The sequence below is a fragment of the Cibotium barometz genome, chromosome 22 (genome assembly GCF_041138505.1).
Source record: "Cibotium barometz isolate CiBa-2024 chromosome 22, ASM4113850v1, whole genome shotgun sequence".
Taxonomy (NCBI): domain Eukaryota; kingdom Viridiplantae; phylum Streptophyta; class Polypodiopsida; order Cyatheales; family Cibotiaceae; genus Cibotium; species Cibotium barometz.
The window spans coordinates 1763917-1908095 of record NC_141067.1 but is presented as its reverse complement, the minus strand read 5'-3'; the positions used below and the strand labels follow the sequence as shown (position 1 = coordinate 1908095).

The 144179-nt window shown below is 43.6% G+C and overlaps 3 protein-coding genes across 10 annotated transcripts in view; 1 reads left to right on the top strand and 2 right to left on the bottom strand.

Annotated features, from left to right (window-relative positions):
* LOC147626158 (uncharacterized) overlaps positions 1–6590 on the bottom strand; it is a 9216-nt gene extending 2626 nt beyond the window's left edge. For 2 of the 3 annotated variants that reach the window (XM_086816273.1, XM_086816272.1), the window contains exons 1-5: positions 6417–6590; positions 5976–6273; positions 5664–5715; positions 5450–5517; positions 1–821 (exon numbers count right to left, since the gene is read on the bottom strand). The exon at positions 1–821 is cut by the window's left edge and continues 116 nt beyond it. In XM_086816273.1, the coding sequence (XP_086672399.1) occupies positions 1–821; positions 5450–5517; positions 5664–5715; positions 5976–6263 (1229 nt within the window). In that variant the 5' untranslated portion in view covers positions 6264–6273; positions 6417–6590. The remainder of the gene's footprint in view (positions 822–5449; positions 5518–5663; positions 5716–5975; positions 6274–6416) is intronic. The other variant, XM_086816274.1, reaches the window with a different exon arrangement.
* A 27557-nt stretch (positions 6591–34147) lies between these two features.
* LOC147626157 (NADH dehydrogenase ubiquinone complex I, assembly factor-like protein (DUF185)) lies at positions 34148–64599 on the top strand. Of its 5 annotated transcripts, none has more exons than XM_086816268.1 (15): positions 34148–34275; positions 34363–34469; positions 34564–34675; positions 34970–35052; positions 44713–44778; positions 45509–45574; positions 46927–47024; positions 51228–51346; positions 51538–51578; positions 63217–63296; positions 63375–63555; positions 63643–63759; positions 63865–63909; positions 63987–64112; positions 64251–64599. In XM_086816268.1, the coding sequence occupies exons 1-15, from the start codon at positions 34242–34244 to the stop codon at positions 64371–64373; spliced, it is 1398 nt and encodes a 465-aa protein (XP_086672394.1). In that variant the 5' UTR covers positions 34148–34241; the 3' UTR covers positions 64374–64599. The 5 variants fall into 5 exon arrangements, with proteins under 5 accessions (XP_086672394.1, XP_086672396.1, XP_086672397.1 ...); XM_086816267.1 differs by having other exon boundaries at positions 34198–34275; positions 34354–34469; XM_086816270.1 differs by lacking the exon at positions 44713–44778.
* Positions 64600–81494: 16895 nt separating this feature from the next.
* On the bottom strand, positions 81495–119795 carry LOC147626156 (uncharacterized). Of its 2 annotated transcripts, none has more exons than XM_086816265.1 (10): positions 115321–119795; positions 85539–85728; positions 85294–85444; positions 85045–85174; positions 84599–84676; positions 84390–84489; positions 83638–83908; positions 83474–83516; positions 83288–83391; positions 81495–82292 (listed from the first exon to the last, which is right to left on the bottom strand). In XM_086816265.1, exons 1-10 carry the CDS (start codon positions 119720–119722, stop codon positions 81861–81863), a joined length of 5901 nt encoding a protein of 1966 aa, XP_086672391.1. In that variant the 5' UTR covers positions 119723–119795; the 3' UTR covers positions 81495–81860. The 2 variants fall into 2 exon arrangements, with proteins under 2 accessions (XP_086672391.1, XP_086672392.1); XM_086816266.1 differs by having other exon boundaries at positions 84599–84673.
* Positions 119796–144179: the final 24384 nt, after the last annotated feature.

The following is a 144179-nucleotide window of genomic DNA, read 5'->3' as shown; positions in this document are numbered from 1 at the left end:
GTGGAACTACATCCTTCACGATATGTTTGGCCCTGGCGCATGACATTGTTGATCTCGTTGCCTTCAGCCATTCTACCTTCGTCACCTAAACCAAACGGCTTCCCATCTCTTGGTTTTGCATCCTCACCCCTCGTGCTGCCATTGCTTCCACCAATCTCTTCTCTTAGAATTCCCAACAATCCATCAAGACTTTGCAACACTTGAGGAGTCTCTTTCTCCCTCGATTTCCTGCTTCTGAGTTCTTCCAGCAAGTTTTTCCCCACAGGTGACAACCCTTCCTCCTCTAAGATTTGAGAGAGCTTTGGATTATCTGAATTCCAGGAGGAGCGGTTTGCATCTTTTGCAAGCTCATTTCTGACTCTACCCAATTGGTGAAGCTGCTCAAGTGATTGGGACATGTAACCCCCTCTGTCCATGCATTGCCGAATCCGATCAAGGATATCGGATTTATAAGTCCCCTTCTCCATACTGCGTACACTTGTCTTTTGATATGTTCTTTTTGTTCCCATCTCTTCGTTCCACCTTGACCTTCTCTCTTTCAGAATCTGAGCCAATGAGTCCACCTTGGCTTGAGCCCTTTCACGAAACATCCTAAGTTTCTCATGCTCCATTTTCCATTCAGCAGTATGAAAATCAGAGGGAAAGTAACATCTTTGGAAGTTGGTTTGGTTCTTCCCTTTCAAGAACTCTCTGTAGCATCTCATTGAATCCCAGCTATCAGTCTGTGGCTGGGACATAGAAGAGCACTTTTTGCACTGTCTTTTACGCATCTCAAGATTATAAATTGCTCTTTTATTCCTGTCAGAAAGGTGAGCATATGCCTGCAGGAAGACCAGGCATTCACCAACAATTCAGCTACTAGAGTCAATTCACGGTTAAAGAAGTTGCAAAAGATGGTCTTCATAGGAAGTCCATGAAAATTATATTTTAATAACCCTTGAGTAAATGGAAGTTATGGGAACATCTTTGTTCAAGGAAAACAATGTTTTGGCTAAGGATTCAGGACGCTGGTAAAGGAGGAAAAGAAGCATTGAAACCACTTAAGAAAGATCATTCTAAATGTACTACTGCATGTGAACAAGGATAAGGACACAGTCAAAAAGTCATTTAGCATGCATGCTTAGGAGAGGCAGCAGGAAGGATCCTGTAGAAATGTTGAGGGTAACCTTTTTTTTTTGGCCCTTTTGAGTAGATCCACATGTAGTCACAATATTGGATGCCCACCTAGAGGCCATTTAACTTGTGGCCGTGGTCAGTCCATCCACCATTGAAGATCATGCTTTTCGTGAGTGTTTTAATGGATCCTTCTGTAACTCGGCACATGAGCCCAGGTGCCTCAGGGGAGGGAGTGCCAGTGGGGGATCAAACTCAAGGACCCCCCATTCCAGAGTTGGGCACCTTCACCGCTGGGCTACAACACCGTCGTCGCTTTTTGTGAATGTTACCATGTGTACATCACAAGTTTAATCTTCTCACATGATATCAGAGCTCCCGTTTGATACTGCACTGTCTTTCTAGTTGCTATCTATTAGACGATTAAGAGAAACAGCTTTTAATAAGCTAGATGGCACGAACTACCACCCTATGTAAAAATTCAACTGAAGGCAATCATGTTCTTTTATGAGCTTTGGGACACCCCCTCAACCAATGAGAGGGATGAGGGCAACATGAAGTACAGGTTGGAAATCAATGCTCCACCCTTGGTTTTTGGTCCCGACACTTGTTGGTCATGCTGTTGGGGCTTGGTTCACCACACATGCAAACTAGCACACTGAGAACTGTGGGATTGCCCTATTGCTCAGGAGATTTGCAGGATCCTACGCAGTCGATCAGCAGCATAGCAGTACAGCAGATTTGGCAGGCCTACAAGAGTCCATCCGCTCTATGTAGACCCACTCTTCTCAGCTGCATAGCCTGGGAATGCAGTCAGGGCAACTCCTGGCTACGCAGGAGAGGGGGATCGCTTTTCTACACACATGGAGCCCTAATCCCATTCCTGATTAGAGGAGAGGGTGGTATCATTTGGCCTTCTAGGCCCCACTGTGGTTAGAACCTCCTCTAGTCTCCGTCCAAGAGCAGCCTGCCATGGAGGAAGTGCCCCTTCCCCTCCTTCACCCTCTTCTCCCCCTCCTTTAAGTGCAGAGCATCTCTCTTTCCGAGGGCTGATGTTCAGACGTACTAATGAAGGATCTTTGTTTTCACAATGAGGGGGGAGGGCAGAGGAACTAGGCCTTAAAACATAAACTGCACATATCATGACCATATTCCTATCATCGAAACCATATCGTATCTATGATTATGTTATTGTCAGTATTCATTGACCATCTTATTCTTATTCACTGACTCCGACTCGTCAAGAGGCCACAGATTGCCACAATACAATCTTGCCGAGCCAGAGTGCCTATGTCTCTTGTGACTCAGCTGTGAGTGGGTTTAAGGTCACCACCTCATGCTAGCCTTTATCATGGTTCTGTCCACGGCCTCTGAGAAAGTGCTACTTACACAATTTTTGTCATAGTCAAACCTTGTCAAAAACATGCCAAGAGGAAAACGATCGATTCTCTTCTGGATCTTTTCCCAAGGTTTTCACTATGCTTTTGTGGAAAAAGATTGGAGCTAAAAATTGATGCCCTTGAAGTTTGAAGATTGTATGGTTGATATGATTGCCAAAGTACTTGTTTTGAACAAACTGCACACTACTTGAGGGCTGGTCTTGATATTACGAAAAAGGAAGTTTGCGAAGCTAGTGAAGCTACCACTTTGTGTTGACAGTACGCTGGTTCATTGAATACACTCATACTGGTATTTAGGAGTAGAAACTCTGTCTGTGAAGGAGATAGCACAGGCGGAAGCATAAACAGTAAACAAATGAGAGAGTGCAAAGGAGATTGAGAGAGTTAGACAAGATCACCTTTTATAACAGCAGTAAAGCTTTACAATGGCAATGGCCAGCAACAATTGAGTGTTGAACTATGTGCAAGGAAAATGGATGAAAGAGTGAATAATGGGGAACTCCTTATATTGTGCAGGAGGAAACTAGTCGACTGCCTCTAGGGCTGAACGACTGGCCCTAGACAAATAAATAGGAGAAAAATCCAATAAAATACCAGATAAATGGTAAAGCCCCAAAACATTGAGATGCACAATTCGAACACCCCCTCTGGAGCTCATAGTGTGCAAGAGTCAGAAGAAGATAAGTCAATGAAGATGCAACCATGAACCCTCCAGCACCACGAATACTGGAATCACCTCAGAGAGAGCATCCACCAACCCGTTTCCTCGAAACAAGATGCCACCACGAACAACAACTTTGCTTGGCCACGAATTCCTACACAAGTGTGTAGTTAACTTCAAAAATAGACGATGAGCTGCTGGACACACCGCACCCATGATCCCCAATAGTGGACGGAACACATCACATCACGTCCCAAAAGTCTCGAACAATGAACTTGAAACAGATCCAGTTCATAATCTCTGTTGTACCAAAGATAACCAAGTCTTGCCAGATGTCTAATGCTTGGAACTCCAAATCACAGTCCCCATGCACCAGTACGTGGAGCTGTAATCAGCCCCCTCTCCCGCCCACAATCCTCTTCTGGCTGGAAGTACATGGAGGGAAACTGCATGTTTACTAGAGAAGCACCCCATCTGGGATCTCTTGAGCCGGAAGCACCCTGGGAGCCCTAGAAGTGGTACTAGAATCTGTATCACTATCCTGTGTCGTGTCTTTGCCTTTTCTCTTAGATGAAGCCTTGCCCTTGGTCTTGTCCTTCTTCTTGGACAAACAATCCTTGGACACATGTCCTCTTTTCCCGCAAGAGAAATGACTCCGACCTTTCTTCTGAACTAAGGAAAGTGCCTGGTCAGAACTGTTGACTGACACCTTCAACTTACCCTGTGAGATGAGAACGCACTCCTCCTTCAAAAGTAGGGAGCTAAGATCATTAAAATCCAACTGAGTGGATGTGACCTGGCACCGCAAAGATCGAGAACTCATAGTCCGGAGGAAGCTTGGTGAGGATAAGAGCAGCCAGTTGAGAAGAGGACAAAGCAGCACCCAAAGCCAGTAACTAGTCATGGATAACCTTGGCCTTCATAAGAAAAGATTGCATTGAATTGCCTTCAGGAAATAACAAGCCGTAGAGCTACCCTTGCAAGGTAACTGCCCTCATTGATGAATCTCGTGCAAAGAGATCCTCCAATTTTGACCATACCTGATGAGCACTAGTGAGAGTTTACACTGCCGGTGAGACCTCCTCAGCGATGGTCCACACAAGCACATAATGCGCCTTCGAGTCCCGATTCTCCCAGTCTTCTAATTCCACAGCAAATTCATCCTCCTGATCCCGAGTCCACCTCCTAGAGTTTTGAGGATGCTCGGGCTTCCTTTCAGTGCCCTGAACAATGTCCCACAAACCCTTGTGGATGAACCAGATCCGCATCTGAAGCTTCCAATGAGCATAGTTGGGTCCTTTCAACTTGTCATCCTTGTTCGTACAGGGAGGGAGCCATATCCACAGCAACAAAGAACAAATCTCAGCTCTCAAACACTTCTCTCAAGTGCTTTCCAACAAAGCGAGGCACCAGGAACAATCAACCCCCTCTCGAGAGGAGGAGGCAGGACAGCAGCAAAACAGTCCAAGATCCACCAGGAACCTCCTACCGGAAGGGCAGGGACTCGTGGAGGAAGAAGACATTGTAGAGCCACTTGTCTAGTAGCACCACAAGCAAGAAACGCACCACCAACAGATGTTGTAGAAGAAAACACAGCCAGAACACTTCAAAAACTGGCTTAACACAGCCTGTAGGGCTGGTCAATAGCAACCAGAAGAGGGCTGGACCAGAAACGCAGCAAGGTACTGAAACGCAGCTCCTGTATGGGACTGATCTGCAGCCAGAGAAGTGATGGAAGCAAAACGCACAACAAAGTGGGCAGATTTGCAAAGTTTGGAGCAACTTGGACCTAAGCGTATGACACCATGAAGGAGATAGCACAGGCTGCGCAGAAGAAGCATAAACAGTAAACATATGAGAGAGTGCAAAGGAGATTGAGAGAGTTGGACAAGATCACCTTTTATAACAGCAGTAAATTACAATGGCAATGGCCAGCAACTCAGTGTTGAACTATGTGCAAGGGAAATGGATGAAAGAGGGAAATGGATGAAAGAGTGAATAATGGGGAACTCCTTATATAGTGCAAGAGGAAACTGGCCGACTAGCCCTGGACAAATAAATAGGAGAAAAATCCAGTAAAATACCAAATAAATGGTAAAGCCCCAAAAAATTGAGATGCACAATTCTAACAGTTTGCTGAGATGATATTTAGCTTTTGCGAATTACCTACTCAGACGCTGTATCTAGCCTTTGGTCGTAATGAAGCTGGCACCAAGTAACATTTTCCTTATGCAAAAAATTGAAAATTACAGAGGATGAGGAACAGCAAGCATGCCTCAGAAACAAGTTTGAATGCCTCCTCAGCTCGGACATGTTTGTTCTTGTCTGGATGAAGTAGCAACGCTGTGCAAAACCCAACAAAAATTTTCAGAAATGCAAGATACCAATCTGTTCTGCACGTGTCATTATTTCCCAGTCCTTCCAATATATTCAAGACATTCAAGAGGCCTCATGAAGGAGCATGAAGAAGCAACACCAGTATTACATACCAAGTTGACGGTATCTCTTTTTGACAGCATTAAGATCAGCTTTCTCACTAACCTGTCAGCAAATTAACGGGAGTTAGAAGTGCAAGATTTTAGATGACAAGCATGTGACAAGATCTTACTAGACACTATCTATACTGATAATTGGACTTGAATGTAAGTACTTATGTCTGAAGTGAACATTCCGGATTCTAGTGTCAGAGTGCATCTGGTAGCATGGGGGTATATAGAGCTTGGATGGGGATATTGTAGAGATTGCTCACTCTGCTGGACCACACACATACAACATGCAAGGGAAGGTACGACAGCACTTACCTTCAAAATGCGGTACCATTGTGGAGAGTTGTGTTGCTGCTGTGATGGAGAGCAAGCACAGGGGCTCCAAGTTGCGGCATAGCAGACTTCTGTGACGGCTAGGATTTCGGGAAGGCCGCGAGCACTGGGGTGGAGACGCTCGGCTCTCTCCAGCAAAGACATGGCCCCCTCAAAATCCCCTTCCTCCACGCACTCGCATGCCCTCTGCACCGCCCACGTCGCCTCTTCTTCATCGGCCTCCTTCACCTCCGCACCCAAATCTCGCCCAAAGCTTTGCAGCTTCACCATTGCCTCTGCGCTACACGGGTACACACACACTTTTTTTTTTTGTGGAATGGGGTACACACACACACACACACACACAAAAAAACAGCTTGAAGCTAGAAAAACACTGAATCTAGCGCAGAGAATCACGGGATTTCTAAAACATCGAATGCGTACTGTGTCACTCGGAATTCGATTCATCCACTTGCTGGTCGTCGCCACAAATGGCCTTCGAATTCATGCGATGCCAACACTAGGCTGGCTACTGCATCCGAAGGGCATTCTCCAGTTTTCAGAGTATTGCTGCAGCGACAGTTAAGGAACGGCATTGCCCGTTAGCAACCCCTAATTGTTTAAATTGCAACATTTCAAATTTCTTTTAATCCAAATTTTTACACTTGGTTTCCCAAAACCAAGCCCTTTTAACCTTACCCTTTCAACAAAATTGTTTCACCTTCTCCAATTCAAAGCCTCACCTCACGTCTTAGCTAGCGTAGTCTAGAGTGTGGCCATTTTAAGTACACTACAATGGAGAGAAGAAGAGCATGTTCAAAATGGTTTAAAAAATGGTTTAAGGACATAAATTTGGCATATCAAAGAATGAGACACATCAACACATTTGCAAGATAAATGGCATCTCAATCATCCCTAGTATATGGAGAGCAGCCTTGCATGGGTGAACTAGGTCTGTTAGTTTATCGTAGAATGTGAGTGAGGCTGGGGAAAGTTGGGATTTCTATACAGGACCCATGAGGCTTGGGAGGTAGACCACCCCATGCCAAACATGTTGTCTATTAGTTTACCGTAGATTGTGAGGCTTGGGAAAGTTGGGATTTCTATATAGGACCCATGGGGAGGTAGATCATCCCATGCCAAACATGTTGCATCTATATAGGGATGAAGTGCGAGTGAGAGGCATAGCACGGACTCATACCTAGGCACACCTAGTAACGCACTCACGCATTGGCGGGCAAGTACATTAGGCCTCTCAGGTGATGATGGGGGTTACCTGGTGTCGTGTGCCCTTGAGGATGCCCACCTCACTTTGACAGTGAGGTGCCGATACAGAAATCTGAAGGAAAATGGTGCAAATGCCAAAGCTACAAATGGGACAACGAGCCATGCCGAGGCGATGGGCTGAAGGCCAGGCTGGCAGGATCATGGAACAGAGATGGATGAAATGAACTAAGCCTACCTTGTCTATGGAGCCAGGTCATTGGGGAGACATGAGACGACGGGTGCAATTGGATGACATGCTTGATGAGCCGATGGAGCCAACATGCATGGTGAGATGGGGGTGATGGGTCGTTGCCCCGGTGCCATGCCTTAGGCCCATGACACTTAGTATCATAGTAGAGTTCTTTGGGAAGCCCGCAGTGGACATGTGATACTAGGGTGGCTGGAGTCAAGGAAAACGATTAAAAAATGACAAAAAGCCAGTTATTCAAGCAAGACAATGTGACGGGCCACAGAGCCAATGGCACAAAAGTAGCCGACAATTTAAAAAAATGCAATTTTGAGGATCAAGATGATGGAATTCCCCCATGATTAGATATGCCTTATCACAAGCGTGTAGACACAAGATATAGGATGGCATGCTTGGTTGAGCCCACCATAGGGGACCCAAGCTAATATACAAAAGCTTGAATAACAAGGCATCTCAAGATGGTGGCCCAAACAATGGAATTTGAAAAGTGATTAGTTTTCCGAGAGTAGAATGCAACTATGCAATCTGTCTTGTGAAAATCCAAAGTTGTGGTTTGAATACAAGAGAAGATATGGTGGTGCAAGTCCAACTGAGTTGTTGGCAAGGGTCATTTTTCAAACAGAGGCCCAATTTACACTTAAGCTAAATCAAACACACATGGAGCTTGGTCCTAGTGGGGCTGTCGTCACTTCAAATAAGAAGGACAGTGGGCTTGGGACCTCACATGAAGAAGCCACCATGGAAAGTGATGCATTGAAGCAAATTGCAAAGGCAGACAATGAAGACACATGTGGCACATTATGGATTGGAATACCACAACAAGACCAAAGGAGGTGTCCTAAGGCTTTAAGATCTTTCACCCAAGTTCATTAGTTTACAGGGGACCCAAAAGGCCTGTGGAGCTAGCCAAATAGTGTGATTTGGGAGGCCGATCTTTTGAAGACACGTACAAATACAGAAATCAAAGGAATGTGGACCTTTAAAATGCACGAGCATATGGAAATTCACCAAGAATCGGCATGATGCAAAGACAGCAATGTAAAACCAGCCTGCAAATCAACCTTTTGATGAGGTAATTATTGAGGATGTAGTGAATGAGGAGAGAACAGCCATAGAAGAATCTAGGCGTATGCCAAAATAGTTTGTGCTGCAGACATTGAGAGGGATAGCAAGTTGGTAGCTTCTTTACCTAGCAGAACTCATACGGGTTCTTATCATGCAGATTATTCTCATGTGGATCATGTTCTCATTTCTACTTTATGTAATGAGAAGGAACCTGTTTCCTTTGAGGAAGCACAGGATGATGATCATTGGATGCATGCTATGCAGGATGAGTATAACTCTATAATCAAGAATGACACCTAGTATTTGACAGATCTACCTCATGGGGCAAGAAGGCCATTGGTACTAAGTGGGTTTACAAGTTAAAACGCAAAGGAGATGGTAGCATTGATTGCTACAAGGCCATACTTGTTGCAAAGGGGTACGCCCAGCAAAAGGGCATTGATTATGATGAGACCTTTGCACCCACATCTCGTATGTTGGAATTAGGGTTGCAGGAATGCACACACAACTTCAAGAAGATGAGGAAGCTTGAGCACAACACAGTAGTGTATTATGAGTGCCAAAAATGAAAGATTACAAGCCCTAGAAGATAATGGGCGTATATACAATGCACGGGGGAAAAAACCTCCTAGTGAGGGAAAAAGTGCCCCGGCGGTCCTAAGTGTGTTCACACACATCACTACTATAATATGGTAACAAATCCCCCCTGGAGTGATGCGGTGAACAAGAGCTAGCACTCATGTATAGGGAAGTGTCTAGCTATGTGGACGAATCCACAAAAGGGAGTAAGCCCAAAGCTTTGCGAAAAGCTTCGAACTTCTCACGAGGCAGAGCCTTTGTGAAAAGGTCTGCAAGGTTATCCTGTGTTGGCACATAAGCCAAACTGATCTCTCCTGCAGAGAGTCTCTCCCTGACATAATGGTAGTGCACCTCAATGTGCTTCGTACGAGCATGGAACACTGGGTTCCGCGCAACTGCCAATGCGCTCTGACTGTCAGTGAAGATGGTGGTGGCAGATGGCTGCCCAACACCCAAATCAGCCATAAGGCGTCTGAGCCACACACACTCAACCGTAGCTGTGAAAGCTGTCCTGTACTCAGCTTCACAACTAGAAGTGGCCACAGTAGGCTGCTTCTTGCTCAACCATGATATGCATGAGCTTCCAAGCATGAAGCAAAAACCACTCGTGGACACGCGTGTGTCATAACAACCAGCCCAGTCAGAATCTGAAAAAACATGTAAATCTGGCGGCAATGATCCCCCCTTGGGATAAAACAACCCAAGATGCCGAGTACCACTCAAATAGCGAAAGATACGCTTCACTGCCTGCCAATGCTTAATGCCTGGGCTATGCATAAATCTGCTCACCTGTGAGACTGCAAACTGAATGTCTGGCCTCGTAATGCATACATAAATGAGGCAACCAACAGCTGTCTGATAGAGTGTGACATCAAAGTGATCTCCAGCATCATGAAGACTCAACTTCAAACCTGTCTCCATTGGAGTAGCAATAGGCTTGCAGTCTTCAAGGCCAAATCTCCGCAACAATGTTTCAATATACTTTGTCTGACACAAAGCAATACCTCCATCACACTGCTTAAATTGTATCCCCAAATAATGATGCAAATGCCCCAAATCTGACATCTCAAAAGAGGCATTCAAATCAGCCTTAAAATCAGCAATATGACTCTCATTTGGTCCTGTGAGCAGCATGTCATCGACATAGAGAGCAATGATTAGATGTACACCATCCACACGTTTAACATACAAAGTGCTTTCTGTTGGACTATTCTGAAACCCATGTGCAGTCAAATATGCATGTATTTTTTCATACCAAGCTCGTGGAGCTTGCTTTAAACCATATAAAGCCTTTTTTAACCTGCACACTTTGTTTTCCTGCCCTCTTTGAACAAAACCACGAGGCTGCGATACATACACCTCCTCATGCAAATCTCCATTTAAGAACGCAGTCTTTATGTCCAGCTGATGTACATTCCAACCATTATGAGCTGCTAATGCACAGATGCTACGAACAGTGGTCATACGACATGTGGGAGCAAAAGTCTCATCAAAATCAATGCCCTTCTCTTGAGCATAACCTTTTGCAACAAGCCTAGCCTTATGGCGATCCACTGTGCCATCAGGCTTACGCTTCAATTTGTATACCCACTTAGTGCCAATGGCCTTCTTGCCAGGGGGCAAGTCACATAAAGACCATGTACTATTCTTCATAATAGCATCGTATTCTGCTTGCATAGCAGCCATCCAATTTTCTGAACTTTGTGCCTCATCAAATGAAACAGGCTCACTTTCATCGCACATACTAGAAACAGCCAATGCATAACAATCTGACGCATAAGAGGCACCATGAGAGCCAGAACGAGTGCGACTAGACAAAGGGGCATCCAACTTGCTGTCACGCAAAGTCTGCACCAGCCATCTAGGCATGTTCCTAGAGCCCTCAATCTCTTGTCTCTCATCCTCAAGTGCATCATGCACATCTGCATCAGATATAGGCTGATCTGTGCCATCATTTAAAACCTGCATAGGCTGAAAAACTGCCTCATGAGGTATTGCACTTGACTGTGCACCACTGAAAAGAGGCAACAATGTATCATAGACATCACGTGAGCTGATATCTGTCTCCTTAGTACATGAAACCAAGGGCTGAACTGCATCTTCCACAAATACAACATCACGGCTAACCAAAATGCGCTTTGTCTGTGGATGATACAAACGATAGCCTTTGCTCTCAGCACTATATCCAACAAAAATACATTTGACAGCTTTGTCATCCAATTTTCTGCGATGTTGCACAGGCACTAATGCATATGCCAGGCAACCAAAAACACGTAAATGGCCAACAGATGGCTTGCGGCTATGCCAAGCCTCATATGGAGTGACAACCTGTAATGCTTTGGTGGGACACCTGTTTAGTACATAAGTGGCACACATGACAGCCTCAAGCCAAAAACCATGTGGTAGACTTTGACTCTTAACCATACATCTTGCCATTTCCATGAGAGACCTGTTTTTTCTCTCAGCCACACCATTTTGCTGTGGTGTATACGGCACTGTACATTGGTGTTTTATCCCACGCTCAGCCAGAAATGCATTAAATTCTGAAGACATATACTCCCCCCCTCGATCTGAACGGAGGGTGCCCATCTTACTTTCTGACACATTTTCAGCCATAACCAAAAACTGTTTGAAGCACAAAAACACTTCGGACTTTGCCTTCAAAGGATATACCCATGCATGCCTGGTAAAATCATCAATGAAAGTCACGAAGTAAAGGTAGTTTCCAAATGATGGAGTTTGCATGGGACCACAAACATCACTGTGAACAAGCTGCAATCTGCGTTCAGCTCTCACTGATCCATCTTTGGGAAAGGAAGCACGCTGCATTTTACCCAATATGCAGCCCTCACAAACATGCTTGACAGGTGCCTCAAGCTTAGGCAAAGAAGACACCATTTCAGATTTCTGCAGGCGCAGCAAACTTGCAAAATTCAGATGACCAAAACGTGCATGCCACAGTTTTGCATTTGAAATAGCCTGCATATCCATAATAGCACATGCTGAATCCTCTACACATTTGCCATCCATATTGAGCTTATACAGCCCTCGACATAGTGAACCAGATGCTACAATGATGTCACCACAAGAGAGATCATGAACAGTACATCTGTCATCCACAAATTTTACAACCAAACCTGTTTTGGCAAATGCGGAGACTGACAGCAGATTCTTTTTGATCCCTGGCACATACAATGCATCAAAAAGTGTAAAGGTGTTGCAATTTGCAACATTCAGCACAATCTGTCCAACTCCTTTAACGGGATAAGAGGAGTTATTGGCACAAGTGACAGTATTCCCTGTGGGAGCAGACTCAAGGAAAGTGAATAAACTGCGCTGCGAGGTGATATGCTTAGTGGCACCACTGTCAAAGTACCATACATCTGAATCTACTGCAGACATACATGTGTCATGCAAAGATGGGTCATAACTGCACTGCGCATTGAATGCCCATTCTGTATCTTGAACAACATTAGCAGATTCATTGTTAGAAGGAGAGGCATCTGCAACAGCCATACCAGCCTCTTTCTTCTTAGCCTCTTTCGCAGCCAGCTTAGGACACGCTTTGATGACATGATAATTTCCCTTACAGTACTTGCAAAATGTCTTCTGTTTGTCACCCTTCTTCTCATCTTTGTCTTCCTTCTTTGGTTGCACAGCATTTGCAGATTTCTGCTTACTAGAAGAAAAGCCAGCTTTACCTTTCCCGCTTCTCTGACTAGCAACGAAAGCTTGATCTGCGACACGCATAATATTCCTGTTTTGCCTTGACTGGTCTTCTTGCAGCAAAACAGAAACTAACTCCTCAAATGATAAGGCATTGGGATTGCCTTTCATCATCAAGCGAAGAGTGGAAGCAAAACCCTGATAAGAATCTGGTAGACCATTCAAAACAGTCTGCACAAGTGAACTGTCTGACAGGATTTCATCTGCAGAAATGAGCTGCTCTTTGAAATCCTTGATCTTTGTCAAAAAGCTATCCATAGAATCACCTTCGTTCATATGCTCACTCTCCAACTGTTTTCGGAGGTAAGCAACACGAGCCTCATTTCTTGCCTGATACAATGTGGCAAGTACATCCCAAGCATACTTAGAAGTCCTGCAGGAGCGAATATGTGGGATAATGGTACGTTTGACAGACAGCGCAATCAAGGCATGAGCCTGCGCATCTCTACCATCCCAACGAATCTGCTCTGCTGAAAGTGGTGGTTCTCGAACAGCTGCTACAGCACTTGTGCCTGCACCATCATCAACAGTACCTGTTTCTGATGTGTTTGCATCATTCCCAGCCACAATAGGACGTGCATCAATACCCTGCACAATGTTCCATAACCCCTTTGCTACCAATACATGTCGCATCATATATGCCCACAATGGATAGTTGGTGCCATCCAACTTATCCTCAGCAGCCAACATGCGGAATACATCATTGTTGTCAGCCATGGCCAATGACTGTACTACTAGATGTAAATGCTGTCTGTAAGAGGTAAACCTGTATAAAATCGACCTGTGCTATGTAGCACAGCCCAAAACAGACGAATGGGCACCTGTCCTGCAGATTTTAATCTTGACAGAAAATCTGCACAGTAGGACGATTTTGCCTGCGCAGTACTTGGAATGCAAAAACGGAGGGCGAAATGACTTCAGATCAAAATTCTGAAACGAACAAGCCCTACGGGCTATCCCACGGCATATACTAACCTGCAGACGCTCGTGAAACCTCGTCGCAATCGGAGGAGATGAAGCGGCAGGTGCCGGTGATGCTGCCCGGGAGGAGGAAGCTTGTTCTGATACCAATTGTTGGAATTAGGGTTGCAGGAATGCACACACAACTTCAAGAAGATGAGGAAGCTTGAGCACAACACAGTAGTGTATTATGAGTGCCAAAAATGAAAGATTACAAGCCCTAGAAGATAATGGGCGTATATACAATGCACGGGGGAAAAAACCTCCTAGTGAGGGAAAAAGTGCCCCGGCGGTCCTAAGTGTGTTCACACACATCACTACTATAATATGGTAACATCGTATGACTACCATTAGGTCTCATTTCTTTCGCAACACATCATGGGTGGAATGTACATCAGTTGGATATTAAGACTGCATTCTTGAATGGTGATTTACATGAGGAAGTGTATGTATCGCAGCCTCCTAGTTTGGTGGTGTGACAGGAGAAGAGTCTAAAGTATGCAGGTTGAAAAAGGCTCTTTATGGCCTTAAGCAGGCTCCTAAAGCATGGTTAAAAAATTCATGCATGCTTGGTTGCAAATGATTTTTGCCCAGAGAGAGTACCCTCTATGTGAAGAGGAGTAAGGACACATTTTGTTGAAATATATGATATACAAATGGTAAAGGGTGAGAGAAAGAGGTCACACCCCAAATAAAGTGGGCAAGTGGGTGGAAAAGGGATCTAGGGTTGGCCCAACCCTAGCCCTTGGTGAACCCTATATAAAGGGCAGGAGGCCTCACTTTTTGTAACACAACACTTGAAGGTGAAGGATAAGCCAACTTTGGAGTGGCTGAAATAGAAGGTAATACAGAAGCTTTCTATACATCTTGTGTTCTTGCTCTCTCTCTCTCTCATATATGTTGCTCTATCTTGCCATCGACTATTGCTTCCGTTGTGCATACTCCCCATAATTTTGACATGGTATTAGAGCCTTGCAAAGGCTAAATTCTCCTTCAATCCTTTTCTCTCTCTCTCTCTCTCTCTCTCTCTCTCTCTCTCTCTCTCTCTCACTATCATAAGCCATTCACATCCTCATTAAGAAGGACAGTGGTAGAAGAAGGTGAGAAGCAAAAAGGCGGCAAGAAGGAAGGCAACAAAAGAGCTTCATCAAAGTGGAGATTCCGTCATCATCAACGAGTTCTTGAAGCTTCAAAGAAGAAGAAGATTCTCATCATTGACAAGAAGAAGAAGAGAAAAAAAGAGAAGAAAACGCAAGCAAATTGGTATTTTTTTGGTTTTTCAGTCAAAGAATTCCGTCAACGTTTTCCGTCAATGATCCTCTTTGAAGCTTTGGAGCCGTCCAAGGAAACTTTTTTGTGATTGGTTGAACGTGTGGAAGGATTTCTAAGGTACTCTCTCCTTAGTCCCACAACAAAGGAGGCGGGGAGATTGTAGGCGCATCAAACGCATCATCCAAAAATGCAGCACTTCTGTCGTCCATCCGTCACAAATTTTGTCGCCGTCCAGCAAAAAGTTGTGCCGACAAAAGCTCTCCTATGCATAGCGAGCAGTGAGCAATGAGCATCTACGTTATAGTGAGTAACACCATCTCACTGTGGGTAATGGCAAACAATACCACAAACACCACACTGATTCGAAGCAACGTCCCGGCAACGCAACTAACTTGCAGCCATGGCAGCGTCCATCAACGAACAACGCCATCCAGCTGCTTCCTTTTTACACAGCAAGTAGTGAGACAACTCTCTTTGGGCAACGATAATAGCAATGCCAGTAGCAGCACATCATGGCGGCGTAACAGAAGTAAAACGCTGCATTAGTTGAAGGAAACAAGATCGAATCAAACAAACATGCATATCAAAACATACTCCTATCGATGGATTTGCATTCCAATTGGGTAAATCAAGACTCTAGCAAGTGATAGGGTGTGGAGGACCCTAAGCTCAATGCAATCCCTGACAGCGGTCCCAAAGAAATTAACATGCTTCCTTACATAAGAGAGAGAGACAGGAGAAGAGAAAGAAGAACATGCAAGGGTCAGTTCAGGAACTAGCCAATTAGCCAATGCTAAATAAGGCCTAACTCCCCTATGTGAGACCGTTAGGGGCTCACTCCACCACCACTTGTGCATGAATATATAAGTGTAGATGGGTTGGCGACGATTATTCCTCCTACATAAATCTTTTCAAAAAATGCCCTAAAATGTCCAAAATTGGGCGAATGTTTTCTAAAACCCTTCAAAACGGCCAACATTTGGGCGAATGTTTTATTGCACAAAACCCCCAAAAAAATAGCCAATTGGCAAAGATTAGCCCCTATTTTTTTCTTTGCACTTGTGTCACTCAAGTGGAGCTTCCACAAGCTAGGTAATGAGCAAAGAGAAAGGGAGCTATGGAGAGCTCAACCCTCATTCCATGCCTTCATGTGTGCAAGAGTGAAGAAGTGGGAGAAGACAAGAAGAGGGAGAAGAAGAAGCAAGCCAAGAAGCCATCACCTACATGCACACATCAACAAAATCAAGTAAGCAAGCATCAACCTACACAAGCCTACCATCATAGCCACAAGAGAGTGAGAGAGAGGGAGAGGGAAAACTCAAATGTGATAATGAGATTGTCCCTTTTAATATTTCATAAGTCACTTATATACATGAGCTCTCTTTTTATAATAGCCAGCCACCCATTTAACAATTGGGACCCAAAACTGATTTCCTAGGTGTGTGTATAGCTAGGCTTATTCTTATGGCCGACATTACACAAGTCGTAAGCTCAGTCATCCCATACATCTTTTACATGAAGTGCTTAGCGTGGCTACATAAAAATAAGTTACATGAAGCGTAACCATGCTTTAAAAAAATTTAAACTAGTGTGGTTAACTTATCCCCCTCCCTAATTTAGATCTGTCCTCGGAGCTGGCAAGTGTAATCAGTGGTGGTAAAGTAGATGGAATATGTTCTGATGAAGTCGTACCACGATTTGGGATGCGGAGGGGGATCTATGGAAGACTTTGTAGCTGGTTTAAAATGCTATATCCATCATGTCCTCGAAGGTCTGCAATCGCCAAGCAAGCATCCATTGGATGTGCTCATAGTATTCGAATAGCTGCTTCAAGGTAGGGCCTTTGTTGAGGTCAAAGGCAAGGCCTTGGCTTCCCTCCTGGTAGTGGTCCCATTCTGGAAAGGCCTCTAGGAGCATGATGATGAGGTTGAAAAATCTTATTGTTTGCCACAATGCCAAGGTTAGGAACCTGATCATACCGGGATGAAAGCGTGCATCTTTGTGAGCATGTTGGTCTCAGTGCATGGGTTCTAGGATGTCGGTGGGGGAAACCAAGGGAAGTTGTATTGCAGTTTAGGATTCGTTGTCTACTCTTTCTGAAACAAGTCCTGGCCCAATGTTTGAGGATAGATATGTATGCGTGATTGATGTACAACAAGTGGCGAGGTGCCTTGTAGTATTCTGCCCAAATGTAGGGCTAGAGCAAAAAGGGTTGACACCAAATGGATCACCCATGAGCTCAAAGGTGATGGGTCGAGCGTCAGGGGGACCGCCATGTTGCCAGTGTGGATGTTGGCGCTTCCATGCGTTGTGTTTGGCATCGAGGTAAGGCTGGGGACATGTATGTCCAAACGGTTCGTAAGCTTGGTGATGGACGCTTGTTGGAGTTGTCTCAACAGAGTAGGATATTGATGGCCTACTCAAACTCCGTGCAATCTAGTGGGTCCTGCCTGTTAAGGGGGTTGAGAGTCGGGTCCACCTCTTCGTGTTCCTACTACAAAGTTCCTACTACAGCGTGGTAATGGAATCTCGCCTTCCTTCAAGGATGTGGGGGAAGGGAGGTCAACAAGGAATTGCAATGGAGGTGGAGGGGGTGCAACTAAAAGAGGTAGCAGTGGCGAGGGTGGTGTCGAGGAAAGGTGGGGGCCTTACTGATGTTGTTGAGGGTATATCGGTGAGGTGCATGGGGAGGTCGAAGTGAAGATGGAGGGTTAGAGGTGGTGCCAGAGGTGTGGGTGATGAAGGTGGAGAGGGAACTCGAGGGGGTGTTGAGGATTAGTAGGGGAAAAGGGATAGGGGTGTGGTGGAAGGGGTGGGGGTGGGGGTGGTGTCAAGTATGGTGATGGGTAATAGGGTGGGGTGGGGGGGTGGGGCGGTGAGAGCTTGGCATGGGGTGGGATTGGTGATGTGGCAGGGGCGGAGGGTGGAGGGGGTATGCTACATGGGAATCATTGAATTGTATGGCGATGATGACATGCAGCTAGAGGTAACATCGACAATAAAGGACAAGAAAGACCATAGGGGGAATAGGGTGGGAGCTCCCATCGACAAAGAGATTTATAGGCCCTAGTAGATGGTCTCCCAACTTTGATGCTCGAGGAGATGGAGGGCTACTACGGATTTGGAGGCAGGGTAAGGGTATGGGCAGAGGCGAGGAACATAAAGGTCGATGGTGGCGTCATCATCTGTGGCATGCCCATACCACAAAAGATTGGCCCAGTTGACAAGGTTTGCAATGGTTAAGTGGGTGGATGGGAAGGGTGAAGAGGGATGCAAGCTCAAAAAAGGAGATTTGGGTTTAGAAGAAAAGGGTGACGAGAATGGATAGGGAGTCGGAGGGAAGTTTATTGAGGAGATAAGAGAGCGTGGTGAGGGAGATGGGGTCGTCTCGAGGAAAATATTGTGCTACAAGTAGATTGAGGTGGAGGGTGCGGTATTGGAGGTCAAGGAGCTAGTGGGGGTTTTGTAGGAGGGTGGAGAGGTGCGGCAATTCCGTGGCCGATGAGTCCATGAGGGCGTCGACCTTTTCTCGACTGCGTTGGGTACCGACCCTGAGGGTGGGGGTGGAGGCAGGATTGTTCGGGCTTCCGCGGCTTGCAGTTGGGCATCTTTCTAAAGTAGGGTTGTTTCTGCCATCGCCTATTGGTATTGGCTAAAAGAAATTCGGAGGCAGTTGCATTTAGCCTCGGCATGTGTGGCTCTCCTCTAAAGCTCTTGGGATTCATTTGTGAGTGAGGGAAAGGGCTTGGGTGGCCCAGTGGTGGTGGGTAGCCATTCGAGTGGCCTGGAGTTGTTGGAGCTGTGTTACCATGGCAAGAGTGGTTGGCAGGGTGGCTTCTTGGTTCGAACATAGGGTTGTTCGATGTGGGGAAGATGAAGAGCATCCTGAACGAGGTCCAAGATGAGGTGAATAGTTTGTGTTTGGCCCTCGTTATCCAAGACCTGCCCTGTAGCTTGGTTGGCATCGTATGTCTCCATGAAATACAAACAGTTTTAGAGATCGGGTCCCTACTAGGGATGAAGGGTGAGAAATCTGCCAAGCCCTGTTTGCTCCAGGTGGGCCACAATAGCTGGGTCTGCTTTGCCTGATAATAACAAGATTTGGTGTAATAGAGTAGTTTATGCTCAACCTTGTGGGTATTTTTCATGAGTTTGTGGATGGTGTGGCCGTTGAATTGCTTCATGAGAGTCTCCCCCAGGTGGGATAGATGAGTAGGATGCTTTCAATACTCCACAAAGCGGTGGCCAACAAGTCTCTTATTCTTCTAGGGGGTATGAGGAAGGACCTCATAGAAGGAGTTTGACTATGCGGGGGCTGCCATGAGTCCGAGGATAAAAAAGTTGGCAAGAAAGTGTAAGAGCTCGGGAGGAAAAACTGCAAGTTTGGCTAGAGTGAAGGGAGAAAAGTGGGTGAAATGAAGGTGGTGGGGCCCTTTATATAGGTTTCCTAGGAAGGTACGAGCATGGGTTCATGGACATACGGCCGTGGCTTTGCAGAGGTATGGCCATGGCTTATCGGAGTAAACAATCCTGACTTATGTAAGAGTATGGCTATGGATTAGGAGATTTGAAAGTGAACAACCATGGTTTCGGAGAGTGAACGATTGGCTAAGGAAAGTGAGAGTGAATGGTCGTGGTTCAGAAAGTGAATGGTTGTGGTTTTGAAGGGTGAACGGTCGTGGCTTCGGAGGGTGGACGGTCATGGCTAAGGAAGTGAGAGTGAACAAATGTGGCTTCGAAGGGTGAACAGCCATGGCTAAGGAAAATGAGAGTGAACGGCCATGGTTTAGAAAGTGAATGGCCGTGGCTTCTGTCTTTGAGATTTTTTTATTTTTATTTTTGAAGGGAACCCTATAAACAAGTTTTGTACCCCAAGGCTATATAGCCAGCACTCCATTGGTGGGTTTTGTACTAACTCCTGCCCAATTTGTGAGAGGGAGAAGGCGGTTCCAATTAGGTTTTGGCAAGGTTGGCAGCTTCTTCGGAAGCTTGGATGCTTCTTTGGCATGAGCAGCTGGGTAATGCAGGATTGGAGAAGTGAGTGATAGAGTGGGGGTGCATCAAGGGAGTTGAAGGACAAGGGCCCATGGAATAGCTGATGTTGACGGTATATCACCATTGGAGAAAGTGGATGGGGGTTGTATGGTTGTGGCTTTCTCCAAAATCTTTGCTTTCCCTTTGTCATGCGCAGTAGTATTGGTGGCCACAATGGAGGCTATCTTGGGCCGCCATTGGAATTTTGGAAGTGTTGGGATCATGGGAGCAGGAACACGGCTGTCGCGGTAACCATATGTGCCAATTGCCTTCATAGAATTGTTGAGCTTTTGGAAGAGCTTTAGGGACCCACTTGTATATGGGTAGTGGCAGTGTGAAGACAAGGTTGGTGGCGATGATGATTTTGTTGCATTGAAGGTCTTTTTCTGAGGTTCTCCTGTATCCTGTGGGCTTGTGGTTGTCTTATTAGAGGGCGACACGAGGTACGAGTATTGGGTTCTCCTGTATCCTATGGTTGTCTTATTAGAGGGCGGTGCGAGGTACAAGTATTGGGTTTTGCAGGGGTTTGAGTGGGGAAATTAGATCTTCATGGAATCCACAGAGTTGTAGTACCATCATAATAACCTTGGGCTTTAAGGATCTTCTTGGACCCCCAATTGTTAGGATTATTGCGTTGGGTGTAGCAGGGTCAAGTGTGTACTTGTGGCCTGTTAGTTTAGTAAAGTTAAAGCTATTAGTCGCCTCTATTTTTCGTGCTTGAGTTGCTTGAGTTTCTTTGGGGCTTGGTGCAGATGAGGTTGGACAAGGCGATGGGAAAATTCAAGTGAGGGAGAGGCCTCTTTTTGGGTGGCATAGTTTTATGTTGGTCGGGGAGCAGGGTGATTGTCGTTGGTGGAAGAGATTGCTTAACTTGGGGTGGGGGATTGGATGACAAGGGCTCTTTGTCTGTCACTAGGACTATAACTTGCCTTGAGGCTAGTTATAGGGTTGCCGTCCTTGCATCCAAATCAATCTAACATCAGTTGTGTCCCATCCATCCACATCCTAGAAGGATCTCTTCATGCATTGTCCCTGCAGGCATAACATAAAACTTTCCTTCCAATGGGTTGTTTCCAATGTGAAACAAAATTGTAATAGTACCTACACATTGGACAAAATGTGAAGCAACAATAGTGACTGTGGCTGGGGTATTGAAGATGCTTTGCATAGACTCACAAACAAAACATGCACATGAGCTCAATGAACACCAAAGATGATAACGATAGCTAGAATGTACTCAAATGAGATAATGAGTGAGTGGAGTACAACTCTAGTAGCCCTAGCACTACGGATAATGAGTGAGTGGAGTACAACTCTAGTAGCCCTAGCACTACGGATAACGTGGCTGTTAAACAAACTAAGGGTGTGTTCTCTCACGAGGAAAAAACCAGTAGGAAGGAAACAATATTCGCTGGTTGGACACTAAGAGCATATACTAATGTTGGCCTCTTGAGGGAGTTACATGTGTCATAGGAAATTACATTATAATCAGCTCAATTATAATCAGCTCCTGTATCGACAAGCGCTAATTTTTGTGTGAAACTTATCGGGGTGGTAATTTCGAACCACAATCGCGCAAGTTTCACTTCCCATTCCTCTTCTATGAGGTCCACTACTTGGGCCATGTTTACATACGATGTGTTTGCCCCTAAGTTTTGCTTCTCGTTAATTGGTTTCGTGTTGTGCCAATTCCCTCATTTCTTCGTGTTGATTTTTTTGCTGTTTTTTGAGGTGGATGGCCCTTCATGTATATTGCATGAGGGGGGCGTAGTAGCATTTCACTTTGCTACCATTGAAATAACATGCCATCTCGACACGGTCGAGGGTTTTGATGTGCACTGCGCCTTGTGGGATTATTTCAGTCACTAGGAAAGGTCCTAGCCCTATGTATTTAAGTGTATTTTGGTGATTTTTAGTGTTGTAGAGAAGGACCATATCCCCCTTAGCCATTTCTTTGTCCTTAAGTCGGTCATCAAACCACTGTTTGTGCCTTAGTTTTTCCATGATCATGCTATACATAGTTGTGAGACGTGTTTCGTCAAGCTTTTCAAGCTTGACGAAACATGCTATACATAGTTGTGAGAGGCATGTTTCGTCAAGATTTTCAAGCTCCAACAACCAGTCACTTAGGACATTGCCTCTGAGTTTTTCTTGTACCGCCACACTTCAGTTGGGCACCATGAAATCTATAGGCATGACAGCTTCAGTACCATAGGTTAGACTAAAGGGTGTCACATTTGTGGCTACTTATATGCCATGCAATAAACCCAAAGTGTTGCCAAAGCAACTTTTGTTCCCAATCGTTTTGGCTAGCCTCTACTGTTTTGCTCAGGATAGTGCATAAGACTTTATTTGTGCTTTCGGCTTGACCATTAGCTTGGGGGTAGTAGGGATTCTTGTAGCAAGAATTGTATAACTTCATTGATGAAGTGTGTGCCATTGTCACTCACACCAACATAAAGGAATTTTGCCCGTGGACCTTGCATCAACTTTTCGAGTGGCCCTAGCTTCAACCCATTTTGTGCAATAGTCTATGGCCGCTATAATGTATCATGCCTGAGTGTGTCAGAGCAGGTAGCTAAACTAATGGGTCTCACAAAATCGATGCCCCACTTCTCAAATGGTTGTGAGGACATGACTGGATTCAGGGGCATTCGGTCCTTACTCTATGGAATGGCTACTCGTTTGGCATTTATCGCATCGTTTGATGTACTATGTAGCATCTCCAAACAAAGTGGGCCACCACAGTACTGCTAGTAGGATTTTTCGAGCAGTGATGTCTGTTGCAAAGTGTCCACCTACAATTCTAGAGTGGGCTTGCTCTAGAACAAAGAAAGATTCGTCCTCTTAGACACGTCTCATGATTTTGTCTTTGCCTTGCTTGTTGTAAAGTTGCCCTGCCGATTAACTAATAGGGGGCATCCTTTTTTGATGAGGAATCTCACTTTTTGTAGATGAGTGGTTCAGTGGGGGCAGGCCATTAGTGAGAAAGCATGCAATTTCCTCTCCCCATCATTCAAGAATCAAGCATAGCTAAAACAAGGGGGCATCTGGTAGGTCATCATTAACACCCACACCGGTGGCTCCCCATCGGGGATGTGCAACATATGGTTGACGAAGACATGTTGTGAGCCTTTTCATACCGTGGCAATAAAGTCAAATTTGAGCAGAATTAGTAGCCACCTAGTGATTCTGCCTGTGGTACAAGGTTTATTTATGAGATAAATGAGAGCTTGATGATCCACAAAGAAAATGAACTTGGTCACCAAAAGATAATGGCAAAACTTTTCATCGTGTTTGAAAAAGCTAATAGGGACCTATCATCGGGTTGAGCCAGTACACACCCAATTGCAAAGATACAGACATCAATGTGAACATAAAATATGATCTCCCAATCTGGAGATTGCAAGATGGAGGCGGTTGCCAAGACTTTCTTCAGCCTATCATATAGGCTTGTCGCACTCCTCTGTCCATTCAAAGATTACCAAGAGTCCATAAAGGGGACGAGCAATGTCGGCATACATGAAGAGGAAACATCAATAATATCCAACATGTCCCATGAATTGCTGGACTCCTTTGAAATTAGTCAAGGGTGGCAACCCAAGAATGAGTCACACCTTGCTGTCGCTTGGTGGAGATTCCGTAATTGGAGACCCAAGATTGGCATTTGAGAGATCATATAGAGTCGGCATCTCTCTAGCACTTTTCGTAGACACCACAAATGTGCTTTCCACGTATAGTTAACATAGAGGTCATCCATGAAGACTTTAAGGAATTTTTGAAGATATTATAGACCATGCACATTAGGCATTGGAAGGTGCCTGGGACCTTGGTTAGCCCAAATGGCATGACTCGATATGCACATATACATGTCCCATTTAGTAGAAAAAATAGTTTTATATTAATTCCTTGGATTGATCAACACTTGATTGTACCCTAGAAAATCTGTCAAGGAAGCTACAGGTTTCCTTTCCTACAACTCTCGAACACATGCTCTGTGATGAAAGGTAGTGATCCCGTAATGTGGTGGCTTTGACCTTTTTGAGGTCCACACACACTCACACTTTACCGTTCTTTTTGGGCACTATCACTATGGGTGAAACTGCTCTATCTTGTAGATGAACCTGGCATCTATAAGTTGTTTGATTTCCTCTTGGACCATCTTGGAGTATTTGGGGTTCATAGGGTAGCCTCTTTGTTTCGCTGATCTCGTTGCCTCTACCATAGGGATAGTATGTTTGACCACTTCGGGAAGTACACTGTTCATGTCTGTATACTTCCATGCAAAGCAATCTTAAAATTCTGTGAGGAGAACGAGTAAGTCTTTTTCTTCTTCATTCAAGAGATCTTCCCCTATGTAGATGGGTCTTGGATCCTCGCTTGGGCCTGCCAGATTATTTTCCTTGACGTTGGTTGGACCATCATGAGATGATCCTGGATTTCCATTGTGGGTTCTTTGGGCCGTGTCATATTGTACAAAGCAAACGATAACTTTGAAGGCCCTAAAGTGCTTGGGGACTTGTTTAGTCTCCTCAGCTTTAGAGCTTTCTTCTTTCGTCAGTTTTTTGGCTTCTTTACTCCTCGCGCGAGTGCCAGATTTTTGTTGCGTGCTTTACGTGCAGACTTGTTTAGTCTCCTCAGCTTTAGCGCTTTCTTCTTTCGTCAGTTTTTTGGCTTCTTTACTCCTCGCGCGAGTGCCAGCTTTTTGTTTCGTGCTTTACGTGCAGAGCGGCAAAAGCTTTTGAGGTTCAGCCGGCTAGTTCTTCCAGCTTTGCAGCTACCGTGTGAGTTGGAATGGAAATGTCATCGAGCTCTTTTTGCCAGGCATGGCAAAAATATGCGTGTGTATCAACAGCCTCAACATATCTCAGCCATTGTTCTTCTGACTTGGTCAGGAAGACGTATGCCTCTTTTCTAAGAAATCCGTTGGGTTTATGAGTTTTGTGTAAATAGTTTCCCCATAACAGTCCTTCCTCACTTCCAGGTTCATGGCTTGTGGCATCGGGCATGCACGTGGTGTTGAGCATGTAGAGGGATGTGATTTCTTGCCCGTCAACCATAGCAAATCTGGTACCCATGCATTTTGGACGTATGTCCAAGGTAGCAAGGATATGCATCCATTTATTTGAGTCTTCTGACTCTGGAAGGGGTGCAAATTCTAGGCTATCCCACTCTTCATCGATCGTCTCTATTGTACAATGGACTGCAATGGATCTAGTCGTTTGCTATTGAATCCTCTACGAAAGGTCAACCACTCTCATAGGGTGGACTTTCCAAGTGTGTAGGTTGACCTTTAGTGTTTGATCCTTCTTTCGGATGTAGATATGATTAATGGATCATTTTGGTTTCCCTTGTGGAGGGGCATCCTAGGATGCAATTGTAAGCAACAGGCTATTGGCCAAATTTCATCACCACGAAGGTGTGTCGGAAGTTGGTTCCAAGGATTTTATCTCTAAAAATCCCATAGAGAAGGCCTATGGGCCTTGCTGTGGCTTCTGTTAGCAAGTTTCACGAGTAAGGCCGTGTCATCCATGGTAGGTGCTCCCCATTTCTCCCAGCATTTTTTGGTAACAATGCTCACTCTTGCTCCTCCATTTAGGATGTGGTGACTTGAAGGCCATCAAGAGTCAGGGGTAGTGCTTCAAATTATTACCCTAATTTGTTGACTCAGACTAAGGGCACGCCGGTGATTCCTTGTGGTTCTATGAATCCATCCTTGTTGCTCTCATTGGAACTTCCTAGTTCCATGGGCTCTTCCATTCTTGCTCTGAGGCATCCTTCCATCCAATCTTTCAAATCTTTTCATAAGCTAGGGATGCCTTGAAGTAAGGTGCTAATGGGGATTTGGATTTAAGAAAAAAGGAATGAGGAAAGACCAGCAATGTCTCTTAGAATACATACGGTTCCCTGGGTGGGATCACCATTGTTTGTAATTAAGCTTTTGCAGGTATAGGGTATCAGAACATGAGCTTTTGTGTCCATTCTTCTTAGGCATTTGTCTCCTAGGTTCTTAAGATATTCCACCACAAGATCTTCTTGGTGTAGGGTTGCCATGGCTGCTGGCTGTATTTTTTGAGGACTTCTCTCAGGAGGTACTTGGTCATTGAGACCTTTGTTACACTCTTGGGTCTCCTTAGTTGTAGGGGGACATTCCACAAGGTGTGCTACTTGAGGTTTCTCCTCTAAGTGAGCTTGACAATCCTTGAACAGTTCTTGAGTAGCAGTCGTCTCGTGAGCCTTTTCCTTCTCTTCAATGGGGTTTAGGTATTTAGCTAACTTTCACGGTAGCTGATTGGAATCTATTCGCCCTTTGGCTAGAGGGACTGAGGGTAGCATCTTCTCCTCATCCAACAAGGAAGTCGATGCATTGGTGGTTGTCCCATTATCGGACCCACTCTTTATGATCACGCGGCTTTCCCCTTTGCCTATCTTTGTGGCCTTTTTCTTTTGTGAGTGCCTTGTTGCGTGTGCTTGTATAGGGACTTCCTTAGGGGATATGATCCTTGCATGTTCTGGGTTTTCCTGATTTTGCAAGGTGGATGCCTCAACGTGGCAGCATTCGTGAGCTACGGCTCTTCTTCTAATTTGCATTCTAGTCACTGCATTTAGAGGCACCGTATGGATGAAGCCATCTCATACACTCAACAAGTTAATGTTGGTGCTAGGTTTAGCCTAATGTGTCTTCCTTATTGTGCTTATTCTCAATGGATAGTCCTTGTAAATATGGTCTATTCCACACCCTATACATAAGGGAATTAAGGCAGAAGTAGTCATAGGAGTACTAGCCATCCATTTCTTGATCGGACACTCAACTACTCGATGAGGTCCTACACAATGATAGCATTGCATAGGTGGTCGTTTGGCCATGTTATTCAAGTCTCGTCCCCGAAGGGTTAGGGTTGCTATAGGTATACCGGACCGGGTACATGTGTTCTCCCTCCATCACATAGTGACTGAGGATTTGAGAGGGTGGAATGTTTGACTCAATGGGTACAAAGGTGGTAATGTCAGCAGCTTCTTCCTCCTCACCCCTCACCTTCTTCAAAGATCTCTAGTAGGGTCAATTGGTGAACAAGGGCGATTCGAGGTAATGGCATGCGGTGGTAGAACTGGGGGTGGTAAGGGTACTTTAGACACCTTAAGAATTCCTCTTGGAGCCACTTCATGGCCCGATTGAGATGCATTGTGTAGTGCTAACACTGGTAGGGCCATCAGATGCCTCATAGATCTGGCTGAACATTTCTAGATGAGGTATTGTTCTCCAGTTCCATCAAACTTGGTAATCAGTTTAGAAATGTGGGTAGGTTTCTTTCTCTCTTATCTTGGCCCCTGCACTGGCTGAGAACCTGTGTGCCAGTGACATTATTCCTATGCAGCTACCCCCCTCCCTATTTCCATGGCTCTCCTCAACATTTTTGGGGTTAATCTTGCCACGACCAGGGCTGGTGTGGGTTGGGGCATGATAGGCAAGGGAGCTAGACCGGACAGGTAGTATCCCATCTGTGGTCCTTGCCTCATTGGTGGACCTACTTGGGTTTCGTAATGAGGACCCATACGGTATCCACGAGGCGAGTATTTTTGGTACATAGGTGCTCAGTGTGGATAGAATTGTCATGGGCGGGCTCTCTCTCTTTGATAGGAAGTCTCTGGACCCTGCTGGTGAGTGGGCTCTTGACCCAGGTTTGGCATGGACCTAAGGTTTTGGTATGAGTCAGCCATCCTAGTAGTTAGTATAGCTCTCGAGACTCTGCTAGATTAGTTTGGATTGGGTTACACTCACTTTGCCCTATCTTTTTTCTAGGGTCTAGCGATGGTGTGGTAGCTGTCTCCAGCTAGCGTTCCGGTGAGGATCGTTTGATTGTGCGTGTCCTAGGATAAAGTCCCTAAGTCTCACGGCAGCAAGACTTCTTTGTGAATGTGTAGGGGATTCAGGGTCTTACTCAAGGATCGGTGGTCTGTTTATGCACTAAGCAGCCAACCCCCCTGTCTCTGGGTCAGGGGTAGTGCGCCCCGTGTTAAGATGTTCTTCACTCTCACTGGTACTATCAAGGACTAACATTGTTTGACTCCACGTTGTGTTGACCAAAGGGTCAGACCTCATAAGCGATTGCACATAGAAAGGTTCAGTGTCATCGAACAGAGGGTTGTCTCGCACCAATTTTCCTGAATGTAGGTGCATAAATGTGACAGCTAGTGCTCCTCACCCTCTGAACAGGGGACACTCTAGTTGGTTTTTTTTAAAGGGCATGGCCATACGTATAGGTTCGTATAGGCGTGGCTTAGTGAAAGGAATGGGTGTACATCAGAGTTAGTACGGGCGTGGCTTTGTCACGGAATGGACATACGGTTCGAAAGGAACGAACGCGAGTTGAAAAGGGAACAACCGTTTTGCTAAGGAAAGGAATGGGCGTACACTAGAGTTCGTATAGGCACACTTTTAAGGTCTGGCAGGTCTCTTGAATGCGCCTGGAATGACGTGTCTCTTAATAGCTACCCTCTTATATTCCCTTGACAAGACAGATATCTCTATACCCTCCGTCAATGCTTTGTATGTTCCTTTTAATGCACTTTATTCCTTTTTAATGCTCCCTACTCTCATTGATGAGGGAGATTTGGGAGGATCTGGCCAGGAGGAGTGAACGGCCGTGGCTAAAAAGTGTACGACCGTACATCTGAGAAGTGAATGGCTGTATGTCTGAGAAGTGAATGGCCATTCACTTCTCAGAGGAGACTGGCCCAAACGGAATGCGCCCAATTTCTCTCCTGAAATCTCTATGATTTTAGCCATTTTTTGATTTTTTTTAAGGTTTTCTTTTTGTGGATGGCTTACTTGAGGTTAGCTATCGAATGATTCCTAGAATGCTTGACTAAACTTAATATCCTAAGATTAATTACAAGATTAATCTACTTATGCAATTTTCAAGCTAATTTTAAAGGAAACAAGGAATTAATGAACTTCAAGAGCAAGATTAAGCACTTACTTGTAGCTCCCGCTTTTGATAAAGACTCCCAAGCACCTCATGCTCCATTTAACTCCATTAGTTGAAGGAAAACAATATCAAATCAAACAAACATGCATATCAAAAAATACACCTAGTGGTGGATTTGCATTCCAACTGGGCAATATAAAGACTCTAGCAAAAGTGATAGGGTGTGGGAGGACCCTAAGCTAAATGCAATCCCCAATAGCAGCACCAAAGATGTTTACAAGATGTTTACCAAATTGAACATGCTTCCTTGCACAAGAGAAAGAGAAAGAAGATCATGCAAGGGTCGGTTTGGGAACTACCAATTAGCCAAACCTAATGAGGGCTAACTCCCCCATGTGAGGCCGTTGGGGGCTCACTCCACCACTACTTATGTCACTCAAGTGGAGCTCCTATAAGCTAGGTAATGAGAAAAGAGAAAGGGAACTATGGAGAGCCCAACCCTTACTTCATGCCTTCATGTATGCAAGAGTGAGGAAGTGGGAGAAGAAGAAGCAAGCCAAGAATCCATCACCTACATGCACATATCAAAGTAAGCAAACATCAACCTACACATGCCTACCACCATTGCCACAAGAGAGGGAGAGGGAAAACTCAAATGTGATAATGGGATTGTCCTTTTTCATATTTCATAAATCACTTATATACATGAGCTCTCTTTTTACAATGGCCGGTCACCCATTTAACAATTAGGGGCCCAAAACTAATTTCCTAGCTGTATGTACACCTAGGCTTATTCTTATGGCCGATATTATACAAGTTGTAAGCTTGGTCATCCCATACATCTTTTACATGAAGCGCTTAGCACGGTTACATAAAAATGAGTTACATGAAGCGTAACCACGCTTTAAAACAATGTTAGCTGGTGTGGTTAACATACCCCCCCCTCTCTTTTAAAACAATGTTAGCTGGTGTGGTTAACATACCCCCCCCCTCTCCTCTATCCCTTATCTTAAACTCTCTTTGCTCGTCTTCCCTCCATTTTCTTTAACTCTCTCCCTTATCTTTAACTCTATTTCCTCCCTCCTTTCCCCACTCTCCTTACCTTCCTTCTCTTTAATTCTCCCCTTATCTTTAACTCTCCTTACCTTCCTTCTCTTTAATTCTCTACCTTATATTTAACTCTCTTGCCTCCCTCCTCTCTCCCTTCTCCTTACCTTACTTCTCTTGAACTCTCTCTCTTATCTCTTTCCTTTCTCCCTCCTCTGTAGCTTCCTCTCCCCTCTCTCCTCTTTCCCTTAGCTTTAACTCTCTCCCTTTCTTCCCCTCTCTTTATCTCTCTCTCTTCCCTCCCTCCTCTCTTCCTTGTCTCCCCCTCCTCTCTTCCTTGTCTCCCCCTCTTCTCTTCCCTCTCTCCTCTCTCTTCCCTCCCTCCTCTTTTCCTTGTCTCCCCCTCCTCTCTTCCCTCCCTCCCTTCTTCGATGTTGCACGTCCACATAAGCAACCCTCCTGCTTCCGTTGACCTGCAAACCCATTCGACCTGCATCTCCCTCTTGTTTCTTTTTTTTTTCTTATTTTCTTTCCTTCTTTTTTTTCTATACGGCATCTTTTCAACTCGCAAGCGGTACACAGGTTTTTCTAACGTCTAACAATATAATACAAAAGTAGTTGTTAGCACCATCTTGCATGTAAAGTCCAATATTGATATTATGCATGGATTTCCCTTGCCTTTGGGATATGTTAGAACAATCGAAGATGTCGAAGTGGAAGAAGTGCCTCTTCCTTTTCCTCTCAAAGATGGTGATATCTCAATATTAAATAAAACTAAAGGGTACATTATTTTATGGCCCTTACGAGATTCGTAAGTATCTTTATATGTGTTTTCTTCTAGTTAATTACATTTATTTTTTTAAATTTTATTTAAATTAATTGACCTTATATATGTTGTTGTGTTTAGTATGATCCACACACAAAGGAAACACAAAAGGTAGATAAATCTCTAAAGCATGGACAATGATTAAAGTCCACTTCTATGCGATAAGCAAGCTAAGAAGTTACAAGCAGCAACAAGAAGAGGAGGAAATCAATGCAAGAGGAAGATGATGATTGGGTACCTCCTTGAAAAACTCCAAAACGAACATCCACATCTTAAAAAAAAGATACATCTTTCAAATCTAAGAAGGAATCAAAGGTAGTAAAAAAGGCATAAAAGGGTATTAAGAAAGAAGGTGATAAAATGAAGAGCAGTTCATGGTTGCACATGTAACCAATCTTTGGTAAACTTCTATAAGATAGCCTTAATAGATTAAAGGTAAGTGTTATCCACATTAAATTTAATCTTGCAAAAGTCTTGCTTTTACTAGCAAGGCAAACTAATTTATGTACATTGTAGGTGAAAAGATTAACTCATTTACCACCTATTCCCTCGTGTAGACTTATGCCTAACCCCTCCATAAGGAGAGTGTAGTTAAGGTACAAGAAGCTTGCAAAGGAATTCTATACAAATGGCTATGTTGTCGATAGGTGAAGATTCGAATGCTCTATCTCCTTATCCCATAATCCTATTAGAGAAGTATCATGGGATGATATTAATAGATGGGACGATATGTGGTAATACCAAAACGAGGTAAGAGGGGTGCACTCAGGGGTGCACTCAATGAAATCATAAAGAAGAAGAATGGAATAGTCATAGGGCGCGAAAGAGGATCCTTTCTAGCTTTTAATGTCATAGGAACAATCCCAAGAGAGTGAGACTGACAAGAAGGAAGAGTGAAAATGAGTGGAAATGCGTGGAAAAGGGAGAGATAGTGATAGACAACTAATGAAAGAGAGGAGGGGAGAGGGTTAAGGGTGACATAGACAAGGAGGGAGGGAGGGAGGGGGAGAGAGAGGGAGAAACAAAGAGACATGGGAGAGAGAGCGAGAAAGAGGGATACTGGTTGGGGAGATGGAGAGAGAGAACTTTGATGCAAGGGAGGAGAGGGTGATAGATAGGGAGAGGGTTAAGGGTGATGGAAAAAGAGGGAGAGACAAGGAGAAAGATACAAACAAGAGAGAGAGAGAGAGAGAGAGAGAGAGAGAGAGAGAGAGAGAGAGAGAGAGAGAGAGAGAGAGAGAGAGAGAGAGAGAGAGAGAGAGAGAGAATAAGAGAGATGGTGAGAGGGCGACAAATAGAAAGAGAGATTAGAGTTGGTGGTGGAAGAGCCAAGGGGCTGGGCAACGACAACGGTAGTGGAGGAGCTACGTTGGGCCAGGCTATTGAGAGAATAATATTTTTTTAAAGAGAGTTTGACACAAGAAGGTCCCTCCACAGCGGCGGTGGTAGTGGAGGAGACAATTAGAGTTTTTAAGAGCTGAGCTATTGAGAGAATTATATTTTTTAAGAGAGAGTTTGACACAAGAAGGTCCCTCCACGGCGGCGGTGGTAGTGGAGGAGACAATTAGAGTTTTTAAGAGTTGAGCTAAGCCAGGCTAGTGAGAGAATAAGAGTTTTTAAGAGAAAGAGTTTGACAGAAGAATCTCCCTCCACATAGGCATCTTCCTTGTCCAAGCCTTTGCTCCTACACATAGAGAGGAAACACCGCACATGGTCATCCACATCTTCTGAAGCAGAGCCTTTGAAAGTGGGAAGTTTGACATTAACTTGGCCCAACACTGTAGAGAGAGGTTCTGGTTTGACAGTTTCCTTGGTTGTGCCTAGATTTCCCCCTTGGTTATTTACCTAAACCTTTGATTTAACCATGTTAAGAAAATGTATCTCAGGAATCCACAAAGTTATAATTGAGAAAATCTAGCTTGCTTTCTTATAAAAACATTCTCCACCTTTGATCTACCTAACCATATAAAGGCTTAGCCTTAGGTACATGGTTTTCCTTAAATGTTATTTGCCACATGACTATGTTGCCCCCCATTATTTCAATGTACTTCTTTACTGTGCAAGCTTCATTGGTATTAGACAACCTTAGCTTTGGTTACTTGCTAAGCAAAACCTCCTCCCCATCAAGCTCTATTTTTAGAGTGAGTGAGGAGGAGGAGAAGGAGGAGAAATATAAGACACTTATATTGTGGTTGGTTTGTTCACATGTGGTCACCCATTGAATAAGTGGTTGTCGTGACTTTCTTTGATCGGCCCTTTTCTTGTTGCTTTGCCCCTTTGTTCGGGCTTCATAGGCCTTTGTTGAGCTTCACATGTGGCCTTGCCTTGGCTATCTTTTGCCACCTCTTTGCTTGCTTCCCCCTCTTGTTTAGCACCTTTATATGCGACACCCAATATCATATTTAACCCATAGCTTTGACTTCATTGCTCTCAACCAAATCATTCAAGTTCACCTTTAGTATATATAGATATATCTAAGAATTTAAGTGACCAACTATGAGATTTTGGTAGTTTTGTGGGTCCATAGAGTATGTGTTTTTAGGAGAGGTATTTATGTGTTAGTGGTCCATAATTTCGAAAGCCATGGTAAACAGACCTTTGCTAAGAAAGGTGCAAAGTCTTGCATCCATTATAAAGAAGCTTGAATTGAAGCTCTTTCATTTTATGCCCTTGGTGTGACGGACTGATGAAGAATGAAGATGAATTGGAGCACCAATGTAAATGCGAAATGCTAATGCAAAGCAATCTTTCTAAAGTGAAAAAAGTTATTTACATTACTCCTATATTCAAGCTAATGTGTGAAAAGCATACTTTACATTAGTTAAATTTTTCCCCCCCAATATTGAGTAAGGTCTCTAGCAAGGCCCAAAATGTTTGGCTAGAAACTATTCTATGTCTTAGTGTTCGCAAGACATGCTAACAAAGTGTAAAGTAGCAATTGAGTTGCATTTACAATCTCACATGATGAGCTATTTCTTATGTCACATCTCCACATTTCATAATCCATTATAGTACTACCAAAAGTTAAATTCAACAAGTTTATGTATAGAATTCGAGTACACCTCACATATTATATACTAAAGTGTTGCATAGGGGGATGCATGTTCTTCCAACCAAGAAAAGAGGCAAGTGCACTGTTAATTTCATGACAAATAAACGGGTGTAGTAATTTAGTACCATGCTTAATATTATTTAAACTTATGTAACACACATTAATTTCATGACAAATAACAGGGTGTAGTAATTTAGTACCGTGCTTAATATTATTTAAACTTATGTAACACACATTACACTTATTTATGTAGAACTGATCTACAAATGACTGTTTTCGTCGTCGTCGTCGCAGCTTCTGAAAAATGCCGTTGCGGCAGGTGCTTCACGTCACCCTAAGTACGCTCGAATCTCCAGCACCTTAAACATTGTTTGTCATGTTTTATCAAGTCATGCAGACATTGATGTTTTGTGAAGCTCTTCCAGCCAGGAGAAGGAGAAGATATCAGTTCAATGTCATTCCAAACGTCCAAATTTCGGAACTATGCACATCAAGCTCTGCATTTTACGTTCCTGAGGACCGTCCCATTCTGGTGACTTGTATTAAATGGCCATTTTCTCACCTGAACATGCAATTTCTTTTGTTTTCTATTCTGCTTAATGATAAACCTTCCGCTCTGTTGTCAGGTCAGGGATTTCATTCACGATGCTCTGTACAACCCTCAGCATGGTTATTTCTCAGCCAGACCCGAAGCTGTTGGCATGCTGCCCGAATCAATATCATTCAATCTCATGAAAGGTGAGTCTTGGGGTCGTCATCGTCAGTGTCATTGTTGTGACCATCACCATGGTTATTGTCGTTGTTTTACAAACATCTCGCCCATGACAACCATGGTTGCACATCAAGCAGAGATCGTGATGACTATGAACATCATCTTACCATCATGATTGCACATTGAAACTGATCTCTGTTCATGCCGCGTGCTGCAGACATTGTCATTGTCATCATCATCATCATAATTGCAAACATCATCTTTCTCATCTAATTGAATCATGTCTTATGTGTGATGTTCTTCTCGGCCCTGCTGTTAAGGAAGAAGGCATTACATGCAGCAACTTCATGAGTTGTACAGACAGAATGATATCTCATGGTTTACACCGATTGAGCTTTTCAAGGTTAGTGTTCTCTTAAGTGCCCATGTTAATTTTGCACTGTTGCTTCTTTTTTTGCAGCCATTTGCGGCCGGCCTTATTCTTCCTGTTTTTTTATGGCCCTTCTTGTTGGCTTCTTTTGTCATGTGCACCCATGCACCATGGTACATGGTGACACACTGGCTCATCAACAGTGCATGAAACATGTACAGAAGTAGTACCTTGATAGGAGATTTTGTCGTATGCTGCGACCCCCAGTTTGGGACATGTTAGGCACGAGCTACGTAGGTTAGCCTTCCAGTCATAGAGGCGTGTCAAGTCAATGTTAGGTCAGCCTCTTAACCCACTTTGGAAAATTCAGCAAGTAGTCCTCATGTCGGTACATGTAGATGTTAGCCTTAGGTGTAGAATACATTAGAAGTATATTAGTTGCATCCATATAGTAGGGGCCAGCCCTAAGGCCAGCCCCAAGGCAACAAACCCATGAAGGGTAAGCCTTGCTATGGGTGAAAATCACGGAGAGATGTCAACTTCAAAGAGGGAGATTGGATATACTTAAGGATCATGAAGCAAAGACTCAAGCAAGTGGGCAAGCGCTGCCCAAAGTTATCATTCAGGAGTTTTGGTCCTTTTCCCATCACCAAGAAGTTAAGTGATGTCGCCATGCAACTTAGATTGCAGGATAGTTGGACGATGCACAACATCTTCCACGTCTCTTGGTTAAAGCCTTATATCGGATCTTCATTGCAAAATGTTCTAGAAGAGCAACAACTAGAAATGGTTGATGAAGCAGAAGTGATAGAACCCGAGTAGATCCTTCTACATCGTTGGAAGCACATTTCCAGACAATGACTTCGCCAATTTCATACCAAGTTCAAAGATCGAGGGACCCATGAAGTCGTTTGAATAGATGAAGAATTCTTTTTGGAGTATCCACAATTATTGGCGGACTACCTCGAAGCCATGAACCTGCTGCCAAGCTAATGTCATGTGCATGCGCTGTGGTACATGGTGACACACTGGCTCATCAACAGTGCAAGAAACATGTACAGTAGTAGTACCTTGATAGAAGATTTTGTCGTATGCCGTGACCCCATTGTGAGTTCCAGTTCGGGACATGTCAGGCACGAGCTACGTAGGTTAGTCTTCTGCCATAGAGGTCTATTAGGTCAGTCCTCTTAACCCACTTTGGAGATGTCACGTAGATGTTAGCAAGTAGTCCTCATGTAGGTACATGTAGATGTCAGCCTTAGGTGTAGAATGCATTAGAAGCATTTAGCATCCATATAGTAGGGGCTAGCCCTAAGGCCAGCATGAAGGGTAAGTCTTGCTATGGGTGAATCATGATTAGCGAGCTTTAAGACCCAATCGACAGCCTTTATATGGGCCTAGGCAATAGCAGTCGACAGGGCTTGTTGATAGTCGGCCAACAGTCGATAGGGCTAGTTGAAAGTCAGCCAGCAGCTAGATATCCCATGACAGCATTAAATATTTTACTACTATTTTATCTCAGTCGTGACAAACAAAACAGGCCGACATTAGTAAAGCTAGCCGACTAGCCTTTCCTGGACATATAAAAGGGTGAATTTTGCCATTGAGGCATGTGAAGCTCATCCTCTTCCTAGAGTTCTCAGAGCACCATCCCTCAGTCTTTAGGCCGGTGTATTCTCTCTGAAGATAGCTTCACGGTCGCTTGCAACTTCTGCATAGTTCTTTCTGCCCAGCATTTGGTCACGTTGTCCTTGCGTTTGGTGGTCAATCAGTGCGTTTGTCCGCTCAGTCTTGTGGACACAGTTCAGCTTGTATTCAGTTCTCTAGAAGAAATAAAGCAAATACTCTTGCTTGCGTCCCGCGCCGCGGGGGGGGGGGGGGGATTCTTTAGTAGTGGGTAATTGGGACCCCATTTGGTGTCGTGTCGACTACCCTTTCAGTTCATGTATGCTATTTAAAGGATTGCTAAAGACTCACTAAACTCAAGTATAAAGAAGGCCCCATTGTTTCACATGGTCCTAGTTTGGCGTATGCACATCTTTCCTGTGGTGAGTGCGCTTTTTGTCTTGACACTCATAAGGTATTGGTTGCCCTTTGTATCCATCAGAATAGACGAGCCAACTTCCCCAACATTGGTGGGCCCTTGAGATTAGGGATTATCAGGCAGATACTTGGCTAGGGTTCTTGGATTGATAAAACATGCTTAATGGCTGTTTATAGCAGGTTATTTATGGCCTAGTTATCACTATATAAGTGAGGGCCTAAGTTATTATGAGATAGAGTTGTGCGGATGCACCACTGAAGGTCTAGCTTGGACGAGGAGAGCAGACATGCTCATGCTGTGCACATGGCGAGTACATAGGTTGGTGTGTTTTAAGGTCTTTAGCCAGTCCTCGGTGGTATGGGATACTGGAGTTAGACATGGGCCTATGGGATTGTGGAGGAGCCCTAGCTTTGGCTCGGGGAGATCGGTGGATGCCAGTCCTGGTTGGGAGGTGAGCTACCTTATGATTTGCTTTGGTACTAACAGCTGTGATTGGGGAAGATCTTGTGGAGGACTTGAGCTGTCTTATGATTTGGTTTGGTACTAATCGTGTTTTCAGCTGTGACCAGGGAAGATCTTGTGGAGGACACAAATGGTAGACTCCGAAGCAATGCTTGGAAGCATTTGTTCCAATGTGCCTTGAAATTCGGGTCCTCCGCATAGACACAACATACTCACTGCTACAACTCTATGGAGTTAGCATCGGGTGTAGTCTTCAACTAAGAGCATGCAATCACACCTATTTCAGGCACATAGTCAATTTGAAGGTAAATTGTGAGAGAAAATGCCACTAATGAAGTTGAGAGGGAGATAAATCTTGCTGAGATGGAGTGACTAAATACCTGAACAATTAATGGATCCGGTAGTTCTGCCACTTCCGTGCACCACGGCTAGAAGCTGTTGTTCATATATGGAGTATTGCAACTCGGATCCACGGAGCTTGTGACTTTAATAGGCAACTGGGTGCCCATGTTGTTGCAACATAGCTTCAAGTTCACCATCGTAGGCATTGCAAAACATAATGTATGGCTTAAATCTGGAAGTGGGAGAATAGAAGTCGAAGACATCGAGCACCTTGAGCTTCTTAAAATAACATTGCCTCACTAGGGTTCAGCAAAATATTTGATCCTCCATTGTAGCATCTGTTAGAGGTCATCTCCTTGGCCAGCCAAAGAGCACAATCAAGCCCAAACATCTGAAAAGCTCATCTCATGTACATCTTTCCAAATTGGCCACATCACAATGGCCTTCATCTTGCCTAAATTCATTGAAGTCTTATTTGTATGAAACCAAAGCTGAGTGTCATTGATCAACCGAACGGTGAGCTCCATATGCCAATGATGCTCCTCTTTGGATTTCTTGAAGACCAAGATGTCATTTAAGAACAAGATGATGAAATGTTCCCAATATGGCTAAAAATTCAAGACATCCTACTGATGATTGCCATGGCATTGGTCAACCCAAAGAGCATCATTAGTAACTCAGACAATGAAAAGACGTTTGGAACTCCATCTTTTGATGTTATTTGGTGCAATCCACATATGATGATAGCTAGACTTTAGATTAATCTTATTGAATCTTTTGGCACACCAATAAGTCATTTTTTGGGCAAAGGAAACTCGTTCTATTGTAACCTTATTGAGCGGAGGATAATCCACGCAAAGGGGATAGTCCCATCCTTCTTCTTGACCATGAGGAACGGAGCTCCAAATGGCGAGAAGTTTGGATACCAACAACTAATCTAATTGCTGCCTGGGCTCGATGAAGTCATTTTGGCTTATTCAGTAGGGAGCTTTCGATGGAGGATGAGCTCTATACGATGATCCTTGGGTAGCGGATCTAGTAACTCAGAGCTGAAAGTCGACCATACTGAACAAAAATCTTCCTCAATTCCATCGAGCTCAACGGATGCCATAGCATGAACATACACCAAACTTGCATGCCTAACCGCACACTTATCCGCCCCTTATCTGGAAGAGTGGAAACTCAGGCAACATGTCTGTGAGGGATGGCAATGACTCTCCAAAAACCTCCAATGGAAGCATCCTGGAACAATAACCTGTATTCAGTGGTGGACCACCCCTTGGTGATCAAACAACCAACGGTGGCGACCGAAAATCACTTCCACTAGGTCCAAAGGTGCTACGTTGAAGGTTTAGAGGCCTAAAAAATCCCCAAAACCCTAAGGGGCCTCCTACAAACTCTCCAAGATGTGGTTTTGGTTTGATTTCTTTTGCTTGCTCCATACCTATGGTCACAACCACTCCACTAGTATCCATTATTGTAGTCAGCTTCACTACTCAATGAAACTATCCTTGATGTATTGGGAGGCTTCTCCATTAAAGAGAATGGACATTGGAGGATGTCCATGAATTGTTCCTTCTAGACTGAGTATGAATGCTGTAAATGCTGCGTTTTACCTTCACCAAGTGGCTGGGGCAAAACGATGAGTCTTGCCTCCAATTGGGAATAGGTTCATACTGATGAAACCACTGGATTCCTAAGATCATGTCACATCCCAAAAGAGGAGAGAATGAAATCTCGTTGGAATGATATGGGACTAATGTGCAGCTCATTTTATTAGCCGACTGGGGAGAGATGGCGTCTTCATAACTGCCCATATCGAAAAGGACTACAAACTGTCGGCCCTTGGTAGAGCCATAAGCTCGGATGAGGCTTTTCTGTGCAGCATCGCTCTCACCCTTCTGCTTAGCATCAAATACCATGGATGGCATAGGATGCATAGAAGGTAAAAGTTGAACCGCATTGGTGGTAGTAGGTGGGGCTGGAGGAGCTGGGGATGCTGTGGCAACTGTGGCAGAAGGAGCTTTGGCGGCTTGTTCTGCTTGCCATTTGTGGCAATCCTTCTTACCATGCCCTATGATGTGACAAAAAATATTTGTTTTCTGACTGATACTTCGTTTGCTCCTCTGGAGGAAGATAACCTCGAGTAATGCCTGCTTTAGCCTTTTCATCGGGGGGTTTTCTTAGGCTTAGATTCTTTATCTTTCTTACCCCCTGAACTGGAGCTATATTGCCGTCCTTCTTAGCATCTTTAGAAGATGCATTACCTTTCCCTGGGCTGTGCAGTGGATTGCTGCTGCTGCTGGGGTTCGGTACTGGATTGGGATGACTGCTTGGGCTTGCCTCCATTCATCTTCATTTCTTCATTCTGAGCGACAGTCAAAGCTCGGTCATATCAAAGTTACGAATTGTGAACCGAATGTTAGGATCCAATCCACGAATGAATTGCTCCATCTTAGTGTGCTCAGATAGCCCTAACTGTTGTGCTAAAGTAATAACCTTGCCGGAAAACTAAAGCACTGGGGATCCGTTCTGTTTGAGTCCATAGAACTTATCTGTCAAACTAGTCATGTACTGGGGCGGGAGGAATTTGGTCTTCAGGTCATGGACAAATGTATCCCAGCTAAAAGTTGTTACACCTCTGGTCTGGTCTGTATACAGATTAGACCAATGCTGCCACCAAGTGACTGCCTCACTAGTGAGATGGGGAGCTGCTACGTGGACTCTATCTTGAGGATCTGTGATCCTAGCTAATAGAAAATGAGCAGTAAATTGATGAATAAACTGATTAACTGCTAAATGATCACACTTACTATCATACTTACTGAAATTTGGTTAACTGCAAATGACGGTAGGTGATGCTGCGGACTGCTGACTGGTGGTATCTGAGGCAGGGGAAACTGAAGAGAGGTGCTGGTATCTAAGATGAATGACCTCCTTTTCCCTTTGGTGCTCCAATAACATACGTTTTCGATCAAGCTCTCGTTGGTGCTCCCGAGCGGCGAGTTCAGCATAACGCCGGTCTTCGTCGATCCTGTCCTATCTTTCTGCTTTTTCTTGTTGTTTTCTTGCTTCTGCTTCTGCTTTTTCTTCTCTCCTTCGGTTCTCTTCTTCTCTTCTTTGTTGTTCCATCTGAAAGAAGAGAGAGATGTAGTCGGGGGCTGTTGGAGGCGGAGGAGGACGTGCTGCTGCCTCCAAGAGCTGGAGACGCTCCATGAGTAGTTGGTTCTGAGCTCTAAGAAGAGCTATGGTGTTTGCTGTAGTGTCTCCTTCGGGGGTGACGTCTTCCGGCTGATGGGTACTCTCCTTTGTAGACATGATGCTGAAGTCGGTGGTCATGCCAGAACGCAATCTGACCATCCAAGGATGCCCTCATGCTAGGATACGGTGTGTGTGGACAAGCTGAATCTGATACCAATGTAACATGCAGCGGAAGTATTCGTATTGGAGGATCCTGTCACTCAAATGCTCACACCGTCTTCTGCATCCTGAGTTTCGTGAGTTTAACAATCCACTTTAAGACTTCAAACTTTAAAGAGATATGAGAGAGAGAGATGAGAACTGTACATCGTATGGGGTCCCGAATTACCCACTGAAGGGCCCCCTATCCCGTTACCGAGATAGTATTTGCTTTATTATCTTTAAAGAGACTGACGGTGTGACTGATGATAAGCCAAACGCAAGACCTCTGAAGACCAAGTGTTGGGCTGAACTGTACACTGTTGTAGAAGCACCAAAGATGTCCAATCTCGAGCCTATGCACTCTTCCCAATGGAATGAGAAGGGGATGCAAAGCTATGGCTGAGAGAGGGGCTGTTTGGGATTGTTCTAGACTGAGTATGAATGCTGTAAATGCTTATGAATGCTGCGTTTTACCTTCACCAAGTGGCTGGGGCAAAACGATGAGATGATGAACGCTGAAAACTGTATGGATGCAGAAAACGCAAGGTGGACTGTAGGCTGAATGCTGAACTGCTGCAAGATGGCTGAATGCTCATGCGTTGATGCGTCTATTGCTGTAGGAGGAAAACGCTGAGAGAAGATGGCTGAAACTGCAATCGCTTATGCTCCTAGTGCTAAGGATGACAAGTGCTTGAATTCTCCTTTGCTGAATATGATGAATGAATGGCTGAATATGCAAGTACTCTATTTATATGGACACCATGAGCCAGTCGGCTGGCTACTGAGCTGGCCAACTGCTCATGTCCACCATAAATGCTTAAATGATGTGTAAAATGTTGAAAATGATTGGAAAAATACCAAAAAAATCCTAGTAAATATATTGATAAATACTAGATGATATCTGGGGTGTTTGCCATGGTCTAGATGCAATGGATGAATGATGTGCAATGTGCAGAATGCTTTCTGATGCAAACCTTATGGTTTCTATTGACTGTATATGCATGAATGCGTCTCTTTAAGTGGGTTAAGGGACTTAGACTGACTGACTGACTTGCTTTGGCTGAGAATGACCTACGAAGGCTCGTGCCTGACTTATCCTGGACGAGGATTACAATGGGGTCACGGCGTACGACAAATATCATCCTGAATGGAACTAATACTGTACAATGTTGCACTGATGATGATGAGCCAGTTTGTCACCATGCACTACAGTGTGCAAAGTGCATGTGACAGACAATCCTTCCCAAAGTGATCGGTGGAATCTTAATAGTAGCACTACCCGGCGGCTTGCTTGGCTTGGCTTCTTGGGCTCACCAATTTGGGGTCCTCCAACATGTGCTGGCTTATTTGGTTCATCAATGGTAGCAGAAGTTCTTTGTGCCAAGGGATGGAGAGATTGCTGGAGATGCATTTGACTTGTGCATAGAGGTTGTGTTATCCAAGCACCCCCCATAAAGTTGGCAAAAATCTCTCTTCTGTCCCTCCCTTTCTCTGTCTCCCTCCCTCCTCTCAGCTTACCATCACCAGTTTTTTCTAGCCTAGAGGGGTGGATAGGGAGGCACCAGAGCCCATCATAGTGGATATAGGAGCCTATACGACAGTGCCTCCTCGCAGCAAGCCCATGGGAGTGACATCAAATCAGGCATGCACTCTCTTGAGAGCTAGAGGCCTCGTCCCGTTGGACCTCGACCACTCCCAGCTCATCAGCCCCGGATTTAGGAGATCCTGATCCACCATCGAGCAACCTCATAGAATAGAGGGTGGGACTGCAAAATCACCCTTCAAACATACTGGAGTATCTTCCATTATAAAGGACAAAAATATGACCCTTCCAATCTGCATGGATGTGTAACTCTGAATAGATATCAGTAAGTGTGAGACACATGCCTGTCCCCAGATTTGTCCATGTCTCGTCACTAGGTTCACACACGTGATCACTTGGTTGTGCCTTCACTCCCCAGTTTCTTCACAAGTTTGGCATTAACGAAGTTGTGAGTGCTAGTAGGGTCCAGGGTCAAAAAGAATGTGCAGAGTCTTGTCTAACACCGACCCATACCTACATATCAAGTCGTTAGACAGAAGATTGCCATGCTGAAAATACATTCCATGCAAGCACTCAACAATAGCATCCACAGACGAAATTTGAGGGTACTTCGGTCAAATGAGCTGCCTTGTTCTTTGCCTTTGGACAAGTATGACCCTTTTGACCGCACGTGGAACACCTGCCCTCCCTAATATTCTGAAGGGTTTGCTGGTGCTTCTGATCCTTCTTCAGATTGGGTTTACCCGAAGACTGGGTTTGGTTTTGTGGAGCCTTCTCAGACTTAAACTTTTTGTTTTGGATCCGTGCTAAGAGGTTTCTGTGGTTTGAGGTTTTTGAGAGACGTTCTTTTGAGTCTTGTCGGCCATCATCTTCTTATTAATTCTAGCATTTCGAATGGCATCCTCCAATGTCTTGATATGATTGTTCTTTACCTGGAGCTTGTGTTCCTGTGCCAAACCACGGATAAAAAATCCAACACAATGTTGTGGCATCCATGTGTGCCACTCGGGATTGCAACTCTCTAAATCTCTGTAAGTATGTGTCGTAAGATAGGTTCTTCATATCCAAGCTTGTAAACTTGGCCACGATATCAAACATCCTCTGCCTAGAGGAACTTATCTCGAAACACAGTCTCGAATTCTGCCCAACTACTTGGTCTATTCTTGAATTCTCTCCACCATGTTAGGGCTTTCTCCTATAGGAGACCCCTAACCATTCAAATCTTCTGCGCCGCAAACACAAGGACGCATTCTTGTGAGAGCTTAGGTCCTAGCCACCCTGCCCCCTCCCTTGCCAACCAACCATCACCAGCTTTTTTTGGACCCAGGAGGAGTACACCCATAGAGTGGATCCCATGGATCCACCTCGGGCTATTGCAGACCCACTTTGCTCGAGAGGAGTTACATCGGACTAGGCATGCGCACTTCAGCGTGCCCGCCCGTTGCCCACGACCCTCCGGATGACAGCCACAATCCACTCATCAACTCGAGATCCGGACATGCTCCACCGCCACCTTTCCACGTGACGTAGCTGAGGGAGATCTCTTGGCCATAGTCATTAGCCCCATGCTTGATATATTGTAGGGAGTGTTATACCACCTATTGAGGGCTGATTCTCCTCTTATGTTTCATGTTTCATGTTCCTTGTATTCCATGATGAGATTATCATGGACATTTTTGTATCATTCTAGTGAGATTTTTGTTTTGTTCTATTTTAGTTTTTGTTCCATGATGAGATATGCCATGGGCATTATTGTATCGCTTTGGTCTCATAGGCCCATTGGGTCTTTCATAGATACTTAATAAGTTAATCTCTCTCTATTGCTATTTTAGTTCCATATTTAACACACCGTCTCAAATTATAATGTTTGAATTATTATATGCTTCTTCTCTTATGGCAGCCATGGTATGGGTATGCACTTGCAAAGTATATATTAAGGAATCACAACCCGGAGTTTCCTTTGCAGGTAAGCTAGTTCCCCACCATGTTATGGATTTCTCCTATAGCAGACCCCTAACCATTCAAATCTTCTATGCTGCAAACACAGGGACGCATTCTTGAGAGAGCTTACTTAGGTCCTAGCCACCCGCCCCCTCCCTCGCCAACCAACCATCACCAGCTTCTTTCGGACCCAAGAGGAGTACACCCATAGAGTGGATCCCATGGACCCACCTCGGGCTATTGCAGACCCACTTCGCTCGAGAGGAGTTACGTCGGACTAGGCATGTGCACTTCAGCGTGCCTGCCCGCTGCCCACGGCCCTCCGAATGACAACCACGATCCACTCATCAACTTGAGATCTGGACATGCTCCACCGCCACCTTTTCACGTGACATAGCTGAGGGAGATCTCTTGGCCATAGTCATTAGCCCCATGCTTGATATATTGGGGAGTGGTATACCATCTATTGAGGGCTGATGCTCCTCTTATGTTTCATGTTTCATGTCCCTTGTATTCCATGATCAGATTATCATGGACATTTTTGTATCATTCTAGTGAGATTTTTGTTTTGTTCTATTTTAGTTTTTGTTCCATGATGAGATATGCCATGGGCATTATTGTATCACTTTGGTCTCATAGGCCCATTGGGTCTTTCATAGATGCTTAATCTCTCTCTATTGCTATTTTAGTTCCATATTTAACACACTCTCAAATTATAATGTTTGACTTATTATGTGCTTCTCATCTTATGGCAGCCATGGTATGGGTATGCACTTGCAAAGTATATATTAAGGAATCACAACCCGAAGTTTCCTTTGCAGGTAAGCTAGTTCCCCAACATAAGCATCTAACTAAGATGTAAACACTGGTGCCTCTCAAGAAGTGGTGATGTCCAGTAGAACTATATCATTGTCAGTAATAAATGTCTAGTTTGGAATTAGTTTAAATAGCACACCATACTAAATTTTTTGGTTGATCAAGGACACAATAGATTTCTTTGTTCATTTTTTAAAAGGGAAGCTACTAACTTGGACTTTTTATTAGTCTTTATTTTGCTAATTTAATGGGTGTGCAGGTTGTTTTTGCTTATTTTATTCCAGCTAGTTTATGCTAAAGTGTTTGTGCAATTATTGAGCGGAAGGAACCGACGTAGATAATCCAAAGTGCGGTTATTTTAACTTTTTCTTTGAAGTTACTGAGCTATTTGAAGATGAATCTTTGAGGAGGTGTTTACGCTTGAAAGATGGGGTCAAGAAAGGTGTACTGCCTCTAAGCAGCATGGGCTCTGGAGGAATGATTTGCAAGAAAGAGAATTTTGAAGGAGGAGCTGCATTTTCCTTCGAAATGCAGAGGGCATTCAATTGATTAAGTGATTTGGTTCAATGTGACTCAAACCATAGGGAAGTTGATCTATTTGTTGTGTGCCCATCAAGTGGTTTGATGATGTACGTAACCTTAGTGGGGATAATATGACACATTTTCTACTCACCACTAAAGACACCTCAAAAGAGGGTAAAGACATAAGGGGAAAGTAGGTGACTCAAGGGACCACACAAGGCAACAAGTTGAACTCATATAGAGGCATTGGCTAGTCTTAAGAGAGTAGCCAGCGGCAGTTGACACTTACAAACATGGTGGAAACAGGCTGGAAAAGGGGTGGTGGTAATGGGCCTTCACTTAAGTAGGTGGTAATGAGCCGAAGGGGTTTTTTTATAAGTGAAAAGGGGGAGAATGGGCTGGGTGACTTGTCCTTGACTGCTACTGGTCCTACCAATCAACGCACACCTTTAAAAAGGTGTACACCTGAGCCTTGGGCTGCAGTGAAGAGCAGATAGAAGAGTCCGTGGATCGACCGCCTAGTTTTCCAAAGTGATGCAACTGTACTTCTGTCTTGTCCTACTGTGCACAAAGTGTGACATGTAAAGCCTTTTTGAGTTAAAGAACATGAATTATAATTTTTTTTTTTTGGTGTGAAGATGCCAAAGAAACAAGATAATCTTTTTTCGAAAGAAAACTTCTTATAAGGGGTCCTGGACTTAAAAAGTTCTTTTTCCTACGGTGCATGAATGATACCTAAACTTTGGCAATTCTTTATGTTAAAGTTCATGCTCTTTTCTCTTCATGTTTGAGATCTTTATGTTAAAAGTCACATTCTTTTCTCTTCATGTTTCAGATCTTTGAAATTGGTGGAGGTACAGGCACCTGTGCCAGAAATATACTGGACTATGTAAAGCTTGAAGCACCCTCGGTTTATGACAGCATGCGCTATGTGTAGGTTTGGGACATTCCAAGTTCTAGATAAAGTACAAGGTTCTTTATGTGTATGACAGAGAGAGTATCACTTCAAGAAACGAAAGGAGGAGTTGATGAAGACATAACCTATTAATTATAGAATTGAGCTCTACGTTGCATTTTTCTAAAGCTTTGTAAGCTCATAGTTAAATTTGTAAAAGGATTGATTGAATACATGTGGTGCAGGTGAGGTGATGTGCCTGAGTTTGTGATTGTTTTCAGACTTAGTGTAAAGAAAAATTAAGACTTGGTACAAGGGAGAAGTTTTAGGAGGATTGGTTCATAGAGAAGGTGCTTTGTGGCCCATGTTCTGTTAATCAAAAAGGCACTCACAAGTGCATAAATGTAGGGCTAAAGTTCCCCCATCTTCTCATGGTTACCCTATGGCAATACATTCCAATGTGGCTCCCATCTAAACTTTTAAAGATGGCACTTCTGAACATCAATAAGAACGATACACCATGTCATCATGTCACATTATCAACCTGCTTAGGAGTTGGTTGGTTCTGAGTGTGTGGTTGTTAGCTGATCTATGTGAATACTTAACAGCTGCACGTGCATATTGTTTTCCAGATCAAAGATCCTTTGTTTAGTAGGAGGTAGATGCATCAGAAAATTTTGATACCAAGCTTCTGCAGAGGAAAGAGTCTGTGAAGAAGGGGGTGTTCCCTCCATTGCTGGTTGCTTTGGGAGGAAGATTACACAAAAACTGATAAGACTCTGTGAAAACGGGGGCTCCACAGCACGCATACATACATGCATACAGCACACACACACATACACACCCACACGCGCGCGCACAAAAATATATGCACACATGCACACATATGTTCCCCTGAGCACGTAAGGGTTGGTGTTTGAGTCCAGAATCTCTGGCGGGAGTCCACACGTCTCCCACGTCGCTTTTCTTTGACTGTTTCTGAGGAACTCTAGTATGGGTCCTTTTCGGACTCACCATTGTATAGTGCATATTTCTTTGTGGGTTTTCACCTCGCACTGAGGTTTCCCACTGTTAATATATCATTACTATAAAAAAAAAGTGTGTGTGTGTGTGTTATTCCTTGAGGGATCCGAGATTATTGATTGTCAACAATAGCTATCTCATGCATAGATCGTTGGCAGAAATGGTGAGAGATGTTTTGCGTCCACTTTCTATGCAGATGCATGAGGACTTGGATGTGGCCTGGTATAGCTTTGTAATTAGAATGCAAGCTGTTATACAGGATTATGGCAGATGGTATTTGCAGGAAGAAAGACAAAGAGTGTCCACTGCTAAACACTTTATTCAACAATACAAAGAAATCAGCCAGCATAGAATTTTGAATGCCCAGGAGCAGAACATTTTGTGGAATGCGCATCAAACCTTGAAAACCAATGACCAAAGAAAGCTTCAAAAATGGCAAGTAAAAGCTCGACAAAAACCATTGCTTGATAAAGGTTGTTTCTCAAGCTTTCTTCAAAGGATTACATGCCCCTCGTCAAAGGCAATCCATAGTGCGTGTAAAGCAATGCAATGGTGAATGGACCACAAACAAGCTGCAACTGAGGACTTGGATGTGGCCTGGTATAGCTTTGTAATTAGAATGCAAGCTGTTATACAGGATTATGGCAGATGGTATTTGCAGGAAGAAAGACAAAGAGTGTCCACTGCTAAACACTTTATTCAACAATTCAAAGAAATCAGCCAGCATAAAATTTCGATTGCCCAGGAGCAGGACATTTTGTGGAATGCGCATCAAACCTTGAAAACCAATGACCAAAGAAAGCTTCAAAATTAGCAAGTAAAAGCTCGACAAAAACCATTGCTTGATAAAGGTTGTTTCTCAAAAGCTTTCTTCAAAGGATTATATGCCTCTCGTCAAAGGCAATCCATAGTGCGTGTAAAGCAATGCAATGGTGAATGGACCACAAACAAGCTGCAACTTGAGGAGGTATGTTTACAACATTTTGTTGACATGTTTGGGTCTCCACCTGCTGCTATTGCAAAAGTTTGTGCGGCCCGTCAAAACTCTATTGGACATTGTGACAAGTATAATGACACAACAAGAGGCTGATGACTTTGAAACACCATTCACTGAAGATGAGCTTGGTGATGTACAAAACGCATTGGGCAGATGAAAATCTGCAGGATGGGATGGTCTTACTGAGAATTTTTTCATGCATTTTGTGATCTTACGAAAGACACTATCCTCTCCATGATAAATTATTGTGGGACATAGGAATGCTGCAGACTTCTTGGAAGGAAGGACTTGTCAAGCTCGTGCCTAAAAAACAATTGTGCGAAATGATTTATGATTGGCACCCTATGCTTGTGATATACAAACTTATCACAAAAATGCTAGTCACTCGAGTCAAATGCATATTACATAAAAGATTGCATACCGCACAGTATGGTTTTATACCATGAAGGCATATCAATGATAACATTGCAAATGCATATATTGGCATTGAATACGCCAAATACACAAAACAAGACGTCATTATCATGCAGGTAGATATTGCTAAAGTAAGTAAGGTACTATATTGCACAAGAAATGGGCTTTGGACCAAAGATGCGAAATGCTATTTACTGCTAGCTAGTATGCTGAAGGCTTGGCAAAATGCATACTAAGAGGAGATCTCTCTTGTCCCTGGAAACTAGGAAAATCAATATGTTAGGGTTGCCCACTTAGTTCACTTTTATATGCAATTGCTATCCATCCTAGCTCTTGTATATGGACAAGATGGTTGCAGATGGCAATCTCCATGGCCTAGCAATGTGTGGTGGTTGATAGTTTCTCACACAAGCATATGGCGATGACTCCTTTTTTTTCTTTCTTTAAATGTTTTGCCGCTTAATGCACAAAACAGGCTGATGGATTGGAAATTAGATAGACAGATGCTTGGTTATAAGCCTATCTCATTTGATCAGTTGACTGTAGCGAGAGCATATAAGGTGATTATTCCTCCCCCATGGATTGACATGCCTAAATAGAATTTGGAAAAATATACTCCCTATGAAATAGAGTCTTCCTATGGAGATGCCTAGTTGGGGTGCTTCCTGTGGGTATACCACTGGCCAAGAGAAACATTGCCTCACCATGCTATTACAGGTGCTATCATGCACAAGAAACGGTACCTCATTTACTTTGGCATTGTCCGTGTTCTCGTGCTCTTCTTGATAGGCTTTCTAGATATCTGAAGGCTCGTCTTCCTCGGCATCCTTTTTCCAAGCAATTCTGGCTTTTTGGCAGACACTCCAATGAATTATCTTCCATGGCTCAGTTTATCATTGTATCACTCATGGTCTCATAGACCCTTGGGGTCTTTTGTAGACTTTTATTACTCTCTCTCTCTCTCTCTCTCTCTCTCTCTCTTTTTTGGAGTATTTTCTATAGTGAATGGGAGTGAAAGTACCAGAATGGTTGATTTCTTTCTGCAGAAAAGTTCTCATTATGCACTCAAAGCAACTCTCATTGGTTCTCCTGTCCGCCAAGTTTCTAGAGTTCTGGAGCTGGTATGCAAGATTTTTGAGTCGAGGTTGTTCTAAGAGCGTGAATCTGTGTTGGCTGTGAAATCTGGTTTCTGGACGTGCTGGGCACTCAAATGACAACCCTGGCTTCCTTTTTATAGGCTGAATTTGCTCAATTTTTCCTGGCTGACTGGCCGGCTTGATGCTGGATTGGAGAAGAGAGTGAAAATGGTTCTGTTGATCTAGCAATCTAACTGCCCAGCCTTGGGCACCAATGGCTGCTATGTTTTGGGCTTGTTGAGCCACCTCAAACGGGCATCTACTTGCTGCTGTTCTTGGATGCAAGTTTTGCTTGCCTTTTTTTGCATCCTTGGTCCTTTGTCCTTTTGCCTCGACTCTCTCATAGGACAGTGCAACTCACATCTACCATGTGTGTTTCCACTCACACTCTCGTAACCTATTTTGTCCCTTCGTAAATTAAGGCTTCCAACATGGGTTGGACTCTACAGTAAAGCCTAAACCTAGCTTTTTCCCTAGTATGATACATTATCGGAGTTGTGTGGTAGGGACATCTGTCTATCTAGCAATAGCTTGGGTGCACTAGTAGGCTCACAGCTTGTTTTACTACTAATGGAGGTGATGACCAAAGTTTTGTTCTAAAGCTCTTTTACCTAACTTAACATGTGTTTCATTTTGTTTTAAAATAAGCAAATAGTAATTATTGCTTGCAGTTCTGTTGAGATCAGCAACGCTTTGGCCAATATTCAACTCAATTCAATCCATGTGGAGAAGACCCACAGGTCCCATTTTTTTGTGGAGTGTCGAGATGCCTGCAAGAGATCAGGATGGGGTAATTCTATCAATTCTCCATGACAAAACAACCATATCTTCTACCTATGTTTTTTTTACCAAGCACCTGATAAAGAGTACAAGAATTTGTTTGAGCTTTCTATAAGTGGTCGAACATGTTTGCCATGAGCTCTGGCTTTTCTTATTTTCTTTTCATATAGTTGAAAATTTAAATCGTTCTTATAATGACAGGAAAAGTTGATGAACGCCCTTGCTTTGTCATCATGCTGGAGGTAAGCATATGCTTATGAAAAACTTGTAACTGTTGGTTATCAAGGCACTTATTTTCTAGCAATTTGTGCACTTGTGTAAGCATTCTTAGTAGTAACATATGGACAAGTAGTCATAGCTTGTAGGATAAGCTTTCAGGTATCTTCCATATTGTTGCAGTGTACCATCATCTGTGATACGTTTTTATTTGTAAGGGGCATAAAGCCAACAATTTTGGAAACCTGAAGACGCCTTCCAGAGTCAGCACCCAATCTCAAAAGAGTGGTGCACGGGGGGGGGGGGGGGGGGGGGGGGGGGGGGGGGGGGGAGCTTGTGTTGTTGGCAGGACCCCACCCCAGTGGTCGGATCTCCCCCGCTAATATGCCAGGCCCAAGAGGACTCAGATATGTCAGCTGCGAACCCCTAGTATTTAGACCGTCTGCATGCCCAAACCATAGCGAGCACCAGCCTATTGCTTCTTCAACAACAGTTTGTTACCTTGTCCTTGACTGCCCAGGCAAGTGACCTTGCACCTCAGATTTAGTTCATTGACATATTCAGGCTTGCAAAGAGGCTTGTTCTTGTGCAAGATTTTCGCGGGAAGCCTTCTTGAGGCTCTAGCGGCCTGGCCCTTTTCTCACAGATAGAGGTGGTGAGCCCACTTGGCTCTACAGACCACTTGTGTGGTTATTCCCTCTCCCTCCCCCTCCCCTTGTATGAGATGCTGGAAATATTGCTCATCCCCAGATGGACTCCCTACATGCTTGTATCTGGCCCATTTATGAGGCCCTGAAGGTTGCATTGCATATTTTATCTGCTATTTTTGCACCATTTTTAGGTGCCTTTTTTTAATAGCATTTTTCAACATATTATGGATTTTTGTCAAGGTCGGCCTGTAGAACCTGGCCGACCAGCTCATGAGGACCTATATAAATAGGTCGTTCCCACATCATTTCATCTCTGATTTCAGCCCTGATTTGTACATACCAGCACTCATGGGCCTCCCTCATGCTGAACCTTCATTCATATTCAGGTTCTTGATCATTTGCAGTCTACTGTATACACATACATGCTGTTTTACTCTCTGTTTTCAGATTTACAGCAGTAGCACAGATTTCTCACATGGTATCAGAGCCTAGAACTGCTCTACGACCTGCGTTTTCTTTCAAGAACCTGCGCTTTTCATTAGAAAGCTACGTTTTCTTCAATCAAGCTGTGTTTCTCTTCACAGAGCTGTGTTTTCAGCATCTGTGGTGCCATTAAACCTTGGAGAATCATTTCTTTTCTACCCTTCTGGTTTTTTTCCCACTCTCCCACCCTGCATTCCTTCTTCTTCATCCTCATGAGATCAATATTCTAACTTCTGTGGACTTCTTTTCTATTCCCAGGGAATCCTATCCCCTACTTCTCAGGTTACCACTTCATCGGTACCCTCTCCCTCCACCCCTTTGGTGGTTCCCCCAACCACTTCTGCTCTTGTTTCTCCCCTCCCACAGAACCTCTCCCCTTCTTTCTCTCATGTTCCATCCTAGACTCCTCCCCACATCAATGCATCCATGAAACTTACAACTACCAATTATCATACTTGGTCTTTTTATACCCAATTGCTACTTGAAGGTGCTGGTGTTTGGACATCAGTTATAACACCTACCTTGGTGGATCCAGCTTTTTGTGGAATTTTGGATGCTTGTGTACGCCTCATCATCATTCATTGCATGACTCTTGCCATATAGGCACAGTTTATTTCTACGAGGAGTAATGCCCGATAGATGTGGCTTGAGATTTAGAGGAGGTTTGGTGCTGTCTCTTCCGTGAAGATTGCCGAGCTGTAGGCGGATCTTGAGAAGATTTCCATCAGTGGATTTGACAATATCAGTGATAAGAAAATTTTCATTCTTTAGACATCCCACATATGAGCATGTATTTGTTAACCCATTTTAGGGTTAACAAGTTTTGCCACACCCAATTATATGCCAAAGCATGAGTAATCTACATCAAATGTCAAGGATGGACACACCAAACTCATGTATAAACAAACCATAAAGCAACGGTGTCCAATTCTCAAACTTGGACAGGTGGCCATAAAGGTCTGATAGACAATTAAGGGTGTTTCATCTTGCTCCGAGAGCATGTGGTAGTGAGCTAGGATGTGCTCCCTAGGGTCTTTTTTATGCGTGTCTGCCTACATTGATAGTGGCTGGGCAGGATGTTCTGACACAAGAGTGTCAACTAGTGGATGATGTTTCCTTCTTGGCAGCTCATGTATCTCATGGTTTAGCAAGAAGTAGCCAACAATAGCCACATCCAATTGTGAAGTTGAATACAGGGCAACATTCATAGCTATTGTGGAGTGTGTCTGGCTCCGTTGTCTTTTAGCTTATCTTGGTATCGGGTAGAAGTCTGCTACCACCCTTTACACTGATAGGCAAAGTGCATTAGCGGTTGCGCGGAATCCAATATTCCATGCACGGATGAAGCACATTGGGGTGCATTATCACTATGTCATGGAACGGCTCCATACTGGAGAGATAGCCTTGACCTACGTGCTGACACAAGCCAAGGTGGTAGATGGATTTACCAAGCCCCTTACCAGGGAGATGTTTGATGTTTTCCGACAAGCTTTGAACCTATTACCTCTACCAGGGTAGTCTGTTACACCCTATATCCGTTCACGCCTTCACTTCAAGGGGGTTTGTCAGTCTTTTACATTCAAGAAGTTCAAGTGTGAACAGGTACTTTTCACATTGTACTGGGCAGGGGTTTTTTCCCATGAGAACACACCCTTAGCGTGTTAGCACCCATGTCAACCCTCTAAAGACTACTAGTACAGGGTAGCATTCACAATTACTATGAAGTGTGTCTGGCTCCACCGTCTTTTGGCTAATCTTGGTATTGAAAAACAGTCTGCTACCACTCTTTACACCTACAGTCATAGCGCATTAGCAATTGCGCGCAATCCAGTATTCCATGCACGGACGAAGCACATTGAGGTGCATTATCACCATGTCAGGGAACGGCTCCATACTAGAGAAATAGCCTTGACCTACGTGTCGACACAGGCCAATGTGGTAGATGGATTTACCAAGCCCCTTACCAAGGAGAAGTTTGAAGCTTTCCGCCGACAAGCTCTGAACTTATTATCTCTACCAAGGTAGTTTGCTACACCCTATATTCGTTCATGGCCTTCACTTCAGGGGAGTTTGTTAGCCTTCTACCTCCATGAAGTTCAGGTGTGAACAGAGCTGATCACATGCACTTTTTACCATGTGCTGGTAGGGGTTTTTTCCCGTGAGAACACACCCTTAGTGTGTTAGCAGTTACATCAGCCCTCTAAGGGGTACTAGTACATTGTACTCCACACACTCATTATCTGATTGAGTACATTCCAGCTATTGCTATTGTCTTTGTTGCTCTCTGAGCTTGTGTGTGTGTTGTCTGTGAGTGTGTAGAGCATCTACTTTCACATCCAAGAATACAGATAGAACGATCGAGCTGGTGCATGTGGTTTGAACCTCCCTGTAACTTCCCCCACCGACCGCGGAGGGTGTGAACGATATCAAGCCATATGCTCCTGATTGCCTCTGCCGGCGGAGTGTGGGTACCCTTGATGGCCTTGCTGCATCTAGTACGCCAAATGTGCCAGGCTGCTATGCTACACTGCAAATCTCCCATCTTTGTTATGAGCTTGGCCGCCAATCGCTTGTACGTGGGGCTGTGACTGGTACTGCTCCAATACGTTGGTGAGAGATCTGAAGGCCTAGTCCTCCCCCATCCTCCTCATAAGCCCTAACCCCACTCCAGCATCTGTGGCCCAAGTGATAGTGTCCCATGTGATGATCTGGGTCGATGCCCTATCCATAGCAAAGATGGGGAGAATCCTCTACCAAATCTGCTGAGGCTTCGGGCAATCCCAAAGGCAATGTCTCTGAGTCTCTTGGGGGTGGCCGCACCGCTGGTCGACCACCAAGTACCAAACGCTAAACTCCTGTGTGCCATCAACCAAAGAAAGAGGGTGATCTTTTGTAAGCCCAATGGAGCGTGCAGTGGCAGATGCAGCCACGTGTACGAGAGATAAAGATAGAGAGAGAGATAGGGTGGTCTCCCTCAACTCCCGACATGGTTTTGTCACCCCATAAAAGATTTCTTCAAGAGAAATCCTACTCTGATACCACTGTAAGCCCAACGGAGCGTGCAGTGACAGATGCAACCACGTGTATGAGAGATAAAGATAGAGAGAGAGAGAAGGGGGGGAGAGAGATGAGAATAGGGGTTTCACACCGTACACGGTACAACACGCTGAGCGGGGTACAAGCATGGTCCCCTTTAAAGAATTTATTTCAGGAACAATCCACGGGCTTTTCCAAGCCAGGGCCAATACAACAAATGAATACAATATCAAAAAAAAGTGTCGATGTCGAGGTTGGGCCAAGGTCGATGTCAAGGCACAAGATAACTGATGCCGAGCTTACCACGAGGATGACCCACAAGAGACTTACACCGGGCTACTACCAATATCGAATACATGAATCAAAATCTTGGGAATCATAGATACCCACCAATGCTTTGTATCCAATCTAGTGTGATCTCCAAAAACTAGGCACCCAGAGACAGGAATGATGATGCAACAATATCTTAGTACCCATCTTGAGGGGATGGCACTGATACAACAGGCAGTGGCTGTACTCTGAGATGGCAGCGACGATCTGGTGGCCGCGATGGGGGCTGTAGTTAATAGAAAAGTGTTGCTGTGGTTGGACGAGCACGGGCTGAGCGGCGCATTGTACTGCACAAAGAAAGCACAGAAGCGGCGCAAGTACTGGTCACAAGGGATGATGCAGAGAAGGGTGGCGGCGCACAGAGAAGCGCTGGTGGTGCTGGTTATAGGGTGGCAGTGCTGCTGTACAGAGACGGTGGCGATGTGCTGACAAAGGCGGTGCCCAAGCAACGACGGCGTTCAGGGCGCAAGTGGCGCACAAGGAATGGCGGTAGGGCGGTGATGCTGGTTACAGGGTGGCACTGTTGCTGTACAGAGGCGGCACACAAGCAACAGCGGTAGGCCGGCGTTCAGGGGTGCAAGCGGCGCACAGGGAATGGTGGCGCTCAGGGCGGAGTAATGGTGGATATGGGCGCTGCAGGGGTGGAGCACCGGTGGATGTGGGTGCTGCAAGGGCGGAGCACCGGCGGATGTAGGCATTGCAAGGGCAATTGCTGACGGAGAGGGAGGAGTTAGGCGATGCTAGAGGAAAGAAGATGTTGATGAGTCTCCACAAGTACTCCTCCAAGATCTCCAAGAATTCTTTCTATGCCCTTCGATGGAGGTACAAGCTTCTTTTATAGTTGATGGGGAACCATGCTTTTGCCAAACTTTGCTTTTGCTTTATCCTCTAGCTTTTGTTTTATTTTCTTGCTTTTGCTTTGCCTCCTTGCTTTTGTTTTAATAATAGTCAAAGTTCTTGATTCAAGCTTTTAGAATCGTCAAGGCCTTGCTTTTTGGCCCTGGAGTAGCTTTTTGAAAAAGCAACTTTTAGCTTTTTGATCCAGTTCAATGTCCTCTTTCCAACGATGCTCTCAGCTTTTTAGTTTGACTTTTGCTTTTTATTGCTTTTTAACCAAGATGGGTGCTTCCAACTTTAGGAAACTTGTTTCCAAGTGTCCATCATCCTGTCCATGTGTCCGGGCATGAGTTCTATCATGTGAAAAGAGCATGGAGGACCAAATAGTTACATTCCCTCTTGCTTACATCACAGTTGTCCTCAACTGTGGCATGCATATGATCGTGGTACTAGCCCCATCTGGTGCTCTTGGGCATCTGGTCCTTTGGAAACATCTTTATGTCTTTCTTTGACTGATGTCCTTGTTCTTGATGATACATGTTCTTCATAGCTTGTAACAAGGGTTAGATAAATGCATACTCACCTTCTGCAAAAACCAGACACAAGCTAGACAACAAACAAGTATGCATCATTCGCGTCTACTGGGTATTCTAGGTATTGGCCAGGTAGTCTGGAGCCCAATGAATTATCACATGCCATAAATCCAAACATTGTTCGCGCATCAAAAACAACACACAAATTCAAAGAAATTCAAACATACATTAGTATGCAATGCACAAGTAATGATCCTCCTGTTCATGGATTGTCCTGTCTGGTCTCATCGAAACCGTGCTGAGCCATCTGGTCTCTAGGACCACTCAGTCTTCCCTCAAGGCCATTTGGTCTCTAGAATCGCCTGAGAGTTCATGTATAATCATCTGGGCCATCTGGTCGCATTGACCGCCCGACTATGAAATCCAATATAGTCATCTGGGCCATTTGGTCGCAATGACCGCCCGACTGCGAAATCCAATAAAGTCATCTGGGCCTTTTGGTCGCAATGACCGCCTGACTGCAAAATCCAATATAGTCATCTGGGCCATCTGGTCGCAATGACCGCCCGATTGCAAAATGTTCAATATATCTAGTATCGTTGCTGTCCAATGGGTCTTCTGGCATCGTTGCCTCCCATATACAAATCTTTCTCCTTGGTCTTTCTGGCATCGTTGCCACCCAAACTAGAGCATATCCAATCAAGACCATTAAATAAGCAAGATAGTGATCAATTCCATTTCAGTATAAATATATACAATGAAGAGGGCTAGGGCTACAATCCCTCCCTCTTAAATCTGTCTTGATCACAAGACGTTTCAAGCCTGTACTTCAAATACATCTGGACCAACTGCTTCCTCATAAGCTCGAAGAATATTTGGGTAGTCCTTGAAGTACTCTTCTGGCATCCATTTCGCATCCATAGGTGAATAGTTCTTAAACTTAAAGAGGAATTTCCTGACCACTGTCCTTCCTCTTTTTCTCACGGAATGGAATACAATCTATTCTGGCTGTAAGATTTCTTCTTGTTCTTCGAATTCTGGTGGATCCTCCAATACAGACTCATTTGGGGGTAGTCTTGTATATGGCTTCAATAAACTTACATGGAAGGCATTATGTATCCTCCAATGATCTGGAAGGTCCAAACGATAACATATTGATCTTCTTGGTAACCTGAAAAGTGAAAGAGTGCATAGAGTGGAAGCAAAAGAGCACTAGAGTGTGCTGAATAGAGAGTGCAAGAGAGAGAGAGAGATATGGAGCAACTATGCTGAATATACTGAAGCAATACAGTCCCAAGCAAGAAACACAAGCAGTCTCATAAGTGAGGGAGCAAAAGATAGACTAGGCAAGATACAAGACTAAGAGGCCAGCCCACCTATTTATAGGTGGGGAGTGTTGGCCGACTGGAGCTACTGAAGCTGGCCGACTGGAGGACTGAACTGGCCGACTGGGAAAAAACCATATGGGCTGGGAAAAATCCCAAAAAATAATATAAAATACGGGTGGCCAGCCCACAATCAAGGGTCATGCAAAAGGGACCAAAAGGACACCAGAAATGGGCAAAAACTAGGGATGAATGTGCTAACACCCCCTCTCAGCACCAGATGCTAAACAAACTCCGAGAAGCCGAAGATGAGGAGCCGAGGAAGCCTAAGAAACCGGCTTGGTGAACAAATCTGCAGCATTCTCCGTTGAAGGACAATACTCCAGATACAAATCTCCAGCAAGAACCCGTTCACGAACATAGTGATACTGTATCTCAATGTGTTTCTCACGAGCATGAAACACAGGGTTCTTGGCGATGGCAATGCAACTCTGATTGTCACACCAAAGAAGAGTAGATCCGGTAGGAGGACAGCCAAGCTCCTCCAATAATCTCCGCAACCAAATCGCCTCACATGCACCATAACAAACCACATGATACTCCGCCTCTGTAGAGGGAAGCGCCACATTAGGTTGCTTTTTACTGCTCCATGAAATGGCTCCAGACCCAAGTGTAAAAACACAACCAGTGGTCGAACGCCGAGTATTTGGATCTCCAGCCCAATCTGAATCAGACCATCCAACAAGAGTGCATCCTTGGCCATAGAAGATGCCAAAGTCCAGAGTGCCACGCAAGTACCGAAGAACTCTGAGAGCACACTGCCAATGCTGCTGACGGGGTTTGGATGAGAAAGAATTCAATAAACTGACTGCGAAACATATGTCCAATTGGGAGAGTAGGACAACCAAACCAAACAATCGACGAGAACCCGATACTGTCCCTGATCAATCCCTGGAGAAGCATGAAGTAGAGAAAGCTTCTCACTAGTATCCAAAGAAGAAGATACTGGTCTGCATCCAATCATCTGAAATCTGTCAAGAATCTCCCGTGTGTACTTCTGCTGAGAGAAGAAAATGCCCTTCGAGGTCTGCCAAATCTCAAAGCTGAGAAAATAATGCAGAAGGCCAAGATCCGTCATCTCAAACTTTGTCTCCAAAGCATCCATGACTGAACGGATCCTCACGGAATAAGAACCTGTAAAGATGAAGTCATCAACATAGACCACAATGATAACAATCAACCCCCTCTCAAGGAGGATATAAAGGTTCGAATCTGCATGAGAATGGCGTAGGCCGAGCTTCTGAAAGAACTCATCAATCCGTTGGTACCAAGCCCGCGGAGCCTACTTCAGACCATATAAAGCCTTCTTCAGCCGGCACACCTGATCCTGTTTGCCTGGAACAACAAATCCCGGCGGTTGATCAACATTCAGGAAAGCCAACTTGACGTCCATCTGGAAAACGGGCCATCGAACTCGCTTGAGGAGGAGCAGAGTCATCATCATCTGGCTGAGAATCCACAGTTGGAGGTGTAACAGAAGCAGAGGGAGGAGGAGGAGGAGGCGGAGGCGGAGGTGGAGGAAGAAGAAGCTCACCACCCCCCTTTGAAGATGTAGGAGTCTCGTCGAACACTACATCAAAAAGACGATATGCCTTGGACACAGTGCTGTTCCGAGAAAAGTCATGCGCTGAGACTTAGAGTCCAACTTGGAGCGATGCTCCTTAGGCACATGAACATACGCCGAACAACCAAATATCCGGAAATGAACAACGGAGGGCTTCTCACCATGGAAAGTCTCATATGGAGTTTTATCTGAAGAGCAGTAGGAGACCGGTTCTGAATGTAGATAGTAGTGGAAGCTGCCTCAGCCCAGAAACGTCAAGGTAATGAAGAATGCTCAAGCATAGCACGGGCCATCTCCATAATGGTCCTATTCTTCCTCTCTGCAACTCCATTCTATGATGGAGTATATGCTGTAGTAAGCTGTCTCCGAATGCCATGGGTCCTGCAATATTGTTGAAACTCCTAGGATGTAAACTCACCCCCTCCGTCGGTCCCGAGAGCCTTGACCGAGCGACCAGTCTCTTTTTCCATCTCGACTCTCCAATCACAAAAGTGCTGAAAAGCCTCATCCTTGTTTTCAAAAAGAAAACCCAAGTATATCTGGAGAAGTCATCCACCATCACGAGCATGTACAACGCCTTACTCAAAGACTCGGTACTCATAGGACCACATAAGTCTGCATGAACAAGAGCAAGTGATGTCGAAGATCTGTGTGTCGCCTCCTCCAAAAAGGCGGCTCGGTGTTGCTTCCCTTGTAAGCAAGAGGAACAAGTAGTAGATGGAGCCTTGATGGTCGGTAAATCCTCAACCAACCCATCCTTCGAAGCTCGCTGTAGAAGCCGATAGCTCAAATGGCCAAACCGAGCATGCTAAAGAGCAGAAGAAGCACCAGAAGAAAGTAGAGCGGTCAACTTGTATAGACCACTATCTTGGAAAGTTGGACTCCCTGAGCCAAGATGATACCGGTCGCCTTATCACGAATGGTAATCTCATAACGAAAGAAGATCACCTCTGCACCTTGAGCTGTAAGAGCACTCACTGACAAAAGGTTAAAAGCCAAATCTGGAATGTACAGAATGTCAGAGAAGTACCTCTTGTCCTCGGAAGAGCGGAAGATGGGGATGGTGCCATGTACATGCACTGGCACGGAAGAAGAATCACCCAAAGTGATCTCGCCTGACCTGGCAGTGAAGTCCTCGAACCAATCTCAATGGGGTGTCATGTGAGCAGTAGCACCACTATCCACAATCCACAACCGCGACTGAGAAGTCACAAGAGCAAGTATACGACGAGTACTTGCTAATAGAAGAATGCCATCATCCTTCAGCCGGAGGAGAAGTGCATCCTTCCCCCTTTTTCATCTTTGATCCTCGCTCCATACTTCGAGGCGAGTTTGTACTTAGTCTTTTAAGGCTGTCTTTTGTTAACTAATAGAAGGATCTTGTTTCTGGAAAAAGAAGGGAAGAGATATGGCATGTGGCACTCCTTTGGAGAGGCTACGTAGATACGAAGGGATGGAATCCCAGCTGCCTGAGCAAGAACCGAAGCGAGGGTGGAGAGGGATTCCATCACTCTCCCAATAGCACCACCTATCACCGGGTGGAGAGGAAGGTACTCCGTCCTAAGGCCTGGGAAGCAAACTGTCACGGGAAAGCCTTAAACGCCAGCCAGAGGCTTGGATGCTAGGTTGAAGCCATGTTGCCACCTCGCAAAGCAGGCCTGGGTGGTACGCAGTGCGACGGGGCTTAGCTGCATGACTCTATCCGATACTGTTGGCGAGTCGAACTCAACCTGGTAGTAGCCATGTCCTAAAGGATGAATATTAGTGAGCTTTCTAGGCACGCTAAGGAGGTTAGCCTATAGTAACAGATCCCCAAGCTGTCCGCGCGCGGGCGGCTACCCACAATCTTGCATTCCAAGGTGGAGGCCTCTATGGATGTGACTATCGAAGTGAGGAGCTGGAGGTCTGCTTCTGAAAAAGAGAGGCAAGGGATGGCAGCGTCGGTCGGGGATGACAAAGTGGCCGCCATGGAGTCCTCCTGGGGTTCAAGACCAAAAGAAGCCGGGGTTCAAGACCAAAAGAAGCCGAAACTTGCTGTAAGGAAAAACTGCCCGAAAGCTGAAAACCTGCCTTCCTTGAGAAAACGCCAAAGGGGGGGAGATGAGGGAGCAGAGGAGCAGGGGTGGAAATCAGGAAAAGGAAAAAAACCAAAAAGGGAAGGAGGCAGAACAGGTGCGCAGGGGCTGGTAGGGGGGCAGCACGCAGACGAAAGGGAAGAAGAGGGCGACGGCCGGGGGGGGGGGGGGGGGGAGCGCACAGATGGCAGGACACAGTTCAGGGGAGCTAACAGGAGGTGGGGCAGACCGGAAGGCGAGGGAAGGAGGGAGCTCAACAGGACAGGAGAGGAGGGGCGTAGGCGGGGACTCAACAGGCGGAAGAGGATAAGGCAGAGGATGGGAACTGGCGATGAAGCCAGGCAGAGAGAGGGAGCAGGGTGAAGGCGGCAGGTGCCCCAGCAGGGCGCGCGCAGGGGGCCCGCGCGGGGGGCGGGGGGGGGGGGGGTTGTTGCGCTTCAGCGCTGGATACAGTTCGAGGATCTGCAGATTATGTAAATACTTCTTTTTTGTACATAATACAGATAGTAGTTTAGGAGTCTTATGTTTCTGTTGCATTCTTTTCTTTCTCTGAAAACTGTAGCACATAGGCACAAGTACAGTTGGTGTCAGAGCCTAATGAACCTGAAAATTTTTTCTCTTCTGACACCCGTGTGTGTTGACTGCTTGGATAGGGTAAAGCCCCTAGGTTCCAGGAGTGCACAAGTCAAAGTCACTGCTTATGATTATTGATAAACATCACAAATATTCTCATGAATTAAAATATGCATGCAGTCCTTTTCATGCTTGCAGGTACTGGATAACCAGCCACATGATCTTGTCTATAAGGAAAACTCTGGCTGTCCATGGCTGGAAACTCATGTCACAAAAGGGTATTCTTTCAATGAGCAAATGCTTAAGATTTCATCCAATATCTTTCTGATTAGTATGGCAATTTGGTTTTTCGACAGGCCCAATAGTGCAACACTGATTGAAGTCCACCAGCCATTGGAGGATCATCTTATACAGCGCTGCATCAAAATCATGGAATGTGGATCGAAGTCAATCTCCCCCTGGTTGTTGGCACTGAAGAATTTTGTTTATAAGGTCATTCCTTTCCAAAAAAAGGCTTGGATTCCCACAGCAAGCTTGGTAAGTAACAGCTTATTCTGCATATGAGAGATACTTTTAGTATATTGGTACCTTTAGAGTCTGCCATTAATGACTTTTTGGTGGCAGCAATTGTTGGAAGCATTGTATGCAGTGCGCCCAAACATGGCTTTGATTGTATCTGACTTCAGTGTGCTTCCGGATGTGAAAGTACAAGGGGAGCGCGCTCCCTTGGTGGCAAGGAAGGTACTTTGTTATGTCTGCATCCTTTGCATTGACTCAATTCCATCAGCAACAACCTTCCCAAACCTGTTTTTTGTTGCTGCTTAATTGACTAGCATGGTTGTGCAGAAGAATGGTGTTACTGTGGACCTATCATCATACCTTGATGTTAAGGTAGTACAGTTGCTTTTATGCCTTAGATAGTTGGCATTCTTTTCTGTCAAATGGAAGTAAGAAGGATTGATGTGCAGGGAGATGCAGACATCTTTTTCCCAACTGATTTTCACTTGTTAAGAAAACTTGATCTTCATTGCCACTCATTAGGAAGCTGTGCGATAGATGGCAAAGGCACGCATGTGAAGCGCAAGTCCCTCATAGTGAGTAACCTGTTTTGCTTTGTTTCTTCCTTCTTCTGCTCTCAAGTTCTATATACTGTGACTTCAAAAGATAGGCCATTATTTATTGGACTGAACTTGCATTCATGGCTCTCTATGTCTCATTTGGACCTCCTCCAGGTGACCATGTCTCAATTTATGAAGCAATATGCTGAAATTTCCAAGACAAAGACGAAGAATGGCTTCAATCCGCTGCTAGATGACTACAGCAATATGAAGTTCTACCTTACTGGATGGATGTGATTGCTCTCAAGAGTGCAAACAGTGACATTCCACTTCACCTATGAGGCAGCCATTGAAAGTTCCACCATATGCACAAAAGGGTGACCTAGCGAAAATAGGCTGCAAGGGTATTGCATGCAGGTGGACTACCTGTTTTGCTGAATGTATATGAGATGCATTGGAATTTGGAACTCCTTTGAGATCATGAAATGCTGTCATTGCTAATCTTGAATATTGTAGCTTTAAAGCCCCCAGGCTAATAGACCCTGTGATTATTAAGCACAAACAAAAAGGAAACACACATAGACACTGGCATCTAGCTCACTACCCAACCATAGAGCCATTTAGGCCCACCCTGGAGCACAAGGGGATGATCCGAAGATGACATGCTCAAATGTGTTTCCAATTTGGAGAACATTGATTGCCAAAATTGTGCAATGAATTTGGGATCCCTTTCGTTGACAATCTCCTCCAAGCAATCCATAGAGCAGCAAGCTTGTACAATTGCTCCATGAAGAGCTGAGCCAACTCGTGACACTTTACTGACGACTTGGTAGGGATAATTCTAGCCATCTTCGTCAATCGGTCAACTACGACCCAGATTGAATCATGGCCCCTACTAGTCCGAGATAATCCAATTGCAAAATCCAACAGGACACTTTGCCACTTGTTCTTAGGAATTTGTGAAGGATTCAATAACTCTCCAGCTTTAAGCCTTTCAACGTTACTAAATTGGCACTGGGTACACTTTCACACATAATCCTCAACAAAGAATTTCTACATGGCCAATAGAAATGCCGGCCAGCCAAGGCCAAGGTTCTATGTGTGCCTAAGTTCTCTACGCTAGGTGCGTCATCGCACTCATGCAATATCAAAGCTCGGATGTCCAAATCACTAGGCACACAAACCTTGCCATCATTGAACATTAATTCACCTCTAGTGGAATACATTTCCAATATCTTTCTCCTAGTATCACTCATCAAAGTGTCCGGAACACTCAGATCTCGTGGGCTACAACTGGCATGGACCAATTGCTAAATTCGACCAAAATGGAATCATGTTAGAAGTCAATTGTTATCTCAACAAAAGAGGTAGCATTGACCTTGGGGATCCTACTAAGCATAAGCAATCCCCCAGCTTGTCACTCCAAACCACTAAAGAACTTGACTTGCCCTTTTTGCTTCTTACTCCCTTCAAAAGTTGAGTCAGGGGGCAACAAAGCTAGCATAAGCCTTGGTAAACTTCCCAAAAAGGCTAGTGAAACCAAGAATTGATTTCACTTGCCTAATCGTCCTAGAATTGGCCATTCATGGACCTTGCAAACCTTGATCAATCCTCACACCATCACAACAGAGATGACATGACCCAGATACAAGAGTTCCTGCTTGAAGAAGTCACCCTTTTACTCCTTCCCATACAACTTCTCTCGTCTGAGAATCTCCAAGATGACTTTGAGATGTTGTATATATCCTTCCAATGACATATTCTCTCGTTTGAGAATCTCCAAGATGACTCAGAGACATATATGTTCTTCCAATGACCTACTATAAATGAGTATGTCATCCAAGCAGACAACAATTCACTTTCCCAGGTATGGACGAAATAAATCGTTCATCATGTGTTGAAAAGTAGCAGGAGCATTGGTCAACCCAAAAGGTAGGACCAAAAACTCATAGTGGCCATAGCACGTCCGAAATGCAATCTTAGTCACGTCCTCAAGTTTAATCCGTATTTCATGATAGCCTGATCGTAGATCAATCTTGGTGGAATACTTAGCACCGTGGAAGATGATCTACCAGGTCACATCCATCTTTAGCAAAGGATACATGTTCTTGACAGTGAGTTTATTCAAGCCTTTGTAAACCACACAAAAGTGCATGCTACCATGGCAGAAGAAAGGGAGTGCCCCTTGGAGACTTACTAGAGTGAACAAAACTTTTACTAAGATAATCTTGCAATTGTCGAGCAATCTCGTCTTCGTCCTTTTGGCTAAACCGATAAAGTTGTTGGGAGATGGGATTACTACTAGGCAATAGCTCAATCGCATGATTAACACCCCTCTTGAGTGGGAGACCATCTAGTATAACTTGCTTGGAAATACATCAAGAAACTCTTATAGAGTATCATCCAAAATTTGTTCTTCTTTTGAAATTTCGCTACTTGAGTTAGATTCACAAGCAAATGATCTTAACGAAATTTCAGAATTGAAAAGATCATTAAAACAACAAAATGACTCTAAATTTGGATCAAAAAGATTTTCATATATATCCTTGGCCAAAGCCGAAGTTGATACTCTTACAGAGTATCATCACAAAATTCACGAGGGACATCACCCTGGATTACATTCAGTTCACCGTCATGAACAAATGAGAGCCTGTGTGATCGATAATCTACCATCATTGTCTCGTTCTTATAAAAAACCAAGACATTCCCAAGATCACGTCCACCGTGTCAAGGTTCATGATGTGGAAATCCAGAGCCTCCCTACAATGATCTTATTTGTTCGGATTAATTGGTAGTAACAAGAGCACATGGGCACGGTAAATGTAATGGCTCTCTAAGGATGGCTGGTAAGGGCGCATAGGCATGGTGTGACTACAATCGTTCTCTACATATTTTCCCTAGGGAAAAAGACTTTAGGGGTATGCTATGTGGCACAAGAACGGCTAACACGAGCATTGGACTAGTGATCACAATGCTATTTTTTATATATGATGTAAATGTGGCGTCTTGGTGGCTTGATTATTTGCTTCTATTAATCCATCTCATATGACATATCTTAGGGAGAATCAATATCCTCTTAAAAGTCAAGTATATCTATAATCTATGTAATGAAGTTTCCTGCTAGTACTTGTAAGAGAAGAGAGTGCTGAGAGTTTGTAAATCCCATTCTCCACTCCGCCTTCCGAAACAACCTGGCCTATTGCTTTGTCTCGAATAGCAACTCAATGCTCATCAAACTCCACTTGCATGCCAGTCTTGCAAACCTCATGCATTGACAAAAGATGAAAGCCAAGAGATGGGACATAAAGAACCGGGGAGGAATGCTTCTTGCCTCTGCCATCAGGAACGATTTTCAACTTGCCCTTATTGTGAATTGGGGTAGTGAACTTGTCACCAATAAAGATCTGACATGTTTGCCTCTGAAGGTTCTGTAACAACTCTCAGGAAGGAGTCATATGCCTAGAAGCACCATTGTCTAGAATCCACTCTCGAGTATCCCCAACAGTGAGACCACTGGAGTCTTCGAAGTTCTGCACCTTTCTTGGTACTCCGCTAAGGACATTTCCTCCAGTAGAGTGACCCTTCTGGCCACAATGGTTATAGGTCTGCTCGGCCTTCAAGGCATCACAATCTGAATCGGGCTTCTTCTTAGAAGACCTCGATTGTGAAGACTTTACTTACTTTGCCCTTGTTGTTGTTGTTATGGCCTTTCGATCGCTGGCCAATCAAAGCCTTAGAACCTTCGCCCTATGGAGGGTTCAAAAACGAGTCGTCCTGGTCCAAAGTCATCGGCACAAGCTCCTCCCAAGTAATGATCCTAAGCCTCCCGCTAGTGATCAAATAGGAAAAGAAAGCTGAGTATTGAGAGGACAGATGAGACAACAGGGTGATGGCCATGTCCTCTGATGATATCTCCTTCCCAAGTTGAAGAACCTCCTACTGAAGAGCTTGGAGTTTGTTGATGTGCTTCCGCATCGTCGAAGACTTTGCAGGATTCATCACTTGCATGTGCACTTCCAAGGAAACTCTCTTCATGGGTGATATGCGACTGTACAAAGAGACCAAGTGCTATCAAATCCCTCGAGCCTGCTTCATGTGTTTGATATGATTGATCACTTAGGGTGTGTAGTTGAGGAAGATGAAAGAGCGCACACGGGCATTGACACGATTTTACAATTGTGCTTGGGCCTCTCGCCCTTTCGTGAGACTGATTGTGAAATTTCCTCCTCCTCCGCATCTGGCCGCGGAACTCCAACCGTGATGAAGTTAGCCAAATCATAAGATTCCAAAACAAACACCATCATCACCTTCCAAATGCCATAGTTGTTCCCATCCAACTGTCAGTCCACTGGGAATGTCGGGAGGGTGGTGGGGATCTTCACAGGTTTATCCGCCATCTCGAGCAAATTTGCCATCTCGGGGGTTCACGTGGTCTTGTGAAAGGAGGATGGGTGGGAAAAAAATTTGAAGAAGAGGTTGCACTTTCTTGCAAGGTGGTGGTCCAGCAATGACGCCCGCCTTCTACCCGCTTCACATCCCATACAGCCCAAACACTCTCCAATCAACACCAAGCACATTAGCTTCAAGCCACCTTGGGCTCTGATACCATGTCAAAATGTGTAGCGGAAATGAGACAGAAAACTGAGAGCAAAAAGCACAGAGGTGCAAGAGAGGAGAAGTGTTGTAAAACTTTGCTATATACACAGTAGATCCGGTATAACAAGTGGGGGGAGCAAGATCCCATATATATATATATGGAAGAGGGTAGATAGTCGGCATGTATAAACAGGCCGATGGCTCCCTATAAGGCCCCACGACCGTGCAAAGCTGGTCGGCCAACCGCCTCTTACAGGCCGGCCAGAGAAAGAAAAACAGTCCCCACGACACACGACTACCAAAATTGGGATAAGAAAATGGAAGAAAACGGGGACTCCTCCCGTGGGCAGGCACACACACATCACAAGCCCTCACTCCCTACGGTATAATATGGTACAAATAGGAGATGAATGCTAACATATATCTCCCTTATTGAGAATTCCTCCATGTCCCTTTAAAAGACATGATATGGGTTTCTTGGTTCTAGTTTAGAGATGTCTTTTGAGTATTTGTAGACACATTTAATTACATCCACCATACCTAATATGAGCTTCTCTTTGCGCTATTAAGAGTATCCTACATAAGTGTGATTTGTGAAGCATGGCCATTGAGAGAGAGAGGGGTCTCACCAAAAAGGGGAGGGATATATCCTAGAGAAGTATTTTCGGGAAGGCTTGTTGGTGTTACCTTTGCTTTTGCAATAGCAAGCTAATTTGTCATGTTGAAAGTTAAATTTCAAAAAGCAAAATTTGCCACTACAACTCATTCACTAAGTATACATTATTGTTTGTGCATTAGATTTGAGGCATCAATCGATACATAATCAAATTATGAAAGTTATCATATCAAGGTTGACACACTTATGAAAGAGTATTTTATTGAGCAATATATCTTGTAAACAAAATTAACTTTGCAAGGAAATCGATAAAAAAATATGTAATCAAATATTTAATTCATCACATCCATGTTCACTGAAAAATAAGAATAAGAGTATATATATATTCATGTTCGCGGGAGGAGTCCTCGTAGTATCCATGTTCACGGGAGGAGCCCCCGTTTTCTTCCATGTTAACTCTTGTTCTTATTTTTCATGTACATCTCCACTAATGTCATCAGCGCCCAATAGTGAGTGTAGAACTTGGTATCGATATATGCTTCTACACACCCTGCGTACGCACGCGCAATGAAGGCCGAAATCTTATCGATGTAGAGGCCAAAGAGTGTGGGAGACAGTGGGCATCCTTGCTTCACTCCGATGGTACTGGCGATGTCCTCTGATAATCCTCATGAGCATCTCACTTACCCTGTGACCGACCCATATAAGTAGAGAATATACGTGGCAACTTGCCTGCTCTGATGCTTTGTGCCCATGTCTTTCTACTAGTGTGTTGAGCTCAAGCTCAAGTATTGATTCATATATATATATATATATATATATATATATATATATATATATATATATATATATATATATATATATATATATATATATATATATATATAGAGAGAGAGAGAGAGAGAGAGAGAGAGAGAGAGAGAGAGAAGGGAATCTTGACTTATGTTCTTTAAATTATGTGTGGTGCAACATCATTAAACGTAAGGAATGAAAACAACAATAAAATAAGAAAAGAGAGAATTATGGAGATTGCAATAAAAATGTCATCATAGACACATTACTAAAAATACAAAATATTCTAGCTTGACAAATGTATTCTACTAACAACCCTTGCTTAATTAAAGTACCACTTTGATTACTAACAAATACAAAATGTACAAAACTCCATATATCATCCTCTAGGCCAAAAACTTGTAGGTATAGTGTATTAAAATAAAAAGTGTCAACATAAATATTCCTAAATTATACAAAGTTAATTAAATTTAGAATATGGAACGATAAAAATAGAAAGCATGAAATTAGACTTTGTCTAAAATGTTCGAGCTTGAGAAATGTATTCTACTAACAATCCTTGCTTAATTAAAGTACCACTTCGATTACTAATAAATACAAAATGCACAAAACTCCATATATCATCCTCTAGACCAAAAACTTGTAGGTATAGTGTATTAAAATAAAAAGTATCAACATAAATATGCCTAAATGATATAAAGTTAATGAAATTTAGAACGATAAAAATAGAAAGCATGAAATTAGACTTTGCACTTTCTTATAAGGTGAATTTGGGCATGTTCCTGGATTCATCTAGATATACCTTTATGCTATAAGAGTGGACATGCAAATTTCACATTGTGAAGTTTTCGTTCAAGTTGCAGATAGCTGATATTGTGTTAATTCTTTCTATCTTTAGTAGTGCATATGCCCTACCTTTTTGTTATGATCCTTAGTGCTATGCTTCATTATGACTGAGTCTGCCTTGTATCTCCGGAGCTCTAACAAAAACTCACTACACAGTCCTTTGTATAAATGCATGCTCTTATGTGTATGTGTGTGCGCATACGTGCACATGGGGTGTGTTTGTGGGAGCATATATTCATTCCAAGTTCTACACCCATGGGCTATTGGACACTGATGACGTTATTGGGGATGTCGTAGTATCTAGTCCATACTATATGCATGATGGAGTTGATGGTTTATTGTCTTGTGGATGACTACCATGAGGTTATAAGTTGCACGAATTTAGGCATGTTCCTTGATTCATCTAGGTATATCTTTATGCTATATGCTATAGCAGACATGCAAATTTCACATTGTGAAGTTTTCATATCAACTATCTTTTTATTATGATCCTTAGTGCTAGGCTTCATTATGGCTGAGTCTGCCCTATATCTCTAGAGCTCTAACAGAAACTCAGTACACATACCTTTGTATAAATGTGCTTATTGTAGATTCTCCAGAGGCATCTGGACACGTTATAGGACTTTTGTGCACAGTGGGATTTCACAGTAAACCTTGGGAAAACCAAGGTTATGGTCTTCAACACATTTCCTTTTTTCACATCTCGACTGAGTTTCACCTACATGGGTAGACTAGGGAGATTGCATACTCACATGTGTACTTGGGAGTCACTTTTATAGAATTGATCTTCTTGATGAGTCACGGTACAGAGGCTAGAGTGATGTGAGGGTAAGCTTCTCTTGCTCTCGTGGAGAGACAGTGCTTCCAGGAGCCGAGGACCAAGATGTAGCTATTTAACACCTTGGGCACTCCGGCATTCATGTTTGGAGCACCCTTCTGGGCATCTAATCTTACAGTGGCCAAATGGCCTCAGGTCATGTGACTCTCTTGTATGATACGCAAGAAACCATCGGTCTCACATGATATTATCCTCGTAGAGTTTGCTGCAATACCCATGGTAGTAGGGGCACTCTTCCAAACAGTCACATGTATTCACAGGATTAGTGCCATGCCCCTTGGAGACTCCCAAGGTTCACCCTACAATCCTCCCAGCAATTAGCAGAAGATGGGTACGAGTCATGGTATAGCCGACTATGCACCTGGTTCATAAAGCAGGGACTCAAGATGGATCACCTCCCCCCACTCTAATATGACTGAACTCCCCATTCATCTGGCTCTCTCAGGATGACAAGAATCAGGTAATTAGATATGATTTATTGGGACTATACATATAGAATACCTGGATCACAACACATGAGCCACTCTCACACAAACAACAGTACTACATGGATACTGTCATGAGGGCCGAATATCTTGACATATACATGTCACATGCTATGTGGATGGTTTCATACTGAGGGCCGAATATCTTGACATATACATGTCACATGCTATGTGGATTGCAATGGACTAGTTGAGGGTGTCATCGCACTGTCTGAGGATAGAGATAGGGAGAGCCATGCAGATACCTCGTGAGGAAAGGATATGAACTATGTGCCAGCAGGAGGTCAAGTCAGAGAAGCACTTCATATGCAGGTGCACCGTATATTATGAGATTCGAGGAAGGTTCCACTCCCTCTTCAGAGAGGGGTTCGGACCCTTATCCAGGATCACGGATTACCCAAATCAGCGATGTCTAGGGCTCTTCCTGTTAGAGCTTCATCGCCACAAAGACTCACTAATTAGGGAGTCGAGACCCCATGGGAGACATCCACCCCGGCTCCAAGCAACCATCACTCAGTTCTTCTAACCAGAGGACGCCCCACCAAACATGGATCACATACCCACATCCTCATCGAGCCACACATTCTTGAGTGCCCAACTCCCTCTCTGGGGTGACTAGACCAGGCCACGACACTATAGCGAGCCTAACACCCCAGGCTCCCTAGACCTCGCCAACAACACAAACATCAAGCCCATCTTGAGGAGATCTTGGAGAGGCACAGAGCCACCTTCCCATGCCCAACGGATCTGTCAAGCCTTCTACAGGCTAAGCCCATGCTCGATATCCTGATGGCCCTCTCCCCATACTAGGGGGTTAGCTCCATACGTTATATGATGATAATGGTCCCACTTTGTATCATATGGCTTGGATTTGACATTCCCAACTCATAGCTCTCGTCTTTGTTTTCTTTTGTACCATGATGAGATTACATGGACACTATTGTATCACTTTTGGTCTCATAGACCCATTGGGTCTTTTGAAGACGTTTAATATAACTTTCTTTTTTCCTCTCTCGCTTCCCTCTATATCCTCTCTTTTCTTCTCTCCCCTCTCTGAGAGGCACAGAGCCACCTTCCCACACCCGACGAATCTGCCGAGCCTTCTACAAGCTAACCCCATGCTCGATATCTTGGATGGCCCTCTCCCCCGGTATCGATATCTTGGATGGCTCTCTCCCCCTACCGGGGGGTTAGCTCCATAGGTTATATGATGATGATGGTCCCACTTTGTATCATATGGCTCGAATTTGACATTCCCAACTCATAGCTCTCATCTTTGTTTTCTTTTGTACCATGATAAGATTACATGGACACTATTGTATCACTTTTGGTCTCATAGACCCATTGGGTCTTTTAAATATAACTTTCTTTTTTTTTCTCTCTCGCTTCCCTTCTATATCCTCTCTTTTCTTCTCTCCCCTCTCTCTCTCTCTCTCTAACTCTCTCCAGATACGCACATGCACACACACATGCATATCTCCTCCTTGGCCTATTGTTGCTAAAGCACATGACTCTCTATTGTAGCACATGCTCTTGATTCTTTGACTTTGGGAGTTCTCTAGGTGTCATTTGAGCTCTTGGTTGTAGGATCTGTGAGGGGTGTTCTACTTTGCCTTGGGATTGAAGCGCATGTATGGGAAGCATCCACAAAGATTCTCTTTAGTATAATAGAAATCCCTTTTACTACAAGCCCATTTCTTGAGTGGTGGAGCCGAGGAATTGGAAATGAGTAGAGTTAGTAATTAAGAGAGATTCACATTAGATATTAAAACTTGCTTGAGAAAATGTAGGGATTTAAGTGTAGTAGTGAAACCCACTTGAGAAAATGTAGGGATTTAAGTTTGATAGTGTAGCTTGCTAGTTTGAGCCCTAATGGGTGGGTGATCTCACATTTTTCTTATTATACTAGTGAGTGGCATATAGCACAAGGAAGCATTTTGCTTATGAATTGAAGCTTGCACAGCCAATAGAATAGGATAAGTTTTTTTCTCAACAAAAATAGTGCTTGATAATCTTCTCACACCACAAAAAAACTCCCACACCATGCCATGTAACAAGCCTCCACTACTCATAATTTAGTATCTCAAGACAAAGTGAGAACTTGTGCACAAAGAATCGCCCATGGGAAGGTTAACCATACTTAGTCTAGGTAGATGGGAATAATTAAGAGACCATAACCATAGAAATAGGTGTAGGTAACTTTGTGGTGTCATTAGTTAGGCTAGGCTCTTCTAGGTGATTGGGAGGTATGTGTATGCCCACTTTAGGCCTTGTCGAAACCTCACCACAATAGTATAGTTCCTCATATGGCTAAGAATGGCAAACCTTGAGAATGACACTTGTGAATTCATAAAAATCAAGTAAAGTAATTTTTGTTATTAGGGACTACACCATTTTAATGTTTGATGCCACTTAGGTGCCTAGCTAAAAGCATCTTATAAATAGAGAATCAATCTAAAACAAGGACAATAATCTTCAAATTATATGGAGCTGCCACCTACCCCTTAAAAGGTAAAGAAAAAAATTATGAACATCCTAAAATGCCATTAGAGAATAGAGAAAAGTAATCACTTGGAAACTGTTAACCACTCTATGGGTTAACATGGTTTCACCCGCCCAACTTATCATAAGGTGCTTTGCCATCTTTTACCCGTTTGAACAGGCACTAATCTTTCGTAAGGAAGCATTGGAACATATAAAGCAGTCTTACATTGAGATTAATGTCAAATAGGGAAAGTCTAATGACTTCTTGTATATACTTGCTTAAGACTAGTAAAAAAGGCCGGACCATTTTTTAGTTTGGTCAGCCTATTATCAAAACTAGTCACTTGTATATAAATCGTTTTTGATAATAGACAATATACAATCATTCCCTTGTAATAGAATACTTATGAGCCCCTCTTCTTCTTCCTTGCTTGTGCTCTTTGAATCTTGCATGCTTGATGGATGGTTGCTAGATAGGATTGTTTATAGGTTTTTCTCTTGCATTGGTAGCTTCTTCTTCTTCCCCTGCCTTTTGTGAGAAAACCACCATAAAGACAGATCTCAATTTTCCTCTATCAAAGAGGAATAGAGCTTTCTCTTCACCGGATTGGCAAGGAGCGTTCCGATGTGACAACGGAATGGAACATGATGAGACGAGCTAGCACACCCACATCAGGAAGTTCTAATTGCGGTTCCAAGGTGAGGCCCAATGACACATGATTCGATAAGACTAAAATAAGCTCTTGACTTGAACATATTTGGTGTCACTCTATCGAGGATTAGCGTAGGGATTAGCTTCATTCATTTGTCTATTCCAAGCTATTGGGATTATCTAATATTTCTCGGTGTTGATTAAGAGGTCATGCTCCAAAAACATTTGATTTTTTAGTCTTAGATGTGTTTAGTTTGTTGTTTTTTATTTTGATTTTGAAGTTTATTTGCATTACGCCGTTCTATTTTCATATCTTACAAAAGAGGAAAAACTTTGGTTTCTTGGTGATTTGCATAATTTTAAAGCCCATAAGGCTGTTGGAGTGGAGATCAAAGTAGCAACATAAGCATAGATGGAAGCACAACACTCAAAGTAGATTGATGAGAATGAGTGAAGTACAAGTGACATGTTAAGGTCACTTATACACTCATAAGTGCAATATATATGCTCGAGAAGAGGGAAAAGTGCTCCTACGTCCACACATCAATGGCTACAAATCCTCCCTATAGTGATGATATTAACATTTATAGGGATCTTGTGGTGGCTGATCAATCCCCAAATGGCAATAAGCCCAAAGCTTTGTGAAAAGCTTGAAACTTCTCTCTTGAGAGATCCTTCGTGAATATATCTACCACATTGTTATGTATAGAGACATAAGCCAAGCAAAGCTATCCTATAATGAGCCTCTCCCTGAAAAATGATAATTCACCCTCAATGTGTATTGTGCGAGCAATAAAACATTGGGTTCCTCATAGCGGCAGCTAATGTACTCTGGCTATCAATGAAGATTGAAGTGGCTGCTTCTTAGTGAGCCATGATATACATGAATCACCAAGGTGAAAGCAAAAGCCACTAGTGGATGCTCGCATGTCATAGCATCCAGCCCAATCAAAATCATTGAAAGCATGCAGTTGAATATCATCCACCTTAGCATAGAATAGGCCAAGGGACTGAGTTCCTGGTAAATATCTGAATACTTGCTTTGCATCTTTCCAATGCTTACTTTCTGTGCATAAACTTGCTCAACAAGAGACCCCAAATTGAATGTCTGGCCTTGTATTACATAGATAGATGAGGCACCCAATAGCCTGTTGATAAACTAATGCATCAAATGGTCCACCTTTATCCTGGAGACGAAGCCTAGCACCTATCTCTACTGGTGTAGCAATAGACTGTTGATAAAGTGATGCATCAAATGGTCCATCTGTATCCTGGAGACTAAGCCTAGCACATGTCTCTATTGGTGTAACAATAGACTTATAATCTTTAAGATCCTTTGTATGAACTTTGATTGCAACATTATAATACCATCACACCCTACATAAACTGTATGCCTAAATGATAATGTAATGAGCCCAAATTTATCATGTCAAATAACACATGTAATTCAGCCTTGAAGGTTGAAATCTTCTCTTCATTAGGGTATGTGAGCGATATGTCAAACGTATAAAATGATGACAAAAAAAAAAACTCTACTCCTCTTTACATAGAGGGTTGGACTGTTACAAAAACAATTTGCAACCAAGTATGTGTTTATCTTCTCAACATGCTTTGGGAGCTTGCCTAAGGCCATATAATACTTTTCTTAAGCTGCCTACTTTAGACTCCTTTCCTTTCTCAACAAAACCACAAGGTTGAGATGCATAAACCTCCTCATGCAAATCACCATTCAAGAAGATAGTCTTGATATCTAACTGATGTACAATCCAACCATGGTGCGCTGCTAATGTAATAATACACTTGATCATAGTTATATGAGACATGGGTGCAAAGATCTCATTATAATTTATCCCTTTCTCCTAAGCATAACCCTTTGCAAACAACAAGTTTTGCCTTAACGATCACGCTACCATCAGCTTTACGCTTAAGCTTATAAACCCACTTCGTACCAATGGCCTTTTTACCATAAGGCAAATCTGCTAAATATTAAGTGTCATTTTTTGAATATTGCATCAATAGACTAATCTATGGGTCAAAATTTAAGCTGATCTTTTTAGCCAATATGGAATAATTTGTGGCACCTTTTTTAGCATTCATTTTCTTCGCATATGGCTACTCAGCACTGTACAAAGGTAGGAGTGTATCAAAGATATCTTGTGAGGATAAATTTTGTTGTTTTTTGCATAAAAGCATGGACTGAACTAATATCTCAACAGACATCTCTACTCACCAAAATCTACTTTGGGGCCAGATGGTACAATCAATGTCCTTTGCTTTCTGAGTTGTATCTCACAAAAATACATTTTACTGTCTTATCATCAAGCTTATTGTATTTTTGCTAAGGCACAAGAGCAAATGAGCCATAGCAAACTTTGTGCCATTCCAAGCTTCATAAGGGGTAATTATCTACAAGGCCTTGGTGGGAAATTTGCTTAGCACATAAGTGGCACACATAACTATCTCTAACTTAAAACATGAGGCAAATCCTAACCTTTAACCATGCAACGTGCCATCTCCATGAGAGATTTGTTCTTTCTCTCAGCCACACCATTTTATTGAGGTGTATAAGATATTGTGCATTGATGTGTTATGCCTCTTTCAGCCATATATACATAAAACTCCTTTGACATATACTCCCACCCTCGATCTGTACGAAGGGTACCAACTTTACATGCAAAGCCATACAAACAAAGTGTCTAAAGCATGTAAAAACCTCAATCTTTACCTTCAATGAATGCACCTAGGTGTGCCTGGAGTAGTCATCAATAAAAGTTACACAATAGAGATATCCCTCGATCGATGGTGTCCTATAGGACCACATATCACTATGTATAAGCTTTGAATTTGGGTTGGTCCTAATTGATCCATCTTTTAAGAGAATGATGGACATTGCATCTTGCCCAAAATGCACCCTTCACATACATGTGATGGTATTAATGTATTTCATAATTTTTTTCATGTATTATTTGAATCGATACCTTAGAAGTACGCAAATTTTTCTCATGTATTATTTGAATCGATACCTCAGAAGTATGCAAATCCAATAAAAAACAATCAAAAAAATCTTAAGTACTTGCTAACCACCACTAACTAGGATTAGGATCCTTAATCACCTCCCATCAAGTCTAAAAAATCTCAAAAACTCCAAAAACTAAACCAAAGCAGCTCCTCTTAAGTTGGGAGATGTGAGACCACAGTTTCGCGAAAAAAGCATGAATCTAGACACATGAGCCTAAAGATGCAAGCTTGTAGACGTGAGCTTGGACACATAAATCTGCAGATGTGAGTCTGCATACATGAGTCTAGAGGTAGGCATACCTTACACTCTACTAACCCATTATTATTGCCTAAAGACTTATAAGGACATACCTACTCATGTCCTTTAAGGATTTTCTTGTCATACAATCTGTACGAGCTACACATTCTAAATTTTTTATTTTTTGTAATTATTGAGACATTAAAGTATAATCATTTTCTAATAATCACACACCAACCTTGGTAAAGGTCTATTAGATAAAAGTTTGTACCCTAGATTGACATATTTCATAAAAATAAAATACGTGAGTCTAGTTCATACAAAAAAGGCATGAGCCTACAGGCATTAGCTTATAAACGCGAGCCTGGATACATGAACTTGCACATGTGAGCCTAGACATGTGAGTCTAGAGGCATGAATCTAGAGATATGAGCCCAGTTTTTTTTTAGGAAAAAAGAAAATAGAGTTCAAAAAACCAAAAAATTCAAAACTCAAAAAATCACTTTTTTATGTTACAATTAAAAAAAATTAATAGCTTGACCAAAATAGATGTGTCTGAAATCAGTTTTAGACTTGCTTCAGGAAGCACTAGAGACTATTTCATTAGAGTGAAACCCTTGATGAAAACCTGATCTCTGTACTAAGTGTTAGAAACGACTACAGTCGACTATAGTGCATCAAACCACACTTCCCCAATTTATTAGAAAGCATTATATCCACATGATATTGCAAGCATTTAGATTCTCATCACTAAATTGTTCTCCACTTTGTTATCCTCGCCCCTCTCCTCTTTGTTTTCTTCAATTTTAGGAGGTGTTGATTGTGAGAATCAAAATGCTGCTTGCAGCAGCATGTGGATATAATAGTTTCTAATATACTTTATGTGGACATCATGTGAACTCTATCTTATGCATATATCTCTATGCATTTACATAAGGGCTCTACCTTATGCATAGAGATGTATACATTTGCATAAGGGCTCTACCTTATGCATAGAGATCTTAAGCTTAAGAGTTCTATGAAAATGATAACTCTCATGAATAAACAAATGCTCTATATAAGTGAAAAATAAATATAATAACTTCCATAGCATCCGATGGTGCGGCATTTAAAAAAAAGCGCAAGGTCTAGAGCTTACTACCACAAGAGAATGGAGAGCTAATAGGGAACAATGAGGACCTAACTAATACATCATGAGGACCTACACGAAGCAAAGAGACAAGAAAATATTTTTGCATACTCTTTATGCATTTGAGAGCTCTTATGCTTGAGAGCCCTTCATGCATAAAGCTCTATGCAATTCATGTATAAATAAGAACTCTTAGACATGAGAGATGTCATGCATAAATGAAAGCTCTTACAAACTCTAAGAGAGATTTATAACTCTTATTTATTTATAGCTCTAAGAGAGATTTATAAATGTGAGCTCCTATTTGCACTCTTCAAAGAGAGGTTTATGCATAAGGTAGAGCCCTTCTGAAAATTCATTGAGCTCAATGCATTTGCATAAGGGCTCTACCTATGCATAGAGCTCAAAGAGAGATCTATGCATAAGGTAGATCCCTTATGCAAATGCATTTGCACAAGGGCTCTACCTTATGCATAAAGCTCTCTTTGAGCTCTACCTTATGCATAAGGTTGGCCCATATGCAAATGCACAAAGCTCAATGCATTTGCATAAGGGCTCTACCTTATGCATAGCCCTTATTCAAATGCATAGAGCTGAGCTCAATCCATTTGCGTAAAGGCTCTACCTTATGCATAAAGCTCTCTTAGCTCAATTTGCAAAAGGGATCTACCTTATGCATAGAGCTCTCTTTGAGCTCTATGCAAAAGGTATAGCCCTTACGCAAATGCATACCCCCATGCTGCCACCCAAGATAAGCTTAAACAAAAGACAACTTTGTAACATTAATAAGAAGAATTTGCACATATCCCCAAATACATAAGAATTCATACGTCACATGCATCTAGAATTTCATTAGTGCACCTTCGAGTCTCATCACTACTTGCATGGATGATGAGCCATAAGCCAGAGTTGCACAGGAGCACAGGGAGCTCCAGAGACGCTAAGTGAATACTAAGTGGCAGGCAGGAAGTGGAGACAAAATGGGCATGCTGTACTGTTTCATCGTATGGACAGAAGGGTTCGGCCCTTGCACAAGCTCATTGAATACGATAACCGAAGACGCATGGCCCTGTTACAAGATCTAAGATGCTTTTGCGCTTCAAGAGATCAAAACTAATGTTTAGAAAAATCATTATTTTAAGTCTTAACTGGGCAGAACGTATCTGACATGTCCATGATCATAATAGAATGTCATGAGTGCTCAAGATAGAACCAACCATTATGTAAATCACAGTCATACAACAAGAGTGTAAGTACAATGGTGAGGTTTGTGCAATACAGTAATTAGCACCTTCCGTATCAATGGAATGCTAAATGGCCGACTTTGCAAGCAAGTTAATCAAATGCAAGAACGGAGATCTAAGGCCCCGTGAAGCGTCTTGATTTCTTTGACCCTTTTGTTGGGCCGCTTGATTGAAGTGTGAACTTGATTGAAGTATGAGCTTGACAACCAAGTATTTTATGCTGTATTCCTTCCTTTTCCCTACTACTACAATAACTATCAATGCTCTGACTGATCTCTGCTTAGTGAACAGTAAAGAATGTCTGATTGATCACTGCTAATATAACTTGACAATTATGGATAACATGGGCCTGTCAGCAAACTACTAATACTCTTCCTCTTGTATTGTCTCAAGTCATCTCATAGGAAACTTCAATGTCCAAATCATAAAGAACTCCACAAATTCAGCTTTTACAGGAAGACACGTCAGTAAAGAAATATACACCTGAAGTATCACACCACCTGATTACACTGTATAAACATAACAGCATGTCTGTCTGGTTACAGATATTCTGGCTTTTGATACAAATCAATGATCTTAGTCAAGCCCTTGATTACTCATTCTTCTCACTAAAATATTGGAGCAAACTAGCACGTCTTAATATAGTACACCAGTCAAGTCAGAGGCACTATTGACTCTGATTCTAAAAGCCTTAGCAATTCAAAAACAAAATAGAAGTTAAATGTATATATGTAGTGATAGGCAACATCCCTCCACTAGCCAGGGGGGTTTGAACTTGGGCACCTGCCTAGGGATTCAAATCTTTACCAACTAAGCTACATGACAGAATTCAAAGTTAACAAGATTTCAAGCAGAAATTGGTCTTTGCAGTAGCAAGATAGGCTTAATCCACGTGTCTGCTTCTCTGTGAAGGCCTTCGTGTAAAAGTGGCAGCTGCTCCTTTATGGAGGCAAACTTTCTTTTGAAGTCATCAGTCTCATCAAGATCAATCACTACTTCTGGAATTCCAATGAAGTCTATGCTACCACTGTCTTTTGAGAGGGAATCAAATCCTTCATTATGCTCTGGAAGACAAGACGATTCTCCTGCATGTTCATTGAATCCAATACTACCCGTCACAAAGTACCGCCGCTTTTTTTTCGCTTTAACCTTGCCTGAGTTGGCATTAGAAACCCTTTTCCCTTTCTTTTTTGGATGATGCAGTTTGCATGTTGACTTATCTGAACACTCTCCAGTTGCAGCAAAAGTTGGACACACTGTAGTATGCTGTTTGTTGCACTGCAACCAGGTCAAAAAACAAGTTGTGCATTAAGAGAACTAGCTCCAGCTCGAACAGAATACTGCCCTTTTTAACTATCACAACACAATCCAAATGCCATACGCAAACCTTGAGACCAAGATAACATTGAGATCATCCTTTCAAAAACTCTCCTACTAACATCCATCCTAAAACATAACACCAAGGTCCGCCCCCCCCCCCCCCCCCCCCCCCCCCCCCCCCAAATTTATTTTTTATTTTTATTTTTTTTAACAACGCAATTGTTGAATTTCATGTAGACCTGCAGCTATGGAGGGTCAAAGAAATACATGGCTCTGGAGTGTAAACAGCAAACAGTGAAGGAGAGAAGGTTAGAGACAGAAAAAAGCTCTTAGAGAGAGAAGTACACAGCTCAATGATGTGACTATTGATTGACGGCGGCCTCGGTCAGGGATGACAAAGTGGCTGCCATGGAATCCTCCTAGAGAGGGGGAGAGGGGGGGGGGGGGGGGGCACAGCAGCAAAGGCAGGCGCGAAGGGCTCAGAGGGTGCAAGAAGGGAGGAGAAGACGACTGGTGGAAAGACAGGAGGTGGGGTAGCGCGGAGGAGGAAGGGGGACATTTTCAGATGCACAGATGGGGGGGAACTCCAGCTCCAGCTCCAGCTCACGTTTTTGCTGTGTTTCTGCATCATTTGTGTGAGGAGGAGCTTTATGAAGCTATCGATGCCTTAAAGCAATGGACACTATCTTTATGGAGCTACTTCTGTTGTCTTGCATATAGCTCCTCCATAAAACTCTCCAGTATGATACATGATTTTTCCAAGTTGTTAGAACATGATTTTGGCCAATTTAACTTGACAAACCCCAAAATTACCAAAATGGACACATGTAAAAGGCTAAACATCTCACATTTTAATTGGTCTTTTGAATGGTTGCCTAGGTTGGAAAATATTAGATATGGACACGCAACTCTAAAATTGGCTATCCTTCTATCTTAGATTTAAAGAAACCAACCTCATCACCATCGACACAAAAGCCCTTCAAGAACCCTTCACAGACTGGTGCTTTTGGATTGACACTCACGTGTCTGTAAGGGCATTCCTCATTGGTACACATGCCTGCCAGTCAAATGATATGGTAAATGAACACCCCTTCTTTTGATAAAACAATAAAAACTACACAAATCCTGATCATACCAACCTTCAAGGAAGAATGAACAGTCAGGCATCCGCTCTGGAATGACCTGTACAAAAAGAACAATATATACCAATTCAAATACTCTTCCATGGCAAAAAGGCAATATGCTAAGACTGACTACAACCAGCTGCAATCAAACAGTTTTAGGCTTTGAGAACGCGGATTACCTTGTGAGAAAACAAACAGTTTGCCCCTGAGCAGGTCCCTTTCAAAAATTTTGTGCATACAGCCACTTTCTCTGGATCATGAATATACGGGCAATCACCTTCGCTCTTGTTGCACTTGCCAAACCGTGTAAAGAATAGACAATACTGCTGCCTTTTGGCATGACGAGATCGGGCTGTGTGCAGACTCCACCTTACTTTTTCATTGGCTAATGCACGACTAGCTGCTTTTGGATCTCTTACAAGCTGGTGACCATTTCCAATTCGTACATACCTTACAAGACAAAAATCATTCAAAAGCATTACAAATTCACTTGAAAACATGCATGATACAGCTGGATGATCTTCAAATGAACTAGTGTACGGACATGCAATCTACCAAAAACTGTAAATATTATGTAAATATAACAAAATGTAAGAAAATTATCTGATGAAGCAAACAGTATCTAAGAAAACAAGAACAGAACAACCATATTAAGCCATGCCTATAGCCATCACCACCAGCCAAGCCAAAGTTAGCATAGAAACAAAGAACACTTAGTAGTAAACGTTTATTTGATCCTCTTCTTGATCATTCCTACATTATTCTTTCATTCCTACATTGATCTTTCACTATTGCCCAAATACCAGCTTTAGCGCAGCCTATGCTAGGCTCTAGACATATCGATTGGCAGCCCACTCAGAGGAGAGGAAATTAAAAACAAGTATCCAACCTCTACAGGATATTAAAATTTAGGTTAAATATTGACACTTACTCTGTCCCATCAAAAGATAACCTCCTTGGAGTTGATAATACGGCAGTGTCTACTCTCTGTTTTATAGATGAGACTTCAGTACTATCACCACACCATTGATCTGGAATAGCAATAACAAGCCAGCATAACTTGTGAGAACCCTGAGATAAGTGCACGCACACACACACACAGCTAATTTGAAATTAATTAAAACAAGGCCACAAAGGTACCAGGCAATCGATGTAAAGTTCGTCCTGATGCATCCATCTTGTAACGAACTAAGCCAACCGTGACAACTCTTTCTCCTGCTAATATAAGTTGCAATTTAAAATCAATCCTATACAACACAACTTGGTTTCGACCATAAAAGGAAGTGGTCTAGCAAATATTCCTTAGTATACAGCCAAGGTGTGCGTTCAAAAACCATTGCGCATTAACTGTTGCCTCAAACTTGGATTTGCAGATAAGGCATTCAAGGAGCACAAGAGTGATTCATGGAAATGAAATGGCAAAATTCAGAGCATTTCTCAGCTGACACCACCACTTGCAATCTTTTGCCAAAAAGGGAACCTTCTCCTAAAGTTAAAGGTTCACTACCATATAATCATATCCTAAAGCCGAAGGCCTACACCAAACACTAGCACCCTCCAGTGAGAGCTACAAGGATGCAACTTACTGCCATGGGAAGCTTGGCGAGCTGCTCGCCTGTGAGCCTTTGCTTTTGCAACAGCACTAGCCGCCACTGCCACAGCCTCCTTTTCTTCTCTTCGTTGTTTTTCAACAGCTGCCACCGCCTTCGTGGCTTCCTGCAAAAGAAAGAAAGGGGGATGATGAAAGCATACACCCCAGTAAACTTAAATACTGGGTCAGCATGTATAAAGGTCAGAAACATCATTCAACCATCAACTTCATACTAGCTGCTTACCTCACTGGCCTGTTTTGAACGCTTCTCAATTGACTTTGTCCATTTTAAATTAGCCCCACTAAGACTGAGTACCCCTGATCTATGAAGGGAAAAGCCACCAGCTGAGCGACTGTACACAGGCTGTACCTTGCGCAGACGCTGAAGCTTTTTGCTGCGAGTGAAAAAAGCACGTGATTATTTCAATTGTTAAGCAGAACCTGTGCACATGCAGAATGCAGAATGCAGTGCAATGTACGAGTTCTGACCTTATCAAAAACAATAAAGATCCTTTCTTAGCTTTGGGAAGAGCCTTAAATCTGCCAGCACGAACAGCTATTCCAAGACCTGGTCTCTTCCATGGAAAAAGCAAGGGTAAAACACTCTCCACTTGTGATGTCGGCCCATCTTTTAGAGTCCATACCCGAGGAGGAGGTAAATATGCCCGCTTTCTGAGCGCTGCACATGAACTTTCAGTGAGAACACCAAACAGGATTAACCTCTAGCATTAAGGACAAGGAGTTCACGAAACAAGCCAGGAAAGATGTTGCTTGCAGCAGGATTACTTGGCAGAAAACATGCACACAAATGAGATCAAAAAAAGATGTAATCTTATGAGATGAAAATGATTTGCATTGTGCTCGACGCTTAGATGTGGGCGCCTCTGTCAAGGTGAACTATGGAGATAACAAAAAAGCACTCTGACGTGACCATAAGAGAATCAAATAGACCACATGCCACCTCTAGATATTACATCAACTTTTAGAGTTTTTGCAAAACATATGCAATTATGGCATACAGAAGTGGAGAGGAGAAGAGAGACACTCTTTACCTAACCTACTCCTATTGTATATTACGCAATGAATTGAGTATTTACAATGATTGGCAAAGATCCAAATCAGATCTGAGCATCGAATGATGTGCATGAATTGATGCTACCCATAAAGTAATGGTCCTCCTCTGTGCGTTAATGAAAAACGTTGATATGTACTCTTATGCTCGAGATGTTGTGGTTGCATGCCCTTAGTCCTTTTTTTTTCTGGAAACAAGATCCTTCTATTAGTTAACAGAAACAGCATCAAAGGCTAGATACAAACTCGCATCCATGTACGGATCGAGAGAGAGAGAGAGAGAGAGAGAGAGAGAGAGAGAGAGAGAGAGAGAAAGAAAGCTATATTAACGTCTACTAGAGGCCGAACTCGACCTATGAGACAAATCAATGTACAAGTGTCAATGTCTTTTGGATGTCCAGAAAAAAAAAGGACAAAATGAACATGAAATAAACTATGAAAGTACTGAGCTAGTGGGGGGGGTGTGATGGATGGAGCACTACTGCTAGAGGCTCAATATGCAACCTATATGCGCAGGGTATACAAGAATGCAATGCAGATCTGTCTAGCTCCAACCAGTACCATAATGGGGGTGTAATATGTGATACATAGGCGATGGCGAGGCAAAAATACCTCGGAGCATGATCTCCGGGTGTGAGTGTAAGTGAGCTAGCCGCTCATGGATATGGTGCTGATGTCGAGCCCGTATCTCTGTGATCTCCCTCCGATGTAGTCTGGGAGTCTGGTAGCCTGGTGCTCTCGGTCTCCGTCTGGCTCGGAGGTCCGCAGCGTGCTGAAGTGTAACCCCCTCCTGTGTCAGGATAGGCACTGGGATAGATCTCTGGAAGAAATCAGTGAGCTGGAGCTGTCGCCCACCTCTCCTTGTGGTATAAGTCCGTAGCAGTGTCTCTCTGTGGCGCTGTGTCTCTAGCAAGAACTGGCCAAATCTGTGCTGGTCTGCAGACTCCATGATCTGGCGGAGTGAGGGATGTCCACTGAAGATGGTGGTGTCTCTCTCTCTAATGACACTATATGCTCTGCATCTGCATACATAATGTTCCTCACTCTCAACCTCCTCCTGGCATAGTCTACATATCCTCTCTGCTCTGGGGATCCGTGTTGCCCTACCTGCCTCAATCTCAAGCTGGTGTGATGACACTCTGAGCTGGCCAATCACCACTCGGGCTCTGTGAGGCATGTACACATCCATGTATCCAGGTCTCTGTATGAATCCATCCGCTGAGATACGCATAACTGATCTCTGTAGTATAGCATCTTTGGTAGTAGAGGCTGGCTGGGTGTAATCCAAGTCTCTTGAGTGTATCGCTACCATAAATCCTACCGAAGGACTCTGTTCCTCTCACTGTGAGAGAGCTGGATGTGTGGTGCATGTATATCATACTGGAAAGGTGGCAGGTGATCTATGTCAAGACCGTGCTGAGTGAGCCACTGTATCATCTGTGAATACCATGATCTCCTATCTCCACTCTCTGCGAGCTGTGAGAGTCGATCTGATGGCATATCTCTGATCCTCTGTATGAAGCAGATCGTCTGGAAGAGGACCTCTACTAGCATAGGAGGTGCAGCAAACTCCGTCCGGACAATGTCATGTGGGACGGAGGGTTTGCTGTGGATCATCCATGAGAGCATGAGAATCTGAGGCCTCTCTATCTGAGACCATGTGGAGGTGGCGAGCCCAGGTGCCCATACTGCTGCAGCATACATCAAAGCAGGGGTGACTAGTGTGTCAAACAAAGTCGACCAAGCAGCGGCACCCCACGTAAACATACCCTCTGGAGAGAGGGGGGCTAGAATACGCAGCATCCGCAGCCAAATCTGCTGTGCCTGAGGGCAGTCCCAAAGGCAATGTCTCTGTGTCTCCATAGGGTGGCCGCATCGGACGCAGGCCGCCGGAAGACCGCTATAAACAAGCCAAGTGCCAACTGCTGAGCCCCTGTGGGCGACCAGCCACTGAAAAGCCGAGATCCTGCGGGCCTGTCGACTAGCCCAGAGTCGAGCCCAGAAATCCTCCAGGAACTCCTGTGATAATCCCTGCAATCGCCAATGCCCCGCTGCCGCTGGAGAAACCGTCCTCCTCGCCGTCAAAATATGCCGTCCCAGCCGAACAGTATACTGGAAAAATGTGATCTCTGTGGCCTCAAGGGATGCATAAGGATCATGCCACTCGTACTCTCCGGGGTCCCACTGTAGCCGGGCCAAGGGGCGCGCTGCATATGCCCATATACGCCAATCCGGGAGCACGTCAGCAGGGTCGGGGTCAATATGCCACTTCCGAGAAGCGGCAGCCACTACCCGAATCCTCTGAAAGGTGCACTCTGCAACCAAAGGCGACTCCACCTCCACTCTCTGGAGTCGGCCCTCATCCTGAATCTCATAATAGAGGCATCTGCCATCCTCAGTGCTAGCTCTGACAGCAATCAGGATCTCCAACTGTGTGAAGGCACCCATCCACCGTGGGGCCACTGGCTCGAGAGGTGTGAACCACTCCTCTGAAAGTGCCTCCTGAATATCAGCCCTCATAATCAACCCCCCTCTGAAGTGACTCAGCCTCTCCACCTGGGTCTCCTCTGGTAGACTGCAGAAAGCCTGCCAGTCTCCAAAACTACGAGCTGGGCCTGCCGCTAAAGGTCCCCAGGCTAGACGAGGCCGAGAACCCAGCATATGACCCTGCTCTGTACGAACCGCTGGGCTCCATATGAGCGGCTGCCTGGCCCGCTCCTCAACACAAGACGGAGGCCGCTGAGAGAGCCCCGGTCTCAGCAGCTCCCAAGCTCTCAGGATACTCAAAGCAAATCTGTCCTCCCATCCTCTACTGAGGCCTGTCCTCCTCATCTCTATGAATATCCAGCGAATCTCTGGTGCCCAAGTACCCCCTGCAGGAGGCGCCCGGGCCTGCAATCGCTGCAAGAGGAGCTCTTTCCAAGGCTCAGCGCCTGGAAGCAACCCCCGAACAATAAGCTTCCCCAATAAGGCTCTACTCTGATCGACTGGATCTATAATGCCCAAACCGCCCTGAGCCAGCGGGAGTGTAATAACTGCCCATGCAACCTTTGCCCGAGCTGGCTGACCGTCCCGCCCAGACCACAGAAAGTTCCTGATCAGCCTCTGTACCTGGCTGATGCAAGAGCTCGAAAAAATCCAGCAAGACGTAATGTACCACATAGTCGCTAACAGCACCTGATTTGCCACCACCACCCTCCCAGCCAAGGATAGTCGAGCTGTACTCCAATACAATACTGTGGCATGGTGTTAAACACCATAACCTTAGTTTTGCCAAGGTTGACAGACAATCCACTATCATGTGCAAACTCATGTAAAGCATCCAGATGACGTTGCATACCCTCAGGGGAGTCAGAGATCAACACAATATCATCAGCATATAACAATAGTGGGATCCATGTACCTGCTAGCTGGGCTCCTCTGTCCCCCAATCTCTCAATGTAGTCAGAAGCCTCATCCACATACATACCAAACAATGAAGGAGATAACGGGCAACCTTGCTTCACTCCTATAGTGGAGTGAACCAAAGTAGAGACCCCCTCTGGGATGCGTACCTGTCCTACAAACTGATCTATATAAAGCCATAATCCCCCATAGCGGGTCAGGAAAAGGTGTCTGTCCAGGAACTGTATATAGAGATGCTGCATAACTACCCCAGACCTCTGTAGAAGTCATGGCCAAAGCAGGGGAGGACTCATGAAACAAACGCCAAGCCTCCCTCGAATCCTGGCTCAAGAACAGCTGGTATAATTCCTGCTCTAGCTAAGCAAGGAAGGCCCGCTTCTTCCTTCGCACAAGGCGTCGGAAGGCAATACGTGATTGTCGGTGAGTAGTGACTCCCAAAGCAACCTCCCGTTGCAGTCGGGCTCTTATCTCTCTGCACTCCTCATCATACCAGCTGTTCTGGGGCATACACCTAGAACGCTGTCTCTGTCCAGGCTGAGTATGTGGATATGCTTCTCTCGCTGCATCCTGTAAAGTCTCTGTCAATATATGGGTCAGCTCCTCCAAAGGTCTCTCTGGCTCCTCTGTATACAGACGTCTATAAATCCCATCTCTGTAGACAGCATCAGTCTCTGAAGTAAAAGTATATCGAGTGTGATCTGCCCCTCGTGTCCTCTGAGCTGTGGTAAAGTGAAAAGAGATGGTCAATGTCAACAATGCATAATCCACTACTACCCCAATGGGCCGAGATCCAACTGTGAAGTCCTCAATGCATGAAACAAAGCTCGGCATAGCCATAACATAATCCACTGTGCTAGCACCATGTCTATGTGGAAAGCAAGTGAAACCAGCTGCTGACGGAAACCTCTGCAAGCCATTAAGTATGGCCAACCCATGTGCAGTCCCCATATCGACCAAATATCTCCCATACTCTGTGCACTCCACATCCTGTGAGCGTCTGTCTAATCCCATATCCAGAGTGTCCAGCTCTCTCAGCATCTCCTCTGAGGTATCATAAAAGGCTGTCTGGCGGTTGCCCGTCCGCGCATTAAAGTCCCCTAACAGGATGATGTCTCCATCCCTAGAGAACTCCCATATGTCATCATCTAGCACAGAGAAAGGAGACTGCCCTCTAGGTGCTGCATATGTCGATGTACTAGGAGCAAAATAGCATATGGCAATATACAGGAATATGCCTGTGTCGGCCCTCAATCTCACCCACATATATCTGGCCTGATCATCTCTCCGAACGATGTGTAGAAGCGGTTGCAGCTCCTCCCTGAAAAGAACTGCCACCCCCCTGATCCTCTACTACTGTGTACCGATCTCGTCCCCACTCTGCAAGCTATCTCCCATCTGTATCCTGTCACCTATGGCATCATCTGACCAGGGACCTGGTGAGTCTCCGAGTAGAAGACTATATCTCTATCTCTAAAGCTATCCTCAAAGGCACCTACATCAAGTCTGAGGGATCCATTGCAGTTCCAGGCTGCCAGCTTTAATTTGGTCCCATAGGTCTCGCACCGTCATGTAGAGCGTCGCTCCACGATGACCACCCTCCCTTCTCTATAAAATGCTATCTTTCCCTTTTCTCTTGCCGCCCTAAATCTCTGGCATGACTTCCTTCATATGTGCAAGCTATGAAAGAGTAAGATCGTCACCAAGAAAAATGCCTGTATTCTTTAAAGTGGGTCGCCTCTTCTCGAACACAGTATTGGGTCTCGAATACCCTTTGTAGGACCTCCACCATGAATGGTGTATTTGCTTTATTAGAATGATGTAAATCTGTAAATAAAGATTGGTTCTTGACCTGCACTCTTCACCTTGGTTGGAGCACTCCCCTCGGCTGTACTGGCCCTTGGAACACACCTGTCCTTTGTGAATTATGAGATAGAATGATTGTTTTCTGCCTTGGGTAATTCAACTGGAGATTTTAAGGATTATGATTAGTGACACAATGGTTTCATTAAAAGATTGTTTTTTTAAAAGATAGCTGATTCTGTGAAAAAGGCAATTTCTTATTGGGTGTGTAAGTGGTGTGACTAGTTTTAAGTTTGCATGAATATCCGGCTAGGGGGCTTGGGAACTCTTTTCCCTAGTACCCGGGACAAAACCTAACCAAATTCTTAATTGGATCCCATCACTACAGTAGTTGGGCGGTTGGCTAACCCACGGGATTGGATAGACTGGACTGATGGATCCCTAAATGGAGACTCAATTCTGTTATGGTACGATAGATGAAGTAAATCCCGAACAAAAAATGTTTTATGGAAAAGAATCAACGGCTGTGTCTCTCAATGAGGAAAACAGCACTGGTCTCTATGATCCAAGTGTAATCTTTTCCCTGATTTGACTATTGGACTTACGGGTTTGGTCAGATCAGTTCAGTTAGTTAAGGCTTTTGACTACGTTAGAGAAAAGTTATCTTGGAGGAATCGCCCGTGCTTTTTGGGCAAGGGAAGTTTTTTCCGGGTCAATTTTGGAAGAACCGATGGATTAGTCTCTTGTCTGGATATCCGTGCGTGAGGCCCCGAGTGTGGGACCTTGGCCCGTGCAAGAAGTGCTACTTTCACTACTAGCACCCCTGAATTCGTTGCGCGATGGGAACAGGGATCTTACAGCTAGTATCAGAGTGATTTTGGCTAAAGTGGATCAACTGAGAAGCCAAGAATGTTATAAATTTAAGAAGCAGCAGTAAAAGGTTGAAATTGTGTGATGAAACTTATATAAATTGAGATTCAGAATGAAATTCCAAAATTGATAATTGGGTCTTTAGATGGAAGTACTGCAATTATATGGAATCCGTGACTTGCTTGAGGCCTAGACATGATGGAATTTACCTTATAGTTCCAAGGACCCTGACTACCCGTATATACCGGGGGTATAACTGTAGCTCTTTACTGGCAGTATATACGAGTAAATCTAAGATCTTGAAATTATAATCTAAAATGCTATCCAGATGATGAATTCGAATGTGGTTGATATGATTTTAAAATTTTGATTGAGAAGAACTGATGAGTTGAATTGGATTCTGATTGAAAAAATGACGATTCTTGAATTTTTGGTTGAAAAGCGATAAACTGAGTTGAATTGGATTCTTATTGAAAAAATGATGATTCTTGAATTTTTGGTTGAAAAGCGATAAATTGAGCAAAACCACAACAATGAGGATGAATGGGACGATTGTGAGAAAAGGATTTGAATTTTATAATCCAAGTGAATTGTTATGTAATGATGAGTTCTATATAAGGGATCTTTATCCCAGGATTCTGTTGGGTTCGACTATGCTAGTCAGCTAGCCCAAATAGGGGTCGGCCTGTTTTGATTTTCCCACGACTTGTTTTAAATGCAATAAATGCTTTAACCATTGTGTTCACACTGGTTATTGGCTGGCCCACCTTACGCATCATTCTGGCTGCTGGGCAGCCCTGCGCAGTCTATATGGGCAACCCCCATACTTGGCTGACTGGTTGTTGGGCAGCCCTTTGGCCTAGCCACTCGGTTGGGCTGGCCAACAGCCTGCCCAAACCCTCCATGGGCTGGTGGGCAAGGCCTAGGGCCTTGCAGGCCCCTTAGGGTAGCACAAATCCTACCCCATGCGCAGTGCCAACGCATAATACTCTCTTCTAAGGTAGCCCTATGGGTTGGACCCCATCTACATGCAATCCTACATGCTTCTATAGAGGCCTGGTGTCCGGTCACAAACCCAACACACAGATCATTTGACATCATTCGAGAGGGAGACTCATAGTACGGACTGGCCCTGCTTCATGTGAAGGACAATGCACACCTGACCTCAGACATGTAGAGTGGAACCCTAGCTAACTCATCCCGGATTGAGCTTACATGGGACCAATTTTCACTCTAGGCCCTACACCTTCTTGATCAGATATGTCTACGTGGCATCCAAGTGCGGGATGCACGTGACACGTATGAGAGGCCAGGGAGTTTTGCGTCATCCATAGTCACAGGGGACGGAGGGGATGGAGCCTTGGAACGCCGGGATCGCGAAACGGGACGGCGCAAGGACGGGGACGGACGGACGTCCCCCGACGGACGTTTCTCACAGGGGACGGCGACGGGGACGGCGCAGGGACGGGGACGCCTGTCAGGGACGGCACTGTGCGGGGACGGCAGAGAGCCGTTGCGCCTGCCGTTGCTGCGTTTTTGGCCGTTGCGCCTGCCTGCCGCCTGCCGCCTCCTTTCGAGCCGTTAATGGCTGTTGGGCCTTGGCTCTTCTAGCCGTTTATGGCTGTTGGGCCTTGGCTCTTTGAGGCTTGGCCCTCTCTCTCTCTCTTGCCCTTGAGGCTTTCCTCTCTCTCTCTTGTCTATCTATATAAGAACAAGCCTCTTGCTATTTTTCTTGAATGAATTTGTGCCTGCCCGTTTCTAGCCGTTTATGGCTGTTACTTCTTGTTGCTATTTTTCTTGAATGAATTTGTGCGCTCAACGCACAAAATAATAGGATGTTTTGCTGCCGACCATTGAAAAAATCATCACGATTTTGAGTTTGTTTCAAGCTTCGGGGGCGCAGAAATTTAGAGAGAGTAGTGTAAGAACATGCTATCTATATGGTGCTGTCTCAAACACATTGCATAGACTGTCTCTCTAGCCTCTAGTCTTCAGCACTTTTTTGTCATTGACTCATTTGAGTCCGTCCATGTATTTTGCCTCCTTAAGGCTTAGTCCTAACTCCTGAGTCCTGACTCTTGAGTCATGACTCATTTTGTATCTACTTAATTATTAATATGACTCAAAAGCTTACCATTTTAGTGTAAATTTGTGCTCATTTTGATGTACTTCCAAAGTAGATTAAGTGTAGAGTAGAAAAAAAAAAGTGTTTTTTGAGTGCCGTTCCCTCCCCCGTCCCCGTTCCCTACTTATGGCCGTCCCCCGTCCCGTCCCCGTCCCCGTCCCCCGTCACCATCCCCCGTCCCTTGTGACTATGGCGTCATCCATACTGAGGCCAAGATTCGTGTCACCTATAGGAGGCCAGGCCTCATGTCACCTGTAGTGTGACCAAGACGAGGAACCCATTGTCAGGATCCCAATTTAGGCTTCCCACTGAGCCAATTTCGTGCTCGGGAAGACTTGCTATTTACAAGTTCCGAGAATGGGAGATATATCCATTGCATAATGCATGTGTCACATGCATACCCATCATGTGTAAAAGTGACATGGCATCATCAAGCATCCATAAACATCAAGCAGGACATGTAAGCATTTTTTAGCATATGCAAACATGTGTTTGGGGCTGTTTAGCACCAACATCAGCACATTAGGCATCATCAACATTTAGAACAGTTATAGCATCAGGTCGGGGCTGTTAGCACCAGCCGACAGCAATTTAACAGTAGCCGACAGCCTTTAAATACATTTATTGCAAGTCATGAGGTTGTTGAAGGCAGCCAACTGCAGTTAGCTACCCGACCCGCAGTAGTCACCCATATATAAGCAATCGCATCACTTCAGCAGGCATCATCTGGATCTCTTCAGCATTTTCCTTCCTAGCAGACAAGGGGTACAGTACAGCATACAGGCAGCATCAGATCTCATCTCTCCTCAGCGTTTTCCATCCATGGAGCTAGAAAGAAGCAAATCAGCAGTATAGACAGCATATTCAGCATTCAGTCCGTCTCCTACCTCCTGCATAGAGGGAAGCTGCATTCAAGTGGTAGCAGCAGGGAACATTCAGTCCTCATCATCAGCATTCAGCCTATCCCTCTCATCCCGAGAAGGATCTTCATCTATCATAGATCTATTTATAGATCTTCATTGTAACAATTCATTTTAATATAGCTGCATTGCATTGCATTGACAACTTTGTCTTATCTATTGAGCATCATTAAGTGAAGTTTAGTGTAGCCTAAGGTTGTGATTACTACGATCAATCTCTCACATGTCACAGCATGTGCATATATCTTTGCTTGCTTGAAACTAATTTCGCATGACTTGTTTTCATGTGACTGCCTGCTATGATGTGTCCAGTTCCCGAGTAGGTGACGCCCACCCGTGAACCGTGCAAAAGCTATGTATTTTGACGTGGTTTGTGGCATGTGCACAAGTGAAGTATCTTGTTTAACCCTTTAAATATTGGCCAAAGGTTTTATAGCCTTTCGGTGTTCAGACTTCATTAAAGTCTAGACTGCCCACTAGATTGTGCCCGGGGCACAAGGGCCATGTGTGGGTGTAACTATTTGGCCCTCCTAGCTCTATTTCGCATGATGAAACCCATGCCCGGACATCAAAAAGGTGGAAGGAGACATGTGGATAGAGTCCATAAGATTTGATTAAGAAAAAGCACCATTCTTAGTCAAAAAAGCAAGAAAAAGCAAAAAGTCAAACAAGGTTGACCGCGAGCCAAGAGCACCATTGGAAAGAGGAGACTGAGCCGCGGACCAAAAAGCTAAAAGGCGCTTTCTCAAAAAGTAGCTCCTTAAAGCCAAAAAAGCAAAGGACCAAAAGTTGAGTAATATTTTATTAATAAAAGTAAAAAGAAAAGCAAAGGCAAAAAGGAAAAAGCAAAGCATAAAAAGGCAAAGCAAAAGCATGGACAAGCTTTTGGCAAAAAAGTAGATCCCTTTTCAAGTATAAAAAGACTTGAACCTCTCTTGTAGTATCATGAAGGAGATCGTGGAGTGTGTGTGGGCATCATTATGATCATGGAGAGCTTCTTCTTCGCCATCAACACCTTCTCCAACTTGCTTTTCAGATGTACGATCAACCCTAGACTTATATGCGCATATGCATGGGCGATATGGACGCGTGTACGAAGCTGCACGGACGTGTACGGAGCTGTATGGGCAAAAATTTCAAAAACCCTAAAACTGCTCCAAAAATCCTAAAAACTGCTTTTTGGATGTTTTTATCGCCCAAAAACCATTAAAACGGGTTTTATATCAGTTTTCTTGCCAGAAAGAGCTTTTCCATGGTTTTCTTCATCGACAAGGTTGTAGGAGTTGTGGAGATTACTCGTGGGAACTTGGACTACTTGAACTTGGATATGAACTTGGACATAGAGCTTGGATATGGTTGGACATGGAGCATAGACATGGAGAACCTCAACATAGAGCTTGGGCATGGAACTTAGATATATAGCTTGGACATGGATCTGGACTTGGACTTGGTTTTGGATTTGATTTAGACTTGGAACTTGGACTTGGATTCATTGGATTTGGATTTGGTACTAGCCCGGTGAGAGATACTTGTGGGTCATCCCCGTGGTGTGCTCGGCATCAGAGATCTTGTGCCTCGACATCTACATCGACGTGTATATTCTACATCAGCATATCTATTTGTTTTGTATGCATTGATTGTATTGATCTTGGCCAACGTGCCCGTGGATTGTTCCTGAATAAATTCCTAAAAGGGAGCGGGGCCTGTTCCCCGCTCAATGTGGTGTACTGTGCAAGATCCCTATTCCCTTCTATCTCTCCCCTCACTCTCTCTATATCTTTATCTCTTGGACACGTGGTTGAGTCTGTCACTGCACGCCCCACTAGGCTTACAGTGGTATCAGAGCAGGATTTCTCTTGAAGAAACTTTCTTGGGGTGACAGAGCCATGTCAAGAGCAAAGGGAGACCAAGGGCCTCACGAAGGGAATAACTAAGAGGCTGATCCAAGACTTCAAGATGGGAACCAAGGTCATCAAAAGAGTATCATGACTTTCAGTGTTCATGCAATTTCTCAAAGACGAAGAAGTCCTTGCTTGGAGAACCAAGAGGGAACAGGATCAAAGAAGGGCTCAAATGCTTGAAGATTTGATCAAGGATCAAGCCACCAAAGCCAAAGGAGTTGAAGCTGCTAAAGCTCATCTCAGAAGGATATAGAGCTACTTGGTCTATTTCTCGTGGAGGAGACAAGGAGGCCATTCCTAAGCCTGCTATCTCAGATGCCGCTTCTTCAGGACACCTAAGGGAAAGAAGGGACACTTGGCTGCAAATTGTCTCGACAAGCCAAAGCAAGAAACCAGAGAGATTGGAAGATCATTAGATTGACATCATGCTAGGAAGTTCGACAAGTGGTTTACATTGGTGCTTAGCCCATTGCATGTTTCGACATATAAAGCCATGGAATCTTTGTGGACCAAAGCTGAAACATAACACTTTTGAAGCATTGAGACTTTATGCTAGCAAGGGATCAGTGTTGGTTATTTTAGATCTTTTTGTGGTTGAACATGATGGGATTGCATTGGAGCAGTCTTGAACCAAAAAGGCCATGCTATGGCCTATGAATGTCAAAGACAAGAAGGAAGCATATGCATTATCTCGGAGACCCTTGAGCCATGCAGTTTCTTTGGATTACCATATGGACTTCACTTTGATGAAGGATCTTTATGCTACCAAAGAGGATTTCAAACATGTGTTGGAACAGATTGTAAAATAGAGATTTGGTGACTTCTTAAGTCATTAAGAAGGGTTTTCTTATGATTCAAACCCAGGATATGTACAACACAAGGAATTGAGACCAAAGTAATGGAAGAGTGCCATGCTCCTTCCTACATGGCATAGAGACACCTTGACTACACTTCAAGCTTTGGAGAGCTACCTTTTATTGGCCTAGTATGAGAAAGACATTGACCTTTATGATTCGAGAATGTTTGGTTTGTCAGAAGGTCATGTTTGATCGACAAACACCAGCAAGACTATTGCACCCATTGAATGTTCTATGGGAGAGTATTGTTATGGATTGGATTGCCAAAGTCAGGGAATGATGGTATATGGATCTTTTTCAGGATACTAAGAAGATCAGCCATGTATGTCATCGGTTGGACCTTTCAAATCATTGGAGGAAATACAATGTTTTCCATGACAGTTTATTGAAACCATGTATAGATGACCCCGAGAGCAACTCGTTTTGAAGAATCCACCAGGGGTGGAAGAGTCGGAACAAATTGAGTTTCATTTTGTGAGAAAAAGAGAAAAGACCGTGGTCAGAAAGTTCCTCTTGGAATTCGAGAATTATTTGCTATTGGATGTCAAATGGATCCTAGAAAAGTCCTTCAAGGACTATTTAGATCTACTTCGAGCTTATGAGGAAGTGGTTGGTCCAGATGTATTTGAAGTACATATATAAACGTCTTGCGATCAAGACAGATTCAAGAGGGAGAGATTGTGCCTTTAGCCCTCTTCCTTGTATATATACTGGAATTGATCATTATCCTACTTATAATGGTTATTTGGACATGCTCTAGTTTGGGTGGCAACGATGCCCGATAGCCCAAGGAGCAAGATTTGTATATGGGAGGCAACGATGCCAAATGACCCATTGGACGGCAACGATGCCAAAACGAGATTTGTATATGGGAGGCAATGATGCCAGATATATTGGACTTCGCAGTCGGGCGGTCATTGTGACCAGATGGCCCAGATGACTGTATTGGACTTCGCAGTTGGACAGTCATTGCGACCGGATGGCCCAAAATGACTGTCACGTGCATCCCGCACTTGGATGCCACGTAGACATTTCTGTCCAGAAGGTGCAGGACCTGGGATGGTGAACTGGTCCCATGTGAGCCCAGTCCGGGACGAGTCAGCCAGGGATCCATCTCAGTCGTCCGAGGTCAGGTGTGCATTGTCCTACACGTGAGTCCAAGGTCAGGTGTGCACTGTCCTGCACATGAAACAGTGCCAATCCGCGCTGTGAGTCTCCCTCTGGAATGATGTCAGATGTTCTGTGTATCTAGTTTGCAACTGGATGCCAGACCTCTGTGGGCATGTAGGTTTGCATGTAGAGATGGGGCCAGCCCATAGGGCTACCCCAGTGCGAAGGTTTGCACTTGTAGTGTGGGCATGGGGGAGGTGTAGAACCACCCCCAAGGGGCCAGGAGGGCCCAAGCTGTGCCCACCAGCCATGGCATGGGCTGGAAGGGCTGTCGGCCAGCCCTAGTGCTGCTGGACAGGCAGCCGACAGGGCTAATAACCCTACCCAGCAGGTCAGCCAGGTACCTGTAGGGGGCAGTCCCACACCCATGCGCAGTGTGCCCAGCAGCCTGGCACTGTCCCAGCAGGCATGCGCAGAGTGGCCAGCAGTTTGCACAATGTGAAAGCACTTTATTGCTAAAGACCTAGTCGTGGGGCTTTATGAAGCTGGCCGACTGGATGATAAAGGGAGTATAAATACTCCAGCCAAGAATCAATGAAGGCATCTCATAATTCACCAAGTGCTCAAGCAAAAAGGGGCCAGGACAGCCAAGAAGTTGCTAACGCAAAGGGGTGAAGGACTGAAGGTCAAGGGCAGGATTCTCCAGCCAAGAAAAGGTCAAGTTTCTGTATTTTGTTTTCAGATTTACATCATTCTAATAAAGCAAATACACCATCCGTGGTGGGGGCCCTACAGAGGGTAATTGGGACCCAATACTGTGTCCTCTCCATCTCCCCCTTCTCTCTCTATTTTCTGCACATCTCCTTTCAGTTTGTGCGTTAATTCCGTCGCGAAAAGAGTGTTGGTTTCTGAGTTTTGAAGTACCGATCCTTCTCCGAAGCTTCCGCATATTACAGTGGTATCAGAGCTCACTTCAAGGACAAAGATTCAGCAAAGAAAACCAGAAAATTTTTTCGCTCGTGTGGTTGGTTTTTAGACGCCGGTGGACTAGCCCTTTCAGAGTGACTCCTGTCCCTCGAAGGACGGTTGGTTTTTAGCCTCCGGAAGCCTCCGGAAGTCTCCCACACAGATAGTGGATGGTCAGATTGCGTTTCGGAAAGGAATTGCATTTTCCCCCTATGGCGAGTTTCGGCGACGAGAGAGAACCAGAACCATGGGACCAGAGTGCACCAGGCAGCCCAGCTAGGGCAACCGGCTTGAGTGTCACAAACATGTTCCAACAGATGATGCGAGCAATCGCAGACCAGACAACCAAGTTGGATGAGCAGAAGGCGCGGATTTTGGCTCTGGAGGAGCGTTCTCGCTCTCCAGCGTCGCGTTTTCCATCTCCTCCTCCCTCTCCTTCCGTATCCCAAATACCAGATCCTCGTCACACAGGGACCCTCTCGCGGGGTCACAGTCGCAGCCAAGCTCCTTGCTTGAGATGCAGATGCGTGCATTGGAGATTCGACAACGAGAAGACGACGCCATGCGACGAGTGGAACACGAGCGTTACCTCAGAGCTTTGGACGCCAGATTGACACCGGCGGCGCCCAAGAATCATTTTCCCGAGAAAATGAATTTCAGTAAGTATAATGGTAAACTCGATCCCACTACTCTTTATTCATGGTTACATCAATTTGAAGCTTACTTTGCCGCAGTTAGGAAAACAAATACTGACAAAGTGATCTTAGCTAGTTGGTACTTGGAAGGTGAGGCCATTCCTTGGTGGACTCAGTGGGCTCATGCCCACACCAGAGCAGGTATGGCAGCTTATGTGTGGGACGAGTTCGTCCGTGACCTTAAGCAGCGGTTTCTACCGCCCCACTACCTTGAGCGACTCGAAGACGAGTTCAGGGGAGCGCGTCAGAACGCGCAACCAGTCCTTCAGTTTGCCAATAAAATTTCGACCTTGTGTCTGCAATTAGGCTTATCTGATACGGACAAGAAAGGGCAGTTTTTGTATGGCCTGGACACGCAAATCCAATGGGAAGTGCGTATGTTTAGGCCAGCCACCTTTGAGGACGCACTCTCGCTTGCGCAGAGTGCAGAAATGAAACACAATGGTGGCAAGCCCAAGACTTCCCAGACGGCTTCTCCCAAGGCTAACGCCTCGGGGGCCAAAAGCCAGAACCAGACGGGGTCTTCCCCAAGACAGAGCCCGGGAGCCTCTGGCTCCAAGAACTCGAACAATGCGTCTAAGCTTACTCCAGACCAGAAAGCGGAGGCAGGCAAGACAGGTGGCAAGTTGAGTGCTGAGGAGCTTTCTCAGTACAAGAAGGAGGGTAGATGTTTCTTTTGTCACACAAAAGGACATACTTCTCGGGATTGTCCGAAGAAGCCTCCAAAGGCCGCCGCCGCCTCCACAGCTTCCACACAGACCCCAGCGGCTACCCCTAGTTCTTCAACCCCCGGTGCTTCAGTTGGAGCAATTATTAGCCGGGAGCTCGAAGATAAGCAGAAGAGCGCCCATGACCAGGAGTATGAGCGCAACGAATTGCTCAAGTCCTTTGGCTACATAGGTGGCCAGAGAGTCGTTGTCTTGTTTGACAGCGGCAGCACGGAGGATGTGATCACGGAACAGGCCGCTAGGCATGCCCGTTTCGAGCTGACTCCGGTGGACAAACAAGTTGAGGGTTTTAGCACAGGTATGACAACGAGCGTCAAGTATAAAGCTCTAGGTGCTAAGTTAGTGATTCAGGGCATAGAGTTTGTGCGTGACTTTATGGTTGCCCCTCTTGTAGGAGCAGACATAATTTTGGGTATCCAGTGGTTTCACAAGTTTCTTCCTGATGTCAAGTGGGACAAGCACACGTTCCAAATCGATCGGAATGTGTCAAACACCCCGGTGACCATTAAGTGTGAGCCAGGTATTCCAAACTTTCCGCTCATAAGCCACTTGCAGGCTAAGCGAGCAGTCAGGAAAGGCGCACAGTGTGCGATGATTTACATCCAGACAGCCCAGACGGTGGCCAGTGCTTCCGAGAAGTACTCGGTTCTCCATGAAAAGTTCCAAAAGATTTTTCTTCGGGACAGTCTCCCTCCCCAGCTCCCCCGGTCCAGACCGGAGGATCACAAGATTGACCTCCTCCCAGGCTCGGAACCCCCGAGCAAGTTTCCGTATCGCCTTTCTAAGGCAATGGAATCGGAGTTGGACCGCCAACTCCAAGAATTGTTGCAAGCTGGCTTCATCCGCCCCAGCGTCTCGCCATTTGCAGCACCGATCTTGTTTGTCAAGAAGAAAGATGGGTCTTCTCGGTTGTGTGTCGATTATCGTGCACTCAACAAGCTGACTATCAAGAGCAGATTCCCGATGCCTCGAATTGACTATATTCTCGAGAGGCTGAATGGAGCTAAGGTGTTCTCCAAACTGGATTTAAAGAGTGGGTACCACCAGGTACGGATTGTAGAGGGGGACATCCCCAAGACAGCCTTCCGTACAGAACGGGCCCACTATGAATTTGTGGTCATGCCATTTGGATTGACGAACGCCCCCGCTACCTTTAACCGCATGATGATGCGTATTTTCCGGGAGTTGATTGGAGAGAGTGTGTTCATATTTCTGGACGACATACTCATATTTTCAGCTACAGTTGAGCAGCATGACATTGATGTGGAGAAAGTCCTTAAGTTGCTAGAAAGCAACGAGCTCTATGTCAATGAAAAGAAGTCAGAATTTTATCTGTTCGAGGTACATTACTTGGGATATATAATTAGTGCTGAAGGCATTCGACTTGATCCGGCTAAAGTGGCCGAGATTGTTAACTGGGAAGTACCTCAGACCGCTTATGACATTAGATCATTTGTGCGTATATGCCAAGCATATTCCACCCACATTGACAAGTTTTCTGATCTCTCGGCAGACCTCACCGATCTGCTAAAGGGAGTGAAAACAAAAAGGCAAAAGATTCGAATGACTCCACGAGCGTTGGAGGCATTCCAGAACCTCAAGGTGGCTTTATCAGAAGCGCCTTGTTTAGCCCTTGCCTCGTGGGACGAACCACTTCAAGTGATCACCGATGCGAGTAACATCGCAATTGGAGGTGTATTACAACAGAATGGTCATCCGGTAGCTTACATGTCTCGTAAGTTACTGCCCGCCGAAAAGAACTACTCAGTCTACGATCGTGAACTCCTAGCAGTTATACAGGCCTTGAAACATTGGAAACATTTCCTGTATGGCCGTGACTTCGAGGTTCGCACTGACCATCAGGCATTGTGCTGGATTCAGACGATGCCAAGTGCACAGTGGAGTGATTGACAACACCGCTGGAGTAAGATATTCCAGCAGTTCGGTGGTATGATTGAGTACCTTCCAGGAAAGGCCAATCCAGTGGCCGATGCTTTGAGCAGGAAGGGACAAGTATCTGCGATACAGACCACTAGACTTGACCTTGTTGGTACAGGACTAGAAGACATGAAGCACACGTACGCGGATTCCGAGGAATTCGGTACAAAGTGGGAACAGGCATTGGATGCCACAGGACCATGCCATTTTCTGATACGCGATGGTTGGCTTTTCTACAAAGGCCGACTATGTGTCATGAAATCATTCCGGGCAGCTCTTCTCCATGATGCCCATGACGCCATTACAGGTGGTCATAGGGGCATGAATTCGACTCTGGAGAAATTAGAACGGCAATCCTATTGGCCAAAGATGAGGCGTGATGTGTTTACATATGTACAACACTGTGACATTTGGGGCATGAATTCGACTCTGGAGAAATTAGAACGGCAATCCTATTGGCCAAAGATGAGGCGTGATGTGTTTACATATGTACAACACTGTGACATTTGTCAAAAGGTGAAAGCTCCTCGTGGAAAGAAGATAGGGTTGTTACAGCCTTTGCCAATTCCTAAGGGTCCTTTCCAAGACATTTCAATGGACTTTGTCACAAATCTGCCTCCCAGTCCGAGTAAGCGTAATACGCAGTGTTTAACTATTGTTGATAGGTTCAGCAAATTTGTTATGCTTATTCCTTGCAGGGCCAATGTGACCGCCGAGGATGTTGCCCAGTTATTCATTCGGCATTGGTACCCGATTGGCGGGATTCCTAGAACCATAGTGTCAGACCGAGATGCCAAGTTTACCAGTCATTTTTGGAGGGCATTGTTTGATAATTTTGGTACTAAGTTGAATTTTTCCAGTGCATTCCACCCACAGACAGATGGCCAGACAGAGATATACAACCAGTTGGCCTTTGATGTGCTGAAGTGTTATGTCCACGATCAGCAAGGTAAGTGGGAATCGTTTTTGCCTTTAGTTCAAGCTGTTTTGAATGACTCTTTTTCTTCAGCTATTGGCAGGACTCCATATGAGGCAGCGTTTGGAAGGCCTTTCCAGTCGTTGTTAACCAGGACTTCGTCTTCAGTACCGGAGGCGAACAAAGTGACGGAGTATTACCAGGAGATCCTAGAGTCCGTTAAAAACAGATTGGCTAAAGCGCAAGAGGCCTACACTCGACAGGCCAATAAAGACCGAAGGGACATGAAGTTTTCGGAAGGGGATTGGGTGTATCTTCGGATTATGAAGCAAAGATTGAAGCAAGTGGGCAAACGATGCCAAAGTTGTCTTTCAGGAGCTTCGGACCATTTCCCATCCGGAAAAAGATTAATGAGGTGTCTATGCAGTTAAAGCTACCTCCGAGTTGGACTATGCACGATGTATTTCATGTCAGTTGGTTAAAGCCATATGCAGGTCCACCCCCTTCAGAGGTCAAAGACGAAGCGGAACCAGACATTATTGATGAAGCAGAAGTAATGGTTCCAGAACAGATCCTTCTGCACCGTTTCAAGCATGGCTCAGGCCGAAGACTACGACAGTTCCTCACGAAGTTTCAGGACCGAGGAACTCATGAAGCGGTATGGCTCGACAAAGAATTTTTCGAAGACTATCCGGCATTATTGACGGATTATTTGGAGGCTATGCAGCTTCCGTCAAGTTGAGCAGAAGGGGATGTCACGTGCATCCCGCACTTGGATGCCACGTAGACATTTCTGTACAGAAGGTGCAGGACCTGGGATGGTGAACTGGTCCCATGTGAGCCCAGTCCGGGACGAGTCAGCCAGGGATCCATCTCAGTCGTCCGAGGTCAGGTGTGCATTGTCCTGCACGTGAGTCCAAGGTCAGGTGTGCACTGTCCTGCACATGAAACAGTGCCAGTCCGCACTGTGAGTCTCCCTCTGGAATGATGTCAGATGTTCTGTGTATCTAGTTTGCAACTGGATGCCAGACCTCTGTGGGCATGTAGGTTTGCATGTAGAGATGGGGCCAGCCCATAGGGCTACCCCAGTGCGAAGGTTTGCACTTGTAGTGTGGGCATGGGGGAGGTGTAGAACCACCCCCAAGGGGCCAGGAGGGCCCAAGCTGTGCCCACCAGCCATGGCATGGGCTGGAAGGGCTGTCGGCCAGCCCTAGTGCTGCTGGACAGGCAGCCGACAGGGCTAATAACCCTACCCAGCAGGTCGGCCAGGTGTAGGGGGCAGTCCCACACCCATGCGCAGTGTGCCCAGCAGCCTGGCTGTTACGACCCTGTGTTTTTCTCTGGACAAGATGCAGATGTGCACGGGGACATGGTGGACAGTGTGAATGGCATCAGGTGGGAGTGAAGATGGAAGCCCATGTGTGAAAGGGGGCAAAAGAGACTTTAATTTAAAAAGGTTTTATAACCTTTGGTGGGGCAAAATTAAAGTTATGAAGGTTTCAAAGCCTTGAGAGACCCCAAGGCAATTTTTAGAGACTACTCCACTTTTGGAGGTTCTGGTCTCTCTCTTGCTTCTCTCTCTTGCTTTTGGGGAGGCGTGCAACTTCTCATGCGTGGAAGGGAGGAGAAGTGGGTCGACTGCATGTTGGCTGCTGGTTGTGGGCTGCGCACATAAGAGCTCGTGCAGATCTGTACGACTGCTCTACAGGTACAGTGTACGGCTGTTGCTGCAGTTACAGTGCATGGCTGCTGCAGGTACAGGCTGCGCAGATCAGGCTGCTACAGGTACAGGCGGCGCAGGCAGGTCAGGTGGCTGCAGTTGCACTTTCAGGCGGCGCAGGCAGGTGTACGACTGCATGCATATGTGTACGGACAGGTACAGCTGGTACAGGCGGTTGCTGTACGACAGCTGATACAGGAGACAGCTACACACGATTTGGTACGGGTGGTTGCTGGTGTCGACCTGTTCGGATAGGTGGTTGCAGGCGTGTGCTTTTTGGAGGACGCCGTGCTTTTGCAGAAAAGTAGACAGAGGCTGGTTTCTCTGGACATAAAGGTGAACAAGGGCTGGTTTTCCATGAACATAGACATCATGTCGATGGCGTTCAACTGATGGAACTTTCAGCTTCTATTTGCTTTGGATTCGGGACTGTTTTGGGACAGTATATGGGCTGTTTTTGTTTGGTTGCAAATTCAGCTTTGTGCTTGAGTTTTTGGCTACAAGTACACGTCACTTGGTTATGTTTCTTGGCATGGGAGTGATGCAAGCTCGCATGGCTGCGTGCTCATGGAGCAGATTGTTTTCTTCCTGCTAGAAAGGAACAGAGGGACCTACAGTTATGGGCATCTCTATGTTGCCAGATGTTTCATGAGGGAACAGGCAACTAGATGTATGGAAACAGAACAGAAGTTTCAAAGGGAAACAGGCCTAAGGGTTTCATGTGGAAACAGGTCGTAGGTTTTCTCGAGGAAACATGTTTTTGGGTTTCTCCAGGAAATAGGTCACATGCAGGCAAAGGGTACAGGAATGGACACATGTTTGGTACAGCCTTGCTACTGACAAGACAGGGGACAGGGAATCCATGACAGAGATGGATAGTACCCTTGGATGGTAGAGAGGGTTTGTACAGGTGTGTCGACTGTACGTTATGCTGTGCTGTGATACTCTTCTGAGAGACAGTTTGGGAGTCTGTGTTGTGATACAGGAGCACTGGATGTGTCAGGGTGTGATGCTGTTCATAGTGTGAGAGGCTATGGATGGTTGTGGCAGCCTTGATCATGGGAGAAAGCTTCTGTATGCAGGCTCAATGTGAGAAGAGTCTTTCGATATGAACAATGGCTGGACTTGTTTGTGGATGCCGTGTGGACAAGAAGCCAGATGCAGGTTCTTTGCAGGCTTCAGGAGTTCTACTGGGACGGCTGAATTACCAGCCTTATATTGTAATCAAAGCTCTTATATTCAATTAAAGAAATACCGCAAGGGGCGCCACTGCGATTTGGGGCCAATCGGTGTCCGTGTACTATTTGCAGGAGCACTCTAGCTCCCCCTGTTTGTTTTCCTTTTCTAGGTCCTCAATGGTGTTGAAGTGTTTTATGTGCAATTGTTTGTTCCACCGCCCTTTGGTTTCTGAAGGCCGGTTTACAAGGTTCCGTTGCCGGGACACATCGTCGACTTTCTCAAGGAGGCGAGTCCGTGGTTGCTTTGGTCGGGACAATCGCCAACTTTCCTAAGGGGGCGAGCTCGTGGTTGTCTCATGAGAGTCACATCAAAAGCTTCAACATGAGGAAAGTGAAAAGGAAGTGCAGGACACAGTGCAGGATTGTGTCTTTGCCTATATGAGGTGAAGAGCAAGAGCTGAAGATGAAGCTCAGGAGAAAAGACACCAAGGACAAGAAGTAGTCGGCCGGGAACAAGAAGCAGTTGAAGTGTTATGGTGCAAGAGATGCGTTGAAGGCTATGGCTTTCGACAGTTTGTCACCAGTGGTATCTTCACGGAGGCTTCATGGGTTCGGAAGACAGTTTCCTTCTATGTTTAGCAGTGGTGATCTACTATGCTTCATCGAGGACTTGTGCTTACCACTTGGGTGGAGTGCAAGCAGGTTTTGGGTGCCTGAGGATGTATCAGACGAGGCTCAGATGGAAGTGGAGGAACTTGACGAGGTTCTTATTCCTGAGCATATACTGGCACATAAGGAAAGAAAGGTACAGGGTAAGGTTTTCCGTCGCTATCCTGTGAAGTTCAAGAGCTGTTCACTGATGGATACGAAGTGGATGGAGGAGGTTCACTGATGGATGCGGAGTGGATGGAGGAGGGTGACTTAGCAGATTCACCTCAGGAGTTGCAGCTTTATCTTGATGCCTATGAGTTGGAGTCGACTCTTGTTACGGCTCATTCAGGTTCAGCAGAGCATGGGTCTGGAGCATTACCTGATGCTCAAGAGGGGGGTAGCACCTCCACTCCCTTGTTGTTATAGACAGGCTCATTTGTTATCTAGGAGTTGCTTGGTGACATCTTTGTATTCACCCGAAGGTACTGAGGCTGACAGTACATCTGCTTATGGGACTTCTATGATATTGTGTACTAGTCACAGGAGATGGTGGTTGAGTAAGGTTCACAGTCGCGCGCACCTGGAACTCTAACTGCAACTATGGATAACTCTATGGAGGACATAAGTCTTGCGAGCAGTCCTAGCGTTGGTTTGGTTCATGGAAATATGGATCGAACTCTATTTGTGCATGTATGCATACACTTTTTGAGGTAGAGGTATTTTTGTATTCTGGTGCCATTGGATCCTGGTACCATTGAGAATACATTGGGAAATACTCTGCATTGTGTCATGTGCTGCATGTATGTTTGTATGATACATCAAGTGCTTTATTATGTTCATGGATGCACCATTGGGTGTAACTCCTGCGGGATGGCCATGAGACATATGTGGGAAAGTACTTGGTAGATGTAGTGTTTGGATGCATTGAGTGCTTGCATATGCTCATGTTTTACCTTCAGTCGTGGGTCCTGCGGGATGTCCATGGGCGTAAGGCTTGCGAGCAGCCCTTAGACTGTTACTTTGGAGTAGGTAGAGCATTTTGAGGAGCATATTGTTTGCGAATGCATATGTGTGTCATGCATATCTGTGTCATATGTAGAATGATGCGTGGTTTTGTTTTTGGCTAACACCGTTAACGTGTTTCCATTTGGTTTTAGACTTTTGCTGTAGGTTCTGAAGGAACAAGCAAGAGGACAGTGTGGCTTATTGTGCAGGATGATTATTTTATCACCCAGATGCATTGGAAGGCCATTGTTTTTGCCATATGGGGTATCTTTGCTCATGAGATGCTTTACTGTGCCATTGAGTGCAATCGAGGACGCTTGCCATTTTTCAAGAGGGGGGTATGTTACGACCCTATGTTTTTCTCTGGACAAGATGCAGATGTGCACGGGGACATGGTGGACAGTGTGAATGGCATCAGGTGGGAGTGAAGATGGAAGCCCATGTGTGAAAGGGGGCAAAAGAGACTTTAATTTAAAAAGGTTTTATAACCTTTGGTGGGGCAAAATTAAAGTTATGAAGGTTTCAAAGCCTTGAGAGACCCCAAGGCAATTTTTAGAGACTACTCCACTTTTGGAGGTTCTGGTCTCTCTCTTGCTTCTCTCTCTTGCTTTTGGGGAGGCGTGCAACTTCTCATGCGTGGAAGGGAGGAGAAGTGGGTCGACTGCATGTTGGCTGCTGGTTGTGGGCTGCGCACATAAGAGCTCGTGCAGATCTGTACGACTGCTCTACAGGTACAGTGTACGGCTGTTGCTGCAGTTACAGTGCATGGCTGCTGCAGGTACAGGCTGCGCAGATCAGGCTGCTACAGGTACAGGCGGCGCAGGCAGGTCAGGTGGCTGCAGTTGCACTTTCAGGCGGCGCAGGCAGGTGTACGACTGCATGCATATGTGTACGGACAGGTACAGCTGGTACAGGCGGTTGCTGTACGACAGCTGATACAGGAGACAGCTACACACGATTTGGTACGGGTGGTTGCTGGTGTCGACCTGTTCGGATAGGTGGTTGCAGGCGTGTGCTTTTTGGAGGACGCCGTGCTTTTGCAGAAAAGTAGACAGAGGCTGGTTTCTCTGGACATAAAGGTGAACAAGGGCTGGTTTTCCATGAACATAGACATCATGTCGATGGCGTTCAACTGATGGAACTTTCAGCTTCTATTTGCTTTGGATTCGGGACTGTTTTGGGACAGTATATGGGCTGTTTTTGTTTGGTTGCAAATTCAGCTTTGTGCTTGAGTTTTTGGCTACAAGTACACGTCACTTGGTTATGTTTCTTGGCATGGGAGTGATGCAAGCTCGCATGGCTGCGTGCTCATGGAGCAGATTGTTTTCTTCCTGCTAGAAAGGAACAGAGGGACCTACAGTTATGGGCATCTCTATGTTGCCAGATGTTTCATGAGGGAACAGGCAACTAGATGTATGGAAACAGAACAGAAGTTTCAAAGGGAAACAGGCCTAAGGGTTTCATGTGGAAACAGGTCGTAGGTTTTCTCGAGGAAACATGTTTTTGGGTTTCTCCAGGAAATAGGTCACATGCAGGCAAAGGGTACAGGAATGGACACATGTTTGGTACAGCCTTGCTACTGACAAGACAGGGGACAGGGAATCCATGACAGAGATGGATAGTACCCTTGGATGGTAGAGAGGGTTTGTACAGGTGTGTCGACTGTACGTTATGCTGTGCTGTGATACTCTTCTGAGAGACAGTTTGGGAGTCTGTGTTGTGATACAGGAGCACTGGATGTGTCAGGGTGTGATGCTGTTCATAGTGTGAGAGGCTATGGATGGTTGTGGCAGCCTTGATCATGGGAGAAAGCTTCTGTATGCAGGCTCAATGTGAGAAGAGTCTTTCGATATGAACAATGGCTGGACTTGTTTGTGGATGCCGTGTGGACAAGAAGCCAGATGCAGGTTCTTTGCAGGCTTCAGGAGTTCTACTGGGACGGCTGAATTACCAGCCTTATATTGTAATCAAAGCTCTTATATTCAATTAAAGAAATACCGCAAGGGGCGCCACTGCGATTTGGGGCCAATCGGTGTCCGTGTACTATTTGCAGGAGCACTCTAGCTCCCCCTGTTTGTTTTCCTTTTCTAGGTCCTCAATGGTGTTGAAGTGTTTTATGTGCAATTGTTTGTTCCACCGCCCTTTGGTTTCTGAAGGCCGGTTTACACTGGCACTGTCCCAGCAGGCATGCGCAGAGTGGCCAGCAGTTTTGCACAATGTGAAAGCACTTTATTGCTAAAGACCTAGTCGTGGGGCTTTATGAAGCTGGCCGACTGGATGATAAAGGGAGTATAAATACTCCAGCCAAGAATCAATGAAGGCATCTCATAATTCACCAAGTGCTCAAGCAAAAAGGGGCCAGGACAGCCAAGAAGTTGCTAACGCAAAGGGGTGAAGGACTGAAGGTCAAGGGCAGGATTCTCCAGCCAAGAAAAGGTCAAGTTTCTGTATTTTGTTTTCAGATTTACATCATTCTAATAAAGCAAATACACCATCCGTGGTGGGGGCCCTACAGAGGGTAATTGGGACCCAATACTGTGTCCTCTCCATCTCCCCCTTCTCTCTCTATTTTCTGCACATCTCCTTTCAGTTTGTGCGTTAATTCCGTCGCGAAAAGAGTGCTGGTTTCTGAGTTTTGAAATACCGAAGCTTCCGCATATTACAATGACTGTATTGGATTTCGCAATCGAGCAGTCATTGCGACTAGATGGCCCAGATGGCTATATTGGATTTCATAGTCGGGCGGTCAATGCGACCAAATGGCCTAGATGACTACTATTGATGAACTCTCAGGTGGTCCTAGTGACCAGATGGCCTTGAGGATAGTCTGAGCGGTCCTGGTGGCCAAATGGCTCTTCACGGTTTCGATGAAATCAAATAGGACAATCCATGAACAGGAGGATCATTACTTGTGCATTGCATACTCATGTATGTTTGAATTTTTTTGACTTTGTGTGCTGTTTTTTATGTGTGGACGATGCTTGGATTTATGGCATGTGATAGTCCACTGAGCTCCAAACTACCTGGCCAGTACCTAGAATACTCAATAGACGCAAATGATGCATACTTGTTTGTTGACTAGTTTGTGTCTAGTTTTTGCAAGGGGTAAGTATGCATTTATTTTATCTAACACATGTGAAAGGCCATGAAGATGTACCATCAAGAAGAAGGACATCAGTCAAAGAAAAGGCATTGAGATATTGCAAGATGAGCAGATGACACCACAGACATGGGGAAAGACCAGATGCACAAGCTCACCAGATGGGGCTAGTACCTTGAAACATATGGATATACTTGATGTACCAGGAACATATGGATATACCAAGGACATATGGATGTACTTGGAAGATATGGACATGCTTGGAATACTTGCGATCCGCAATTGAGGACAACTGCTATGTAAGAGGGAGGGAACGCAACTATTTGGCCCTCCTAGCTCTATTTCACATGATGAAACCCATGCCCGGACATCAGATAGGTGGAAGAAGACATGAGGACAAGGTCCGTAAGATTTGATTAAGAAAAAGCACCATTCTTAGCAAAAAAGCAAGAAAACGCAAAAAGTCAAACAAGGTTGACCGCGAGCCAAGGGCACCATTGGAAAGAGGAGATTGAGCCAGACAAAAAAGCTAAAAGGCGCTTTCTCAAAAAGCAGCTCTAAGGCCTTAAAAACAAAAAAGCAAAGCACCAAAAGTTGAGTAATATTTTATTAATAAAAGTAAAAAGAGCAAAAGGAAAGACAAAAAGAAAAAAGCAAAGCTTAAAAAGGCAAAGCAAAAGCATAGAAAAGCTTTTGGCAAAAAAGCAAAACCCTTTTCAAGTATAAAAAGACTTGAGTCTCTCTTGTAGTATCATGAAGGAGATCGTGGAGTATGTGTGGGCATCATGGGCATCATTATGATCATGGAGAGCTTCTTCTTCGCCATCAACACCTTCTCCAACTTGCTTTTCAAATGTATGGTCAGCCCTAGACTTGTATGGGCATATGCATGGGCGATATGGACGTGTGTACGGAGCTGTACGGACAAAAATTTCAGAAACCCTAAAACTGCTCCAAAAACCCTAAAAACTGCTTTTTGGATGTTTTTATCGCCCAAAAACCATTAAAACAAGTTTTATATCAGTTTTCTTGCCAAAAAGAGATTTTCCATGGTTTTCTTCATCGACAAGGTTGTAGGAGTTGTGGAGATTACTCATGGGAACTTGGACTACTTGAACTTGGATATGAATTTGGACATAGAGCTTGGATATGGTTGGACATGGAGCATAGACAAGGAGAACTTGGACATAGAGCTTGGGCATGGAACTTGGACATGAACATGGAACTTAGTTAGACACATAGCTTGGACTTGATCTAGACTTGATTTTGGATTTGATTTGGACTTGGATTCAATGCATTTGGATTTCGTACTAGCCCGGTGAGAGATACTTGTGGGTCATCCCCGTGGTGTGCTCGGCATCTGAGATCTTGTGCCTCGACATCAGCATCAACTTGGATATATCCTACATCAACATATCTGTTTGTTTTGTATTCATTGATTGTATTGATCCTGGCCAGCGTGCCCGTGGATTGTTCCTGAATAAATTCCTGAAAGGGGGCAGGGCCTGTTCCCTGCTCAATGTGGTGTACACTGCAAGATCCCTATTCCCTTCTCTCTCTCCCCTCTCTCTCTATATCTTTATCTCTTGGACACGTGGTTGAGTTTGTCACTGCACGCCCCGCTGGGCTTACAATGGGCAGCCCAAACTTCAGGCACCCTCTTTGGTCATTTAAACCCTTTTGGTGGCCACTTTGATGTGTGGGCACTTAATGGAGGTGCCCACCATTAATCTTGGTGGGCTATGCCACATGGCATAAAGGGATTGGACCCCACTCCACCTCCTCCCCACCAACCTTTTCCATGACTCACTCCTGCTCTTCCTCCATATCCACGCGCATCACTTTCTTGGGTTTCTTCTCCCTATGCAAGTCGACTTCCACAGAAGTTAAAAAGAAAAGCTGCCAACTGCTCCTTACTGCCATACACAGTACCTGCTGTACCGACCTGCACCCTTTTGTGTACTTGCTGTACCTGGCTGCACCTACTGCTGTGTCCGAACTGAATCTGATGTGTACCTGCTGTACCCAGATGTACCTACTGTACCTGATTGTACCTGCTAAGTACCCATTGTGCCTGACTGCCTACTGTGTACCTGCTGTACCCGGCCGTTTGCATTGCATGGAATATCTGGCTGGAAAGCCCTTGGAACTTTGTACACAAATGAAATACTCCAATAATATACAACAGTATTGAGGGAGGGGAGGGAGGGGGAGGGGGGGTCGGCCCGTTCGCGGCCCCAGTGGTGGTGTACTCTGCAGTCTCTATCTTTGCAGTGTTATCTTGTGTAGAGTTGTATACTTTCAGTTATTTGTTGCACTGTTGCTGGTTCATATTTGTTCACAAGACAGTGTGCCCAGCAACGTTCACACTTAACCAGTGTCATTACAACAACCCACTGTCACCCAACTCAGCACTTTCGAAGGAGGACTATCTAGACCCCCCTCAGCGGGTGAGGGGGTCCACAAACGCAAATGGCACATCAACCCCTCCCCTCTCGAGGCTAAAGAAGGCATTTGTGGCTTTGTGAGAACCACCCTCTTACCCGGCTGCAGTGGCATTGGAGGAACCCCACCCTTCACCCAGAGACCTCAAGCATCCCCCTTTTTTAATAACTGATCCACTGCATTATGCTACAGAAGATCAATGGCACACTAGCTTCTCTTACACTCTTCCAGTTTCCTCATAGGTTTTTGGAATCGTCTCTCTAAGAGCTTCTGCCCTTGGAAAATTACCCTCTTCCTTTAGTTTCACAAAAGCCTTACGTTGGGCACGTGGTTGGCCATTGAAGGTCAAACAGCGACTTGAGGTCGATGCAGCACTGCCTTTGGGATTGCCCAAAAAGACATTGCAGGTATGGTGAAGGATTCTCCGTTTGTTCATCTCTGAGCCCAGCATACTCTCATACATCACCTGGCAGTAGGGTCGGCTTTACTCTATGAAGAGATGGCACCAACCTTGCACTCCGGCTCTCTCATTTTCAGCTTTCAGCCATTCATCCCTCTTCGGCCCCCCTGCCTACCTGGGACCCTGTAGGCCTAGGTGGGCCACACATGGAAGCTTATCAACGGCATTGCTGCCTGGCACATTTGGCAGGCTAAATGCAGCGAAATCTCTTTTTCCCACTAATAGAATTCCGGAAATCTTCTTGGAGGAGGGGGGCCCCGCGGGGGGGGGGGGGGGGGGGGGGGGGGGGGGGGGGGGGGGGGGAAGGAAAGTCTGAACTAAAATTGATGGGGAAAAAGTGTTTTTTCAAATAACAAAACATTTCAATTGCCCATTCTACAAATAAAAGCTGATGGGATAAAGCAAGATACCCTTTCTGACAGTTGTATGCCACACTGCATGTGTTAGTCTTCTTGATGCCTGATCCTGCAAAGCCTTACTCTTTGTTTCCGTACCATTTCGTACCAGTTGGTTGTTCTTTCTTTTGTAGTAGAGGTCCTGTGTCGCAGCACTGGGATGGGAAGAAGTAACCTGAACTGTCCTGGTCAATCCAGAGGAAACAGGAGGTAAAGAAGCAATAAGCTGGTTTGCTTTGCTCTTTACATAATAAGTTGAGCAAATTTCAGATTTCTTTGGACCAGCACTAGTAGATTGAATACTTGGTAACACTGGCTTGGGCTGAAGAGTTGAGTTCACCACAGAACTATTCACTTCTGAAACAGCCGAGTGAGATCTTGGGTCATCAGCTCCTGTAGTTTTTGAATAAAGTGAACTGGTTAGTTGGCCTTCAGATGTCACAACCGTTGTTGATTTCATCAGCAGATGTGAAGACCCAGCCCCTTGGCCATCTCGAGAAATGTCTAGAGTAAGAGGTGCCACTAATAGCTTGTCACTGTTCACATTCCCCGCAGTGGTCTCATTCAGAGACATCTTTCGGGCCGAAAACACCTGTCTAAATGCGGACTTAGTATTCTTTATTGCATTTCTAAAGCCTGGATAACTACGAGGTGCCCTTACTAGATTAGAGAACCCTTTCCCTGCCACATCTTTCCCAGGGCCATGTGACAGGCCTGTGTTTAACGATGAGGAGATACCTGCAGCAGATGAAACAGGAGCCCTTACTAGACTGTTTCCTTTCCGAACATAAGCGGCCACTTCTGACACTTTCTGGTTTCCCACTTGAGGGAGATGGTTGGTTACAACTGGTTTTGGAATCTTAGATATTGCCTGTGAAGCTGAAAGACCATGACTGTTAGTAGATCTACGCCAAGTGTGTGCACCTGCACGAGCAGGTGTATTCTGGACTCTTCCATGAGGTTGCAGTGTGGCCACAGAGAACTGCTTTGAGGGAGCATAATTAGCTGGCCTGTCTGAGAGGTTAGCTTCCAGTTTCCCTCCATGTCCACGCAGAATGGCATCTGATACACACACTTCCTCTTTGACAGAATCTGTTGCAGGCAAATCAACTTCTCCTGCAACCTTGTGACCTTGCTGTCCAGAAGCCAGATCTGATGAAAATGCTGGCTCCATAACAACATCAAGAGGTGGATCAGCAGTTTCTTCTGCCATCTTGTTAGGTGACCCTGTCATAGCTCCGTCCAGTTCAGGAACCAAATCTCGTGTTGAAAATGCTGCCTTTGTAACAGTATCTAGAGGTGCATCAAATGTTGCTTCTGCCACCTTGTTAGGCAACTCTGCCAGAGCCCCTTGCTGTTCGGAAGCCATATCTGGTATTAAAAAGGCTGGCTTTATCACAATATCAAGAGTTGTATCAACTGTTGCTTGTGCTACCTTGTCAGGTGACCCAGCCATAGCCCCTTGCTGTTCAAAAGCTAAATCTGATGTTGATAATGCCGGCTTTGCAACCATGTCAAAAGGTGCATCAACTGTTGCTTCTGTCACCTTCTTCCATGACCCATCTGTAGCCCCTTGCTGTTCGAAAGTCAAGTCTGGTATTGAAAATGCTCGCTTTGTAATCTTGTCAAGAGGTGCATCAACTGTTGCTTCTGCTAGCTTGTTAGGTACCCCAACCATATGATCAGAAGTCGTCTCTGATGTCGAAAATGCTTGCTTCCGAACCTTGTCAAAAGGGGAATCGACTATCGTTGAAGCCTCTACCTTCTCCTGGCTTACCTTGGCCACTGATGCCTTCAGCGATTTCCCAAAAAGCCGTACTTCCCTCTCTGCTATTGTCTCCATTGATGTATTTCTTAGAATCCCTTCTGTATTTGCCGAAATATCCTCAACACCTGGAGGCAATTTCCTATTTTCAGTGCCAGTATCACTGGCCAATTGAAGCACCGTTGGAACAGGCAAACCAGAAACATTTGCAAGTTCTTTGGGGCTTGGTTGTTTCAAGGTATGGAACAAGGAAGTGTATGACATGCTGTGGGTATCATCACAATTGAGATCACACAAGCTTTGGATGTCACCACTGTCATGTGAAAGTGTAATGGTTGGGCAATGATTGCATTCTGAAAGTGTAAGCATTGATTGCTTACAGGGTTGTGAGTCGAAGGAAAGTGAAGTATTTGACATTACAGGAAGGTATTCTTTCACTTGTCTCCTATCCTTTTCCACTAATGGATCAGACTCCTCTGCATCAAAATTGACCTCTAAGTTCAGAAGTGAAGAATTCATTTCAGCGTGATCCTTTGATTCCAAAATATTCTCCAAAAAAAGCAGTGAACTTCTCTCATGTGCCGGTTCCTCCAACTGTGGCACTAATGTGCTTGAAGGCTGATTGTCAATGCCAGTAATACTCAGAGGCAATTTACCGGCAATGGTGGTCCAGCCTGGATTCTCTGAGGAGGCATGCCAGTGAAGAGGCCTTAGCTCATCTTGCCTAAAGGGTGGCATAGAATGTTGATGTGACTCCAAAAGAAAGGCACAGTTTGCATTAGAAGCTTTGCTTCTGTGATCTGCAGAATTCTGGCATTGCATAGGCAAAGAAACAGGAAGCTTTGGAGAATGCAGAGAATCATCGTTAATTGTCGATATAAGCTTACCCTGCAAATCTGTAAGTACAGTTTGCTCTTGCTTGATTTTCAAATGACAATGTGTATCTTCACCCACATTTTTTTGCAGAGATTTGTCATCGTGCTGCAAAACAACAGAATTGTCAACTTCTTTGCAGCTTGCATGCAATTTCCTAGTCTTCAGCTCAAGGGCAACCTCTTGGTTCTCTTCAAGCCCACTTTGCCTGCTCTTAGGTGAAGCCCCACACACTTTTGCATCACTACCAATCAATCTGACGACTCGTGACTTTACAGTCTTACTACGAGGTGTTGCCTCTACTACCCTTAGTGCCTTCCCGACAGACTTAAAAAGCCTGCTTGCCCGCTGCTTTGGGTTCCATTCACCTATCTCCCGCTCGTCATCAGAAGTCCCACCTGTACTTACTCCAGCTGCAACAGATTTCTTACGCCCACTGGAAACTTCTACATGGTCAGATCTGCCCAGCCATTGATTCCCCACTGACCCTGGTTCATTCTCTCCATTGATGAAATGTGGAACAAAAGGGCTGGGACTGCTAGGATTGTCCCTTGCATTGTGTTCACGGAAGTGAGGCTCCCTGGTTTGCAGATGAGTCTCTAGAGCATCCTTCATTCCAGTAGATTTCTCTTCAGACTCATCTAGTTTTTGAGCCAAGGGAGGGTTAGAAGTCAGGTTCGGTTTAGAAGGCGAGGGGAACCTCCCTTCTGACTGCAAAGTTTTTCTACGCTGGGAGGAATTCTTTTTCTTGCTTGATTTGGAAGGAGAAAAGTAAGGAGAGTCTTGCCTGTCGTGTGGAGACGGAGCTCGGTTGGAGATGGCATGGCCGTGATCCTCCAGTTCCCGAGCAAATCGGCCCAATGAGAGCGCACGCCGCACAAGGGGGGGATCTCGAGAGGCTTCAGGTGTTCTTGGAAGCACAGCCAGACCAGGATCGTAAAACCTTCTGTGCCTTGTAGACCTATCTCTTTCCATGTCAGCCTCCTCATCTCTGCCCCTCTTGCGGATGCCACGCTCCCCCAATCGCTGAGAGCCTCTGGCCAACACAGAATCGTACGAAGCTTCTTCCCTTTCACCACGGCGTCGATTTACTTCCACCGGTGGCGCTTCATAAGGTGCACCCCTCTGGAAGACCGCTCGACCGGGCCGCCTTTCGTCAAGAAACAGTTTTGCAGACAGTGCTGCCGATCTCCTACTGCTGTCCAGTTCCGACATTGATCGCAAATCTTCCCTGGTTTCCCTGTAGTCCCGACCAAATGGACCTTGCCTGCTGTACCGGGAAGCTTCGTCGAGAGCAAGCCTGTTGTCTGTGTTGCGAAACCCCTGCGGGCGTTCCGTCTGAGGCCAGACTGCGTTTTGGTTCCTGGCAGGGTGAGGAACTATTCCGGCATGGTGTGGCGAAAGGTGGCCGTTGACGCGTTGGCGGTAGGCGAGAATGGAAGCGTAATCGCAATGATCGAGGGGAATGGGAGCTCCAGGGGCGGGGCGGGGGGGCAAGAGCGGGAAATGGCGGGAGGAATCCTCCAGAGCGGAGGCAGCAGCGAGGGAAGAAAGGCGATGTTGCAGCGGGGGGCCATGCTGCTGGTGATGATGATGGTAGTGAGAAGATGGGGCAGGCGGAGGGATCTGCTGCTGCTGCGATGACGGTACCGGTGGCGGTGGCGGTGGGGTAACGAACTGGTGATGCTGCGGAGGCGAGAACGCGCGAGATCCTCTACGAGCTTCTCCTCTGCGATGCTGCTGCTGGTTGTGCAGGCGAGACTCCATACCTTCGCTCATGGAACCACCACTCTCTTGCACATGAAATAATTCTCCGTAAACAACTGGATATATATCTTCACTTTTTTGTTAGTGTTGTATTGTCGTCTTATTAATAGGACTAGTATTACACCCGCGCGTTGCTGCTGCCGACCAAGGTTCCAGAAAAGAACTATTCCCTCTCTACAACCATCTCTCTCTCTCTCTCACACACACACACATGCCCTCTCCCTCTCTCTGTTTTGTACACACTCTCAAATGTTGAAACCGTCTCTCTCTCTCTCTCTCTCTCTCTCACATGCACACACATATACACACCTGCTCTCTCTCTCTCTCTCTCACATGCACACACATATACACACCTGCTCTCTCTCTCTCTCTCTCTCTCACACACACACACATGCACACACTCCCTCTCTCTTCTTACACTCTCCCACACATAGAAGCTCTCTCTCTCTCTCTCTCTCTCTCTCTCTCTCTCACGCACACATACACATATGTAAATATATAGTATATACAATATTATGTTTTAGATACATAAACCTATACATAGACACATATACTTATACATATATACATGTATTTAAAAATATAAATACAAACATCGACATAATTTAATTAATTTTGATTAAATTTTAATGTGCGAAGATGAGTGATAAGTTGTGGTCACTTTTAAATATATAGATAGATATATCATACACACATCTAAACACACACACACACACACACACACACACACACACAAACATATATATATATATATATATATATATATATATATATATATACATATGTATGTATGTATATATAAATGTAAATAGAAACACACACACACACATGTATACACACATATACATATATGTTTTCTATTTAATTTATATTTTATTAAAAGATACTTTTTATTCTCTATCTCTCACTCTCTTTCTCTCTCTTTTCACCCTCCCTCATTACATCTCTCTCTCTCTCTCTCTCCAAGTTTGCCCCATCTCACTCTCTCTCTCTCTCACACATTCTACACATAAATGCAGATGTACGCACATGCATGCATATACTCTCTCTCTCTCTCTCTCTCTCTCTCTCTCACACACACACACATACATGTACACACAGCACATACACTAATCTAAACGCACACTCTCTCCTCCCACACAAACTATCTCCTACGTAGAATTTATCTGTCGTCTCTCTCTCTCTCTCTGTCTCTCTCTCTCTCTCACACACACACACACACACACACATGTACACACCACACATACACTAATGAAAACACACACTATCTCCTCCCACACAAACTACCTCCTACATAGAAATTCTCAGCCTCTCTCTCTCTCTCTCTCTCATGCACACACACACACACACTCTCTCTCTCTCTCTCTCTCTCTCTCTCTCTCTCTCTCTCTTCACGCACACTCTCACATAGAAACTCTCTCTCTCTCTCTCTCTCTCTCTCTCTCTCACACACACACACACACACTTAAATAGATTTACACACATATATATAATTTTAATTAATTAAATTTTAGATTAAATTTTAATGGTAGGGATGAGTGGTGAGGTGTGCTCACTCTCAAATAAATGCATCTTACATGTAATCTCTCTCTCTCTCTCTCTCTCTCTCTCACACACACACACACACACATGCACATGCACACTATTTATATATACATGCTTACATACCTATAGATACACATACATACATAATATATATAAGTGTGTGTATCTATAGATATGTAAGCATGTATACAAAGATTTCATTGAAAGATGTGAGATGAGATCTTCTTAGATTCAAATTCAAAATTGCAAGATGTGAGATTTGGCTCCTCCTCACGCTTGCAGGAGGAGTGGTTATTTTGAAATAGTCCCACCTCCTTTGCCCACGTGGAGGGAGGTGGGGTTGTGGTTAATCCTGTATAGATAAGTTTATGGCTCATAACGTTCAAAGCAACTTCTCATAAGGTTCAAAGCAACTTCACAACACCTTGGTGGCATCTCCGGCACCACCACCCCCTTGGAGGCATCTGTTGTGCTCCATGGCAACCGACATGCTGCCGTCGACGCTGGACAACTGTACCGCATTGATGGATCTCTCTCTCTTCTCCAACCACCTGTCCAGGGAGCTACCACCCGCGCTAGGTGATCAACTCTCAACAACAACAGCTTCAAAGGGCAGATCTCGAACGGGCTGCACAATTGCTCAAGGCTGGTGAAGAGAAGAGAAGACACCGATGAGGAGAAAGCTGCATGCCAGCCACGCGCAACGATCAATTCCACAAAAAGCAACTGGTTGTAGCCCGCTTGTTTCAACTCTATTACCCTGATGAAACCTAGCATCATCTTTAGGCACACCTACATATTTTCTTGTAAGCAAGGGAGAGGGGGATGTAGTCTTGTCCACTTATTACTGCCTCTTTGAATTTCAAGGTTTTTTCTTGAATAGACAAGTAATTTTCGTTGTAGTCTTCTTCTTCAACACCTTCCTCAGTATCAACAACAATTGGATTCTAGCAGGGCTGCCTTCGTGACTACCTTCTTCGTTTGATCGATTATTTGCATCATTTTCATCTTCTCTGTTAGCTCCATAGAAATACCTTCTTGCTAGTGTATCCATGTACAAAATTGTTTCTATGTCACAACATTGTGTGAGGTGTGGGATTTTCATCACCTTCCAAATCGATGAAGCTCTTTTTCTACCCATGCCATTGCCTGTTTTTGGTATTATCCATGATGCAGTAGGGTAGTACTTGTCGGCTTGCACCATTCGAAGTTTTCAAGTGTTGCACCAACCTTATTTGGAATCTAATTTTGCAGGAAGATGTATGCACACTCAAAGAGATTCACTGGTGATATGCATACCTTATTTTTATGCCCATGCCATTGCCTGTTTTTGGTATTATCCATGATGCAGTAGGGTAGTACTTGCCGGCTTGCACCATTCGAAGTACAGTGTTTTCAAGTGTTGCACCAACCTTATTTGGAATCTAATTTTGCAGGAAGATGTATGCACACTCAAAGAGATTCACTAGTGATATGCATACCTTATTTTTTAGATCTCCTTGACCATATAGAGCGTATAGCTGACATCCACGACTTATTTCTTCACAAGAAATATTGTAGCAAAAAAATTTAAAGTGGCTTTTGTGGAGATCCTTCATGCAGTATCCAACCATATCTTCAAAAGTATGCATACATATTTGACACAAGCCTCTACACATAACTAATCCTCCTTCATGTTTGAAGAATCCTATTGTATGTATCTTTTTGTGAGTTTGCCAATACTTATTAAAGAGGGCGCAATCATAGAAATGACCATTTGAAAATGGAGATGATTCAATGTTCCACATTTCTCCAATGCAAACATTCCTTTGAGGCACTCCATACGTACAAATTCTTCAAGAGGTCCCCAGTTGGATACATGATATCTCCATTCCCTATGCCTATTGGTAATCAATGCCTCAATAAGATTTGTTTTTTTCGGAGCATGAAATTTCAGGCAATTACTCAAAGAAGGATTCGACTCTGCTGCTTCTTGCCTTTTCTTTCTGTAAGGTTCCCCCCTTCCAAAATAGGGGAAACACTTAAGATAGTCTACTAAGTCTTAGCTTGGAGAAAATTTCCTACTCATCGACACCTTGACCATGTAAAGATTCAAGAATACCATTTGTAGGTAAGACCTAGTCCTATCCCACAGGGGGAGCATGATCTTCTAAAAGTCAAATTACCCATAGGATAATTGATCATAATTTGGGCAACTACTAATCTTCTTGATTCCTAGAGATAACGCTTTTTTCCTCATCCATGCAAGGCACAGCCGCTGGCCTAGTCTCTTAGAATAGAGTTGCTCGAGAACCTATTTATCTAGCATAGGGCTTTCACTTAATCTGTTGGAAAGCTACCTGACTAATCGGGTCCACCCGCCGTCCATAGGATGGTGCCGTCGGAAAATCAGAGAGCCAAGAGTACTATGGATAGCAGAACGCATACTGGCTCGAATCATGTATGCAAATATGCCATCAGCACCCACCATGTGATATCCATCCCGTGCATGGGATGGATAGCCTTGTAAACCTTTGACACTTGGGCCAAAGTTCCTGGGATTGTTATATGTTCTCAAATAGGAAGGGGGGGTGAATATTATAGATCTGGATATACAATGCAAAGCATTGCTTTGCAAGTTAGTGGTTAGAGGTTTCCTTCTAGGCACTGAGCCTTGGAAAAAATTCTTGATGTTTATCATCTTCAGATGTATCCTACCTCATGGTGGTGGAGATTGGATGCTCACTTCACGTTTCATCTTCACTAAGTATTGGGCGACTTCCTCTCTCTTTACGTTTCATCTTTACTAAGATTAGGGCACCTTCCTCTCTTGACGTTTCATCTTTACTAAGTAGAGGGCACTTCATGTTTCATCTTTACTGAGTAGAGGGGCACTTCATGTTTCATCTTTACTTAGTATAGGGCACCTTGTGTTTCATATTTACTAAGTATAGGGTACCTTTCACTTTCTGCTTATAGCTACCATTATCAAAGCCTTGAGCAAAATAAGACCTTTTTTGAGATACAGGCTTCCTAGATATCTAGCCCATTATGTGGAATGACCTCATGAGGTTGGGTGACCTTTGGGTGCATCTAGATATATGCAGTGGCCAAGAGAGGAGAGAGATGTGATGATTATTACTTGGAAGACTTGTAAAAGTCTTCCAAGTAGTAGTCTCTGATCCACATGAAGACTTATAAAAGACATCATGTGGATCAAAGACTTGCATACACCCACATGACCTCAGAAATGGAATCTTAGAGAGGGATCGATCAGATTGATGTAGTTATACCCTCATGTGCAGATTACAATACATTTCACGATCAGCATCATCCTAGGTGGCTCAGTGTTTTCTTTTGGATAGGAGTGCCATTACATGTGTTAGCCTTGTTGGAATAGGATGAGGAGGGAGACCGTGTTAATTATTATATCCAACCAGGATGGAGATCAATGAGATGTGACATGCATGAGATTATTCCAGGCAGCACTACCCTTCACCCCAGTGAGAGTAGTTAGTCGCTCAGGGAAGTAGTGGCATATTGACCCTCCCCCTGGTATTGTGACCCATGGGTATTGGTGCTTATGGTTGCATGGTGTATGTCCTATTAGATATCTTCATTGGGATCCAGTGTGAGTGGGAGAGGATTGATACAACCAATCCACTAATGAAGAGTCAATATTTTTTCAACTATAGTGTCCATACTACAAGGCTCCTTTAACTTAGATAAAGGGCCGCACTACGAGAGTTATAACGTTACCTCGTTGATTCAAAAGAGACTTTGGCACTCATACATATCCCACTTCTTTTAGTTGTCCTTACATGGTGGCCTCCCCATTATTTAGTGGAGAGCTATTTTTGGTGCAGACCCCTCCTCCCCTAGATGCCCGGTAGCTTGTAAGATAGTACAACATTGCATATGGGGGTGTAGATCTCCTCAAAGGATTTTGGGCTTAGCATATATAAGTAGATTGAGGAGAGATACCATACATGTTACTTAGGGTGCTAGAGACGAGGAGGATATACATGAGTTTTGTCCAAAACAAGAAGCCACAACTCATATCTATGAACATGTAAGCATATCAAAAGTTCAGTGATCTTTCATCTCTTAGATTTACAAGTAAAGTATGATTGAAACAAAAACTCAAATTTAACTTCTTCTTTATTGTAAGTGCAATTAATACTTTTAAGCTTAATTTTAATAGTAAGTTTTCTAGATCCATGATTATAACACTCAGTTAATGATATTTTTAGACAGTCCATTTCAATGCATACAAAATGATTACCACCAAACAACACTTTACCAAAATCTATTTTTATAGCTCAGGAATGAACGCTCAGGAATGAAGTACAAGAGTTATTATGCTTACATGAATGATTTCATTTTATCTCGTGTGACCTAAATATAACATGTTAAAACTATGGAAAGGCATATTATGATATGTCCATCAAATGAAGGGGCATGTAAGTATCAAGAAAGGCATTAAGCACTTTCTTGATATGTCCATCAAATGAAGGGGCATGTAAGTATCAAGAAAGGCATTAAGCACTTTTCTCTTAATCCATGATCCACATAAGTGGCACATATTTAAGTGTCCAAAATTAGCAAGTCACAAGGATTAGTATGTAAATAATTGAGCACCAATATCATGTTTAAAATGCCTCAAAATTTCTGAAGCATTTTAATGCATTTAGAAAACTTTGACAAAGTTAGATTCCTAATGAAGATGATTAATAGCTCCTATCAAAAATCATTTGGTTCTTGTGAATTAGACCACTTTCCCCTTTGATGAGCATAAGAAAAGAGCACTTGCTTTTGAGCTTACTAATCTCGAGTATTGCCTTCAAACTTGTTATTTGTTTTGTTGAGCTATCCAGTGCCGATGCCTTTTTTTGCACAACTTGAACATATATTCTACAATATAGAAATGGTGAGTAAAGAATATGAATGTGCCTTTTATAGAGGAAAAACTAAACATTTTATCTCCTTTAATAGATGAAACATTATATATTTTAGCACTCTTACAATGATAATACTTTACTTTTTATAGAATAGCAATTGGATGATTCACAACATAGAATAGCACCTTTGATAGAGGAAACACTAGACATTTTATCACCCTTATGACAATATCACCTCTTGTAGTTTGTCCAGGCTTACTTTTGCGGCATTTTCCATCTAGTTCTCTTTTTGCTTCTACACCCAATCACAAATCTCTTGCATTTCTTCCTCTTTCTCTAGATTCTAGCCCATTCAACCTCTTCCAAGGCTTTCTCCTGCATGGTTTTGCTCAATTTTGTTCTTCTTGAGCCCGATGGTTTTGATTACTTTACTTTCCATATAATAAAAATGTATATGATTCACAACTATCCTGATACTAGATTTAGTGAACTCAAGAATTAGGAAGTTCCTGCCTATGGATCATCCATTTAGAAGAGGAGACAAAGACACTTCAAGTGGTATATTAGAGGGATAAAATGCTTCTTTAATGGTTCCATAGAAGCTCAAGAAAACCCACCTAGAATGGTCCTCAATGATTGATATGAGAGGGCTAATTTTTGAGAGCCTTGATTCCCCTGAAAAGATCAACATGGACTTTTCGCTTTGCCTTTCTAATAGAGATTCTATTTCTGCCCTAGTCTTGCTTTACTTTGCCATGTCTCAACCAGGGCCTTCCCAATATTACCTGGTAAGTCTCAGTGTGGTTTTTAGTGGTTATGACCACCAAGTTGAGATTTTACTCTTTTTTATCTCTTGAATTAGCTGCTTCACCTCCTATAACACAAGTTCTCTGGGGCTCATTTTGGCCTTTGCGATTTTCTTCTTTTTGTCCTTTCTTTTCTTTACTGGTGCCACTGAACTGAAGTGTCCTATGAGGTGTCTCTTAGACCAATACACAATTTGTTCAAGAAAAAACATCAAAAGCTTTCCAAAAACCAAATTTTAAATTTTCTACAAAATCACGTTTTTGGGTAAAACCTACAAATTCATGACCGTGATTTTGCATCATGGTCGTGATTATCTTCCTGAGACTCTCGCTTGCGATTTTGGAATTACAATGCCAAAAATAGTAAACCTTATCTTATCTTGTTCGACTTGATTCTACAGTCACAGTGTACAAACAGATCACGATGTATGAGTGATGTGATTCTATAGTAGTCACAGTGAAAATCAGCGTGATTCTATAGTCCTGGTGTGTATGGATAAATCATTGTATATGGATGATGTGATTTTGTAGTCCACGATGAAAATCGGCATGATTCTACAGTCATGGCATATGGTCGTGAAAACACAAACCTTCAAAATCACGGTGCAAGAACAAGGTCAAAAGAAGATAGATTGAGCCTAAAATAGAAAAGGGGAGTGGGGAGAAGCTTTTTAGAAGCTAGGAGCTTGCACTTTGGCTCAAGAATCCTAACTGTCTAGAAGCTTCCAGAGGCCCTGTTTTGCATAAGTCCAATTTTAGTCATCTAGGGGTCCAAACTGACCACCTCAATGAGTGCTACACTAAATTACCTGCATAATATTAATGCAAGTTTAAGTTTGAACTCTATGAAGGTACCTGAAAGTTATGCATGACTTTCAGATTAAGGGTTCCCGTATGTTAGAAACCTAAGAGAAAAGGGAGCTCCTTAGCCAAGAGACTTACAAGAACAAGATTAAAAGAGGAAAGAATGGCTAGTCTAGGGGGTCAAAACTTCCCCTACACATGTGGATGTTTGATTTAGACCTTGAAGCCAGCCTTAGGTAGCCGCCATTGAGACCTATGCCACACATTAAGGCCTCACACTAAGAAGGTACTTCATACCCGCATTGGACAACATTGTATACATGAGTGCTCCACTAGGTTTTATGAAACCCAAATTATTCAATCTCAAGTCCCTTGCATAACACTAATTCCAACCCAGTCACTTCTCAACCCTCTTTATCCTTTAGTGTGAACAAACTCTTTCCATGCTAAACATTTTAGGAAGGAGGGTCACACATGGGTTAAAAGATATCCTGGGGCCAATGTTATGCCCAACAGCTCAGTGGGCAATAAAGCGCTCAGTCTAACCATATTCCACATCATGAGCACCACCTTAGTACTAAATGTGTGAAGCCATTGCCATTGCCAAGATCAAGAAGTCTAAGCTTCAAAGGATTGTTGGTCTCACTACTGCAAGGTTTGCAGCAGGTTGCGCGAGTTTGAAGGTTACAGAGGTTGCATGTTATAATTTGCTCACAAATAGTAGTTGACAACTAGTGACGTGAAAGCCTTGTGTCAAGAAATTGCTCTATAGTGAACTAGTACTGATTATGGAAGTTATACATTAAACAAAGAGTAATGTTGCCATTCATTATATCTTTGTGTACTCTCTGCTATGTGTTGAATAAGAGTGATGTGTGTGTGTTTTAATAAGCATGTTGTGCACGTGAAAGAGAGTGAGAGAGTTACATAGTGGAGTGAGAGCAGAGTGAGAGTGTGTGGAGTTCTAAAGCAGAGCAATGTCTTGAGTGTCCCCATGACCCCTCTAGAGTTGGTGTGTGAATCCAAAAGCTCTGGTGGGTGGCTACATGCCCCCCATGACATTACGTGACTGGTTTGTTACATCAGACCGTTGTCTTGCCATTCTACTAAGAGGGAAATCTGTGAGAAATACTTGGCGATCCTATTGGGGAAACAACTCTACTGCAACTCCACTGGAAAACATCATACTGGACGGAACTCTACCGCAACACTGAAACACTTCCTGGCGGCTGAGGGAAACCTCTATCGCAACTAAGCCAAAAATCTTTTAGGAAATTGTGACGAAGCGAAAAGTCTCTATTGAGTGGCATTATGTACCTCCAGGCAAAGAAAACGCTGAAAAATAAAGTTATGGTTCTCTCAAACTGATCTTGCTAGGAATAGATTTCTAAAACAAGTCTACGAAGAAACCATAGCATGGAGGGGCTTTTGTGGGCAAGCCACGAAGAACCTTCCACCACACAACCCAACCAACAAAAATGGAGTCAGGCATGCCTTTTGCATGATTGTGAAATTGAGGATGGAGAGAAGTAATGCCGTCCAAGAAACCCTCTAGGAAGCTTGCAGTTGGGAGTGTCTCGCATTTTTCCAACCAGGAAGATAATGTGAAAACTTCTACAACCCCACACGAGCAAGAGGGAGTGTTAGGTTTTAAGCATAATTTGAACCAAGAAAAGAAGTGCCAAGAGCTAGAAGCTATGAAAAGTCAAGGTCCAAAAAGCCCAAGAGGATGGGGCAATAAAACCAAGAAGAACAACCACAACAATAAAACCCGTGAGTGAAAAAGATTCAAGGGAGCCATGGCATCATTAGCCAAAAAAATTCCCAGTGAGATAAAGGGGAAGATGCAGATCTACATGATGTAAGGAGGTTTGAGAAATACTAGAAAGTGGCCAGACCTCAAGACATGGAAGAACCAGAGTTAAGTGAAATCTGCAGAGATGCTTTTATGAACACCTTCAAAGACAGAGCCACGAAGTGGGTGTCAAGATACCAAGATAACCATTTCCAGACTTATGAGGAGGTCATGATTGCTTTTCTAGGGAGACTTCGCAAGATAAAATTTGCAAGTCAACTCTGTGTGATCAAATGAGAGAACTCCGACAAGAAGACATGGATGTAGAGGACTGTGCAACAAAATTGTTGAGCTTGAGGCTGAGAGTGGCGTAATAAACCCAACCCTCAATGCAAATAGTTGTACATTGGTTTGTCCAAGGGCTTAAGCCAGACATCTATGCAGTAGTCAGCACAAAGCAGGCGAAAATGGAAGAGGAGTTCGAGGAATTACTTGAGCTGGCCAAAATGGCAGAAAAAAGAAGCCAAGAAAGGAGACAAAAGAGGAAGCCCAGGAAAAGTGTCACAACTAAGGAGGATGATTCCTAAGCATGAAGATCGTGAATATATGCTCAATGAAACCCAATCTACCCTCTAAACTCTAATTTTTTATTATTTTTATCTTGACTTCAAATAAAAAACTAGCGCATTAGTGGAAATTATCGAAAATCAAGAGTTTTGTTTTATTTTTATGAATTTTTTAAATCGATTAAGCTACCTAGTATGAATGCTAACATGCTAATGTAATCAAATACTATTAACAACCTCCTAGATAACATGCAAAAATTAAACATCTAAGCTCTATGTTAACATATAAAAGAGAGCATAAAGAAAGAGAAATTTACACCATTTCCACATAAATCTCCATCAAATACCACTCTCGTTCGTGGCGCTTCACTATTCAAGAGTGTGAGCAATGGGTGAACCATATATTAAAGAAATACAAATGATAAAGCCAAGAGATTTCTCCCTGACAATGGCACCAAAAATGTTAAGGCTAAGAGATAGCTTCGAGGGAACCACTCATCTCTACTCACCTCAACATGTCATGGGGGGATATTTTTGATGGCTGAGTTTATAACCCTTGAGGTCTCCAAACTCAACACTGCCATGGGTAGCTTACCATTTGCCTTCTCCCACCACGATCACACTGTCACGTTTCACTATCCCTCCTCTCACCTCAAATCACTCACACACACTCACTAACATGCATTAGATAGAAGATTAGAGAGAGGTTTATCAAGGTGGAAAGCTTAATTGTACAATGGGAGAGTGTCCTTACATTATGAGAGAAATTGCCTTATATACATGCCCATAAGTGTTCACACAAAGTTAAGCTATGGTCGAGCATGCGCCCAAAGCTTATATTTGGCCTAATGCTTGTACATTGCTTTATCTCATAATCCAATAATGCATTACACCGCTAGGGAGCACATCCTAGCTCACTACCACATGCTCTTGGAGTAGGAAATGCTATTAATTATCCATTGGACCTTTATGGGCACCAAGTCCAAGTTTGATATTTGGACACCATTTATGGCTTGTTTGTATATGTTTTTGGTGTATCCATCCTTAATATTTGATGTAGATTACTCATGCTTTAGTATATAATTAGAAGTGGTAATCTTGTTAACCATAAAATCACCAAATTAATTTCTTATAAAAGACTCATTAAGAACATAAGTTTGAGATGGAGGGGCAATTCCCTCTGAAAATTACATCCCAACACAAATTTCCTTACCCTTACACAAATAACAATTATAAATTTTAAACTTTTACTAAGAAAATTTTCAATCAAAGTCAATGTTGAAACTAGATAAAATCAAAGTTTGCTTACACCGAGGAGTCGTGATGACAAAACATGGATCAGTAAGTATGTGCTAGAACTTTTTCTTGTGAATGATTGTTAATGTTCTTGTAAGGGTTGAGATGTCTTAAGATGAATGTCAATGCTTGAATTCAAAAATCATAATGTCTTTGAGAGAATTTTCAAACTTTTGCTATTCTTTTGCAAAATTAAGAGTCTAGATGCTTTGATTTTGATTTTGAACTTCAGAAATAATCAACACTTGTTGCCAAATAATCAAAATTAAGAGTCTAGATGCTTTGATTTTGATTTTGAACTTCAGAAATAATCAACACTTGTTGCCAAATATAATAGTCTTATTTTTTCCCCTCGAAATCTATTAAATAAGTCTTTAAGATTTTATGATCTTATCCATACTAAATTGTAGTACTTGAAAAGTTGTGGAACTTTAATGTTCATAATACCTGGCAAATGAATTTGGAAGAAGTTTGGACTTAGAAAAACTATTTTAGGTCATCTTGTTGAAATCCTGGACAACTTCTAGTTCTTCTCTCAAATAAATAATAACATAAATGACGTATTTTATTCCTCTGTAAGTTTTGGTGTTATCAGTCTAGTATAGTATTAAAGACCATGAGAGTAAGTTTACATTCTTAAGTAGCTATCTCTACTTCAACCATGCTTGTTACACGAAATTTGACCTACTAGTGGAATTAAATAATCTTATGGACTTAATATAGTTCTAGAACTTGAGCTTATGACAACATAGTCTTAAACTTGAGAAAATCCGTTACTTGATGAATTTTTGTTCCTAAGCTGTATTGGAAAATATACTTGAGAAAGTAACTTACATAAAAGTTATCCCCACTTGGTCATCACACTTAGTGTATAAACTGCCATTTTTCCCATCTCTTTCACTAGCCACCACCACTAACAAATCAAATAATTATAGATTGTTTTGTCTATAATTTATTTTGATTTGTTTTGCTTCTTCTACACAAATGGCACAATATTTTCTTCTCAAAATCCTCTCGTGACTCTCGTTTTTTGTATAAGAATGCACGAAAAGAATTGAGTTAGTGTTGAACAATAGGATGTCATGGACATTCACCCATGCCTAGAATTTAAAAGAGCTAACAATTAAAAATAGTAAGAGTAAAAAATCCTCTCGTGACTCTCATTTTTTGTATAAGAATGCACGAAGAGAATTGAGTTAGTCTTGAACAATAGGATGTCATGGACATTCACCCATGCCTAGAATTTAAAAGAGATAACAATTAAAAATAGTAAGAGTAAAAAATATTTTTCTTATCTTTTTTTTTTAAATGACAAAAAGCCATAATTTGAATATCAAAAACCACTTAAAATTGTTGAATATCAAAAGCCATAATGTGAAAGGAGATGTGCTGCACATACTCTCAGACAAAACACACACTCGAGCTCAGAGAGTGATAGAGACAATGCGAAAGTTAGGAGTACTCAGTTAGATAATGAGTGAGTGGTATACAACTCTAGTAGCCCTAGCACTAGGCTAACATGGCTAACACACTAAGGGTGTGTTCTCGATGAAAAACCCCTACCATCACATGGTGAAGTCCTCGTGATTAGCTTTGTTTACACCTTAACTTCCTGGAGGCAAAAGACTACCAAACCCCCCCTGAAGTCAATGGCATGAACGGATACATGGTGTAGTAGATTACCTTAGTAAAGGTAATAAGTTCAGAGCTTATTGGAAAACTTCAAACTTCTCCTTGGAAAGGGGCTTGGTAAATCCATCTGCCACATTGGCCTATGTCGGCATGTAGGTTAAGGCTATCTCTCCAGTATGGAGCCTTTCCCTGACATAGTGATAATGCACCTCAATGTGCTTTATTCATGCATGGAAAAATGGATTCCATGCAATTGCTAATGCCCTCTAACTTTCAGTGTAAAGGGTGGTGGTAGACTGCTGTCCGCCGATACCAAGTTCAACCAAAAGACGATGGAGCCAGACTCACTCCACCAGTATAGCTGGGAAGGCTACTCTGTATTCAGCTTCACAACTAGACATGGCTACTGTCGACTGCTTCTTGTTGAGCCATGAGATACATGAGCTACCAAGAAGGAAATAATATCCACTAGTTGACACTCTTGTGTCAGAACATCCTGCCAAGACACTGTCTGTGTAGGCGGACAAGCATAAAGAAGACACATTGTTGTAAAACAATGCATAGTGCTGAGTGCCTTGAAGGTAGCGGAAGACACGCTTCACTGCCAATGTTAAGTGCCTGAACAATGCATAAACCTGCTCAATTGAGACACTGCATACTGAACATCCAGATGGGTATTGCACATATATATAAGGCATCCGACAGCTTGCTCATAGGTGGCTGCATCAAAGGGATCAGAAGAGTCCTCAATTGACAGTTAGAGATCGGGTTCCATAGGAGTAGAAAAATCAGTTTGCAATATGTCATCTAAAATCATTCTAAGAGCTATTGAATGTATCTTCTCTGAGATAACATGATACCCCCCTCACTCGGAACAAACTAGATACCCAAATAATAATGCAAAAGACCCATGTCAAAAACTTCAAATGTATTTTGTAGGTCAGCAACGAATGAAAGCTGCAATGTGCCCTTCGTTAGGGCATGTCACAAGTAGATTATCCATATAAAGGTTGAGAATAAGGAGATGATCCCCTTGTTTGTAGACATAAAGAGTGCTTTCAATGGGGCTATTCTAAAACAGGCAAGAGAGCAAGTATGCATGTATCTTTAGATACCAAGCATGGGGAGCTTGTTTAAGACCATATAATGCTTTGCACAATCGACATACTTGATGCTCTGCACCTTAATGAACAAAGCCACAAGGTTGTGTGACATAAACCTCTTCCTACAAATCACCATTCAGAATTGCAGTTTTGTTATCCAACTGATATGTGCTCCAACCTTTATGCACAGCCAATGCAGCTAGAGTCTGAATGGTCGTCATACATGATGTAGCTGTAAAAGACTCATCATAGTAAATGCCTTCCCTATGGGCATAGCCCTTGGCAACATATAGAGCCTTATACATATCAACAGAGCCGTTAGGCTTCAATTTTAGCTTAAACACCCACTTGGTGCCTATAGCATGCTTGCCCAGCAAGCAGATCCCATGTATCATTTTTGGCAATGGAGTCCAACTTTAAATGAATGGCTGAAACCCAATCGTCATCCTTTAAGGCATCGAAGTGAGAAAGTGGTTCCTCATTCAGTGTGGTAGCAACAAGGGTTGTGTCTACAAAACGAGATGCATGTCTAGAGGCAGCTCGTGGTGACTGTCATGGGGCAAAGGTTTAGGCAGCTTGTTGTCACACAAGGTAGCTCTCGGGCCAGCGCAGACTCTGTTGAGAATCATGAATACATGCATCCTCTTTAAGTAATGCATCACCCATTACGTCCAAATTAAAGGGTTTCTTATCCAGAGCAATAGGGATATTGTTGAACTACTAAATGTGTAAATGGACTATAGCAAGCTAGAGGCTGAGTCGGGCTAGAGAAGTCAGCACTAGTACCAAATAAAGGTAGCAATGTATCAAATACATCTGGAGCATCAAGGATAGCTATAGCCGATAGGAAAGCATAGGTTTAGATGCATATTCATCAAAGATGACATCTCTGGATATAATCAGCTTCCGACTGGATGGAACATATAGTCGATATCCTTTGCTCTCACAGCTATACCCCACAAAGATACACTTTAAAGCCTTTGCTTTAAGCTTATATCTTTGTTGTGCTGGTATATGCACATAAGTCAAATAGCCGAAAACATGCATATGAGTAATAATTGGAATTCTGCCATTCTAAGCTTCATAAGCTATCATAGATTTCAAAGCCTTAATCGGACAACAATTCAATACGTAATTGGCACACATGACCGCTTCAAGCCAAAATCTAGAAGGTAGATCCTTGCTTTTGAGCATACATTTGGCCATTTCAATGAGTGTCTAATTTCGACGTTCAGCAACACCATTCTGTTGTGGTGTATAAGAAGTAGTACACTAATGAGAAATGCCATGGGACAGCATGAAAGTAGTAAACTCATTTGACAAATATCCCCCCCCCCTCTATCGGTACGCAATGTCAATAGCTTATAATTGCAAGCGTTTTCAACAAGATGAAGAAACTAACATAAAGTTGAAAAAACATCCGACTTGACTTTTAGACCATACACCCAACAGAAGCGTGTGTAGTCATCAATGAAAGTCATGAAGTATAGATGTCCGCCAAAAGAGGGAGCCCGCATAGGACCACAAGATCACTGTGCACTAGCTGCAATGGGCAAGTAGCATGGATAGTGCCATCTTTTGGAAAGGACTTACGATGCCTCTTTCCCAGTATACATCCCTTGCATACATGCTTGTGGGGGAGCTTCATAGGTGACAGCTCATGAACCATAGCTTAACATTGTAACCACAGAAGAGATGAAAAATGCAAGTAACCAAATTAAGCATGCCAAAGCTCAGTGTCATGCTAAATCTCTGGTGGCATGGAAAAAATCAAGGAATCTACATGAGAATGAGTACTCGTGTCATACATGTCAAGCCTATACAAGCCATTGCGTAATGTACCGGACAAAAGAAGGGAGTTGGAATCAGTTCTATTGTGATAAATGGAACAACAAGGATCATAAAACTAGATCTTTAGGCTAGATTTAGCAAGTGTTGAGACATAAATGAGATTCTTGTGGATTCCGAGTACTTACAAGGTGTCAGCAAGAGTATAAGGATCCCCAGAGCATGAAGTCAATTCCACATTGCCAATGCCTTTGATGGCATAGGATACATCGTTAACACTCAAAATTGTTCCACCTGACATAGCATCTCTCAAGGTAGTAAAATAGCTGCTTGCATGAAGTAATGTGCTTAGTGGCATTCAAATCAAAGTACCAGTCAACATCTGACAAGGACAGACAAGAGACATGTAGATCATTGCATGTTACTATCAATGCATAGCCATCATGTGTAAAATTTGCTTCCTCTACATTGTCACTTGTAGTGGGGCAACAAGACCTTGCTGCTTCTTTGCCTTCTCACTCTCCTTCCGCTTTCGACAGTCCTCTAAAACATGACTAGGTTTTTAATAGTGAATTCATTTCTTCTTTTCAGCTATCTCCTCTTTGGGATTAGGGTTATTTGACTAGGCTAGTGCTTTTCCCTTAAGCTTAACATGAGATGGAGCCCCACATTAGCCTTTGTTACGATGGGAGGTGCCTAATTGGAAGCAACCATATTGTTCCTATTAGAACAAGACTACTCTTCTTAAAGTAAGAGAGCCACCAACTCATCAAAGTTATACAACTCTGAATTGCTCTTTATTAGGAGGCGAAGCGTGTTAGCAAATCCCTAATATAATTCAGGAAGGCCATTGAGAACAGTAGAGACAAGAGAACTGTCTAGAATAACCTCATCAATATTGATTAACTATTCCCTTAGATCCTTTGACACGGGTCAAAAATGCATCCATAGATTCATCCTTGTCAGATGCTCCAAGTTAAGCTTTTTCCACCAGAGATAGCCAACTCGGGCTTCATTTATGAATCTGATATAGAGAGGCAAGAACATCCCATGCACTCTTAGTAGATGTACATGATGAGATGTCAGGAGAATAATCAGCAAGTCGAAAGCTAAGTCTGACTCAGAATCAACAGGTTAGATTCTACAAGTTAGTAGATGAGGCCATAAACCTTAGCTCTGATACTAATGTTGGATGAGAGAGAAGATGCTCTGCATATGCACTCACACAAACACACATGCACACACAGTCGAATTGAGCTTGTAGAACGAGAAAGACACCAGAAGCTAAGCTAGAAACTACGATGATAATGATAAGAAATGAGTGGAATACAAGAGTACTAATAAAAGCCCTAGCCTTAGGGCTGATGTGTGTAGGGCTGTTCACACTAGGGACTTACAGGTTAACTAGCTAAACTAACAATATACTTGTATATATGGGTCGAGATAAGAATTAGATACCCACTTAAGTTGGGTAGCCAGGCAAAGTCCTCTTGTATATATACAACTTTTGATAATGTGAATGAGGAAATTCTATCAATTCTCAAGTGCAAATATTTCTTTTCTCTTGAGCTCTTGCCTTCTTGATTATTTGATTATAATGTGTATGCTTATGTGTGTTGATGGTGTGTATGGAGTGTGCACGCTTGCTTACTTGAGTGAGAGAGTGATTAAATATGATTATAAAAGAGGGTAGTTCAAGCTTCATAGCTTAACCATTGTCTTTTTGAAGGATTGATTAGTTGATTAGAGAGTAGAGGAAGGGCTTAAACAAGAGGGATTAACACACCTCTTGGATTCTTTAGCCTCTCCAAAGGGGCTTCCATGATCCAAGACAAGTGGTTTAACCAATAATACTATGATTCCTTGCTGGAGAGCAAGAAAGTTATGACATGAATATAACACCACAACTACCTACATGTGCTTCTCTACCTGAAGAACATTCTCTTCAAGATACACTAAACCTTGACTCTAAAATCATTCTCGAGCCTATAGTAGCAGGTGAAGCCTCAACATCTTTATCTACTAGTTTTTGTGAAGGCAAATTGTCCACTCTCATATTAGCTCTATCATTTTGTTCCCAAGCCAATCTAATTCACAAGAATAATTTAAAAGATCCCGTGTCCAATGTTTTGTGTGTGCATCGGCTAGCTAGACTCTTGACCTATGTAGCCTCTAATGTTTTTTTATTTGGCTAATTTAAATGGAGAAAAAAGGTCATTAAAAGGGAATATTCTTGGGGATTTTGGATAAGATTCTCACTCTTGTTACTTATGGTGATTGCCTAAAAAGTGATCAATAGAGACTCTTAGTGGGTGGATGGTCACCAAAATATGGATTTACAAAGGGAGTATTTATACATTCTATATAAAAATTGGGAAATAAGAAGACTTAAATAACATGAGACATGTATGGGAAAATTCCTTAGTAGCCTTCCCTTGCTCATCAGTTTTTGTTAAAATTATGGGGAAGAGGAAATATGACACAACAACTAGCAAATCAAAGATGAATAAACAAGTTAAAACGAAATAGCATTATTTTATATTATTGAATGAGATGAGGTATAACTAAGAGTGGGAATGCATGAATTCTAACTCTAATGCGGATGGGCTAATCCCCAAACCCTATCCTAAATTCTAAGGAGATCAATCAGCTCTGATATGACAATCCATACAAGTGTTGTGAGTGTTAGGCTTAGGCTACACACTCTAGTGTTAGGGTTGTAGTGGCTTCGTGTTCCCTGCTCAGAGCTGCATACAAGATGGGCTTGTATAATGATCCAAGTAGGTGATCAGCTCATTTCTAGATGGTAGATAGACTCCTTGTGATATGGGTAATAACTTCTCTTTAGGCTCCAAGTTGTGATTGAACCTCCATCTCCATGAATCTAGCCACCACTAGTATAGATAGGTAGGTGTAATTCAGAATTTTGCAGTTTCCAACCAGCCATATTGCGGGATGAATATCTTCACCTAAAAATAGAATTTGGAAAATCCCAAGAGTGAAGTGGCAGTACACATAAAGATAAACATTTCATCTTTTTACACCTCTAAAGGTTAACCTGTTAGATCTTCAGATATCAGCTTTGCAAAACCGCCTCCTGAGAAGACTCTAACCTGAAATTTATCCTTTGATGTAGGTGCACTTTTACACCAATCGTGCACACATGTCATGTGCCATCCAAAACATGTATGTTCCCATGACCTTAGTCAAAAGCATCTTTCCTAAGGCTTTGCATGACTTAGTAAAGAGATGGTGTGAACTTGCATATTTCAACACCTTTCCTCAAGATTAGCAACATCTCTAAATGAACCTACAAAATGAAAATTTCCAAAAATCTAAAACATGTTTTATTATGGAAGACTATTGAGCTTCCCCTTGCTTCAAGTATGGAAAAACTATGGAGCCTTCCCTTACTCCTCAAACACCTTTCCTTAAGAGAAGCTTCATCATACTAAGACTTTCTCTATGCTTGAAAAATAGCTCTTTGCCTAAAGCTTTAGTAAAGTTATCTATAGCATTCTCTTTTGTAATGTAATGCTGTAATACTATGTCACTCAAGTGTTTCTTTTCCATGATGAAATGCTCTCTCACTTCAATATTCTTGGTTCTTTGATGCATTATTGGATTTTTGGCTAAGGCTTCAGTTGATATGTTATCACAAAGAATAGGAGTAGGACCATCAACTCCATAAAGACCAAGTTCCTGCAAACATCTTTTCAACCATATAGCTTCACATGCGAAGGTGGTTAAAGCTTTGTATAGCCTCTATAGGTGAAAGGTTGACCATATTTTTCTTCTTAGAGCGCCATGAAATAGCTCCTGCACCAATGAATAATGCATTTCCACTAATGCTTCTTCTATCCGTCAAACTTGGTGCATAGTCAAAATCACTAAATCCATGTAGACTTAGCGTGTCACCTACATATAAGATATCCCAATGTTGAGTGCCTTTCAAGTATAAGATATCCCAATGTTGAGTGCCTTTCAAGTACATGAGCACTCTTTTGGTTGCACTCCAATGAGATACTTTGGGGTTTTGCATAAACTGAGCAAGACTATTGACTGCAAAACAAATTTCAAGCCAAGTGATAGTCAAGTAAATCAGAGAACTAATAAGTTGCCTGTACTTTGGGGTTTTGCATAAATTGAGCAAGACTATCGACTGCAAAACAAATTTCAAGCCAAGTGATAGTCAAGTAAATCAGAGAACTAATAAGTTGCCTCTACAAAGTAGTATCACAAGGGTGGCCTATTTCATCCTTTGTTAGTTTCAAATTTGATTCCATTGGCATAGAAATCGGCTTTAAATTCTCCATACCAAACTTCTTGAAGCTGAAAGTACTTTTGCTGAGAAATTAAGATACCACCTTCTTTAGTCCTTGCTACCTCAATCCCAATGATATAATACAAATATTCCAAGTCCTTCATCTCAAACTCGGTTGAGAGTTTGGATCCACGATTGCATTATTTCTACCTATGAAGATTATATCATCAACATAAAGAAGAACAAGAACATTATCCTTGCCTTTGATCATGTAGTAGAGAGTGTAATCAGCATTACTCTTGTTGAAACCTTGACTTTTGAGATGCTCATCAATCCGGCCATACCACGCTCTTAGAGCTTGCTTCAAACCATACAAGCTCTTCTTGATCTTACATACAAGATTCTCTTTACCTTCTTTTACATAACCTTTGGGCTGCTTCATGTAGACTTCTTCTTTGAGCTTACCATTGAGAAAAGAATTATTCACATCCATTTGCCATAACTTCCATTTGTGAATAGAAGCTAAAGAGAGTAGTAACTTGATGGATTTCATCTTGGCTACCAATGCAAAGGTCTCTTCATAATCAGCTCCCTACTTTTGACCAAAACCTCTAGCCCCACGAGTCTTGCTTTATACCTGTCTATCTTCCCTTCCTTTGTTGTACTTCACCTTGTAAATCCATTTGCATCCTATTGCTTTCTTGTCGGGTGGAAGCTCACACAAATCCTAAGTGTTATTCTTGTGCACAGCACTCATTTCTTTATCCATTGCATCTTTTCGTTCCTTCTTATCACAAGCATCTTCATAGAAAATGGGCTCATTATGCTGCACGAGTGATGTTAAGAAAGCCTAATCGGTTTGTTAAAAAATTGAATTGTTACCTCATTGATGTGTTAATCTTTGGGGTTGGCTTCTTTCTCTTGTAGACCTCTTGAGGGCTGCTTGGTGGGTATCATGTTCTTCCTCTAATTATTTAATGGTGTATTCCAAAGGCGCTATCTCTCCTTTGAGGGTAGTTGATGAAGGGGTGTTTGCATCTGATTGGATGAGTTGATTTCCAGCTTGTATTCTCATTGAAATCACATCCCTTGATACAAATGTTTCCTTCTTGATTGGATCATAGAGTTTATAAGCCTTATGCTCACTACTATAACCAACAAACACACACTTTCTTGACTTACCACATCAAACTTCTTCCTATGTGTATTTGGAATATAAGAAAACGCTAGGCAGCCAAATATTCTAAGATGATGTACCTTAGGCTTGAGTCCATGAGAAGCTTTATATGGGGTGATTCTCTGTAGTGCTTCGATTGGGGACTTGTTCATCAAGTAACATGAGGTGTTGATAGCTTCAACCCAATAGGTATTGGAGAGGTTCTTCTCCTTTAGCATATGTAATTCTATGTAGGAAGAGAGAGAGAGAGAGAGAGAGAGAGAGAGAGAGAGAGAGAGAGAGAGAGAGAGAGAGAGAGAGAGAGAGATTTTGCTCAGAGACCTATTCAAGATTCAGGCAAGTCAGCATTGTTTACATGTCAGAAAGTGAACGAGATGAAGCCCTATGGGAGCCTTGTGGAAGAACCCAAAGAGGAAGAATTTGAGAAGGAGGCATACCCAAGATAGCCGTGAGATGTCCAGTGTGGAGGTTGGGTGGACGGGCATTGGAGAAATTTCTACATTGGCTGGATTTTTGTTTGGTGAATATCTCTCTAGATTTGCATAATTTTATTAGTGATTATTATTATTATTTAGATGGATCAAAATTAGAAACGATTATAGTCATCGGATAAATCTCTTCTTTCTCACTCATGAAGCAATATGTAATCTGTTAGATTTGGTCGTGTTGTGATTTCGAAATATTTCAGAAATATTGTTAATTTTTATGATTAATTAAATGGGATAGAATTAGGGGTATGCTACATGGAGTCAGCTATTGGAATTAGTTATATTAAAGCTATTGGAATTAGCTATATTAAAGCTGATGCCGTAGATTGAAGATAGCACTGAACTTGAGCAATCTGCACTTGGAGAGAGAGCTCAAAAATTCTATGGCACAAACTATGCAACATGGAAGCTAAAGATGGAGTCATTATATTCTTCCAAGATTGTTGGGAGATGGTTTCTATAGAGAGATCAACTGATCTAAGTGTCGAAGACCTAGCAAAATGGGACAAGGAGGCCATGTTTGCGGTCCACATGATAAAGCTAAGTGTGAAGGATGACATCCTCAGCCATTTGATGGATGTGAAGACTCCCAAAGAAGCTTAGGATAATTTGAAGAAGGTGTACGACTAAAAGCACTTCAAAGCAAATTTCCTTTAGAGCTGAACTCACAAATGAAACAAGGAAGCCCAATGAGAATGCTATGGACTTCATCAAGTAGGTGAAAGATCTACATCAATAACTGATAGATGTAGGAGACAAGATGTCCAACAATGAGCTTACTACAATCATCGTTCATGGGCTGAAAGAAGGATATGAAGATCTTATTCAAGGCCTCATCATTTTGAGGGGAAAGCCTTCACTTAATGAAATGGAGCAATTCCTTAAGAACAAGGATCAAAGACAAGCGGCTATAAAGAACATCCATGGTAGTAGTAGCTCTACAAGCACCTCTATAAGTAACAATGACAAAGCCCTCATCACAACAAGAGGATGGGGAACACATAACAACTACCATCCCAACAACAACAATGATCAAGAATCTCATGAAGATACTTATTCTCCTAATGAAAGAGGTAGCTATTCATCTAGAGGTAGAGGTAAAGGTATGGAACTTACCATAACTCCATTCAATGTTACTATTGTAAAAAATATGAACATTTTGAGAAGGATTGTAGGAAGAAACAAGTTGATTTGAAGGGAAAATCAGCCAACTATGCTAAAGATGGAGGTTCTTAAAGCTTTACAAATGACACAACTTTTCTCTCTATTGAAGAGATTCAAGAAGCCAACAATGTAGACCATGGAAGCAAGCAAGATCCATGGTGGATTGATAGTGGGGCAAGCTCCCACATGGCTTCTCACGTTGAATACTTTTCTAAGATGGATTCTACTGATCTACATTACAGACAATACTTCTAATTCTATGATAGGTAAAGGATAAGTTTCCCTTGGATTTAAACATAGGGGTAAAGAAGAAGCTTGGAGATGTTCTCTTGGTTCCTTCACTCACCAAGAACTTACTCTCAATCAGAGACATGGTTGATAAAGGCTTCAAAGCGAAATTTGAAGGTAAGAAATGCTTGATTAGAGACCCTTAACACAGCTACAAGGTTGTAGGGAGAGGTGCGAAGCATGGAAAACTCTTCACATTCAGTGAAGCAGTAGTAAAACTTTCAGCCATGCAAGCTAAAATATCAGCCTCCTTACCTCCCTCATAATTATGGCATAAAAGGTATGGTCACTTGAATTTAAATGGCATGTATATGCTAAGATCAAAAGGCATGGTTTTGGGCATACCATCTTTGCAAAAAGTTGGTAAATTATGTGAAGCATGTTGCATTGGCAAGAAATATAGAGCACCATTTTCTACAAGAACAGGTAGAGCAAGAGGACTTCTTGACATCATCCACATAGATGTATGTGAATCAACCCATACTCCTTCACTAGGTGGTAGTACATACTATGTTTCATTCATAGATGATGACTCCTGATATACTTGGGTTTTCTTCATGAAATCCAAAGCTGAAGTATTTTGAATTTTCAAGGAGTTCCATGTTATGGTTGAGCTGACATGTGGAAGAATCAAGGTTCTCATGTGAGACAATGGAGAAGAATACCTCTCAAGAGATTTCAACAAATACCTTCTTGAGCATGGCATAAGAATGAAAAAGAAGAAAAGCATGTGAAAATTAGTCTTGAATTGGAAGAGTTGGTGTTTTTACTGAAAGAATATGTCATGAACCATAGATCTTGATTTCCACATGTACATAGGGGCCCATGGGCAAAAGGAGATAGTGACTATAAATAGGGCTTGGGGTACTTTGG

Excerpts from the sequence above, each read along its gene's own strand:
- LOC147626156 (XM_086816265.1), bottom strand. The coding sequence starts at position 119,722 with ATGAGCGAAGGTATGGAGTCTCGCCTGCACAACCAGCAGCAGCATCGC. Across the intron at positions 84,677-85,044 it reads TCGCCAAGCTTCCCATGGCA|CAGGAGAAAGAGTTGTCACG; the intron begins GTAAGTTGCATC and ends AACTTATATTAG. Across the intron at positions 83,909-84,389 it reads TTATCTTTTGATGGGACAGA|GTATGTACGAATTGGAAATG; the intron begins GTAAGTGTCAAT and ends TTGTCTTGTAAG.
- LOC147626157 (XM_086816267.1), top strand. The coding sequence starts at position 34,242 with ATGCCGTTGCGGCAGGTGCTTCACGTCACCCTAA. Across the intron at positions 44,779-45,508 it reads ACCCGGAGTTTCCTTTGCAG|CCATGGTATGGGTATGCACT; the intron begins GTAAGCTAGTTC and ends ATCTTATGGCAG. Across the intron at positions 47,025-51,227 it reads TATGACAGCATGCGCTATGT|TTCTGTTGAGATCAGCAACG; the intron begins GTAGGTTTGGGA and ends TATTGCTTGCAG.